At 33.0% G+C, this 144,179-nt stretch overlaps 4 protein-coding genes across 6 annotated transcripts; all 4 read right to left on the reverse strand.

The window, feature by feature from the left end:
* Positions 1 to 471: 471 nt before the first annotated feature.
* LOC132734441 (V-type proton ATPase subunit e 1-like) lies at positions 472 to 13,059 on the reverse strand. 2 transcript variants are annotated; one of them, XM_060721184.1, is made up of 4 exons: positions 12,839 to 13,059; positions 8,651 to 8,698; positions 7,023 to 7,137; positions 472 to 521 (listed from the first exon to the last, which is right to left on the reverse strand). In XM_060721184.1, the coding sequence occupies exons 1-4, from the start codon at positions 12,949 to 12,951 to the stop codon at positions 507 to 509; spliced, it is 291 nt and encodes a 96-aa protein (XP_060577167.1). In that variant the 5' UTR covers positions 12,952 to 13,059; the 3' UTR covers positions 472 to 506. The 2 variants fall into 2 exon arrangements, with proteins under 2 accessions (XP_060577167.1, XP_060577166.1); XM_060721183.1 differs by lacking the exon at positions 472 to 521 and adding an exon at positions 4,209 to 4,876 and having other exon boundaries at positions 12,839 to 13,053.
* Positions 13,060 to 16,840: 3,781 nt separating this feature from the next.
* Positions 16,841 to 112,615, reverse strand: LOC132734443 (uncharacterized). 2 transcript variants are annotated; one of them, XR_009626317.1, is made up of 26 exons: positions 112,590 to 112,615; positions 110,894 to 111,307; positions 110,313 to 110,439; positions 109,711 to 109,813; positions 108,331 to 108,394; positions 107,925 to 107,972; positions 106,169 to 106,373; positions 105,288 to 105,385; positions 103,037 to 103,189; positions 102,267 to 102,465; positions 100,471 to 100,801; positions 96,670 to 96,848; positions 94,942 to 95,081; positions 93,860 to 94,048; positions 92,928 to 93,024; positions 92,017 to 92,241; positions 90,716 to 90,865; positions 89,933 to 90,128; positions 89,507 to 89,716; positions 87,071 to 87,172; positions 86,454 to 86,629; positions 85,318 to 85,427; positions 84,386 to 84,542; positions 83,414 to 83,556; positions 82,187 to 82,944; positions 16,841 to 16,989 (listed from the first exon to the last, which is right to left on the reverse strand). XR_009626317.1 is itself a non-coding variant. In XM_060721186.1 (25 exons), exons 1-25 carry the CDS (start codon positions 112,598 to 112,600, stop codon positions 82,734 to 82,736), a joined length of 4,038 nt encoding a protein of 1,345 aa, XP_060577169.1. In that variant the 5' UTR covers positions 112,601 to 112,615; the 3' UTR covers positions 81,226 to 82,733. The 2 variants fall into 2 exon arrangements, 1 of the variants encoding a protein (XP_060577169.1); XM_060721186.1 differs by lacking the exon at positions 16,841 to 16,989 and having other exon boundaries at positions 81,226 to 82,944.
* On the reverse strand, positions 17,507 to 29,173 carry LOC132734452 (ephrin type-A receptor 3-like). The gene is made up of 9 exons (XM_060721194.1): positions 29,033 to 29,173; positions 27,606 to 27,755; positions 26,569 to 26,764; positions 26,061 to 26,270; positions 20,551 to 20,726; positions 20,205 to 20,314; positions 19,253 to 19,409; positions 18,225 to 18,367; positions 17,507 to 17,723 (listed from the first exon to the last, which is right to left on the reverse strand). Exons 1-9 carry the CDS (start codon positions 29,171 to 29,173, stop codon positions 17,507 to 17,509), a joined length of 1,500 nt encoding a protein of 499 aa, XP_060577177.1.
* LOC132734453 (usherin-like) lies at positions 29,040 to 65,854 on the reverse strand. Its single transcript, XM_060721195.1, has 18 exons — positions 65,461 to 65,854; positions 62,612 to 62,767; positions 60,991 to 61,181; positions 49,734 to 49,744; positions 45,564 to 45,690; positions 43,437 to 43,542; positions 42,124 to 42,187; positions 41,716 to 41,760; positions 40,116 to 40,320; positions 38,929 to 39,026; positions 36,214 to 36,366; positions 35,457 to 35,658; positions 34,198 to 34,528; positions 32,311 to 32,489; positions 31,624 to 31,763; positions 30,574 to 30,766; positions 29,549 to 29,645; positions 29,040 to 29,179 (listed from the first exon to the last, which is right to left on the reverse strand). Exons 1-17 carry the CDS (start codon positions 65,852 to 65,854, stop codon positions 29,616 to 29,618), a joined length of 2,625 nt encoding a protein of 874 aa, XP_060577178.1. The 3' UTR covers positions 29,040 to 29,179; positions 29,549 to 29,615.
* Positions 112,616 to 144,179: the final 31,564 nt, after the last annotated feature.

A 144,179-nucleotide genomic window follows, 5' to 3' on the forward strand; every position in this document is an offset into this window, starting at 1 on the left:
TTAATATAGTTATTATTATTTGTTATTAGTATTATAATAATTATATATGTTTCCAAATCTGCTAGGCTAAGTATAATAATAATTATTGTTGATGGTATAATTTTCTTTATATTTATTATTATTTTTATTATTATTAATTTATTATTATTACTATAATCATTAAAGAAACGGCAATAGCCGTCCATATGGCAAATACGCCGAAAACAACAGGGACGGCTTAAGCCGTCCCTATGGCAGGGAAAGGGTTAATCAGAAACAAGTTGTGTTAAAAAGACCACACTTGGGTAATAACTTCCTTTCCTCTTGAATATATTTAAATTAGCCTCTACTTCCCCTATTAAAAGCCTCTTGTAATTATTACGATAAAAAATGATAACATTATAACCGTCAAAAACTTGCAAATAACAACACATTTTTACTTCGAATATGAAATAATATATTTTCAATTGAGAAATGATTTTCTAAAAGACTAGTTGGTAACATTCATCCAGGAATGATAAACTGCTTTATTTTGGTACTTCCTGGAAATAAAAATAAAAACACATAAATATTAAAAAATATACATAATATTTATACATGTTTTGCTCTGGACAACCGTTTTTCAAAGAAATCTACATGTGACCTTGACTTTTGACCTAGAGACATGGTTCATGGACAGGGCACTATGTCTCATTGCATTGAACAATTCAATGAAGTAGCATTAAATTCCTACATGCATGAAGAAATATGCTCTGGACAATATGTATGATATCTAATCATCTTTAGTGACCTTCACCTTGCAAGCATTAACCTAAATTACAAGTGTCACACCTGTAGACACGATACTTACCATTTGTGTTACAATCCATCAATGAATAATGACTTAATGGTCTCTATTCAGTTCTTCATATTTTTATTTGAACTTTGACCTCTTTGGTAATCTCGACCTTGACTGCAGGTACCTGAATTTAGAGCATGGCACTCAACAATGATGAAATATTATAATCTCCTTATGCATGTAGACGTTTTGCTTTGTACAATGGAATATGTACAATAGTAGAAAAAAAGAGTCAATTTTATAATGAAATCGCGCTTGAATATATCGAATACATTTAACATATTAAAACAGATTTTATCATTTAATATATTAAAATTTATTTTTATTGTAACACCATAAACTGAATAAAATATTCATTCGTGAAAGAAACTTGTCAGTTTGCTTTTTTTTGTACTTTGTAACAATATATAAAACACTTTTACCTCTGTGGTCGGGTAAATGACAAACGTTTTGAATAAAATAGGTGACTGTTCTAGTTTCCATGTGTACAGCTGTACCTCAATACCTATTTTCAAACAGGTAATTTTTCGAAGTTTCAGAAAACGCATTCTTTTGTTTGATACTTATATCACATTTCTGTAATAACAATTTTAATTGATAAAAATATTATTTAATACATGTAATAAAATAATTGGACTGAATGTAAGTACTCTTGCAATTAAACATTTGGCGATGTGGAGATGTTATTATGACCCATAACTACTTGTAGTTTTAACCAGTTTAATTATTACTATCAATATCAGAAAAGTGTTTTTTATGTTTTTGAAGGCATTATTGGATCTAACCGGGCTTATATTGTCATGCTGCTTAATAAATTAACCAAAGTTTTGTTTGGCAGTTGTAAACGATTATGAACGATGTATCTTTTTGGAATTAGTTCCTACGATATTCGTCGTGCTAGTAGTCTATCTCTTTAAACTATCTCCACTGTGTTTATGTAATGAACTTGATCAGTTTTTTTTTATTTAGAAAATTACAAACTTCATAATCAGAAAATTTTGAATGTATCATTGATAACAGTAATGGGCGTTCAATGCCATTTTTTCAAACATTTCTGATTTTTTATATGTATATAGTAATGATAATGCAAACATTCTTATGACAATCAACGTGATACTCTGTACAAAGAGGAGCATGATGGTCATGGGTGACTTTTAAATCGCGTGTAGCCTGACTCTGACTGAAGATGTGTGAAGTTTGAGAGCCAAAGGGTTTGTCAAGAGGACAAGTCTAGACAGTTTAAACTCATCCCTGGTATGTACGACGAACTGACCTTGAACTGAGGTGTGCCCCACCACCTCCTTAAGGATTTGATATAGTTATCTTTACAGTATAATAAACATTGTATAAAACATAATAAGTTCTGCCTTCCAAAACTTTATACGCCGCTTTTTAATAGTTTTGCTTTTCATCTGATGCGGCGTTCACGTTATGTAATAGTATATAAACGGGTACGCTGAAGACCTTATGCTAAAACATATACAGCTGTAATCTAAAGCGTTAAAATGACTATATTTCTATAATTATGCAAGTGCAATGTAATACAGTTTCATTAGTAAAGAAAAGAAAAGTTGTTCAACAGATTCATCTATGGCCATTGTACCGTGTTTAAACAAGAGACAATACGAGCATGCACAGGTTGTAAGCAATTTGGCAGGTAATATAGACCAGCATATGTGGTTGTAATATTATATTGTCTTAGCCGTAATGTGATGTTGATATAGCAATTAGGGTTAGTGTGTTGAATTGAACGCCAAATTAGCCGGTGCTAGGGGCGTGAAAGAAGTTGCACTTTCCTTATCTATGCCATGAACAGACTCGACAAAACTGTGTGTGTTTGCTTTTGCTTTTATTGTTCTCAACGGATCTCCCTTTCAAAATGTTTAAAACGTACTGTCTCATTGCCTAAATTAACAAGAGGACCATGATAGCCCTGAACTCGCTCAAATGATAAGAACCTCTCCATGACAAGGAACAAGTAAAATCGTAAACTATAAACAAAAGCAGATATAAAATCTAAATCTTAAACTGATATCACAAGTTCATATTTGTATCTGAAATAATGCATGTGTATAAACATAATTGGTTGCTATTGCTAAGGGAAAACAAGAGTTCCAAAAGATGTGCGCATATAAGGAAAATCAATGATCCCATGGACCGGGGCCAATTTAGACCTCAGGGCTTTTATTTGAAGAAACTCACTAGAAGATGTATCATGCTAAAAATATCAACACCATAGCTGTTTGGGATTTTTAATAGTAGAATTTTTAATTTTTTACAATATGTATATAAGGAAAATCAATAACCCACTTCGGTGGGGCCAATTTTGACCCCAGGGCATTTATTTGGACAAACTTGGCAGCCACCATTAGAAGATTCCTCATGTTTAATATCTAAGCTAAAGCTCTTTGGGTTTTTAAAAGAAGATTTTTTATGTTTTTACTATATACATATAAGGAAAACAATGACTGCCCGGGACGAGGCCAATTTTGACCCAAAAGCTTTAATTTGAACAAACTTGCTAAATACCTACTAGAAGATGTTCCATGCTTAATATATAAGCTCTAGGTCTTTGAGTTTTTTTAAAGATTTTTTAAAGTTTTTCCTATATACATATAAGGAAAATCAATGACCCCCCCACCCGGGGCGAGCCAAATTTGACCCCAGGGCTTTTGTTTGAACAAACTTGGTAGACACTCACTAAAGATGTTTCCTGTCATAATTCTTAAGCTCTAGGTCCTTGGTGTTTTAAAAGAAGTTTTTAAGTTTATTCTTTTGGTTGTCATGTTAACCAGAGTTCTGCATGAAATTAAATTCTTTGAACAATTTTTCAAGTGACCACCAAAGGAACATTCCTGTGAAGTTTGGATGAATTTGGCTTAGCTGTTTATGAGGAGATTGTTTATGAGGAGATGTCGTTAAAAGTAAACGTTTACAGACGGACGCTGGACAAATTGTGATCACAAAAGCTCATCTTGTCACTTTGTGACAGGTGAGCTAAAAACACACAATATGTTTGTTTGTTTGGTTTTATGGCGCACCAGCACAGTTTAGGTCATATGGCACCGAAATAGGAAAGATGATTGGCTAACCTTAGTTGTTAAAATCTTCAAATAAACACGAGTGATCAAAACTACCTCACCTGCTGAAGCTAAGAGATACATAGACTACAATAATCTGAACATATTTAGTCGTCTCTTCAGATCACGTAGGGCTAAACAGCACCTCAACCTTAAATGGAACCACTCAGCCACACAGTGGATTTGTTAAAATTATTATCATATAAAGTTATAATCGTCATGATAATGGAAATCGTTGCAACAAACGTGCAGCCAGTTAACACACCATATGCAGGCAGATGATTATATGTATAGCAACAGTAACACAAAAATATTTATAAATCTGTTTATTTATCTCAACTAGTATACATTAAATACTACAGTACATGTAAATAATCAGAAATATATACATGTAAACAAAATGTACAACATAGTTTTAAAATATGTACATAAAATTAATCACAATAACACAATGTTACTCTAAACTTTTTTTTAAATTACATAATTTTTCTTCATTTCATTACTATTTATATTATCACTGTATTTTTCTGAATTACATGTATTAAGAATTTCATAACTTTTACTTTTTATTAAATTTTTTGTTAAAATTATACCAGTACTTCACAAATTTCAGCACCTAAAAAGTGTTTTTGTCTCACAATATATTAAATTCATTTTTGTATACACATCTTAACAGGTATTTCAAATATAAATCTGTGATCCACTGGAAAAAGTTTCCTTATTTGTAGTTTGTCAACCAAATATTTTCTTATTTGAGTGTTTTTTTTTTTATGAGTCTGGTAAACATTTTCTAATTTGAGTGTCTTTCTTTATGAGTCTGGTAAAACAGACCCTTTCCTAATAGCATAAATGTCTTTTTTTTTTCACAATACAAAAACAATAAAATGATCTGTGATGTCTTGGCTATAATGTGGAATTCTAAGAGACTAGTTGGTAAACATTCATCCAGGAATGATTAACTGCTTTATTTTGGTACTTCCTGGAAATAAAAACACACAAATATTAAAAAATATGCATAATATTTATACATGTTTTGCTCTGGACAACCGTTTTTCAAAGAAATCTACATGTGACCTTGACTTTTGACCTAGAGACATGGTTCATGGACCACTATGTCTCATTGCGTTGAAAAATTCTATGAAGTAGCATTAAATTCCTACATGCATGAAGAAATATGCTCTGGACAATATGTATTATATCTAATCATCTTTCGTGACCTTCACCTTGCAAGCATTAACGTAAATTACAAGTGTCACACCTGTAGACACGATAGTTACCATTTGTGTTACAATACATCAATAAATGATGATTAAATGGTCTCTATTCAGTTCTTCATATTTTTATTTGAACTTTGAACTCTTTGGTAATCTCGACCTTGGCTGCAGGTACCTGAATTTAGAGTGTGACACTCAACAATGGTGAACTTTTGTGCCAAGCTCTATTACAATCCCCTTATGCATGTAGACGTTTTGTTTTGGAGAAGCGTTTTTCAATTTCAATGACCTCTTAGTGTGACCTTGACATTTGACCTGGAGACTCAATGAGCTCTAAGTGTGACCTTGACCTTTGATCTAGAGACCTGGTTCATATGGGCCACACAGCCTCTCACAGTGGTGAACATTTACGTAAGTTTTATTTAAATCCCACCATGTGTGTAGGAGATATTATGCTCAGGACAAAATTGGATGCCACCTGACAACTTACCCAGTCATATTTATGTACATTGTAACTTGCTAAGATCATGTACCTCGTACTGATAAGTATGTAAATTATAAAGCCAATTGTACAGGTAAAACTTTATAGATATCACATTTGTCAGTTTAAGTTAACCTCGTACTGACAGATGGACAGATATACAGACATTGCCTGAGATGAAATTAGGGCCATTTCTTTTGATTTTTTCTTTTATTTAATAAAGGGCCTTTGGCTGCTTATTCTTTTGTAACAAAATGAACTCTTTTGATCTCTTTACAGTTAGATGGCCTCCTATTCATATTCAGTAGAGTGGACAGACAATTCAATAACTTTATGTCTGGGGGCATAAAAAACTGTTAAAAAATGTGTTCATAAATAGAAAAGTCAAATTTCCAAAATACTCCAACATTTGACCTTGAAGGTCAAAGTTATTTTTGCAATGAAGGTCATATTTCAATAAGTCAAAATAAAGCTCTTATCTGAGGTATATTGTGTCTTGGTATGAAGGTAATAGCATGAAAAATATTGTATGTTTGTCTGTTTTTTTCTGTTTTTTTTTTAACATTTAAAACATTTTTGGTCGTATCTCGGTGGTGGGTCCACTTAACCTGGATAACTTGCCATCTATGATCATTTTCTCTGAAAGTGACTGACTGTTGATTACACATAAATCAGCAGTGTGTGACAAATGTCCAATTGACTTTATGTCCGAGATAAATTGCCACAAATATATTTTTGCCTTGCCACAGGATCAAACCAGTGACCTCTGGATTACAAATCTGATGCTCTCTTTATTGAGCGAAGCTGGCAGGTGGCCCGAATAAAGATGATATATATAGAGGATATTTGTTTAGTTCAGTGTAAGAACAGGATATATTTCACTGAGTTAGCACTAAAGGTATATTTCAGGATTGGCGCAGCCATGAGTGAAATATGAGCTTCTGATGTTCACGAGGTGAAATATATTTCGATCTTACACTAGCCTGAACAATTTTTTTTTTTATTATACACGTTATATGCAAAGAAACATTTAAAAAGACATTTTAACCTAATACTAATTGAAAAGCCCGCCAAATAATAATACAACGTGACATCACATCATTAAGTTGGTTTCCAGTACTGTACACGCTTTGTATTTCACTGAAACAATGTAACGTAACAAAACAGTCAAAGATATCAAATTCATAATTCAATTGTTTCAAACTGTGAAATATCAGTATTTTATTTCACTGATATATTTCTATAAACCACCGAAAAGCATGTAATAAATGGTTTTACTTGTCCACTAACAGACAAACAGAACAAAAACAACTTTCACCAATGTGTCAGGCCATCTACATTGTACCAATGCAGGGGCATAGAATATTCCAGACATGGTAAACTAATGTTTGATATAATAATGTAATGAATGCCAGCTGATGGATACATACCGACACATGTTCAGGATCTATTCCCATCCATTCATATTGCATAATTCGTATTAAATTACTTTCAAGTTGAGGACCAACCAATGGATTCAATTGAAACAGGAATGCACACAGCCAGCTGTGAATGAAAACACATCATATATATATCATAATACAGTCAAACCAGACTACATGTATAAAATTCAGTAAAAATTATTTGCTACCATAATGGCTCTTAAAACAATGATATACAAATTTGATCACATTCAATGAGTGAAGTTTCAAGTGAATAACTTGGATAATCAAAATGGCTATGGACTTGGAACTTGCAAGCTCTTTATCATCTTAGAACTTTCAAAAAGGGATACAATTTAGTAAAAGATACATTGTATAAGCCAAATTTAGTGTGATTTGAAGTCAGCAACCAACCTGAACCACTCAGTCGATGGTTCCAATTCTTTTATAACAGAAATATCATCATTGAAACAAGAGCGATCAGTAATCACATGTGTCGCCTCATAATGGCCAATTTCATGTTGGGACAAATTTTGTGACAGACGGACAGACAGACGGACAGTGCACAACTAGACTTGGTACTGATCATTCATGTAAAGTTTGGATAAAATTGCACCAGTAGCTTATGAGGAGTAGTCCGGACAAGCTTTTGCGTATCTGGCAACACACAGAAAAAAACACCTTTTTATCAAAGGGCCATAACTCGGCCAAAAATCATTCAACCGGAAAACCCGTGCAATATGCGCAAGGACTTGAGCTACAGATCAATCCTGTAAAGTTTCATTGAAATTGCATAAGTGGTATAAGAGAACTAGTCCGGACAAACTTTAAAAATAAAAATTATTAAAGGGCCATAACTCTGACAAAAATCATTGAACCGGAAAATGCTTACAATATGCACAACTAGACTTGGTACTGATCATTCCTGTAAAGTTTGGATGAAATTGCACCAGTAGTTTATGAGGAGTAGTCCGGACAAGCTTTTGTGTATCTGGCAACAAACAGAAAAAAACACCTTTTTATCAAAGGGCCATAACTCGGCCAAAAATCATTCAACCGGAAAACCCGTGCAATATGCGCAAGGCCTTGAGCTACAGATCAATCCTGTAAAGTTTCATTGAAATTGCATTAGTGGTATAAGAGAAGTAGTCCGGACAAACTTTAAAATTAAAAATTATTAAAGGGCCATAACTCTGACAAAAATCATTGAACCGGAAAATGCTGACAATATGCACAACTAGACTTGGTACTGATCATTCCTGTAAAGTTTGGATGAAATTGCACCAGTAGTTTATGAGGGGTAGTCCGGACAAGTTTTGTGACGGACGGACGGACAGACAGACGGACAGACAGACGGACAGACAGACGACGGAGAAGTGATCCCTATATGTCGCCACTACTCCGTAGAGGCGACACAAAAATGCTACAAACCTCGTTGAATTGTCAAAAACAGAAACCACAGTGCACCAATTATAACCCAACTCACATTTTTTTCTCTTTAATACCTTTTCAGTAAATTATAAGCTATGTTTGAAAATATAATTATATCTTTTTTAACATATAGTCAACAATAAGTAGGTACCCATATAAGATATCAATATAGAATTCAGCACAGCAAGCTGAAGTAAAATACTTACAAGAGATAGCATGAGGCAGCTGTCATTATAAACATAATCTGTACAATTCTGAAACGACAAGAAATAATTCTCTGATTATTAACTATTACCAAAACTATAATTTTACAATATTAACCCTATTTCTTTTTTTGGTTTTAGTCACATGAATAGGCCATATCATGGCAACTTTCTAGCTTTACTGGTGAAAGAAGAGCTCAAGTGTCTTTCCATGTATTGTTTCTGGGACAAACGGGCACCTAAGTAGAACCACTGATGTTCTATTTCTGGCACAAACAGGCACCTAAGTAGAACCACTGATGTTTTGTAAGCTAGCTGGATAGCTTCCTAACAAAAAAAGAATATAAAGTCCCTGTCGGGGTTCCAAGTGGCAATAGTGAGGGGCAAGTGGTTTGAAGTCAACAACCTTTACCACTCAACCATGGATGATCATATTCACTTTTAACCTATTGAATTTCTTAAATTGTCCTGTCCAGCTTCAAAATGGCCATTCTAAATTGCTATTTTGATTTCTTTCACAACTATTTTATTTGATAAATTTTGCAACATTAGTACAACTTTCTTTAGCAGTATGCTGCATAACAGGGTATAAAGCTATATCTTACAAAATATTTTTATAAAAATTTAATCAACAATAAAAATCTAGGGCTGTCGTTGAATATCACGAAGTCAATATCAATATATCATCTACATTCAACAACACACAATATTAATTCACAATGTAGAATATTAATACAATTTACAAAATGTATAACCAATTTTTTCATGCTTAGTGAAAATATCTATTTCGTGTAAAGGGAAAATGCCACTTTTCTTACATTTACATACTTAGAACACCAGATTTAATTTTCAGAGGTCTGTCAGATATAAAACCAAGAAAACTTATATGTTCTTTATTTTAGTATCATGGGTTTGTAAGTATAAAACATAACACCAACATGACCATTCATTACACATATTTAAAAAGTTTCCACTTGACATTGAAGCTATTTAATTTGATACTGTATTGTATATTGATATATTGTTGATATTTGACTTTGATATGTTGATAATGATACAATTTTTTCCATCAATGACAACCCTAAGTAAAATTGTATTGTTTCCATAATATTATGGTTTATTCTTCAAAATATTGTAATACACAATGTCTCTGTTATTTAACATACATAAATATTGTATGTAAACAGAATACAATGATTTGGAGTAAAATATTATGCAGTCATTTTCAGTTGGGTTTTACTTGTTTAGCCATTTGCATTAAAGAAATATACTTCCGTTTGTCTTTCATACAAGCATTTAGGAAGTATTTGTTTTTAATCTAATATTCAAACAATAACTTTTGTCACAGATTTAACATCTGCATGCACTATAAAGTCACCAATTTAATGATTAATCATAATGAGATATATATAGCCTATCTATAATTTATAAGCCACTTTCAGCAGCTTTGCTTGTGCAGTGTTTTTTCTTCAGTTTTGGGGGAAGGGGGTCAGTGCCCATTGGGTGGGGAAAAATAGTGCGTAAATGCCAAAAAAGGGGAATTTTCAGTTTTATTAACATTCAATAAAAAGACTAAAAAAAGTGATTTTTTTCAATCCTATAAAATAAATAAAACAACTAATTGAAATTAGTTAACAACTTTATTAACTGAGTGACTTCAGTTTGATTCAGTGTAATTTCATTTCCCTTAACTGTCATTATCAAACTCATTGATGACAGCATTTATCGTTTTTTTGCACTGGCAGACAAGTTATTTAGTGAATTGATTGGGATTTTTAAATTTATCATATTTATATCATATAGTATTATTAAAAAAAAATACGCTGAGAAAAAAAAATTGAGTGTACCTCAGCTGACTTGCATAATAATTGGTCTAATTTTAGAGATTTTTCTTTTGAACCTAGCACAGTAAGTGTCTGCTGCTTAAAAAGAACATTGATACGTTTGTTCTTTGCTGAGCATTGTTTATTTATTATCTTTTGGTAACACCTACTATTTTGTGGCATTTTAAACACCAATGCCTATAAAAGTATACAGTAAATGGGATAGTCGTAAGAGCCGTAAAGATACAGCAGCAATTCAACCCATTGGTAGTTCGGTAATTTAAGGATTTTCATCTTGTTACAGTAATATCTTTGTCATAGCGTGTTTTTCTTTCATTTTATAATATTTTGTTTATTTTATACTTGCCAAGTAGGCTAGTGTTTATTTTTGAATATTTGCATGTATTATTTCATTAAAGCCAACGGTAAATAATAAAGTGACTCAGTCAATAACCGATTGTCCCATTACCGTCTTACAGCCGCTGTAAAACGAACGACATATGTCGCAAAGCAAGCATAAAGTAAACATCCCTGATAATGATTGAATGCACACGCAGTGTTCATGAATTTGCTATGTGAATCAACATTAATTGGCATATTTCACTTATGGTTAGTGTGTTTTCTTCAGTGTCTATTCTAGGAATTCAAAAATAGGGGTGATTTTCCCCCCTCTATTTAAAAAAAGGGGTGATTTTCAAAATAAAGGGGTGCCAATATAAACTGCCAATGTTAAATCGTCTGCATTAAGTTTACACTGAGGCGTTCAACCAATAAAATAATTAAAACGAAAATATTTATTTAAGGCAGCAGAAGTTGTCCCCCCGTAATTTTTAAACGAAAACAAATTATTATAGAACTGTCGCGATTGATTATAAAGGGATTGATAATACAAACAATCAACCTATCTTTCACGTCTAGATCGTAGCCAAGCTAGGAATTGCCTCATTTTTCTTGATTATTTACTACACTAAAATGGCGCCCAACTGTCAGACCTAGCACACTAGTTCCGTCGGTACGGAACATTCCATTAATTTCTGTCAACTCAAGTAACCAGTACCATACGGTACTAAATTATTATAATTAGCTTACAGTTACCTCCCTTCGGTTTCCGGCGTAAATGTAAACAAAACAACCAAATATAATTATTAACTTTTTTAAATAGATGCGCGATTTTCACGCACATGATTTTGAATTGTGCGCGATCTGTAAGATACTAGCGTGAATCGCGCAATCGTGCATCCTAGAATAGACACTGTTTCTTTTTTGTTTAGTTTTATTTTTTTGCCGGTGGGGAATTTTCGCAATTTCATGGGGAAAAATATATATTCCGAAAGGTGGGAAAAGGGGCCAAATATCGACAATAAGAAGCTCTTACTTAGTGCTTCTGATTGTTGATATGCAAGTTTGCCTTTAAAAATAACTTGAAGAACAGTAAAGAGAACAGTAAAGAGATTTTTTTAATTTTTTATAAATACCAATACAGTAAAACTTTTATAAGTCGAACTACGATTAGTCGATTTCTCGATGTTCCGAAATAAAATGAAAGTCCCGATTTTCCCCTATATATTCTTTATAAAAACCTATACATTAGTTTAAATTTTATGTGTTGAATGTTCCGATGTGTCAAAGTTTTTTCTTGGTCAGTATACAATAAAGCTGGTACTGTACAACTACAAGTTACCACAATAAGTTGAAAGCCTTTGATTATTTTGATACCTTCGATCTTAGACATTTTTCACACCTTTTCTGCCTGCAAAGAAGATTTTGTGTGACAGGTGTGTTCAACAGCCTCTATATATGTTCACATATGTGATAAAGTGCTTTAATTGTTACCATTTAAATAGGTGTAGTAAACAGTAAGAAGTACTTTTATTTAAGAACTTCCCTGACCCGATGTCACATGATAATCACACTGGATGCTGGTTAAGTTTCCCTTTCCTTTTATTATGCCTTTTGTAACTTGCTTGTAAACTGTTAAAAAGTAAACTTCAACGGCTCGAAATTTTGTCATTAAATTTAAAAATTGAGACTGATTTACAAGTCAAGGTCCCTATGTGTTTAAGTTTTTATGCAAGTCCCTTCAACTTCGATTTACCATAGTTCTACTGTATTTACTATTTTGATGTTAGGTTAACACATAGGGCTGAAGTGGCACTGTTGAAGAGTGTCTGCCTTGTTATCAAGAGGTCTGTGGTTCAAATCCCAGTCAGTGCCTCAGGACTTTCAGGTTTACAAGATAAACATGGAAAGCAATGCAGTTAACAGTTGATTTGAATGCAAAAATAATCATTTAATTAACAATAACAGAAGAATTCACTTTCATTATTCAATAAATTTTGTTAAATTGAGAGTAGGATAAAAATTTTACCCTTTGTTAGGAGATCTGCCCATGCAGAATTGAACCAGTAATGGACATACAATTCCGATGAAACCCCAAAATATTGTAACAACAGCCAATGCAGTGTCAGCTCTGGTTCCCATAGCTAAAAGTTAATTTTAATCAAACCAAAATAATAATTTTCTTTTTCTTATTTTTCCGGAAGTGAATGTCAAATCATATGATCGATCATCAAAACGCTCATTTGTCTCTGTTTAAAAAAGCGTCTGGGGAAAAAAATAATTCCCGTACTGCAACCGGTCTGGTCGCACGGTATCTGCATGGATTATTGCCGTCCTTATTTGAGTCGGCCCACTAAATTTTCGCCCTATTTACCCTAAAATAAAGGAATCATACATAAGGCTAAATTTTGGACACAGCATACCCGTCACAGAAATTTGTTTGCTATAACTTAAAATATAAGTACAATCTAGGTAAATTCAACACAAAAAATGATACATTAGCCCACGGTATCCGTGATTAGCTATAGCCCTTAGATTTTTTTCTGCGTCTTTTATTTTGTGTAATCACTATAAAATATTCAAAGTAAGAACTGGTGTGTATTCGAGTGCATAGTACCTCCTTTAACTTTTCACCTAGAAATGAAGTCTTTCAAAAAAACCCCCACAAAATAACTACGTTCAAACTGGGACATAAGATCTTATGTCCCAGGTTCAAAGTAATCAAAAATAGGGATGACTTGAAATGGGCCATTTCAAAATTTAAAAGAAATGCTTTCTAAACTGCAACGGGCATGGTTTCATATTCAGTACCGGGGTGATACCTAAATTTATCTCTTTTTTCTGTAAGTTTTCAACATTTTTTTATGAGATCGGATTTGACAATATTTAATGACAACGTACATAATTACTAAGTTTATCACTACATTTATGCTAATTTATCCCAAGGAGTTGTTCTATAAACGATACGACTTTAATTGCATTGTAATTAAAGTTAAGATTATAAATAGTATCATGGCTTTAAGTGCAATTCAATATTGAGCAGCTTTTCTAAGCACATTTCTTATAATTTCATACAGTGTGATTATTTCAGATATTACATCAAGTCATCTATTATTTAATTTTGTAATTCTGCAATTATATACATAAGGAATACATTTTTATCCGATTGACATCATATTTAGTTTGTAATAACTGCATGTACATGATTAATACATGAACATGAATTAAAACATTATTGTACGGGGATTATAGTTATTGGGTTGTCAGTTTTATGTTTTATCTTCCAATACCAGATTATTTAAATTGACATCATAAGTTTAATTGTAGTTTCAGCTGCTACTTAATTATATAATTATTTGCTAAAACAAAGCAAATTGGCTCAGTTTGAATCATTTATACAAGTTTACTACTGAGCACCGTACGTACTGCGTAAGACCGACGTTTTCACATCTAATTGAGACTGGTGGAGATAGTTGCACGCAGGACGTCTTGGAACTCTTGTTAGTTATCTATCATTTTATTCCAACAACCACTCGAGTTACTCCTTCGATCATAACTGGCACAACACCTAACACCTCACCTGGAGACTCGGTGATCTAGAAGTTAGCGGTAGGTTCTATGTTTTGAAATAACTTTAAAATACTTTCCTTTTCAGATACCATTATCTGATATTCAATCAATACACGTACGTATTTTCTTCTACAACTGTGCGTTCATTTTATCTTTTTCATCAACTTTGCAAACTTTGATATCTAGATACAGCATATATCAGTAGGCGGTAACCACCACCATGGTCTCTACATTTATTGCATTGTTGCATCGATACGATTCGTCAGATCGGCGTCCCTATCCACTTTTTATGTGTTTTTTTAATTATGTCGTAATGAATATTTTGTCTCCACTGCTTATTTAAAGCTCTTTAAAAAAAAACGGTGTTTGCATATTCTGCGTGCTGTCTCTGTTTGCGTTGAATCTCTTAAATTTAAAAACGTGATCAAGTCTGCATGCTTTATACCGCTGCTGCGTTTAATTTAGAGTGCTTATCATATTGATACGAGTTCTTTGGGAAGAAGACTTCTGTGATAACTTTAACACTAGCCAACAGAGTTTAATTGTAATAATGCATCTTAAAAGTGACATTAAGGTCTTGCTAGCACTGCAAACTCACTGATTGGCCTTAATGAAGGAAAACGAATGTCTATTCATGCATGCTTTAATTAAGTTAAGGTTTGTATATCAATTTTTTGATTAGTTCTTTACGATCTACAGAATGCTTAATGTAGTAAATATACTCCTTTATTTTAGTGTCATAAATGTATTTTTTCTTGAAACCATTCTACATTTAAGTACAGTTAACTCTTATACGTAGTTTATTAGTGCCTGTGTGATATTTTTCCATCCTTTACTTGATTATGATGAACACATATAAACGCACAAAGGAAAAAAAACTTCACCTAGTTACGACCCCCTAATAGCTATACATGTAGTTATCATGGTTTAGACGAAATACGCCCTCCTTTTAGTTTATTCCTATATCGTTGATAAAACAAAATATATATGCACAAGCGCAAAGGATACCTGGTTGGAATAAAATGAATAACTGCGAATTTATCATTTTTTATTGTTAACAAAAATATACAAAATTTGTGAAAGCAGTTGTTTTAATAAAAAGAATACTATATATATCAAAAATATAATACATATTCTAAAATGCTAAATACGAATTAGTCTATCGAAATTATTTTACACAAAGGGACTTAAAACATCTAATTATCTTAAAATAAATATATACACTATGTGTCAGAAAACAGTGCATTGGATATATCTGAAATAACATGTAAGTTGCAATATATCTGATAAAGTTTTCTAACGATTACCCTCAACTAGCTGGAACTGAAAGTAACAAATAATTTACCACCAGTATAGGGCCCAGGTTAGCCTGCACACCCGTGCAGTCTTTCGATATTCATCTAGTTTTCCGCTAATTTAGTAACAGACTGTTCCAGAAATGAAAGAGGGACAAGTCCATTTAAGAAATTATGTAGGTTAATTGCAGACGACACAACTATATACATACCTCATAATACCTGAGCTTCACATGTTTTCGTTAAAACGCATTTTGAAGTAAATGACTAAATAATGACACAAACAGAGGTATTCGCATTTTTGCAAGTCTAAAAGTTGTGTCTCTTTATTCTTTTATTTTATTTTCTTTTTTTTCCTTTTAATTTTGTTTTGAAAATTTTGATTGACAAAAAAGGCATTCAAATGGTCATTTGCTCACCATTGATTAATAAAGTAGTATAAATATTTGTTTAATTGTATGCAAGCTTTTTTAAACACAATACTAGTATTTAAAAAATGATGTGCACTATTTGGAATATGGGCGGACTTATGTGTCAAAGTGCAGATCTGCGTGGCAGACATTCACGGAATGCCGTCCTCAACCAGGAGCACTAATGAAACGGCCGTCCTAAACCAGGCGCGCTTACGGAACAGTCGTCCTAAACCATGTGCGATAACATAACGCCGTTCTAAACCAGGCGCGATTACAGAACGGCCGTCCTAAACCTGGTGCGCTTACAGAACGGCCGTTTTAAACCAGGCGCACTTACGGAACGTACGGAGTGTCATTTTCTTAAGCTGACAACAGAATGGGTGTAATTTACCACCACACATAATAAAACACTTTGGTATATCAATTATTTATAGTTATGAACATAATACATGGTATTAAATTATCCTTGTAGGTTTGAAAATGTAGGTTAAAGCTTAATACAAGATATGTTTCACATCTTTCCTTTTCATCAAATAAAGTCCATTTAGAGACATTCTGTATCTTATTTCTATTCTCTAAAAATGCATTCAGTATCTATTAATGTACCATTTTTATATAAAAAAGCAAATTAAATTGACAATGTTCTTGTTTCGGTGGAATTAATGGTCCTACAAATTAAAAGAAATGATGACATTGAACTTTATCACAAGTCATAGCAATGACTTGCCAACTTATAATTTTCACAATTACAAAACGCCATTACTATTTTTAAAATATAGCTACTAACAATAATCTGAGTCGGGAGGCATTTATGTTGAATAAATACATTCTTGTTTTTTTTGCTATATTGTAAAATATGCGACCTAAAATGATATTTAAACATGCTTGTTATAACTATGTACCTATGTGTGTACAAGTTATGAAATAAACTTTATTCTGTTCTGATAAATTAAATGAAATGGTGGTATAACCTGCGACACTAAATTAACACAGAAAAATAATGGTTTGTAATTGAGATATTATGATGATTCTAATTATCTAATTGACAATGGATAGGACATTAAACAAATCACACAATATCATCTTAAACATCATATACCGGTAGATAACAAGTGGCTTATTTTAGAATAAGCGATGTTATGATTCAAGAATAAAAGATCGTGATCATAGAATAGTCTAGAACAAGCGATGTCGTAATTGTCATAATTCTAGAATGAAAAAATGTCATGGTATTTTCTCATAATTCCCAAATTCTTCATTTTTTAATATACACACGTTTATTGCTTGTACAGTAGAACTAGAATAATTCTTCAATAATAATTCAAATAATATCACAGAGATTCCACGTGCAAAGAATGTTAACAAATAATATTAAAACATCTTTATGTTAATAATGTATTCAGATCTTGAATATCACTTTTAGGGTCTATGACCTTTTGGTGGCCGCGAAGGAGGGACTATTCTAAGATTCTCATAAGTTTCCCTTCCTGTCTTGTGTCCCACCAATTCTTGCTGATTTGCCTTTTGGACCAATGAGGCACCAGGATTAAGAATATGGTCGAACATGTTTTGAATAATGAAGAAGTTTGGACGATCCTCCGATTTGTCTTTTTGGCAATCGCATATTATTTGAAACCTGAAAATATTGAAAAGTGAAATGTGCTCTTATTCAACGCAATTATTACAAACTCTGATCAATAGAGTATGTATAGCTTCTAAAAGTAGTAAACGTCAACCTTTATTTATCACAAAATACTAATATCTGTTTACTAAAACATACGAATGTAGTGATAAAAGAAAGAAAAGCATGGGAAAATGTTTGACTCGGGTTTGGTTTCGGCGCCATATGGCCTTAATTGTGTTCGTACGCCTTAAACCAAACTTTTCAACAACAACAACAACAACAAGAACAACAACAACAACAACTAAATCGATTTAGATAATACCTCGTGATGTTAACCAGAGTTAAACAGATATGATGGTAACATTTCATAACTGTTATAACCTTAATTATAACTAGCGAAATGGGACATTAATATGTAAATACATGTATTTCATGGTTTTATACTGAAAAACATGCAACTTTCAGAATGTTTGCACAAGAAGTACTAGCCGGTCAGTTCAGTAAAATACTCACACGGCGTCATCACAATCTACAGGTTTACCAAGTCTGTAGTGCTCGTCACACACTTTGCTTTTTATCATCGCATTGTCGGTGATGTCATAGTACGGCAGGTATCCATTGGCAAACACTTCCCAAATGACAACCCCATAGGACCACTAGTGAAAACAACAACGGAATTGTTTGTGAAAGTACATTTTGTGTAAAGTATTACATTATGAAACGTGTAATTTAAAGAAGAAAGTCGTGATGTACTTTGTTATACGATACATGTATTAAAACAACAACAACAACCAACAACAACAACAACAACAACAAAATCGTAACAAACCTATAATGCATAAGCAAACGTAAATCATTTTTATCAATAAAGCACATGTATTTTTGATGACTTACAAAGGAAATATACCAAATACTGGTATTGCATTCCTCAACGCATCACTACTCATGAAATATTGTGCGATATTCTGGTATACATGCTTTTAATCTTAATTAAACAAATAAAAATTTATGTGGATTCTTCTTAAAACATTACTCAATAATTTGTGTATTTTCTGTGTGAAAGGTAGAAATTTTTTGGTTACATTGATATTTAAACTTTTCTCTGTACGATAAAGAAATTAATCGCCATGGGCCATTTTTCATCAAAATATATAAAAACTCAAGATATTTAATGACTAACCATGTGTCATTTGAAATAAAGTTTTTCTAAATCAATACACAAAGCTGTTTTTATGTAATAATGAAAATTACATACATTTTATCTGATATACAAGGGTTGTCCCAAAATGTCGTAGACTACATCATTTTCTCTTACATCAAAATCATATGAAAAGTCAAGACCATGTATCATTTGAAATAAAACATTTCTAAATCAATACACAGCTTTTTTGTAATTTCATGGTTTCAAGATTTCATACGTTTTATCTGATATATGACGGAGAAACAATAGCTGACGTATGGTTTAAAGATTTCATACGTTTTATTTGATATATGACGAAGAAACAATAGCATGTTTATAGTTGACCTAAGGTCATACTTACAACATCAGATTTCGCGTCATAGAAACCTTGACGTAAACTCTCAGGGGCCATCCACCGTACTGGCTGATAACGACCGTTGCTATGGAAATATTCGTCCGGGTATAAATCGTAACTAAACGAAGCATCACTTATCTTCACCTCAAAATCTCGTGATACCCTACATTTATTAAAAAGAAATATAATTAAATAATACAACTAAATGCTTGTAAAACCTAACTGAAGTCTACAGAAATATACTGTAGTGGGTAAACGGGAGAATTCGTCAAATATTATAACATGTAATATTTTTCAAAGAAATAGGTACATGATGATTTTGTAACAAGAACAAATGACTGGTTCTAAAAACTTAAAAACATTAAAGAGCACAATGCAATCGAAAAGACACCGAATAAAAGAAAGCTACAATTATTTAAGGCTAAATTTTGTTACATTAACACATTATTTGGGTAACATTTTTTTACTTTGGAAACCTACTTTGTACTAAAGTACATATACAGCAAACGTATTGATTAAATACATACAAAAAACTAATTCATTATATATGCACATGTATATAAATGAAAATACATTATCTCAAATGTCAAATAAAAAACAATGGTTGTAGACACCATTTACTTATATAAGTATCAGTATCTCTACATAGCTTCGAGAAATGACTGATTTAATAGCCCAGCACTACAAGTACACGTTAATAACAGTCTGTCCAACTATTTTGCTGAATAAATATCTTATTAAATGTTCGTCTGCCGAGAGCGTTTCTAATGACCTTTACAAACAGTTTGGTACCCGGCTATACGGCGAGTACCTTGTCATCATGCCAGGCACCAAACTGTTTGACGGTCATCAGGTTTTTCATTAGTTTCCAGAACATTGGACAAAATAAAGAATTAAGCAGACAATGCTTTCAGCATACAACATTGTTTCGCTAAACGTTAACTAAATAACTTTTTACCAGCAATTTCTCGCAGCAAGGTCTCTATGTACAATGCTTTGTGAACTCAGATAGTTCATGCCCTCACAGACACGAATACATATCTCCAACTTCTTTTCTACATTCAGCGGCTAGAAAGGAAACAGACATTAAAAGAAATTTATTACCAGATATGTAAAAAACAAAACCTACGTTATGCACGCACAGATGATATAAAGAGATTAAAAAAAGTTCTAAGAAAGCAGACGAACTGAATTATTCAGGTTTTTTTTTATATTTTCATTAATTTAATTACTCATGTTTCTTGCATGGGAAGAATTGACTGCCCATATACAAATGAAAATACTAAACCCGTAAGTGATATAACCTCTGAAATCAGGTAATCTTTTAGAGTCTTGTTTGCCAGTGCCGGATAAATAATGTAGATATTTTTTGTATCAATCGCGATTCCCTTTATTTGAAGGACATTGTCATTGTCAAAATCTTGAAGCATGGTGCACTCGAGTAAACCAGTATTGAGCCATTCTGGCAGATCGCCTTCCTCTACAATGCCAAATTAAAAAAACTGTATATTCATTGTACATGTTAATCACGGTGTTCACTTTATTCTAAAATATAAATAAAAATGTAAAAGCTTTCCACATCGGTGTTAAGATTAATTGAACAAGCTACATGACAACACATTGTTTTAATTAAATGATTCCGTCAATGAATTGGACAAGGTGTGGTACTGAGATAGATACGACCTTAGTGAGGTTTATTGCAACCGAAAACAAGATAAAATTAATCTTTTATATGAAATAATTTATAGGCTGCTGGTGAAAATTAGCTTTCATCTACTACAATCATCGTAAGTTCTTGTAAGGAATTAAAGGCATTTTAGTAAAAGAAAACCAAAACCTCGCAATAAAAAAAAGAGTCAGGGGTCGAAAATTTGGGAAAATTTTTTTTCAAAATTGTTTTTTTTATATTGTATACACTACCCGGATATCTTTTCAATTTAAAATTTTGATTGTAAAAGGGTGAAAATGGGGGAGATGTTTGGGTGCATTTTTACTGTCCGCTTTTTAACACGTTTTCTTTTTTCCTGGAAAACGAAGGAAAAAAAATTAAACCCTTTGATGAAGAAAAGTGCAAAATTTTTTTCTACAAAAACACGGGGGCGCCCAAATGGCCCTCATTAAGTAAAATAACACAAAAAAAATACTGAAAAAATAATAGAACGTGTTTTAAATTTAAAATTTTTTTCAGTTATTTTTAGCCCTTTAAAAATTGGGTTTTCAATCCTAAATAAAAGAAAATGAAGGGTTCCCTTTCTATGAATTGAAAATAATATAAAACAAAACCAAGCATGCACGGCTTTTTAAGGGTAATCTACGGAATACCGTTAGGGCCATCGTGGTTATACGTTAAAATACAGAGGGCGACAATGCGAGAGTGCGACAGTGCGATGACGACAATACGACAGTGCGATGACGACAATGCGACAGTGCGATGACGACAATGCGACAGAGCGATGGCGACAATGCGATAACGCGATAGTACGATGACGACAGAGCGATAGTGTTATCGCACTGTCGCCATCGCACTGTCGCATTGTCGTCATCGCATTGTCGCACTCTCGTCATCGCACTGTCGCACTCTCGCATTGTCGCACTCTCATCATCGCACTGTCGCACTCTCGTCATCGCATTGTCGTACTCTGGCCATCGCACTGTCGCACTCTCGCATTGTCGCACTCTCGTCATCGCACTGTCGCACTCTCGCATTGTCGCACTCTCGCCATCGCACTGTCGCACTCTCGCATTGTCGCACTCTCGTCATCGCACTGTCGCACTCTCGCATTGTCGCACTCTCGTCATAGCACTGTCGCACTCTCGTCATGGCATTGTCTCACTCTCGCCATCGCACTGTCGCACTCTCGTCATCGCACTGTCGCACTCTCGTCATCGCACTGTCGCACTCTCGCCATCGCACTGTCGCATTGTCGCACTCTCGCCATCGCACTGTCGCACTCACGCATTGTCGCACTCTCGTCATCGCACTGTCGCACTCTCGTCATCGCATTGTCGCACTCTCGTCATCGCACTGTCGCACTCTCGCCATCGCACTGTCGCACTCTCGCATTGTCGCACTCTCGCATTGTCGCACTCTCGTCATCGCACTGTCACACTCTCGTCATCGCATTGTCGCACTGTTGCCATCGCACTGTCGCATTGTCGCACTCTCGTCATCGCATTGTTGCACTCTCGTCATCGCATTGTTGCACTCTCACCATTGCACTGTCGCACTCTCGCATTGTCGAACTCTCGTCATCGCACTGTCGCACTCTCGTCATCGCATTGTCGCACCCTCGCCATCGTACTGTCGCACTTTCGTCATCGCACTGTCGAACTCTCGTCTAACGCATTCTCGTCATCGCACTGTGGCATTCTCGTCATCGCATTGTCGCACTCTCGCCATCGCACTGACGCACTCTCGCATTGTCGCATTCTCGTCATCGCACTGTCGCACTCTCGCATTGTCGCACTCTCGTCATCGCACTGTCGCATTGTCGCACTCTCGTCATCGCACTGTAACACTCTCGTCATCGCATTGTCGCACTCTCGCCATCGCACTGTCGCACTCTCGCATTGTCGCACTCTCGTCATCGCACTGTCACACTCTCGTCATCGCATTGTCGCACTTTCGCCATCGCATTCTCGCCATCGCACTCTCGCATTGTCGCACTCTAGTCATAGAACTGTCGCACTCTCGTCATCGCGTTGTCGCACTCTCGCCATCGCACTGTCGCATTGTAGCACTCTCGTCATCGCACTGTCGCACTCTCGTCATCACATTGTCGCACTCTCGCCACCGCACTGTCGCACTCTCGTCATAGCACTGTCGCAATCTAGTCATCGCATTGTTGCACCCTCGCCATCGCACTGTCGCACTCTCGCATTGTCGCACTCTCGTCATCGCACTGTCGCACTCACGCATTGTCGCTCTCTCGCCATCGCACTGTCGCACTCTCGTCATCGCACTGTCACACTCTCGTCATCGCACTGTCGCACTCTCGTCATCGCATTGTCGCACTCTCGCCATCGCACTGTCGTACTCTCGCATTGTTGCACTTTCGTCATCGCACTGTCGCACTCTCGTCATCGCACTGTCGCACTCTCGAATATCGCCTTCTGGTGGACGGTTCTAAACTGCTGGCGAATAAGCTGACGGTATAGAATATGGGATAATTTTACTTTTGTCAACGTAATTTCTATTTGGCCCATAGTTTTCAAACTTCATAGGATGATTGTCCATATTGAGTAGAAGACCCTTATTGATTTTGGGGTCACAAGGTCAAAGTTCAAGGTCGCTATTACCTCAAAACTGAAAACAGTTTCCAGAGTATAACTTAAGTTCCATTTGGTCCACAATATTCAAACTTTATTGGAGGATTGCTGTTTGAAGGAGGTAATACTTTATTTAATTTATGTAATGTCTTACAAATGCTTCATCCTTACTATATATGTTTTACCTTTTACCTCATATAGACGTGTTTTCACGCCTTCTCACCCTCCCTTTTGATGCCTCAAATAGTGAAAACCATGCCCTATTTATCAGATACATCGGGGTGCAAGAGAGGGGGTACCCTCTTCTGCACGGGGGTTTGAAGGGTGACTGCCGCCCCACTCAACTCCAAGAAAAAATTGGACTTGTGAGAGGCTCAAAATGGCATCAGGTCGACCATAAGGTAACGTGTAACCAACGCTGAAAGCCCTTCACTCTATCCCGACCCATCGGGAATTTGCAGCTTTGATGGAAAAATTAACACAACATAGTGATTTTGAAATGTCCCATCGTTGTCATGGTACATGTAACAGGAAATTAAGATACAAATGCTATGGCTAAGTAAACATTTGTGCCAAGTTTGATCAGTATTAAAACATTTTTGTCTAGTTTCATAGTTGATTGATTGATTGATTGGGTCTTACGTCGCACCGACACAGTATAGGTCATATGGCGACGTTCCAGCTTTACTGGTGGAAGAAGACCTCAGGTGCCCTTCCGTGCATTATTTTAGTTTCATAGCAATTTGAACTTGTGTAACAGGGGGGTTTTCAATGAAAACAGCTATTTTTCACAAAATGCTTATGCGGGAATGGGTTAACTGGTCAGCAGATTCTAGTATACATGTGTACCTAAAGCACCGTACGTTAAGTCTGCTGACCATATAGTATATGAAGAAAATATGGCATAAACCAATTTTTACTAACATTGCAAAATAAATTAAAACTTCACTGCAAATATCATTTTCATCTGTTCATAAGCAGTTTCTCAAGGTTGAGCTTAAATCACTTTGGCTATATATAAAACAAGTGTACACAGAAATGAAGTATATCTTTTATATTTCTTTTTTTTATTTAATCATATTTATTTACTATCTTTAAGAAATATAAAAGCGCTATGTTCACCAAGCACCAAAAATGGCTCGGTCTTAGATATTGATAAAAATCTAAAGAAACGTCAATTTGATAGGTAGTTGGTAGTTGGATATTCAAATAACCTACTACCTACTAGCTGGTAGTTGGTTATTCTTAATATCCCACTACCTACCGGCAGGTAGTTGGTAATTTAGCATGTTGCCAACAAAAATAAACAGTAAGATTTTTTCTTGATTAAGTATAATGGATAGATGTGTTTTTCAACATTGAAACACATTGTCACACTATGTCCACCAGCGGAATCAGTTGGCTATAGTACAATATGTTGACCAGTTAAACTTATAGTAGGATCTGCTGTTAAGTTAATCTTAAAGTGAAAATTGTTGACCACTTATGTTAGATATATAGAAAAAATGATATGTTGACGTAAATTTCTAATTACATGTATTTTTATTTACAATGTAAGTAATATAATAAATTATACATCTTACAAAACAATAAAACCACTGATGACGATCTATGAATATAATTTGTTTGCCTTTTTTTAAACAAGTAATAAATAATGATTTTAATTTTTTTTGCATCTTTTAAATGTCAACATAAGATCATTTTCATCTGAAATATTTCTATTACATTGTATATTAAAGTTTCACACAATTTATGAAATTTTCCGTCTATGTTTAACTCTTTCAGTATTTATAAATAAAACGATTCTTATTATTAGTTTATGATTTCATTTAAACATTATTAGTATACAGAAAAGAAACAAACAAAAAAAATAATAAAAAGGAAAAGAAAAAACAAGAAGAAATTTTTTTTTGACAAAAGTAAAATTATCCCATATTCTATACCGTCAGCTTATTCGCCAGCAGTTTAGAACCGTCCACCAGAAGGCGAAAGTCGACAATGCGATAACGCGATGACGACAGTGCGATGGCGACAGTGCGATAATGCGATGACGACAGTACGACAATGCGAGAGTGCGATGACGACAATGCGACAATGCGATGGCGACAGTGCGATAACACTATCGCTCTGTCTTCGTAGTACTATCGCGTTATCGCATTGTCGCCATCGCACTGTCGCATTGTCGTCATCGCACTGTCGCACTCTCGCATTGTCGCCCTCTGTATTTTAACGTATAACCACGATGGCCCTAACGGTATTCCGTAGTTATCGGACAAACATATATATTGTTTCACGATAGAAGCAAAACCCCGAGCTGCGCCTACGTCCATTATTTAAGGCACGAGGAAGAACACGAGTAGAACCACCGACGTTTTGTAAGCTAGCTGGACAGATTCCTGACATTTTAGCAATTTACAAAAAAAAATTGTATGAAAACATAGTTGTAAGCCTTCCCTCCAGCTTAATTATGGCATAATCGTAATTAATTGATTGTACATGGAGTATATCAATAACGAACAAAAAGTAATAACAAGCTAGCATTCACCTTTGTGCGTGCATATTTTTCCAGGGTCTATGTTACTTCTTTCTATTATAGAACTGTTCACGACTTTTCCAACGTGTTGTAATAAACGCTTGCAAAAATCGTCTGCAATTTCCTTCGACGTCTTTGTATGTATCTCGGTATATTGGGGTTGAATCACAGCAATTGGATTTAGTGTTGTATAGTTGCTTGGTTCGGTTTTACCAGTTGCCCCTGTGTTTAAAAAACACATTATTTCACACTAATTTTACTAAAAGTTGAATTCAAAAATAAATAAAAATAAAAATTGTAATTGTAATTATATATACCAGTATTATATTTCCTAGTTACAAAACGTATTTTCAGAAAAAATCGGTTACAACTTCATAAGTACAGGAATAAATGAGTTTATTCTCATCACTTTAAGAAAAAATCGGTTACAACTTCATAAGTACAGGAATAAATGAGTTTATTATCATCACTTTAAGAAAAAAAATATGAATTATATCACGTTGAAAGGGAAACGACTCACCTATTTCAAGCGGAATACTGTCGCCAGGGCTATCACTGTTGTCTTTGCGACGACATTTGATAACGCAGACGATAAATGCGATGATGATGATAAGGAACACACCCGCGCCAACGGCTATGTAGATAAACTCTGTGTTGGTCCAAAACGAGTTAATCTTTAGTGTACCCCATACCACTTCAATGTTACCTATCTTCACCTTTTTAAATAACACACATTTATTTTGTTTATTATGCATGTCTTTGTTGTGTTTACTTTCATTACATCAACGATTTGAACTTGCTTTCTAAAGAATTGGCGGTTTAAGGTGGAAAAAAAATGTTGATTATACATTCTATTTAGCCAGTATTTGTATTTGAATCATGAGAGCATTCCCATGAAGGCATCAACATAAATCAACGTAATGGAGTGACATGTCTTTTTACGCCACATTTCATTAACGGCAGAACCCGCTAAGCTCTACAGGGAGAGAATCGGACTTTTTTGTAATCACGGGTTCGCTAGTTTGATTTGGACGAGGCGGAAATTCTACGTGACAAATAATATCGGACATTATATCTAAAGATTTCTGTTTAACTCATCGCCGATTCAGAAATCATGTCGGATAAGTAGATAGTTTCTTGCGTACTGGTTAGATATTCAGTAAAGTTGTTTAGATGAACAGCGAGGTATGACCGAAATGTGTTAATGTTAGCGTAAAAATCAACAAACCATCGAAAATATTGTCAAAAACGAAACGTTCTGTGGTAGAATTAATACTTTCACAGCCATAAAATCAGATAGATTACGATTTTTTTAATTTTAATACAAGTTATTAAGGATGCCAAGCAGCTTCCTGTGCACATACATATATGTGTTGGTAGATGATTTTGTCTTTTCTTTTGGCTTTTTACAGAAATTCAAGAAATATACTGTCGATGTACAGTTTAAAATTGAAACAACAATATGTATATAAATAAAATAAGATATTATTTGCAATTTTAACAAATGTTTCTTTTATAAGAAAGACATTCTTTTTATCTTAACAGTTTATTTCTTACCTTGACTGTAACGGATCTTGCTGTACCCGGGAAACTTTCCCCTGGATCACACGTGATAACGTCGTCATGACGGCTTAGTATAGCGCAATTTTTATCTCCAAGAGTTATAGAAACGTCACTGTCATGGCAGGCATCATTCAAACGCTCACCCTACAAATACACAAATGCTTTAAAAACCTTATTACATGTTTCTATGTAACAACAATGGAGGGGGTATACGAGCTAATGATAAAAAAGTAAGTAATCAAAGTTAATTTTAAGCACTTTTGAAAGGCATACCTCTAAATGCAAAAATAAATTTCGTAAAATACTCTTACTTGTACCTATTAGACGATAATTACCACTTAAGACTGCGCATGAATTTTAGAAAGTTCGCATTCTTTGTAGTTTCCACTCAACTATGAAAGTAAACCTTGAGGAAATGTCTTATTTAATGCACTTTTAATTCAGTTGTCGCATTTTTAACATATTCCTTACTGCTAAGACTAAAATCAAATTTCAGTAAAGTGACCTCTATTTGGTGCATCTATTAATTAATCTTGATCGCGAGGCTATTTTTCAAATGCTAATAGTAAATTTTAATTCTCCTTGTCGGCACTTAAGGATAAAAGTAATTTTGGAAGCTTCGCACTATCGGCTTTTAATGATAACCGTAATTTTTGAAAAGTTCGCCCTATTGGCACTTTAGGATAAAAGTAAATTTGGACAATCCGCCTTATTGGACGGGAAGTTCGTCTTATTATTACTAAAGTATAAAAGTTAAATTTTGGAAAGTTCGCCTTATAGCATAGGTACTTACTGATAAAAGTAAATGTTAAAAAAGAACACCAGGATAAAAGTAACTTTTGTATTACTCCTGATATATTGCTATTATAACCTACTCTCTATTGTACAAGGATAAAACATCCCGTGAAAGTACACATTATTTTTTATACTAATTAGATGCTTTTCATATATACAATACAAGTTTTATTTTTGTTGTTGTTTGTTTTAGTTTTTATTTTGTAAGAGGATAAAATAATGAACTGAAGCATTTAAACATCTGATCAATGCGTATGAGTTAATCTATCATAAATAAAAACATGGTTTAAAATTGAATCAACTCGATTTAAACAAAGGTATAAAAATCCAACAAAAAATCAGCGAAATGTATACTAGTGATTTCTATATTAAAAAAAAAAACAGTCATTAAAATATCATGTTACTGCACATTTGTAGAAATAAACTTGCTTCGAAAAGCTGCTAACTTGGTTTCTTGTTTCAGAAATTTGAAAAGAAATTATGGTTATTCAAAATACATATAACTATGTAAAATGATATGTCATTTCAGAATGTTAAAAACGCTATACCTTTACTTTGAAGATATCATCAAACGTATTTCGGAAGGTTTCCGAATTGGCGGGGTAAATAGAAGGGTCCTTTATTACTTCCAATACAGAGCCCAGGCTGTCAGTGACGTTCTTGTTTGCCATAAATCCGTCCAGCCAAAATCCATACGAGACATTCCGATCTTTATCATCTATATCGATAGTAGGAGTCGGACACTTTAATGTCTTTTTTGTTGCCATACACGGCTAGAGATATTAAAAAGAAACACAGTCAATAATTAACATCACCAATCAAGATTTCCAACGAACCTAATAATAATTCACGGAGAGAGAATGTATTTGAAATACACTGTTCACATTTCTAACGAAAATGATTTGATAAAATGTAGCTCACGATTTTGTGTCTGAATAGGAATCAATTAAGGAAGAATCTATTCAGATGAAATAATGAATATTACCCAAGGTTCCATGGACGTGCATTACACTGATCTTGCATATTTGATAATTGTCTATTTTACATACATAGATATTTCACGTTAGTTATTTTCTACACATTTAATGGTGTTTGATGGGAATTCATAATTTCTTTAAAACTAAGGTCAGCAAATCACCTACCGATTGAATCTCCTTGTCACCATCTACATAAACTCGCAACTTTGGATAAGGAACACTGTCAAGATTTTCACCTCCCACTTGAATGATGCAACCCCCACTATCAAGCCAAAGAGAAACATTTTAATGAGCATGTATATATAGAAAAACTAAAAAACTGTAAGTATTTAAACTGTCAAACATCTGGAAATTAGAAAACCGAACAAATACTTCAATTCCATATAACTGGCCTAGTTGCATAATTGAAAAATGATTATTTTCAAACATGTTAACTTACAATGCGAAGTATATCTAACTGCAACGGTAAATGGAGCACTCATAATGAGTCCATCTGTGTTGACAGGAGCACTCCACCTAAGTAAGGCCACATATCTAGTACAAGACATTTTGCATATACAAAATAAAGCCATGGTGGAGGTAATCAATGAAATCAAGTACATGAAATGATACTGAAGAATCAAACATCAGCACATGCAATACAAAAGCATACTGTGTGCATACAATTTGAAACTGATGTTGTTATCACAAATACACACAGTATAAAAAAAGAAAAGAAAAAGAAATAAAAAAGTTGACACTGCAGACTAAGTTGAATCTGATTAATAAAAGTTCAACAAAAAGTTGAAAAATGCAGACTAAGTTGAATCTGATTAATAGAAGTTCAACATCTTTCATGCCCCTAGCACGGGCTTAAGAAGTACACTAACACATATTGGAATCAATGATCCCGAAAGTAGCTGAACTTGTCTAAAACGGTTACAGCAATACCATCAATTAATTTAGTTTCGTGGTTATGAAATTTCGTGTTTTTGCCACAAAGAACATTTTCGTGGGTTTTTAAATTCCTTGATTGTCTTTTTTTTTAAAATATTTTTAAAACAATTAAATGTAATTAAATAATGCAATGCAAAATAATTATAAAGCAGACAAAAGAAATATATATTTCGTTGAACCTTAAAACTGTGGATTAATCTATCCACGAAAACCACGAAAATTAGTGCCAACGAATAATTATTGTTTAACGGTACCTTGCAAATGTTCTTAAATTTAATGTGGGTATATACTATCATCTGGGGATTGTTCTTGTATTCAAACATTTGTGCTTTGTTATCAAAGTTGTCATCGCTGTATGTTTGACCTCCATATCTCCAGACTAATCTCATTGGTTTATATTTAATTTCTGTACTTTTCTTTGTTTTGAATACTATGAAAGTAAGATTCCTGAAACAAAGAAGAAATATACAAAATTGATTGGCGGTTACACAAAGATCTATAATTGACTATTCATATCTATCTACCCTTATCAAATTTCCCATGCCTTGCCTATTGATCTTCACCATTTACATCTAAATCTTTTATAAAGATATTTCAGCTTTCCTCTCTTGAATATTTTTACATATCTTATAATCTTTGTACGTTTTTTTGAAATATTTTGTCTGATCTAGAGGCATGCAGGTTTAATTCATTTCTTATATAAATACTATTTGTGATTTTACTTGAGAATTATATATATATACCAAACAAATCACTGTCTAATTATTTTCCCTATCTGGAAAATCACATACAATATATCTTTATGCATAAAAATAATTCATAAGGACTAAGCTTAACTAAGCTTAACTAAAATATGATGATAGACTACCAATTATGACTGAAAACTAACGCAACAATAACAACAATAATTTTCGTCTTATTATAAATTTCCTGAAAGATACTCATAAAGTATAATTAAACATGTACGAATGGGACCTGTGGAAGAATGTCCGTTAAGAGACATACACTAAAAGTCATTATTAATATCCTTTTTAAACATTTTATGCTTTGTGTTCTGATCCTTTTTTAAGAATTGTATTGTGTTATTCATCATTGTAGGTAAATTCCGTTTGTTCAAAATGTTTGAAATAAAGTATGTTTACACTAAAAGTGTTCTTCATCAATGTTAATCAACTCGGGAATATTTGAATTAGGCTCTACTCGGGATTCCTCGTCTAACACAGGTCTTGGGTAACTCGAGAAAGCGGCCTTGGAGTGTATTTTTAAGTAACTACATTTATAAATAACAGCAAATTATAATTTACCTATCAACAATGTCTTGTTCTTCACCATCTATGGTAAGTTTTACATTTGCGTTTGTACCAAGAAATGTTCCAGTGAGGGTAAGCAATGTTGACCCAGCCTTTGGTCCAAACAAAGGTTCCAGTTTCAACGCTGTCGGTATCTAAAATAGTTTAATTAGTCTTTGTAGTAGCTTACATTGTACCTCTAATGTCACTTGTATTTCAATCTTCATATAACATTCATTGCACATGAAAAAATTGTCGGTAATACAAGGAGTTTTCCGGCGTTTTTTTAGTACAATAAAATTATGTTAATAAGATTGATAATTCTTTTGTCATTTCTTACTGGCTTATAATTAATTCTTCACATTGATTTAATCTAAGCTCAGCACGTGCTTGCTTACGGGATAAGAAAGCAACGCAACTCAGTGTCAGTGCAAAAGCTGTCATTTTTTTAAAAATAAAATCGCAATATTAATACCCCTCTTGTGTTTATTGTTGTTATGTTTTATGGGGGACCAATACTGTAAAGGTCATAAGGCGACTTTAGAGGTTTACTGGTGAAAAGAAAACTCAAGTGCCCCTCTGTTTATTATCTTAGGGACAGACGGGTCGCTGAATGGAACCACCGACGTTCCGTAAGCTGGCTTGATAAAGACAAATAAAAATTCGTGAAACTTGTGCAATAACTATAATCACGAAACTTACGCATTGTCTGTTATTAATTTGTGTATGATTGCTTTCACCAAAACAAGGACATTGACCAGTATCTTTGTCACATATAAACGAAGCAGATCCTACAATATTACACTCACAAGCATCACACCCGTCTCTTTTGTTACCTGACAAGCCGTAATATTCATCTTTGCAAGTTTTACACGTTTTACCTGAAATAACGTAATAGTTTCAATACGCTATGCTAAATTATTAATTACAAGTTTCACACTTATCACTATCATTATGATATACATACTTATAACGAACAAGAACAATTGATTAATTAATTGTTTATGTTAATTAATTACAGTAAACTTCACTAATAGCGAACACGGTTATAGCGAACTTCCGGTTATAGGGAACAGTTTATTTTGGCCCGAATATTGCCCTTCTTTATTTAATATAAAAATATACGGTTATAGCGAACACGGTTATAAGGAATTATCGCTTATAAGGAACTTGTTTCTAAGTCCTAATTTAGTTAAAAGTACAGAAAATTACACTTTCATAACGAACTCCAAAATACTGGCTATCCGTAAATAGATCCCGCATTTTCAACATTCGTTTTCATTGGCACGGATAAAATCTCGGCCAATATATACATTATTACATTCAAAACTTCAGATACTATTCAAGAGTTGATGCATTTGTTAACAGCTAAAGATTGCAAGTTATCATAGTCAACACAAAATTTCATGCGGAAATTTGCCTATGTTTCACCATATTACTTTTTGTAAATTATTGCATCTTTTCTAAATTAGTTATCGAAATGATTTATAATCAGATGAGAAGTTTTTAGTAAACTCCTTCAACTGATTAATGCAACGGATGAGCACACACGCACACGTTATTCAATATTTTGCAGGTGTGTTATAATTTTTTTAATATAGAATATCTGAATGTAGGACAAAACCCCACATGCCAAAACCCTTAATTTATAGAGTGGACAAAGCACCCCTCATGAATTTTATTGAGTGGAAAAAGCCCCACACATTTACTTTTATAGAGTGGCACTGTATAAAATTTTGAGGTGTGGGGTTTTGACGTGTGGGGTTTTGTCCGTCTTCCAGAAAATCTTGTCAACTCCTACAATTCAAATCATAGCAAAACAAAAAGTAGCAACATGTTCTAGCTGGCAAACGCACGGTTTATTTAGTAAATACTGAATACCATGCATGATCCCTGGTTTTTCAAATTTTAATGATCAGATTAGTGAATACTATAAGAATTTCACCACAACCTATTTGTTACCAAAAGAGCACATGTCAATGTTTGTAGATAAACCTATTGTTATTCAAATGAAAGGTCAGAGTAGGGATCTATCAATAAGGACATGGCATAACTAGAAATGTGTCCATAGGAAACGGGTGCCCCCACACTCAACTGTTTTGTCAATCTTATGACTGTAGGTCAAATATCATTTAGGCTACATGTGCCACAAGTTGAAAACAAACAAATCTTTTACTAAGCGAAGGGCAAGAAATACTGAATAAATTCACAAACAAACCCAAGGTACATAAGTACACGTGCTGACCAACATTCTTGTAAATTTTCAGGCCTACATGTCAAATACTTTTTGAGCTATGTATGAACAAGTTGAAAATTGCAAATGTATACTAAGTCAAGGGCAATAACTCTAGAAATACTGGATAAATCCACGAGCGCAACACAAACACAACTACACATGACCAACATTCCTGTAAAGTTTCATGACTCTATGTCAAATACATTTTGAGGTACGTGCGACACAAATGAGAACGGACGGCTGGATGGACGGACGGACAAGAGTAAATCTAAATGACCCCCTATAGTGGGGGCACAAAAATGATATGTGACAAATAATACAAAGAGGTTGATAATAAAAAAGCATGCAACAACCTTCTACATTAGCTCTACAATAGCATTCGCCTCTGCCACTTTCACAGTAAGGCTCCGCGACCCTGGTGCCGGATAGATCACATTCGCAGGCAGCACAACCGGAAGGACTAAATATATTATAATAGTTAGGCAGACATTTGTCACATTTACCAGACGTAATGTCTACGTTTTGTTTACAGTTACAGGTTAGATCATCACTACAGCTAGTGATGCCGTCAGGATTACATTCGCATGCTGTACATCCGCTATCAGAAAAGTTCGCGGTATTGTGCTTGCAGACGGAACATTGTCTACCTTCAATGTTACTGTGACAGGTGCATTGCCCATCTACCTTCTGTTAACAAAATATTTTTTATTATTTATTAAGGAACAGATCTACTAAGTTATGAAACACAAATATAAGCCCAGATTATTTTTCTAACTTTAGTTAAATTTTCATATCTAAAATGTTGACTTGTGCTTTTGTCGGTGTGAGGGAACATGGATAACTGCTTAGTACATTTTCAGCTCATGACCAGGTTCAGTTAAATCAATCCTGCAAAATTTCAATCTTTGCCGTATAGAGCAACCTTTCCATTGCAAGGTTTCAGATATTGTAGTAGTTCATGTCAATATGATTAATATTGATTAGTAGTGCATTTTCTGTTTCATGAACTATTTTATTTAATTTTAGCCACTGATTTTAAAGTGCATTTTGAATGAAGATAAACCTTCATGAAGTGTAGCGAAAAAGAAACAACCTTATGTAAATAATATTGTTTAAAGTATGGGGATATAAAAATAATTATAATCAAGTTTCCAAAACATTTTAGTGAATGAATAATAAAACAGAAAATGGTCGATAAATACATTGTGTATTTAACAAAATTAAAAATGTGTGCTTCAAGATGGCGATATAAGATACAAGAAAATAATCCCAAAGATTTTCCATTTCCAAACATTTATCAAATACCGTAAATGACAGAGTTGAAATTTCCCTAGCTTGACTCTTTGTTAGCGTAGACCTCAATTAGATATAAAAATGCAATCGGAACATCTCGGTATTTTCAATAATAACCTCAAACTTAATACGGATTGAAAGTACCCGATATATTTGTATAAATGTAGTCAACAACTTCTTGCATTAAATTACCATAGGTTTATATGTTAAATTTCTAAGCGTAGGTTAGATTGAAATACCGTTTCCGTTCTGTGTATTCTTACTATTGCGTTCGAGATTCTTACAGAAAAGGCCGAGGTGATTAATAAGAAATGGTTACCTCCTCACATTGAGTGTCTACAAAACTTCCGGTCATGTTGCATGCACATGGGTTGTTACATACAAATTGTTCAGCACTGCGATAGTAGCCGATTCCACATACATCACAAAATGACCCTTTTGTGTGAGATGACGATAAACAACTACACGTGTAGCCATCTTTGACAATCTTGCACGCATTATCGTTACCATAACAACTACATCTGAACAATACACATATTTTTAAAGACATAAAACTTGCTTCAATCATTAAATCATTGGACAAAATATTTTAGACAAATTGTTAATTTGCAAGTCTTTTTCAGACAAAAACTAAAAAAATGAAAATAATATGTTAACACAGAAAATTATCTAAGAATATTATAAAAATTAAAAATCTCAAACTAAATATAACATATTAACCAGAAATGCAAGACTTCGCAATATATATTCTTTGAAATGATATTTAGTTAAGAATTTTATTTTTCAAAAAAAGTACCATATTTTATAATATGGAACAATATGACAGGCGAGATTTGTCTGGTGGGATTTCCGTCAACCCTTAACCCGCTGAAGCCTGATGGTTTCATCGTAATAGCCTTCTGGTCACCAATAAAGAGCCGGGCTAGCATGCAGCCGTGCAGTTTGACCAGGCTCTAAATTGTTAGTAGCCATTTATTTTTGTCTTTAGCGATTTAAATCTCTCAAAATTCTAAAACACAGACCCAAATATTTGGGTTTCTTGTTAATTATGTAAATAAATTAACCGAGGTACTTACCTAGCTTCGAGAGTTAGTTCACTCACAGAAAGGTAGTCATTAGTACTGAATTTAGCCTGGACAATAACTTTGTCAGCTATGATCTTTTGGTATTGTGTTCTACTAGTGATTGATCCTTCCTTAAAATCATACAAAACTTTTCCACCAGTCACCCTGAAATTTCCACAATTATTTACAAAAAATAACGTTCGTCCGATTGGCTCAATAAAGCCCGGGGGTTGCTCGTTAAATCCTTGGGCAGGGCAAAATTGCTCCGTGGTATTTGAACTTAGATATTTAATCCAATGTGTCACTTGCAGAGAAATTGATAATTACTTGTAAGTTATTTAGGAAAGAAATAGACCGACTGTAAAGATATGAACAAAAATGTGTTAAATGGGCCTTGGGGGAAAAGAAAAAGAATGTAACATTTGAACTTTGACGTCTGTTAGTTTCCTTAATTTAGGGTTGTCGTAAATTGTTTATATGCAAACATCATGTGTCACAGTGTGATGAAAATGTAAAGCCTGGCCTGAATTCGAACCCGAGATGCTAGAACACCATTCCGCAGCTCAACCGACTGTGCTAGCTACATGTTCTCCAAAATTAGTGAACAGTACTTTACCATGATATACGACAATTTGGATAGATGGATAAGTTACAAGATTTAGACATTTTGATACAGCAAGGCAGTAAGTATGTCAAGATGATATAAAGGCTTTCCATATTTCACTTGACTCCGCCCCAGATCAGAATTGAAAAGTAAAGCTGCATGAATATTCTCTTTTTCTTCCGGTCAAGACCTTTGCTATTCCCTACCTTGCTCACTTGTGCAATTCATGGCATTGTTTATAGATAACATAAACCATAAGCATACTGTTTCTTTGAATAATAACCAAAAGAAAAAGAATTGCATTAAGAAACAAAGTAATTGCTTAATGAGACGGTACCTTAACATCTGATAGACATTGTTCTTTAGTAAGAGGAAAGTTTTTATATATTCTAGGTTTTTAAGTCACATCGCCACTGTTATGATCATATGACGATTTTCAAGCATTACTGGCGGAGGAAGATATCTGGTGCCTTCAGCCACGAGCGGACAACTGATCAGTAGAATCACCGATGTTCTATAGGCTAGCTCAATAGCGTTATAACATGAAGACCTAGGGTCTGTTGAGGGAGTAAAAGCCACAGTGGTAAGAGGCAAGTGGTTTGAAACCAACGACAATACTCACTCGACAGTAATTTCTATCGCAGTAATGATGAAACACACTTTCACTTTGTGAAAGATGACATCTCGTGAGGGAAACCATTCCTTCAGAAAGCGAAACATCAATACCAGCATAATGCAAACATGTATAATATTTTTGGAAAATTTAATTTTCTAAAACAATAAGTATTTATGACAGATCTTAAAACCCCGACTGCTTAAAATATCCTAAGTATTGAAACATGACTTGTTTTTTCCCTATACTTGTATATGACCACGAAATGAATTGTTTAAAATTCTACGAACTTAAGAATATGTTTTGTAATCCGAAGGCTGCAGAAATAATTGTGCCCAAAACCGCACCATTTTAAGAACAAGTCAATTTTAAGATCTGACAAACCGCAAAGGCCCAGATAAATATAGGAACACTGTAATAAAATGAGTGACAATCATTCCAAATCTCCGGATATATCCTATCGACCGCATAGTTGAAGTACTTTATAGAGAGAAGAAGGAATCAACCAGAGCTGTCATCGATCTACATGTTCATTTAGGTATTAAGTTTGAAAACCATGAAAGGTTTATCGTTCTAATAATATTTCCCATGCTCCCCAGCAATGTTTTAGCGGAGTTAAATGCTATATGTAAAAAGGGTTTTGAGTTATTTCCTGCTTATAATCATACATTAATGATATGATCTGTGTAAAAGTAAGAAAGATGTCCGTACGAAACATTATTGATACATTTTCTTTAAAATGTGAAATAATTTATTAGCGGTGAAACATTAAATTTAATTAAAAAATTTGAATTCTTTGTTAGAACTAGTGACTAGAAATAGGAAGGAGTGTAAATTTGCATGTTATAAAATGTACGAACTATATTTTGCCAATCTGAACGCGTCAATCTTTTACACTATGCAATGGTTTAAAAGTATATCACAATTTCAAAGATTCCGAGCAGAAGAACAAGGCCGCATTTTAAATTGAATTACATGTACATAAGACACTCCAGTAAAAAAACTGCAAAAACAGCCCCTACAGAACAATGATAATAAAAGTGTTGTGTTATACTGCATATTTTGTTTCTTGACAGACTATAAATAACAAGTAAAATAGACAATAACAGAATCCCTAGAGTAAAACAAAACTGGAAAATTGAAAATGTTGCAGGCCCGTTTTGATTGAGCCTGTAAATGGACGGTAGTGGTAAATGCAAACTACCATTCACGCCCCTAGCACCGGTTTTAGCAGAACTTAACATTTTAACATCAAAATGGTGAAATTGTGAATTTAGAAACATCAGCAGATGTGTTCATACGGCGCAGTTACCATTGAACCTTGAATGCGAATCTAGTTTATCCTCTCGTTAGTAACATTTAAAAAGAGAGTTACACAGATGACTTCGAATAAAAATCTTGAAACGAACTATTCACAACACCATGCGTGTTTCAGTCCAGAGCTACTTTAGACTATATATTTGATAATACTGTGATGGTTTTTTCTTTCGTAATAATTTTCATATCTTACTTTAATTCGATAGCTTGAAGCTCGGCATTATTTAAGAGAAGGATGACTTTTACACTTGCTGGTGACTTCGTTATTCCAACGAGTGATAAACGTTTCATCTGGAATATAAAAACAAATTGATATCCATAGCTTTATTTCACACCTTATAATTTATAACCACTGAACGTTCAGCGTTTTCACCATGTGATGTTCCGAAAGAAATCATTATTGCATTCAATCTTATCAATTTAGTATCGTTTTCATTTCCAATGTCCAAAAAGTCTATAACAAATCCATATCACACACCATCTAGCCTCATTTTCTTTTCTAGAGTCCAAAAAGTATATCTAAAATCCGTATCGCACCTCATAAGGCTCCTTTTCATTTTTCAGAGTCCAAAGTATCTATATCAAATCCATATTTTACTCCATCCAGCCTCAGTTACATTTACGACAGTCTAAAAATCGATATCATACCCCTTTTGTAATTGAAGTAATATTACTGTCAAAATGTCAAATATGGTGGTGTAAAAAATGAAATCATTATATATTGTTGAGAACAATACTGATTCTTTTTTACTCGTACACAGGTGTAAAACCTATATCGGACTTGGCTTCGTCCAATACTGTTTTGAAAGCTGTGTACTCGTCCAATATAATTTGTTATTGTACTCAAAAATGTTTAATAACCTCATATTATTAATCACTTGAAACAGAAGGACGGCTTCTTCAAAATCTGTAAGATATACTTAATCAAATTTGTATATATAAAAGCTATAAACACACGTAAGCTGCTAAGGCATTGGTAAACGTTTGACAATGTTTGATTATTGGTAAACTGTCAAGTATCATTTATCAAATAGAAGCAAGATAAAGCGAAATGTTGTATTTTATTCTTAATTACATTTAAAAAGAGACTTAATATTTTGGGTTTTCACAGCTAATCCAGGGGTACAAACAAACGTTTACAGTAACAGTAAAATAAACGCATCTATTGTGACCGGTAGTGCACTGTGAAGCTATATCGGTAAAGGTGTGTACCGGGAGATTAGCTTGGAAAAGCCCACATTTGCCGATTATTAAGTATATTTTGCAAGCACGTCATTATAAACTTCATAACAGCATATTTTATTTAACTATTAAACTATATAAAAAGTTAATCCTTTACTGCACTTAGGTGAAGATATGCATGAGTCTTTTGATGTTTACCTGAAACTGTTTCTTCAATGTTAGAGTTATATTGACTTCATTTACGGTGCCAGACACCCACTTGGTGGTTGTGGTGGCATCAGCCATGTATCCAGGATTATGAGCGTTTTCACCAAGACGCAAGACCTCCGAGCTACCATCAGTGCACTTCATGTTCTCGATTGGAAGGGTATCTTTCATGACTTTTGGGTGTGTTGGTGGGCATCTGAATTAAAAAAACTGCATTAAGTTAAGTTGGGTGATCCCTTCACGGAAGCATTAATAACAACAAAATAACATGAAAATTGTAGACTCTGTTTTACTGAGTTTTGTACATTTTTACAATCCCACGATTTGACATTTTGAATTCTTGTGTAAACTTTCGTTTGAGTATTAAAAAACTTAAAGGAAAGAGAGCAAATGAAACGAAGGTAACAACAATTAATAGGCACAACACATCACTTGCTGTTTATAAATCGTTTTCTTTCCTTTCTTTCAATATGGCGATAATTTTAATTGGCGATTGAATTGTCAGTAGCAATTACATAAGACAGCAAATGTAAATATCAAATACATAACCTGTTCTTTTTTAAATGTTGTACAGAAATATATCAATAAATTTACTTCTAATGACTAAATCAGCTAAAAGTTGGAATAAAATATTAAAATTAAACAAGGAAACTAAATCAAGACCAAGAAGGAAGTGCAATGTTTAGAGCCCAGAGCCACTTCAGTATCAAGACATTCACAGCAGTACATGGCCTTTATCACATGGGTAATGTCACAGCTGTACCTGACCTATATCATATGGACAGTGTTACAATTGTACGTGGCTTATACCAAATGGACAATGTCACAGTTGACATGGCTTATATCACATGGACAATGTCAAAGCTGCATATGGCCTATATCAAATGGACAATGTCACAGCTGTGCATGGCTTATATCACATGGACAATGACAAAGCTGTTTATGTCCAATATCACATGAACAATGTCACATTTGTACATGACCTTTAGTACATGGACAATGTCACAGATTTACATGGCTTATATCACATGGACAATGTCACAGCTGTACATAGCTTATATCACATGGTCTATATCACATGGGCAATGTCACAGCTTCACATTGACTATATCACATCCTTTAGTACATGGACAGTATCACAGATGTACATGGCCTATATAACATGCACAATGTCACATCTGTACATGACCTATAGTACATGGACAATGTCAAAGATATACATGGCTTATATCACATGGGCAATGTCACAGCTGTACATAGCCTATACCACATGGTCTATATCACATGGGCAATGTCACGGCTTCACATGGACTATATCACATGGACAATGTCACAACTGTACATAGCCTATATCACATGGACAATGTTACAACTGTACATGTGCTACTAGTATATTACATACACAATGCCACAGCTGTATATATCCTATATCACATGGACACAGTGTCACATTGATAATGACACAGCTGTACATGGCGGATATAACATGGACAATGTCACAACTGTGCATGGCCAATATCACATGACCTATATCACATGACCTGTATAACATGGACAATGTCACAGCTATAAAGATACAGACAACACTAACCTGCAAAAATCGTCTTCTATCCCTTTGTATAGGTTATCAATTTCTCTGAAAAAAGAAAAAAAACCAAAAAATATTAAATTCATAGTAAAATAAGTGAAAATATAACACTTCAAAAGTTGTAGAATCAAATAATCATTCATCAACTTGTCCTGGCCCCAGTTTTTATTGTAAGATGATGATGCGGTAAAGGAGAGCCCATCTGTTTAAATCTGTTAAACCAAGAATAATCAAGTATGCCCAAATATTAACACTGTAACCTTAATGGAAGAACGTTTATAACACACCACCCCCTGCACCTTTTGATCGCTAAACTATCTTTTAATACAATTATGAAGCTTTCGGAGACGAAAAAATTGTCGGCAGAAAAAGTCTAAAATACAATAAAAAAACAATTATTTTAAAGATTACCTATCTGTAAGAACATCCGAGTACCAGCGAACATCTACTATAATTAAGGAGCCTGATGTCAAATCTGAAAAAATTAAAGTAATATTAAAACAAATAAAATCTCTGTTTTACAATTATTCCCTTAGTTTAATTTTATTTAGACACTTTGATCGGTGTAAGAGAGATTCGGCGAAATGAAATTAGGCAAAAATTCACAGTATGTTCAGACAAAAGTGAGAGCTGTCCTTGTAACCATCAAACAACAAGAAGTATCTTTAAAAAAAAATTATCCGGCCGAATTTAAACTTGCGTATGTTATTTCGAAGTTTTCAATACAAATAGAAATGTTAGCAATGTTTGCATAACAATGACAGAGTACAATGTAATTATTTTTTGTTGCTCAGAAAACCCCATTTGTAATTATTGCGATTAAATTATATCGTATTGATTCAAAGTAAGACAACTTTTATTTTATAGTATTGATTTACTAGTTTTTACATTTGAATTTATAAATTTTGTAGTTATTTACAAATAAACCTGAAAGTATAAAAACTATCCCCATTCCTTTACATTTTATTTGAGAAATAGCCTTTACATTTAATTTTATAATTGCAAAAACTAGCCCTTACAATTTATTTTAGAGCTATCTTAGAATGGTTAAAACTATCGTTTACATTTTATTTAGAACTTTCCTTTTCATTATTTTTGGAATGACCAATAAGATTAGTTGATTTCTGTTTGTAATTCTAAAAAACAAATGAAAATTCTTCTTATGTTCAGTCCTTTCCTGTTGATTTAACAGGAAGTCAATCTGATTTCAGAACGACTTTGTCAGAAAAAATGAAAACAATTTACTTCTTATCATGGCTACGTGAGGTGCATGCACTGCTCCTATTATATCGGTGATCGCATAGAATTCGTCAAGTAAATGAAGTCCATAGACAATACATTTGATAGATTTCGGGCCGTCCGGTTAGCTCAATAGGTAGAGCGTTGAACTGTGAATCGGGCGACCCGAGTTCGATTCCCGGACGGCGCAGATCGTTTTCGTTGTGATTAATCATGTAATCCTTTCTACGGTCACTCGCACTGTAGACGGCTTGCCCAGGAACGATGCGGTGGTTGAATTGTGCTCTGGTGAATTCAATGTGGCTAACTGCCGTCACCCGGAGCGAAATCTACCAACACCATTACCACATCTGATAGATTATTATTGACAATAACATCGTGTCTTACATTATTGAAACAGATTTCAGAAAAAACATATCTATCATTTTTATGAAAAATAGCACTTCAAAAAGCTGTAGAATCGAATACGAGTAATCATTTATCACCTTGTCCTGGTCCGAGTTTTACACTGTAAAGGGATGATGCGGTAAAGGAAAGACCATCCGTTTTAATCTGTATACCATTGACAAACCAACTTAATTTGTCTTTAAACTGAAAAATCAAATTTAAGCACAATACTTGTGCAAACATTTAAGATAGTTTTTAAATAATATGATCTGAAAAGAAGCTCTTACATAACCACTTGACATATGTTCCAATAGATGATAATAATGTTTTCAAGTCTACAAAAGACAAAATTACGAAAGCCTAATAGTGTCAAATAAAATAAAAAAAATAAAAATGCAAAGGCGTTATAACGCGAATCAAAAGGCGTAATAACGCGAATAAAGGCGTTATAACGCGAATCAAAAGGCGTAATAACGCGAATAAAGGCGTTATAACGCGAATCAAAAGGCGTAATAACGCGAATAAAGGCGTAATAACGCGAATCAAAAGGCGTAATAACGCGAATAAAGGCGTAATAACGCAAATCAAAAGGCGTAGTAACGCGAATAAAGGCGTAGTAACGCGAACCAAAAGGCGTAATAACGCAAATTAAAACGCATTATAATGCCAATTTAATACCATATTTATACTAATCAAATTGCCTAGTAACGCGAGAAAGGAAGACCAATATTGATCTGAATTTATTGCTCAAGATATAAACTCGTATAGAATAATATTATATACATTTACAATAACTATCATTCCATTTGCACAGTAATAATGCAAACTATTTGTCATAAACTAACGAAGACTCTTTAATTTTTGCCAATATAAGATGACTTGGTGACTTATAGGCTTAAATAAAGTTACTCTGAATTCACATGTATCACATCATTGATTTTAAACACGTCACTATAGTAAATGAATTTTTTTCTTATCTTTTCTTTTCTTTTCTTATATCTTATCTTATCTTATATGTGCGTCATATGTTCAATTATCTACGGATATGTCCTGTATAATTACTTTATAACCTGTAGTATCTTCTAATTATGTGAATGTCGTTCCCAATAACGCCATAGGTAATAGGCTATAGGTAACAAGATTTTGAAAAAACGTAAGGTATAAGTAAATCACATTAGGGTGAAAGTGTATCTTAATTATTGATAAGTATGCTTAGAAGGGTGATAGTGTTTCTGTTAAGTTACAATTATAGAAGACATTGTCTCCAAAAGTATCTAAAGTTGGGTGATAGTAACCTCTAATCCGACGAGAGCATTTCCTAATAAAAGATTTAAAAAAATCCAACTGTGGTCTTAGGACGTATCCGTACAGAATTGAAAATAAAATGTACATCTTGATCAAATCATTTAGATCAACATTGTTCTTCCTTTCTTACATGACTAGGCCATTGTTTGGAATTTATATGGTATAAAATTAGCGTTGTAACGCCTTTTGTTTTGCGTTATTACGCCTTTTGGATCGCGTTATTACGCCTTTTGATTCGCGTTATAACGCCTTTATTCGCGTTATTACGCCTTTTGATTCGCGTTATTACGCCTTTTGTTTCGCGTTATAACGCAAATAAAGGCGTTAAAACACGAATTGAAAGGCGTTATAACGCGAATTAAAAGGCGTAAAAAACGCGAATAAAGGCGTTATAACGCGAATCAAAAGGCATAGAACGCCTTTAATCGCGTTATAACGCGAATCAAAATGCGTAATAACGCGAATCAAAGGCATTATAACGCGAATAAAGGCGTCTTTATTCGCGTTATTACGCCTTTTGATTCGCGTTATAACGCCTTTATTCGCGTAATTACGCCTTTTGATTCGCGTAATAATGCCTTTATTCGCGTAATAACGCCTTTGCATTTTTATTTTTTATTTTATTTGACACTATTAGGCTTTCGTACAAAATGAATTAAATACATTAAAAAAGATATGAAAGCACACCAAACAGTGCTGAATTAAGTCCGAAAGATACAAAACTAGTCTTTTTTCTAAATCAAAGCCAAGTTCCAAGACAATAAATTGATTGATGGCTCAAGCACTCAAATACAGGCTGGTTTCAAAGTGATTAGTTTACGTTGCCAGTGCTTCATTCTAAATTCCAGCATAAATTGCTATACAAAAAGAAACAAACAAAAAAAAACAAAACAAAACAACAACAATACAGATCATGTTACCCTCAAAGTGATGAAATTCCATCCTTGCGACACATGTTTGCTACTGCTTGATGATGTCTGTAAGACAAAAACAGGTCCAACTGCATAATATCTCAAATTGAGACCACTGTCAATGCGTAATACATTTCTGAAATTATCAAAATTTATATATTTAAGAGTTGAACGAGCCAAAATTTTATAAGTTCAAGATAAAAAAAACGTAAAGAAGATAAAAAGTCCAATTTTTGTATATTTGTTGGATGATTTCTTTGAAAAAACATACCAGGCAAACTGCTTCTGTAAAATGTGTTTTCTTATACTTTCTTGAATTTGTAATAGGGATTTTCAATGTTACACTTCGAAATATAACGTACACATAAAGTGAAAAAATATGTTGTGATAGTAAAGTTCGGTATATTTGACAACTTTACACAAAAAACAAACAAACAAAAAACCCCCCCTCTTTTGCCCAATCTAATGAGCATGCCGGTGCTTTTATTCTAGAAGTCATTTTTATTTCAAAAGCCTTACATATGAATGTAAAAATTAAAAAAGCCATACATTAGAATGTAAAAATTATAGCATAGTATTCCAATATGCGAAACGCATATTGATCAATCGGAAATCCTCGGCTATTTCATTCATAATACTTCTTATCCGAAGTATGACGGAAAGGCCCCGAAAAGATGCGATTGGTATCTTTTCTTCAAATAATGATGTCACAGTTGAAACAACATCTAATGTGACCAAAAACATACTAAAATTAGGTAATAAAAATGCCGTCAAAATGCAACAATTACATAATTTTGTACTCACATGCTAGTTGATACTTTGACCCACATAGTTATAGTAAAGTGTGGATTATTTCCATTAAAATTCCACTCATGCAGTGGACAATCTGTTGTAGAAGGTCTGAATTCGATCCCACCATTGCCTATATCCGAGTGTGTGGGCGGTGAATCATTGTATACAGTGCAATTGGAAGAAATCGATTTTATTGTTTTCGTAAAGGAAGGAAAGCTAGTCCTTGTCGGACAGGTAGTATTGCATTTCTCTGGACCACCATCGGTACATGTACTTGTTGTACTTATTACTGAATATCTTTCAAGTTCCGTTGAATAGTTAGTTGGTAATTGAAACCCATGAGCACTTTGCGCTAATATGATTAACAACGATAGCAACACGTAAATCTTAATTTTTGTCATCACCAAGTGTCTGGGTTGTAATAATCTAAAAATAAAATAAAACCAGAACATATAATTATATTTTGACAATATATTAATGGAATTGGTAATGAAACGAAACTAAATGAACTGACTAACTGACTGGCTGGCTCGCTCGCTCGCTGAATGAATGAATGAATGAATGAATTAATTAATTAATAAATTAATGATCTTTTGGTTGAGTGGATTATAATTTGGTAAAAAAAGAACATTCTTTTAAAACACGGTCTGAAATAATTCCATTTAACAAATTATACATTGTTTCAACTTCGTTACGGACTTCTTTTTGAACCGAACACTTGCTTGCTCACTAAACATATTTCTATTTAATCAACACTGGACTGGAGTATGAACTTGATGCACTATGATTTGTTAACTTATTCTAATCACATTAATCTAAGCTACACTGTGAATTACATCTCTCAACTTTTGCAACCTAGAACATAGCAGTACTTGTGGCATATGAGGAATCAAGGTCGTGACACGTTTAGGGATTGAACGCACTATCAACAGGTTGAGAGGCAGACATTCAATCTACTAGGCTACAGCTGCCAGTTGATAGTTCTTAAAGCAAATCTTTATTTTTATGATGTAGCACAAATTAGTCTATATGGTTGCTGTAGTAAATTCATGAAAATGAAACGAAGCATGCATACATGTATTTTGTGTTGAATAGATAAACAGTACATATCAAAATTATCTTATGTACTCATATCACGCTAAAATGTCATTTGTAAAAGTCCCAGCATGAATGTCTGTATAAATTCTATACATTTTGGGTTTGAAGCGTAAATATATCTATAAATGTTGAACGAAATTTAGACGCCGACAGACTCACCGAATAGTTTTAAAACTAGTCATGTTACTTGAACAAACCCTGGAAGTCACAATAAGAAATATTGCTTCCAGAGTTCACTGTGACAACTGTTGTGAAATCTTTACGCTCTAATCTGATCCACGTGGGTCAAGTTAAGAAACAACCATTTCATTTTTTATCAGAAGAAAAGTTTTGTTCCTGTGACTGCCTAGTGTATTCATAATGAGGACATTTAAAGAATAATGAATAAAAATTCAAAACGAAGAAATAAAAAGTTTGCCTGTGTCTCCTTTTAACGGTATACTAGAAATATCAAATTGTCACTAGAATTATCAACCGAGCCATATGCCTTGATTCAAGAGATGAAAGGATGCCCATTTATCTATCCATATAACCGAACCGTATCAGATAATTATAATACATAATGTCTTAATTACCCTTACTCAGTTTTCAAGTTGTTAATAACGTTCCTACATTATGGACTGCTAAATATGCCAAGATAGCTATACACGGTTTTAGTACTTGACAGGTGCTTATTGTAAATATACCATAAATATCCTTATAATGCAACAATAGGCTGAAATGATATGAATTATTTAAAACGATATACAACTTTAGATACTACGACGTTATTTGCCATTAATGTGCAACTTAAGATACTAAGACGTGATATGCCATCAATGTGCAACTATTCAACTAAAGATACTAAGACTTGATATGCCATCAATCTACAACTTAAAATACTAAGACGTGATATACCATTAATGTGCAACTTAAGAAACTAAGACGTGATATGCCATTAATGTACAACTTAAGATACTGGGACGTGATATGTCATCAATGTGCAACTAAAGATACTAAGACTTGATATGCCATCAATGTGCAACTTAAAAATACCAGGACGTGATATACCATTAATGTGCAACTTAGGATACTAAGACGTGATAAACCATCAATATGCAACATAAGATACTAAGACGTGATATGCCATCAATGTGCAACTTAAGATACTAGGACGTGATATACCATTAATGTGCAACTAAAGATACTTAGACGTGATATGCCATTAATGTGCAACTTAAGAAACTAAGACGTGATATGCCATTAATGTACAACTTAAGATACTAAGACGTGATATGCCATCAATGTGCAACTTAAGATACTAAGACGTGATATGCCATTAATGTGCAACTTAAGATACTAAGATGTGGTATGCCATTAATGTGCAACTTATGATACCAGGACGTGGTTTGCCATTAATGTGCAACTTAAGATACTATCACGTGATATGCCATCAATGTGCAACTTAAGATACTATCACGTGATATTCAATTAATGTGCAACTTAAGATACTATCACGTGATATGCCATTGATGTGCAACTTAAGATACTATCACGTGATATGCCATTAATGTGCAACTTAAGATACCAAGACTTGATTTGTCAATAATGTGCAACTTGCAACATAAGATACCATACGAATATGTCATTTATGTGCAACTTAAGATACTAAGACCTGATATGCCAATAATGTTCAACTTAAGATACTAAATAATGTGCAGCTTAAGATACTAAGACGTGATTTACCTTAAATATGCAACAACAAATCGTGAAAGTATATTATTAAAGTGTATAACTAATGAAACGTTTTTCAAATGTCTATTAAGTATAGAAACAATTATGGTAAAATCACATTGTTTCCATGTTATGGTAGATTCTTGAAAGTGTTGTAACATAACATACTTTTGTTATTTAACACACATTTATATTATATATAAACAGAATAAAATGTTCCGGAATAAAATATTATTCTGCTATTTCAATTAGGGTTTCAATCGTTTACAAAATGATTTCGCACATGCGCCCTAAGCTTTTCAGGAAATATACTTCATATTTCTTTCATACATGCATTTTGCGACTTAACTTTTAAAATTTAAACAACAAAATTGGCAGCAAATATATAGCTTTATACATCATAAATTGATAAATAAATATGACACTTTAGTACACCTGCTGTGAAATTTAATAGAATCGTTTAATCTGCTTACTGAACTTCAAAGAAAATCACGTGAATAAATACCCGTTAAATAGAAACACATTTACTTTTGCATTAAAGTATTATTGAATGATACATATATACATACTGTTTACGTGGTAACTTCCTGTTTAAAAATCAAATAAAGAGTAAAACAATCTACATTATTGACCGATGTTAAAATTTCAAAAGCATATTTGAAATATAATATTCATGTTACAATGTCCCAGATTTTCACGTTTTTATTTATTTCAATCTTATAAATCTCGCTATACATTAACATTTTTGTCATGATAATATCTTGTACAAACTTATTACAAAATATTTTCGTATGACTGTTTTTAATTTAACCATATGCAACACTTCCTTTCTTGGTTGTACTCAAATCATTTACAAATGTGGCGTCAATTGGTTTCAATATCATTTGGTAAAATGTTAACTCCGTATCGAAAATCAATCTCAATTATATAATGACATTATGAACAATGGGTTCAGTTGTATTGCCGAACATAACATAACAGAACAGAAGAAGCGTTCAGCTGTGGTCGAACTGAATGTGTTTTTATAAAAAAGGACAATGTTTTGAATTGTTGTATTTATTCGCTTATAAATGTGAAATTTATTGAAATAGAAATGCAAAATGAGTATTTCGTCGACTATTTAGTCAGTTTAAGTTAGATGGTTTAAATGGTAAATTAAAGGGATGGCACTGAAAATATGTGTTCCGAGTTGTTTTTAATACTATACTATTAATTTTGATGTATGTCTGGACCAGTAACTTGTAAAATATTTTTCATCTCTCCCTGTTTTTTTACCACTCTAATATTTTTTATCTTGTAAAATGACCCCAAAAATGAAAAGCGTTACAACACTTTTCACTCAAATTGGACTATGGGCCGTAAAAAATCGACATTCATTTCAATTTTGAATATTTTTTTGATCCTTTGCACGATCTATGTAAAAATTTAAAGTTTTATGTTTCAGGCTCCTGACCTCAGCGGAGCTCCATTAGCGAGTATAGTATCTCCTTTACCAAAGATCTTATTATAGATCAGTTGTTGGCCATGTTTTAAAGATTATAAAAGCTGTCTATAACTTTTATTAAATATTTATTTGTAGATCTTGTTTGTAAATTTCAGATCAAAAAGTGTCAAATAAAAATATTATCACTGGTAAACCTGCAGCAATAGAACAATTGCACACTTTTTTATGAAACTTCAAACTTGATCGACTAATATATAAGAAATGAAAAATTACCCCCCCCCAAAAAAAGAAAAAACAAACCCATAAACTTACCCTTTAATACTCTCTCCAAATATGACAGCGACCGTATATATTTCACCAGTGAATTTATTTAGTGTATTGTTTGACAATATTGACCTTAGACATATTAATTTTCGGAAGTTTTTTCGTTAGTTTCCGTAATTTACAATGTTTACTAATACATGTATATTTTAAAATAGGACAGTTCGCGAGTCTTTATCTGACACTTAATTTCCAATGGCCTAGTGGTAAGAATGATAGCATAGCATTGCAAGTTTGAATCCTCAACAAACTATTTTTATCACTGAGGGTAGTTTTACAAGTGTGTTGTCGGTAACTTTAAATTATACATAAACCATGGACATTTACCGTTATGCCATACTTTAAAATCCGTAGGATTAACTTCGGAATCCAACAATTACCGACAAAAGGTCATTGAATATTTAAATTTGTCAGGTCAATATTGCCAAACAATAGGATACTTTGCATTAGTAGCGCCACCTATAAAATGGCAGATTGACTGAAATGTGATCATTTTTGAGCACGGACTTGAATTTTAATGAATGTTATAACTTTTAAGTTAATACAACAATCAGTAACAGTAAAATTAGTTGGTAAAAGGACGGGTATTAAAGCCTTGGTAATGTAATATAAGACGCTTATTTTTCGATTAAATTTCAAGGGCAGCTCTCTATTGTCATGTATGATCTGCTCCATGACGTATTTTCTACTTTTGAAGTTCAATTAAAGTGCCAGTAAATTATTGAAAAGTTAAGGAAGCATTTGATAACAGGTTGTTTCTATGTCCTTAAAGCAGTATGCCTCAAGATTCATGCTAGTTTTAAAATATTAAAAGTAAATATTGCCAAGGGAACAAAGAAAAGATTTTCAAGTTGAAAAGATCTACGAAAATGACCAAACATACACAAAAGGTCCTGACAACGTTAGTCACGCAGTAGAAATAAGGTGATAAATAATGCAAAATCTGTAATAATAATAATAATAATAATAATAATAATGATGATGATGATGATGATGATGATGATGATGATATATATTTATCATATTAAGAGTTAAAATGGCGGGGGCGCACAGCGAAAACACGCTTATTAGAGAGGGCGCGGGACGAAGTTTAATAAATAAAACTTCGCTCCGCGGAGGCGCGGGGCGAGATTTAGGATCGTTTAGTTAATTATCGACTTTTCGCTTGGCGGGGTTGCGGGACGAAAACACGCTAATTAGTGTTGTCGCGGGGCGATATTAAATAAATAAAACTTATAAGCGTGTTTTCGTCCCGCGGCCCCGCCAAGCGAAAAGTCGATCATTGACATGTTAAAATGTCGTGGGCCCGCAGCGAAAACACGCTAATTAGCGAGGGCGCGGGGCGAAGTTTAATAAATAAAATTTCACCCCGCGGGAGCTCGAAGTTAGATTAAAGAAATAAAACGGCGGGGTCTTTATTTCTTAAACTTTGCCCCGCGCCTCCGCTTATTAGCGAGTTTTCATCCCGCAACCCCGCCGTTTTAACTTAATTCTCGACTTTTCGCTTGGCGAGGTCGCGGGGAGAAAACACAAATGGCACAAATCAGCCACCATAGATAAGTAAATCAAGGGGTGGCTTGTTCGGTCCTCGGGTAAGACGTAATTTCTCTCCGTGACGATTGATATTGGTCATACAGTTTAATGGACATTTGTCTCTTACCATTGGTCAAATGTCGCTCAATTACGGAAAATTTGATAATTACTGGTTAACTATCCAGAAAAACGGGTTATGTAGGATGACAGCGAAGGTATGATGAAAAAAAACCAGCAAGTAAAAGGTTAAAGAATCCATCAAAAATTAGTAAGATTATTAAGAACGAAATCGATTAAGAATAATTAAGATAAAAAAGGAACGCCCAAAACCTAAACATGTTGCAGGCTCTGTTTGACTTAGCCTGTTCACGGACGGAACTGGAAAGTGCCCAAGCATCGGCTTTAGAAAGAAGTAAAATAGAAAATAATTGGCGGGAAAAAAATAAAACAGAATTTTTTATTGGATAAGAGGAAACGAATGTCACATACACTTGTCTATCTTACAGTACTTTGTTCTTGATAGGAGATAAATAATGTCATACATGATATACTTTACATTCAAGCATGAGTTACTATCTCGAACAAGTAAGAACAAATCAGGAAAAGAAACACTTAAGGTAGGCATACAGCTTCGTTACTGTGAATTATAAGAAAGCTCCTAATAAGAATATAGAATCATTGGGTTGGATAGAGGACAGGGAAATCATAACCCGAGGGTGATCGGTTCCAATGGGACCAAGCTTTGGGTGTTCCCGATGGAACCGATTGCCCGAGAGTTGGGACTAATACCCAATTATTGGTTATTTATTTCATTTTCCAGGACACTAAAAGGTTAGTAAAAATGTCAGTTCAACTATTTCAACATTGATGGAGAAAAGGTGCGGAACTAAGGCGGTTGACATTCCTTAGTCGACATTTGCAAATATGTTCTACTATTAAGTGAATTTGACAAATTATGCATTGAACAAAAACATGATTGTCTACCGAGGAAAAAGAAATGATATCAGCGTTTACGAAAAATTCAGTATATACTTCAATTTTTGGCATTTTTTACCGTTTACTAAGATTTTCTACTGATCCAGTTAATTTTACCAAATATTCAATGAAAATAAAATTCAAATGAGATTCGTCATCCAGGAGCATCTTTATCAAAAAACTAACTAAACAAAAACGCGAATGTGTACATTTTAAAGTGTCATAACAGTAGTGTTTATGAAGAATTAAGCAAAGTTCTATTTTTATTGTTCTATCTTTAGTTACAGAAAGTGAACAAGCAGTAAGGAGATCAAATCGTGAAATTTATTATCAATTAATTTCGACTCCTTGGGCACTCTACTTGACCTGATCTTACTTTGTTGTTAGTACAGAGGACATCGTTGGCTACCCACGGCCGAACCATTTACATTTATCAGCCATTACATGTTAAGTTACATGGTAATCAACCGTGGGTATTCGACGATTTACAGGGGAGTGGATATCGCCATATGTGTAGGAACACGTATAGAAGTGTTGCGCGTGGATTGTAGCATAAACCTACGGATTTTTCTGAATACGAGAACTATAATAACCATAGTCTACGAACTTAACATATATCCCACGTGATATGAATCATGTTAGAAAATACCCACACGGAATATAAACGAATATAATCTTAAGTGGGTTAACGGAATATCCTTTTGCGTATCTCAACACTGTGACGATAAATCTGAAGAAATTATACATCTTGTCATTCATTAATCTAGACAGGTACAGAAAATAATCACACTTTATACGGTTTCCAAAGAATGAAATGAATAGAAAATATGTTTATTTTTCGTGTCCAACATACATGTATTAAACTATATTTCACCTGTGTACGCGTTTTATTAAAGGCCCTTTATGCTCCAAAAAAGTTTTTATTCTTATTTTCCAAAAGCTTTTTATTTTGATAACTTGTTGAAGTTTCCAGAAAAGATACTTATCGGCCCATAACTTTAACTTGGCAGTAAGTACATATAAAATGATTAAGTCATTTGTGTGGAAGTCAAAATACTACTTACATTTTGCCAATTCTTTGACAAATAATGCCACATTCAGCGCTACTTTCTGCAAATGATTAGAATTTAACATGACTTAAAACCATTATTCAAATGATACAAAAACTTATATTTGCATTTATGCAAAGTGAAAAATTTATTTGTTTCTGAGACCTTATGTGCCTATAAAGGGATTCAATGTGAAATATCTTTAGATTTCACGCTTTTCAAAACAAACAAATAGCTTCTTCATATACACATTTAACTTTTACATTCACTAAAGCTCTGTTTTAATCCAACACAGACCATATGAAGGGAATTTATCATTGACATAAAGTGAATCAAATCTATCTAACATCAAAAGTCTTATACACGGAAAAAACTTCTAAGTAAGCTCGTTACGTGGAGTGGGTTCGTGATCAGAGAAAATATTAGTTCAATAAATAATATTTGAATATTATCAAAAACACCAAATTAAGAATTGCATTATCAAGGCTTAGGGTTTCGGCGCATAGATTAGAAATAGAAACAGGCAGGTGGCACAAACCTTTAAAAAGTCCATATTCAGACCGTAAATGTTTAAACTGTAAAACATTAGAGGATGAATTTCATTTTTTACTAGGGTGTCCTTTGTATTTTGATTTACGCAAACGATATATTTTTGGAGAAATGCTAATGTATTAAAATTTACTGAGCTTTTAAACAATGATAACAAAGTAGTTATTCAGAAGTTATCATTGTATGTCTTAAAAAGTTTTGAACTAAGAACACAATATTTGAACCGAATTATGTAAAATATATAGAGATATATACATGTGCATGTACAAGCATTGGTGGATCTTGCATATATCGTATTATGTAATTGTTGAAATTGTATTTCTTTATTATTTTTTTCTTAAGTCACCAGAAATTCTCCCCTGTTAAAGTTAAAAACATGATTTGTGAACTAAAATCAGTTAGATATATATTTTTTCCAGGTGATTGCAGATTAGATTAAATTCATGATTACAATTGTTATTTACTGTTTATATACTGTTTGACTGCCATTGTGATGATATTTTATTGTGAAATTTAGATATTACAATATTTTGTGTTTTAATATATTTAGCTTTGTAAGATGATGGACATATCATGTCTCATTTCTGAATAAAGTATTTTCTATTACCATGTTTTTTTTGTTTGTTTGTTTTTTTTTTGTATGTGTAAGTGTAAGGCATGCATGTATATAAAAAATATATTTTTTGTGTGTGGGAGGTTTTACTTCTCACCGACACAGTTGAGCGACTTTTCAGCTTTACGGTTGCAGGAAAACCTAAGGTGTTCATCCGTGCATTATTTTAGGCTCGAGCGGGAACCTGTTTAGTTTAGTTTATTTATTAAAATCTCATCTATATACATGGTACAATATAATACAACATAAAACGTATCATAAGAACATGTATATAGCCATTCAATACAGAATTACAGGAGACTACAAATGTATAAAGAACATAAATATATATAGCATTTTATAATAATTACAATTGACATGACAAGAAAAGCATTCATGCAAAGCATCAAAGGCGACGCCAGAAAAATTTGATCAAGTTTTGCACCTAAATACTTAACAAAAGATGTGTTCTTTACAGCAGTACCATTACATGTGACCTGGAGGCTAGGACCCTGTTTAAGTTGAAAATTGAACCCAAAAGAATAGACTCTGTCTCGTTAAGATACAAGGACAATTCATATTCAATTAACCAGTCTTATAAGACTCATGCCATAACAGAGAATTTCTTCAGATTTATTTTACGAGATACAAGGATACCTGAGTCATCAGCATATAATAAAAGCTTATTGCTTAGGGTTGCAGACATGTCATTGACATATATTAGACATAAAAGAGGACCTAAAATGACCCTCAGGGGGACACCATAGGTACTCGGAATAGTAGTAGAATGAGTACCAGCCACATCCACCAGCTGCTGTCTATCAGAGATAAGACGTGTACCATGTAAGAATGTCATTACCTATGGCAGATGCTTGAATTTACATAAAGAAGAAGAAGAAAAACTTCTTCATGTGCAGTATAGTGTGATCAATTGTATCAAATGCCTTTTGTAGATCTGAAAGTATCATGCAATACTGCCTTTGTCCATTTCAAATTTAATACAATATGTAACATGAATCAAACATGTGTCAGTTGAAAAACCCTTTCTAAACCCTCACTGAAACTGCCTGTCCATGACTCGAACCCATGACTGTCAGAAGACCAACTGAGCTATCAGGCCGGCAACACTTTTTCTCTTTAATAATGAAACAGTTATAAACCACAACATATTTCCCACTATATTGATTTGTGTCCTTAAATTTCTGATTTACAGAGCATAGTGAATTAAACTCAGGGTTATATGCAGTCACAGGATGTGAAAAAATTTCAGCTTGACCAGAACTCGAACCTGTGACCCACAGAATAATGTACCGCGGCTGTAGTGATTGAGCTATCTTGCCGCTTACACATTTTCTTCCCTAAGTAGTGAACAGTTCTAAACCGTGACAGATACTTTTAGATTTTTAAATTAACAAGTAGATTAATTCTTAATTAAACAAATAAGAAATAAAAACCTTACATACTCATAGACTTAATCAAAATAACTATTTATATATTGTATAATTATCTTTACTAAAAAGGGCTTAGACAGTTATTGGTTGTGCTATTATTTATAACAGGTCAATTTGAAAGTGAACATAACTGTTCTAATACATGTACAATATCTTTTTTTTTGTACAGATAAAACACTAACCTCTTTTTTCTGTGATAGAAAATATTATGAAGGCTGAAATGTATTTTGCATCAGGGGCACCGGGCAAAACATGAAAATGCAAAAACGAACCGCTTTGTTAGATTGTATTTTCATGTTTTCATCTGGCGCCCGGTTACTTTTTGTACTTTGTTGGTTTTCATGTGGCACAAATCACCCACTATAAAATTTAGTGCACACAATTATTCAAGGGCAAGTAACAATCTACTCTATGAAAAGTCTGTTGTTGGGTTGACTCTGGAGACCCAGAGGTTGAGAACGGTGTCCCTCCATTACAAATAGATAAGACAGAAGCTGTCCTTTTCAAACTATGCACATGTTAGAAAAAAAATTAGAATAACTATTTAGAATATGAATTTTTGAGACTTTATTAATTATATTGCTTGATCCAAGTTTAAGGACATCTTCAACCAATACATGTATTATCATTTATAACTTTAAATTAAAGTCTCATCTCTTTAATAATAATGTCATAACTGTAACTCTTTAAATACAGAAATATTATAAGTCTCATCATATCAATATACTAGGATATACATGTATGCACATAACATTAATAATTCCCAGTTTCTTTTACATAAATATGAAATCCTAACATTAACATTAACATTGGTTACTAATGGATGGATTACAAAAACTAGTAGAAAGAAAACTATAATGTATAAACTCTATTATAGCTACTATTTTTAGCCAGTTAACACTGGGTATAAACACCTATAACCTATAGACTAATCAATACATGTATTATCATTTATAAATTTAAATGCAAGTCTCATCCATCTGCTGTTAGTCTTTAAATACAGAAATATACATTATATCTATATACTAAGATACACATATATGCTCATTACATTAATAATTCCCAGTTTCCATTAAAAATAAATATAACATCCTATTAACATTGGTACTTGGATGGAATTCATAATCTTGTGGAAAAAAAACTATAATGTATAGTATAAAAGTAAAAGAAAAATCTCAAATACAAACTGTAGTCTATATCATATAACAAAGATTAAGTTGTGTGAGTGTCTAAACAATAAATGCATATCTCTTACAGTAACAAATACTGTCCCTCTTTTAACATTCCATAACACTTTACTAAATATCTAACTGCATATATATCAAGTGTTTAAAATTGATAACTTCAGGATGTTATCCTTTCTCTGTTTAATATATGGACATGAGCACCTATATGCATAGCTTTAATTTTTTACCTTTCATTTTTACCAAGGATTATTTTATTAACAATTTATATACAAACACATAGAAAATAATAATAACTTTCACATTATTAGTGATTAAAAGATTCCTGTAGCAGAATACCTATATGTATGTACTAACTGAACAAACTAGAAAAGTCCAGTCTATGAGCCAGTAAAATAAAAATCAATCAATATTCACTCCTTAGGGTCTCTATGCTTTTGATGACCTTACAACTGGTAAATTTTATACAACAAAAATATTAAGTAATACCTAAGTTAGACAGAAAAGAACAAATGATTTAGTGATCATGAGTTACTTCCCCTTAAAAGAAAACCTAAACCCCCAAGAACACCCTAAACAGCAAAATTGTGAAATGTTGCAGGCTCAGTTTTATCAAGCCATGTAAAATAATGGTAGTAAGTATTCTTAAAAAGTTAGATGGTCATGTGACAGCAGTAAATGCAGAAAATCGGATATCTTTCAACATCCGGATACTGGTACACTTTGTAAACAATCATTCTGTGCAATATAAATTAACGTGATATGGATAAAATATATACGATAATCGTTTACAACAGTTCCATTCCTATCCTAATACTCATTTGCAGGTGAACGTTCTTCTTGTAGGAAAATTTTGAAAATATATAAATGAATGAAAAGAATACGACATCAATGTAGACCACAATGATATTCGAATTCAGGGTTTTAGTATTGCCAATAAAGCTACGGGACAAGCTGTTAAACTGAGCCTGCAATTTCGTGAAAATACTATCACAATGCACATGCTTTTTACATGAAGTTATTAAATACAAATATAACAACATATTTGTTTCCTTGATTTTTACGAATCAAAATAAAACTAATTAACACAACATGACATCAACTGCTGATAATAACAGCTCCTTCCATAGGCCAAAATAAAAAGCATTCCATAAGAGACGACGCCGCTCAAAACTAAGAAACAGAGGCTCTAATCGCATGTAAAACAAAGGTGAGAATAAAACAGTACGACTTTGTAGTTAAAAGAGGAGCACTTATGTCATTAAACAAATAAAAACAATAATGAAAGAAGTGAAATGATAAGCATCTATTATAATATTATTTACAAAGATAAGATTTACGTCTATCAAGAATATCGAAACAGGTGTTGGCACATATTCAAAATAAAGACGTATTTGTAAAAAGAAACACAAGTTTATCATTATCTGACTTGTTATAAAATTATGGATCGACGGCTGCCGCCCTATGAAATAAGTTTTATCTGTAATCATCATAAAGTGAGCACTGTTAGATAACATTAGATTCTGATTCAAAGTTATTTACATGAAATTGACAAGTACGGTTTTGTTCACTTAAGTTTTCATATCTTCCAGTTTCCAGTCTAATGGGAGCAACACCACAGCGAAATTTACAGAATGCAGGTCTGTATAAAGGCGGCATAATCATGATGCAATAATTCTCAACACTATAATCTTTCTTAAAAGTACAGTATGTTCTTAGTTTATTTCTTCCTCTACCTGAACTACCTACATATCTATTGATAAGCTGTTTCCAGTCATATACATATTTATCCATCAAAAAAGATATAGCACTATCAACAATAGCATGTTTTGATACATAGTTAGAAATGTTAATAAAATGGCTGAGTCTACATTCAAACTATTTTGACTTAACACGAAAATACCAAGTTTTACAATTATTGTTTGCTTTACCTTGAGCCCAAAGAGCAATTCTGATATTCAGCCTGGACGAGTTTGTATTACTTAAACGGGCCCTAAATATAGATTTCCATTGGCGAACAACTGGTGGTTGCCAGGCCATCTCACCTGCAAGTGCCGCGTTAGGTGTATATTTACCAACACCCCAAAAGAACCTCAAGGCTTTATTATGGACGGCATTGACACATGGGAAAGACCGGTCACCCAAAACCGCTGCACCGTAGCTTATCACAGACCACACAATGGAATCATAAAGTTTGTTGTAGACAGCGTATGGAACGCCTCCTATTCATTTGCATTTCACTTTAACAAGATCCAGGGCTCTTCCTGCACTTTGAGTTACATGTTTAGCAGTTATATTAAAGTCTAAGTGTTCAGTTAAAATAAGACCTAAATATTTATATATATCCACAATTTCAAATACATCGTTGCCACAAGTAAAAATTGTATTACATCTAGTAATTGCGACATGTCGAAAATGTACAAAATATGATAAACAAGATCAACAAGGAAAGGCGGCGTTCAATGAACTTAACCCCCATATGACCCAGCAACAAGAACCAGTGGCAAGGAGCCCAGGCGGACCCCAAACAAAAACAGGACAATGCAAAGACAGAGCACGGACAGGTTAATCACTAAATGATGAATAATTTGTAACTGATAAGGAATTCAAAGAAAACAAATAAATGATTGAATATTCGCCCACAAAGTCAAAGGAGAAGGGGACAGGAGACCGGGGAAAGTGGGGGTGGGGTAATCAAAGAAATAAAAACTAGGGGTAATGGGGAAGATACTTACCGTAGACGAGAAAACAAGGGACACAACTTTTTCAACTTTGCTTTTTTCACAATGATTAGTCATATCATTTACAGAGCACCAGTCATTTAGAGCATTCAACAGATACTGTAAATCATTTGAGTTCTCATCAAGCAACACAATGTCGTCAGCATATAATAAAATACAATATTGTTCACTATCAATATCAACTCCTACATTGAATGATTTCAAATATGTAATCAAATAATTGATCTATAAGTTAAAAAGCACAGGCGAAAGTATACAACCCTGACGGAGACCGGTTCTACCCCAGTAGAAAACCAAGAGAAATATTTATATCAAAGTGCCTAAATACAGTTCCGAAATACAAAAACGATCAATGGAAATACACACGCCTTGATAATTAAATAAATAAGATTGTATCATAGTTTGGGGACCTTTCTGTTGAAAATATGTCCTAGTTTAATCGTATACATATACATGCATCGTGCGAAAACTGGAGTGCAGGTATTAGTTACCCGCACTCCAGAGTATGCCCATTGATTGGCTCATTTTTGCTGGGGTTAACTTATTGTGACGGCAGAGAAAGGTAAAGCGACAGAAATATCATATTTAGATGCTCGTTCATTGGTTACTTTTCTCCGGGGTTTCATATTGTGACAACAGGGAATGTGTTTTTATGTTTGACTATGATACAAAAGAGAATGAACATCAAAACACTTGGCAATCTAATTAATACTCGGGGGCTACGCCCCCTCGTATAAATCAGATAGCCTCCTGTTTCAATGCTCTTTCTATTACTAAACAATGGCGCAAACCTTAGAAATATTAATATCAAAGTGCGCATGCGTGAGGTGTTTTTCCGGGAAATTTGTAAAAACGGAGGCCCGGCATGCAAATTGTGTCAAAATGAAATATAAGAAATTAGTTGTTATAATGAAAAGATGATGAAATTGAATGATATAGGAATGATATGGGATAATGGATTGTATATCGGACTGCAGAGAAACATAGATAACAGACAAATACACGAGATATATATACAAATACAAGGACACAATGATACATAAAAAACGATATTCGGAACAAATAACAAAACACGAATATCGACCACATGACATACTTTCCCTCTTTGGGGAATGTCACCCCGACATTCAAAAATGATAAAGAGGAAGAGCTTGAATCAATCAGACATTGCAAGTAGTAAGCTTAGACCAGAAAGTAACTAAACTACTAGGTACTACATAACTAAATCTAAATACTGAAGACAATTACAACGTGTGAGTAAAAATATAATACCTTCGGCAAAATACCTTAAACTCAAGCATGTTCCACAAAAATACCGTATGGCGCGAATCGCGAAAAACATATGTCAAGGGGAAACAAAATTTTAATTTATCAGTAGAACTGTGAATTCATTGAAGAGGTGCACTCTCAACAATAAATCCTTTATTTTTAAAGTACTGTAAAAACTATAAATTACCAAAGTAAAATATATGGTACATGGTATAAAACATGAAACGAAACACCTCAGGTACCGAACAACTTCAAAGTTGAAACACACCTTGACTATAAAGAAAAGAAAAAGCATTAATCTAATTTCCAGTTATCATTAAGCATCCATCCGTGTTTTTTCTTGTACGTCTCTGTCTCTGTAAATTGTTGTTGTAGTCCTTAGATTGATTTCTCGGTGCAGGAATGACATATTTTGAACCTGTAACAGAATGAGATGGTTTATCTGCAACAGAATAAGAAGTTTGTGTTGTTGATGTGACACCTTGTTTGCTGTTTGATGTTCCTGTAAAAGAAATTGACATACAATTGTTAGAATCATGTATTGTGAAAGAATTGCTATGCGAAACATTTGATGGACTTGATGTAAGAGAGGAATTGGAATCTAACAGAGCTGTAATGAAAACATCAGAGGAGGGATTGGATAACGAGTTCTGATCCGAATGTAAGTCAGAGGAAGCGGGCTTGTATTTTTGCATAAAGGCATCCCCATAAAGGGAAGTAAAAGGTTCCTATGCAAAACCCTGGACATTTCCTGACTGTTTCCTTCTTCACCTCATAGATGGGAATTCCAGAGGTGGGCTGGCTGAGAATGGTGTAGACATCCTTTTCCTATCTATCGGCAAGTTTGAATTTTCCCCGAACACCTACATTTCGGACCAGTTCTCGACCCCCGGGCTTCAATTCCGCTTTTTTCACACGGAGGTCATAGTACCTTTTATGTTTCTTGCCTTGTTTCTTGGCCTCTCGGTGTGCAACATAATATGCAAATTTTAGTCTGTTTTGGAGACCGGAGACATAAGAATGGCCCTTGACATGAGATTAGTCTGGTTCGATGCCAAGAAACGCATCGTTGGTAAGCCTTGGGTGGCGACCAAACATGAGAAAGTGGGGAGAATAACCAGTAGAAGAATGGGAAGTAGAGTTATAAGCATGGACAAGAGCGGAACATGAGACTTCCAATTGACCTTCTTGTCATCTTCCAGGGTCCCAAACATATTCAAGAGGGTTTCGTTAAAGCGCTCAGGCATCCCATTTCCCTATGGATGATACGGAGTTGTCCTGGTCTTGCCAATATTGGCCAACTTGCACAACTCCCGGACAACTTCGCTTTCAAAATGTCGTCCTTGATCACTATTGAACCGACTAGGAAAACCAGAGTGATAAACAAAATTTTCAAAGAGAAGTTAAGCGGTAGTATGTGCAGTTTGGTTTTTGGCAGGGATAGCATGAACAAAACGAGTAAAGTGATCAGTAATGATCAAGATGTTTTCATAACCACCCCGAGACATCTCCAGAGAAAGAAATCCATACAGACAATTTCCATTGGATAACTCGACTGAATAGGATTTAACTTTGCAGTCGTTTTATCCAATGACTCTCCGGATACATCTGGGACAGTTTCTAACCCTGTGTTCGATATACCGTTCTAACTGAGGCCAAAAGAAACGTGAACGGAACAAGGAAATAGTTCTTGTACAACCTTTTTTTTCTCTTGTATTTTTCAATCAAAATATACAAACATTCAAATCATAGTACATGTAATGAATACATAAAATAAAATGTCAATTCAATGTTATCAGATTATGACAAGTATATTTGTATGTTAAGATCTTTTTATAAAAGATTTTGACAGAAGAAAATGAGTGCTAAGAAAAACTGATAGTCCTATAAAGTGCATAGTAAGTAAGAAAGAGAGAAAAGAAAGTGTATAAAGAAAGGAAAGATAGATGAAGAATGAGTAGGAAAAAAAGAGAGAGAAAAGATAAAGATTAGTTATGTCCCTATTAAAAGATAGTTGAAAAAAAAATACATTCATAATGATATTTTACAAAGCTAATACTTAGTAAAAAAATATATTTAAAAAAAAAAAAAAATAAATAAATTGAGAAAATATAAGGAATGGACTAAACGGAGATAAGAATTGAAGATCGTTTCCTTTTCTATTTGTATATGCATAAATTATATGTCTAAATTGTGTGGTTTTGGGGTCCATTGAAATTTGACCATTTTTCTCCAAAATTTTGTAGATTGTCTTGTATTAATGATATTTCTTTTTCAATTCTAATCCTGTAAGAGACAAATGACATAAATTTTTCAAAAGTGGGTATATTTTTGCTATATTTCATTTTAAATATGAAATATTTACACAGAATTATGATAAAATTTACCGTGTTATGTTTACCTAATATACCGAAACACACCTGTCTTAAGTTTAGAGGTATTTCATAACCTTTAGAGAATAAAAATGTTTGAATTTTGTTCCAGAAAACTTGTGTTAACTGACATTCCCATATTAGATGTTCAATAGATTCTATCTCCATTGAACAAAAATCACACAAAATTGCTAGATGATAATTTGCATTTAAAAAGATATTTATTTGTTGGGACTAAACGCATTAAAAATTTGTATTGAAAACTACGAAGATTGGTGTCGATTGTAGACTTAAAAGGTATATTAAATATTGGTTTCCAATCTATTTCATTGTCATTAAATATGTTTTCCCATTTTATGGATGCATTTGAAATTTATACAACAGCTGATTTGGTGACTTTGTTTTTTTTAGTTTTTCTATTAGAACATCTTCTTTATTCCTATAGAGAAAATGCATTGAAATATTTTCTTTAAGGCACTTTGGGATAGCTGAGATTAATTGATGATATTTTAAATAATCTTGTGTATCAAGATTTAGAAGTTGTTTTGCTATTTCAAATTTGTAAAAGGCTTTTGTGCGAAAATCAAAGAGTTGGTCTATATAATTTATACCTTTTTCATGCCATTTTTTCCAGTAAATTGTATTTTGATGTAATTTTATCTGAGTATTGTTCCATTAAATATGCTTTCTAATTTCATTTCCATTTATATTAGAGGAGTTTACTATAGAAAACCATGAAATTAAGATATCTCTTAGAAATGTATTTGTTTTACAGATTCTTGAAACATCGTGAGAACTAAGATTACATTCAAAAATAAATTACCACCAAATGGTTTTAATATATTCTCAAAGAAGGCTTCCCAGTGTCCGTTGCTTTCATTTAAAATCAATCTCTTTACCCAGCAAGCTTTAATTGAAGTTAAAAATGATTTTATATCTGTTAATTTTAATCCTCCTGCATCATAGTTGTTTATAATAGTTTTACGCTTAATTTTATCTGTTTTACCATCCCATAAGAAGTTAAAAATTGCTGTTGTTAATTCTTTAATAGTATGGTCAGGTGGGTTTTCAAGAACTGTAAATGGATAAATTAGTTTTGGTAACGCAAATGTTTTAATTACTGTGACTTTGCCCATCAATGTTAGTTTACGGTGTTGCCACTGTTTTAAGCATGTTTTAAATTCTTGTAGTTTTGGTTCTAAGCTAAGCATATTCATTTTGGAGTCTGTGTAGAAAGTTATGCCAAGTGTTTTCGCATGTTTTGATGTCCAAGTTAAATTCATATTTTCTGCATATTCTAAATTTATTGTTTTGAGGGCTCCAACCTTCAATACAACTGATTTCGATGTATTTAGTTTGAGACCAGATATATTTCCAAATTCATTAATGACTTTAATGAGTTTTTCAAAAGAATATTTTTGTCCATTATTTATATATGTTGCATCATCAGCAAATAATGTCTGTTTTATTTCTTTATTATTTATTAGAAATCCCTGAATATCGTTATCTTTTGCAATCCTGTTTGTTAAAAGTTGAATACATATGATGAAAATGGAAGAAGAAAGGGGACATCCTTGTCTTACTCCCTGTTGAATATGAAAACTTTCTGACATGTGACCATTATTTATAATTACACTATTAATTTTGTTATAGAAGAGTTTAACCCATGAAATAAGAGATTCACCAAACTGAAAATAGTGAAGACATTGAACAATAAAATCATGATTTAAGCTATCAAATGCTTTTTGATAATCAGAGAAGAAAAGAAGACCAGACTTGTTTTTTTTTCAATATGTTCTATTATTTCAAATATTAGTCGTACATTTTCTCCTATATAGCGTCCTTTCATAAAACCCGTTTGCTCATTACTAATTATTTTATCTAATACTTTCTTTATTCGAATAGTAATTGCTTTTTTAGCAATTTTATAGTCAATATTTAAAAGACTTATAGGTCGCCAATTTGAAAGTGAAGTTTGGTCTTTACCTTCCTTAGGTATTAAGGTTATTATACTTTGTTTTTGAATTTCTGATAGTTCACCTTTTCTGTAGGCATAATTAATACAGTTCACAAAATATGTTTTTATTTTATTCCAAAATATCTTATAAAATTCTGTAGTAAGTCCATCAGAGCCAGGTGATTTGTTATTTTTCATTTCAAAATGAGAAGTTTTACATTCATTTTCACTTAAAAAACCTTCACACATTTCTTGTTCTTCATTTGATAATTTATTTGTATTATCATCAAAAAAAAAAAAAGGAATATCTGTTTCTTTCTGTGGAACTTTAGTGTACAATAATTTATAATATTTCACTTCTTCTTGTAAAATCTGTTCAATATCAAAAATTTCTTTACCATTTATAACTAGTTTCTTAATACTTTTTTTCTCAGCATGTCTCTTTTCTAAATTAACAAAATATTTTGAGTTCTTTTCATTTCCTTCAACATGGATAGCTTTTGATCTTATTAATGAACCATTTATTTTCTTTTCATATAAATTTTCTAATTCATTTTGTTTTATGGATATTCTTTCTAGTAGATCTTTTTCGTCCTTATTATCGGTATTATAATTATTATTATGCCCCCATTTCGAAGAAAAGGGGGTATATTGCTTTACACTTGTCGGTCCGTCGGTCCGTCGGTCCGTAGACCAAATGGTTTCCGAGTGATAACTAAAGAACCCTTAGGCCTAGGAACTTCAAACTTGGTATGGTGATTGGTCATGACCAGTAGATGACCCCTATTGATTTTGGGGTCAAGGGGTCAAAGGTCAAGGTCACATTGACCTTGTAAGCAAAAACGGTTTCCGATCAATAACTAAAGAACCTTAAGGCCTAGGAACTTCAAACTTGGTATGGTGATTGGTCATGATCAGTAGATGACACCTATTGATTTTGGGGTCAAGGGGTCAAAGGTCAAGGTCACATTGACCTTGTAAGCAAAAACGGTTTCCGATCAATAACTAAAGAACCTTAAGGCCTAGGAACTTCACACTTGGTATGGTGATTGGTCATGATCAGTAGATGACCCCTATTGATTTTGGGGTCAAGGGGTCAAAGGTCAAGGTCACATTGACCTTGTAAGTAAAAACGGTTTCCGATCAATAACTAAAGAACCTTAAGGCCTAGGAACTTCAAACTTGGTATGGTGATTGGTCATGATCAGTAGATGACCCCTATTGATCTTGGGGTCAAGGGGTCAAAGGTCAAGGTCACATTGACCTTGTAAGCAAAAACGGTTTCCGATCAATAACTAAAGAACTTTAAGGCCTAGGAACTTCAAACTTGGTGTGGTGATTGGTCATGATCAGTAGATGACCCCTATTGATTTTGGGGTCAAGGGGTCAAAGTTCAAGGTCACATTGACCTCTTGGGTAAAAACGGTTTCTGATCAATAACAAAAGAACCCTTAGGCCTAGGAACTTCAAACTTGGTATGGTGATTGGTTATGACCAGCAGATGACCCCTATTGATTATGGGGTTAAAGGGTCAAAGGTCAAGGTCACATTGACCTTGTAGGGAAAAACGGTTTCCGATCAATAACGAAAGAACCCTTAGGCCTAGGGACTTCAAACTTGATATGGTGATTGGTCATGGTCAGTAAATGACCCCTATTGATTTTGGGATCAAGGGGTCAAAGGTCAAGGTCACATTGACCTTTTAGGTAAAAACAGTTTCCGATCAATAACTAAAGAACCCTTAGGCCTAGGAACTTCAAACTTGGTATGGTGATTGGTCATGACCAGCAGATGACCCCTATTGATATTGGGGTTAAGGGGTCAAAGGGCAAGGTCACATTGACCTTGTAGGTAAAAATGCTTTCCAATCAATAACTTAAGAATCCTTAGGCCTAGGAACTCAAACTTGGTATGGTGATTGGTCATGACCAGCAGATGACCTATTGATTTTGGGGTCAAGGGGTCAAGGTCACATTGACCTTGTAGGTAAAAACATTTTCCGATCAATTAACTAAAAACGCTTAGGCCTAGGAACTTCAAACTTTGTATGATGATTGGTCGTGACCAGCAGATGACCCCTATTGAGTTTTGGGTCAAGGGGTCAAAGGTCAAGGTCACATTGACCTTGTAAGTAAAAACGGTTTCTGATCAATAACTTAAGAACGCTTAGGCCTAGGAACTTCAAACTTGGTATGGTGGTTTGTTATGACCAGCAGATTACCCCTATTGATTTTGGGATCAAGGGGTCAAAGGTCAAGGTCACATTGACATTGTAAGTAAAAATGGTTTCTGATCAATAACTAAAGAACCCTTTGGCCTAGGAACTTCAAACTTGGCATGGTGATTGGTCATGAGCGGCAGATGACCCCTATTGATTTTTGGGTCAAAGGTCAAGGTCATATTGACCTTGTATGTTAAAAACGGTTTCTGATCAATTAACTAAAAGCGCTTAGGCCTAGGAACTTCAAACTTTGTATGATGATTGGTCGTGACCAGCAGATGACCCCTATTGAGTTTTGGGTCAAGGGGTCAAAGGTTAAGGTAATGACCAGTAGATACTTGATAACCCTTATTAATTGTTTGATCACTGGGTCAGAAGTCATGCATAATAACCTTATCACATGACTAATTGGCTGCTGATAGGGGGCATACATGTTTTACAAACATATCTTGTTATTACTAATTTTATCCAATGTTTGATGTGCCCTATTTAGATCAGCTAATTCTTTAATTATAGTGTTTTCTAACTGGTTCTCATTTTTTCTTTTATGTGTAGAATATTTTATTGCAGTATTTCTTATTGTTCCTTTGATAAGTTCCCACAGAATATCTGGTGATGCTTCTGAATTTATCATTACTGCCTCATTTATATTTTCATTTAACATCAATTTAAAATCATTGTCTAAGAGAATACTGTTATTAAGTTTAAAATATCCTGGTCCCCTATTACAATTTTCAAGTTTAATATTTAAGGTAACGCACGAGTGGTCAGTTTTAAAGCCTGGTTTGATATTACATTGAGATATTAAATTAGTGAAATACTCAGACACAATAAAATAATCAAGTCTGCAGTATATTTTTGGCGTGGCATTTGACCGCCATGTATATTGATGTGAGTTTTCATTTAGTTTTCTCCATATATCAATAAGGCAACATTCTATCATCAAATATCTTTAAGTTTTTTTCTTGATTTATGGTGCGAACCAAAAAGACCATTTCTTTTATCCTTTGTAGGATCAAGAACTCTATTAAAATCGCCCCCAATTATGAAATTTTTATCATTATTTTCAAGAATATAGTTTTTAAGAAGTTTGAAAAAAGCTTCATCATCTTTATTCGGTCCATATATGTTTATAATTGTTATATCCTGATCTTTATAGTTAAGTTCTAATGCTACAAGATGTCCTTTTACAATTTCTTTAAAGCTGATAACTTCATATGTTTCTTCTATATTAAGAAGGATTGCAACACCTTCACTGTTAGAATTGTTACCACTGAAAAAAGATTCTCCCTTCCAATCAGATTTCCAAAATGAACTTTTATTATCAGGTAGATGAGTTTCTTGTAATAAGTATATATATTGACGTTCTTAAGGATTTCAGCTATTGAAAGACTTGTTTTCTTTTACTTGCATTTCCTAAACCCCTAACATTCATTGTGGTTATTGTGGATTCCATATATTATTAAAATTATAAATGATATTTTGGATGTTATTAAGAAAGGAAATGATCATTGTTTTTAGTTTATGAAGTAAGATAATTTTGTTCATTTATGAAGGTGAAGGCCATAGGGCAAATTAGTATTTAATTTCTAGATTTTTTTTCTATATGATAAGGTATTGAGTATATGTAATAGTAATATTTTTTTAAACAAAACTACAGCCAAAACAGGCTTTTATTTAATTGGGAGAAGAAAAGTTGTTGGTTGTGAGATGCAAATAAAGGTAATTGTAAATAAGATTCTTTAATGGAATTAAAAAAAAAGATTTAATGACTTGAAAGATAAAAAAAATGACAAAATAAATCATTTTAAAAAAAGCAACAAAAAAAACAACAAAACAGCAAAAATGACCTGAAAAATACACACACAAGAGAGAAAACAAGATTTAACTTCACCTAAATGGTTAAAAAAAAACCTCAAACCATGAATATCCCCCTCCATCCACAAAAAAACAATCAAAATTATTATTTAAAAAATAATTCAACTGAGAAACTAAGGTAAAGTAAATACAAATATGTATAGTCAACTAGAACTATTATGCATTATTCTCCTATGTAGGCAAAATTGTATTTCTCAATTTTTTATGAATTATCACAAGTCCAATATTTACAATAAACGTATACATGAAAAGCAAATATAGCTATTTTGCAGTGTTTGCAATAATAGTACTGTACTACACATAATATGATATACAATGCATCATGTAGTTATTAATAGGCTGGCCAATTTTAAAGGTGTATGACTCTTTTACGTTGCATTGTATACTCCATACTTCACTGACATTTTGATATTACTCAGTTTTTTTCTCAAAAAGTTACAGAAACAAAACAAAATAAGAACAAAAAAGCAAAAACAACAAATGTCTAAATAGCTCACATGTTTATTGAATTGAGTTTTTTTTTAAATCTTCTCCTTTGTTTAGCATTGGCATAAAAAAAAAATAAAAAAAAATGGTGTGATACCTTTAAAAATATGTATTTGGAGAAGGTTTACAAACATTCCATTGATATTTATTTATAGAAATTTTATGACTTATATGTCAAATACTATTGTATTGTCATATTGAGCTTCAGGGAACTTACACCAAAAACATCCAGGTTTTTTGATGGCATCTTAAAAAAAAATTCGAAAGTAAAGATGCCAATTAAGGATGAATTGGTATTTTACCTGTACAGTTGTTTTTACAAATTTGATGTTTTAAAGTCCTGTCATGAAAGATAAATATTTAATATTTCACACTTTTAGGTTATAAAGTAATTACATTTAGGTCAATGAATCTTGATCTATTTTCAGTAATTTCAAAAGAATTTTTCTTACATTAAATAATACACAATGTTCATATATGTAATAGATAACTTTATTTATCATATATTTTTTTTAAAGTAATGTTCATATAATTTTTAATATATTAAAGTATTACTGTTAATATGTAATTTGCATACATATTTTATGAAATGTTTCTCTTGCATTTAAATAAATTAGTGTTTTCTTTTTGCTTGACCAGCAGTTAACAAGTTCACATTTTAATGTTTTTTGGATACTTTTTGCTGTTTTCCAAGCCAGGGAAGTTCTGTCCAGAAAGTGAAATCCTTGTATGGCACGTGACGGATCTGTTCATAATGGTCCTTTATGAATATTCTACCATTCCTATACCATGCAGCTTGGACTGTATCGGGTTTTTTATATTTAATAGATTGGAGCGCCTCGTAGTTCTCAGAAGTTAAATCGTCCATGATAGATACAGATTTTGGAAACAGTTTTCTGTTACGCATGATTTTGTCCTTTACTAATCTTGAACTGAACCTGGCAATAATTGGCCTGGATTTGTTGTCATTTTTCTTTCCTAGCCTATGACTTATGTCAATGTCAGTAGTCGTTAGATTTATCCCAGGGATATGTTTATTTATTATTTTGACTAAGATGTTGGTTGTTTGCTCAGAATTTTCTTATACTTGCTTCACATGTTTATTCTCAGGTTTGCTGTTATGTTCAGTAACTTTCATAGCATATGTCTCAGCTAATTGATCTCCTGAATTATCATCTGCTGCTTTTTCTGTTTGGGAAGTATTCCCTTCATTATCCCTGATATTTCTTACAACTATATTTGGAAACATTTCTTCTGCTATACCGGTTATGCGGATGTTCTTTCTTCTCTGGTATTGTTCATAATTGTTCAGGTATTCATCTGTCTTTTGTTCACTCTGTCTTAATTCATGCCTATATTTTTCAAAGTCATTGTTTTGGACAGCTATTTTTTCATTTTGGTTTGAAGTTTCCTTGTTCAGATTGCTAATGTCATTTTCAGGATGTCTATTTCTTTATCTTTCTCAAACAATTGGTTTTCTAGCACATCACACTTTTTCTCTATTGAAGATATTTCTTTATCTTTTGTATCATTTTAGACTAAAGGATCTCAATTTTTTTTTCTGTAGAGGATAACAGTTCTTTTTTCATCTCATATATTGTTTCTTTAATAAATTCTTTGATATCTTTCTTTTTCATCACATCTTGGAGCTCTTTACTATTTTTTTTCAATTCAGCCTGAATTTCTGACAACCCTTTATTTTGTTCACATAATATGTCTTTTGCATTGTGTTTTTGCTTTTTCTTTTCCTGGGGTTTTATAGGGGTTTTATTTATGCTACTTTCACTCTCACTAACACTACTAAGTTCACTTCTTGTGCGTTTCTTTGAATCTCCCTCTGACATTTTGTTTGATTTTGTTTGAATGTGTGTGTTTGTCCCAGTTCAATATAGCAGTCTAATACCTTGACCTTTACTAGTGTTTACCTGTATCTATTAATCCATTTGATAATCCAGTTTTACTGTGTATATCTCTGTGTTTATTTAACATATCACACTGTGTACCTTGTCTACATTGTATACATTGTATAATTATAGTTCACTGAACACACAATGAATGCCCTTTGACCTTTCTATAAAAAAGTTATTCACATGTTATTTCATTCGTTACTGTCATAATTCCTTTTCAAAAATCTAATTTTTTAAGAAACTAGAATTTCTATGTATTCCAATGTCACTGTGTCAACTTTCTTAAGTATTTTCCAAGTAAATCCACATAAATTTTAAACTTTTATCAGAGCTAACATTTTCCCAACTACTTTACTCAAGGGACATAACAACCTTGATGTCCTGCTTCATCATGCAAACCCTGAAAAGCTTAATCAAGCATATGCTCAGGGAAAACAAGCTGAATAACAGGATAACCAGTTGAAGTACCTTTACGATAAAGAATTGAATCCTTAAAGTTAAGGTTGCTCCATTCCTTCAGAAACAATCAAACCTTGGCCGTTTCATGTGATTTTTGACGTTCAGTTAACCTGTGACCAATTTCAAAGAGTTGAACTAAACGGGAAAATGTCGGATCATCTTGCTGCTCCTTCTTCCAATCAATTGACTTAAGGCTGCTCACGACTTCAATCTCGTCTCTGGGATTAAGAGAAAGAACAGTTTGGTTAAAAGAAATACATTCTACGGCTGGAAGTTGACCTGGACCTTCAGACTTGGAAAACAAAAGGGCCTTGACAGCATCTGAAAGGAGAATGTAAGAATCAGGAAAAGAAGAAGCTGAAGGAATTCTAGAAAGTGTATCAACGTCAATCTCTTTACCAGCTCTGTACCTCAAGTTGATGTCATACGCCGACAAGGAGGAACCACCTGTCACTAGTAGCATCAAGCTAAGCAGATGAAAACACATAGGTAAGTGGCATCAAAGATGCTTGTGCCCTTCCTTGCATCGACGAAACTATCGATGCTCTCATTCGTTTCCCTATTTTCTCTAAACTCGATCTTCGCTCAGGTAATTAGCAGGGCCCAGTCAAAGAATCTGATGAGCAAAAGACTGTCTTTAGTGTTGTGCCACTCGATTTTTGGTCTTACGAATGCCCCGTCAACGTTTCAGCGTCTGATGGAGCGTTGTATGGGCGAACATCACCTTCGTGACTGTTTGATTTATCTCGATGACATTATCATCTTTTCTGATTCTATTAATTCTCATTTCCATCGCCTTCAGTCTGTCTTTCAACGTCTTGAGATCTTAAACATAAAGGGTCCAAGTGTGAATTATTTTAGCCGCAAGTCCAGTATTTGGGTCACATTGTTAGTGCTGATGATGTGGAGACAGATCCTAAGAAGATTGAAGCACTCAAGATATATTGTTTCTACTTGCCTTAAGGTCTTTAGGTTCTCAGGTTATTACAGGAGGTTTATTAAAGACTACGCACAGATCGCTAAACCTTTAAATGACCTTCTTATTGGTATTCCCACCTGCAAAAGTTCTTCTAAGAAATCCAAAGTTCCTTTCAATTGGGGTCCAGATCAGCAGAATGCCTTTTGTTCTTTGATAGATAAACTTTCTTCTCCTCCAGTCTTAGCTTTTGCTGACTACAATAAACCATTCATTCTTAATGTTGATGCCAGTACTAGCGGTTTGGCAGCGGTTGTTTACCAGGTTGGTGCTGATGGTAAGGAGCATGTTATTTCCTATGCCAGTAGGGGTTTGAGAGCAGGAGAAAGACATTATCCTGCTCACAAACTAGAGTTCTTGGCTCTTAAATGGTTTGTCTGTGATAAGTTTTATGATTACCGCTATGGTATTTCTGTCGAAGTTAGAACAGACAATTACCCACTTACCTATGTGTTTTCATCTGCAAAGCTTGATGCTACCAGTCACAGGTGGTTGTCTTCCTTGTCTGCGTATGACATACATTTTGAGTAGAATGCAAGCTATATTTTTCTACAGTGTAACAATTATAACGTAACAAAAGTACTTCAAAGCTTTGATATTTATGCAATTATGACGTACTAGTGATATAAGTAATAGAAAGAGCACAGAAACAAGAGGCTATCTGATTTGTATACGCCCCCGAGTATTAATCAGATTGCCGAGTGTTTTGATGTTCTTTCTCTTTTGTATCATAGTCATGTCACAATATGAAACCCCGGGAAAAAGTAACCAATGAACGAGCATCTAAATATGATATTTCTGTCGCTTTCCCTTTCTCTTCCGTCACAATAAGTAAACCCCAGCTAAAATGAGCCAATCAATGGGCATGCTCTGGAGTGCGGGTAACTAATACCTGCACTCCAGTTAACGCACGATGCATGTATATGTATACGATTTAACTCTGACACATTTTCAACAGAAAGGTCCCCAAACTATGATACAATATTTAAAGGGACCTTTTCATGTTTTAAAATAATTAATATACTTTAAAGTGCTATAAAGTATTCAATTTTCTTTTCAGTTTACCTCCTGTTTTACATCAACTTCTGCATATACGTTTGTATATATTTATAAAGTAATAAACAAGATCAAATATACAAATAAGATTTTGGGTTTTATCACATATTTAAACATTAATCTGTAGTGTTTATACTCACAAGAAATCCCCTTTAACTCCAATATTCAACAGGTATTTTTAAACACGAACTGCTACCACTTCTTTTTCACTTTATTGAAAGTTTAATATACTATCAATTGGTTTAATTAACATAGATTTTTTTTAAGAAATAAATTACTACATGATTACGTTTTAAACACGCGCTAATCGGGCTACTGAAGGTTATGCAAATTAGTTCACGTGACCAGTTTTAACATACATTTTCAATGCGATTTGTAATGCAAGCATTCTTTTTCCCTATCCGCCGTGTTATGTACGCGCTTATGTTAATAGAATGCATTGGCTGTTAAAACACTGTAACAGTTATAAAATGCGATTTATTTTTGAATGTCCTATATGTACCACCAAAATTATATATCTAGGTATCCAGATTTGTGATTAATAATTATTTTCTTCGAAATTCAAACCACACCTGGGACCGCTTCCTGAAACTTAAAAGTACTTAATTAAATGTCATATGAAGGAACACGTCCGTAGCCCAATTAGGGCTCGGATCCACTATTCCTTGGTTGACTGGCATATACCTTAACCCCACATCCACCGCTCAGCTAGAATGTATTTGTAACCAATGCAAGGACGGAATATCGAAACGGAATAATTCACAGCAATATTTACACACAAACTAGTGTGTGAGTTTCTTATTTAACAGGAAAATAATAATTAAATAATAATAATAAAAATAATAATGATAATAATCATAAAAAATTACTCGAGAAATTGATCACAACAGAATATGACAGATGACGTGCCATCGTGCGATGTGCCTTGTAACACCGCACTTTAGGGTCCAACGCACTTTGGGGTCAAAATCCAGAAACTGACCTCAAAGTGCGTTAATATGCTACATATCATCGCACTTTGGGTTCCAGAGGTCTATAGGTGTCATTTGAGTTCTTCTTCAATACTGAGTACTGACTTTAATAATTCCGATCTGCGACATTTAAATATTTGAGGTTGAATTCAAGATGGCGGTCAATACTTTGGTTGATGCTTAAGTGATAAAAGTTTCATTAAATTTATCACTTGAACTATCTAAATATTGTGTTCATATCACAAAGTTCTCTAGTACATAAATTGTTGATGTATTCCTAAAATTCAAAGATCAAAGATGCCGCGAAAATATCCCGTTCTGTCAGTTTTTTACTTGATAACTTAATATTTTTTCCCAAAGAACTATAAATACATGTATACTCTATTGCAATGTTCTGGTGAAATATCATGTTTTTCGATAGGACTATGAATAACTTAAACTTTAGGTTTTTTTGTAAGCTCCGTAACAACCGTTTGCCAGAGGCGTTTTTTAAGGGAAATCTTACATTATCCTTAGAAAGAACAAACATGAATTTTATTCATTTGCGGTGCAAATCACGCCTTCGTCCGAAGCGCGATGATGACGTAGTACCGACATAGCATGTGATAACACGTGTGTTGATTTATTTAGAAATGCTTTAATAGATAACAAAGCGCATATAGATGTTATCGTGCAAAACTTACACATGATAGCGTTGATCAATCGGTCGAACGATTCACGGTTTATATGCAAGAACATGCTTTTAGTGTTTTTGGTAAAAAAAGAAAAATAAATGAGCCGAGTTTATGTAAATTGTCAAAAGATAAAAAGAAATGGTCTAATCACGAGTGTTATAATGCTCGTCATCAATTCAATGTAGCGAGAAATTACTATTTAAGACATAAAACAATAGAAAATAAAAATATTTATTTAAATAAAAAAATAAATATAACTGTTAAGAATAAATGTAAAAAAAACTTTTCAAAAGTAACGAGGGTAAACGTGTTTCAAGTCCAAAGGCTTTTTTGAAGGACGTTAAATCGCTATATAAATAAAATAACGGGGGTCCAAATAATAAAATATCTTTTGACGATTTATATATGCATTTCAATAATTTATATGAAACGCAACCTTTGTCGGATTATAACTTAAATGAACAACAAGAACAAATTGTTCAAAATGATTGTTTAGATGCGTTATTCACTATATCTGAACTGAAATATGCTGTTTACAGTCAAACTAATTCAAAAAGTCCGAATGCAGATCACTTGATAGCCGAAGTGTTTAAGCATTCTTTAGATATTATTTTTACCTTTCATACTTCAATTGTACAGCAAATTATTCACCGAAGGTATCTTCCAAGTAACTTGGCAACAAGGTATAATAGCTCCGATTTTCAGAGGCTGTTCCAGCTGAAGCAAAAATTTTTCGTGGAATCACATTGCATAATATTTTATCTAAAATTTATTCTCAGATGCTAATAGCTAGACTTACTAAATGGGCAGACAAGAATTCAGTATTAATAGATAACCAATATGGTTTTCAAAAATCAAACCATGATTGTGTATTCATGCTATTATATTTAAAACATTATCAATGAAAAAGGAACTGTATGTAGCATTCTTAGACTGGGAAAAAATGTTTGATCGAATAGATCGAGTAATGTAGTGGCAAAAATTAATTACTGCGAATGTAAGAACTAAACTTATTACAGCTTTGTGATCCATTTACTTAGTTGTAAAATCTGTAATCCGATATAATTCTACGAATTCAGATCCCATAACATCATTTATTGGAGTAAAACAAGGAGACCCAGCTACATACTCTGTCTTTTTTCCTAAATGATATTGTAGAAAATATTAATTGTAACTTAAATGGTATTTTAAGTATTGATGACGTAAAAGTATTTTTATTATTATTCGCTGACGACGGTGCATTAATTGCTTATTACCTTTAATCTCTACAATCAATGTCAATTGATGTACAAACTTACTGTAATTCATGGAGACTTCGATTAAACGTCAGTAAAACAAAAATAATGATATTTGAAAACGGTCGTCATACATCATATGACTTTTATATATGAAACTCGCGTATTGACATCGTTCAGTCATTTAAATATATTGGTGTTCATTTGTTTAAAAACGAGAACTGGAATCGCATGCAACAGAGAATCGCTCAACATGCTCAGTTCTCTCTTCATTATTTATTCATTGTTTACAGCCAATTAGAAATTACCTGTATCCCAAAAGATATATCTTTTTGACTCCCTTGTAATATCTACTCTATTATTGTGCGGAGGTATTGGGTCATCACGTTGAGGCAGATATTGAGATTGTACTTACGAAATTTTGTAGGAGAATTCTATGCGTAAAACGCTCCATAAACGTAGATGCTCTGTACGGCGAAGTAGGGAAGACACCAATGAATGTGTATCGAAAAACTATATTGATAAAATACTGGGTTAAATTACTTTAGATAATCAATCACTACTATTTAAAACTTATAACATGTTAGGAAATACATAAAATGGTAATAACTGGGCTAGCCAGGTTAAAGAAATACTTTATAATCACGGTTTAATGTATTTATGGCAAAACCAATTTAACATTCAAATTAACGTAAATTTGTTTAAATTGTAATTCTAATATGATCTAAAATGAATGTAATTTTATACTTATATGTCCAAAATTTAGAGAACTACGTAGAAAATATTTAAAACGTTACTGTTATACCTGGCCTACCTTACAAAAATTCAAAAACTTGTTAAGTGAAACTAACCGGATAATTATTTAGAATTTACGTAAATTTATATATTATGCTAATCTACTGAGAAACTAACAAACATTCTTCAATATTAATAAGCTCTTCAGAAAAACCTTTGACAATAACTATTGTATAAACATAAGTAAAACCCATACATTTCCATTGTATTTCATGTATTGTTTGCTATTAATATGTTACATGTTTTTATGCAATAAATATATTGAATTGAATTGAATATATAGCATATCAGTAGGCGGTGACCACCACCACATTTACTGTTCACCTCCATTGTTGCATCGATATGATACGTTCGTCTTGTCAGTGTCCATATCCAATTTTTATTTTATTGTCTTGTAATATTTTTTTGGTTCCCACTGCTTACTTCAAGCTCTTTTAAAATGATATTATCATTATTATGTAAATTTATATAAAGTGACTTAATGGTATTATTGTTTGGACGATGATTGCATAGTGCAATACAGTTACAAAAAAGCATTTACAAATGTATTCTGATATGGTAAAGACTTAAACATTTGTAATTCGTCAAAAGAACTCATTAAAATTGACTAAAACCATTAAATATTTCGAAATTTTTTCTTCTTTGACCTATCATAATTGTACCAGAGACGTAGATACTATTTATTTAGATAGTATAGAATTAAAAGGCTTCCCATCGGATTAGCCCACGCAGTAGGTTTGGTGAAGTAATGCAAAGTAATGCATAGTAATGCACCTTCATTACATGAATTTTGCATTCCAGTACCATTACAAGCAATGCAAATTGGCATGCAGTATCATGACATTGCATTACTTTCAGGAAAAGTAGTGCATTCCTACTGCATTACCATTACCAGTACCATTACCCCAAGCCTGTCTTATCCACATGAATAACACAGGAAAATCAATGATTGGATCTAATGAAGGAAATGTATTGTCTGTTCCTGCATGCTTTGAATTAAGTTAAGGTGTTATATAGCTTTTGATTAGTTCTTTGTAATCTACAGAATGTAATAAAAACATTCCTTTATTTCAGTGCCATAAATGTATTTATTTATTTTATTGAAACTACTTGTATTCTATATTTAAGTACAGTTAACTCTTAGGTAGTTACTTAGTGCCTGTGTGATATTTTTCCATCTTATTCTAAATTATTATACACACATAAACACACAAGCCTAGTTATGACTCCCTAATAGCTGTTTAGATGAAATTTACCCTCCTTTCGGTTTATTCCTATAGCGTGGATAAAAAAAACATATATGCACAAGCACAAAGGATACTTTTGCAAACAAATGCCTGGTTGGAATAAAATAAAAAAAACTGCGAATTTATCATTTTTTTATTGTTAACAAATATATACAAAATTTGTGAAAGCAGTTGTTTTAATAAAAAGAAAACTAAATATCAAAAATTATAATACATATTCTAAAATGCTAAATACGAATTAGTCTATCCAAATCATTTTACACAAAGGAACTTAAAACATCTAATAACCATGAAATAAATATATACAATATGTGTAAGAAAACAGTGCATTGGATATATCAGAAATAAAACGTAAGTTGCAATACATCTGATAAAGCTTTCTAACGATTACCCTCAACTAGCTGGAACTGAAAGAAAGAAATAATTTACCACTAGTATAGGGCCCAGGTTAGCCTGCACACCCGTGCAGTCTTTCGATATTTATCTTGGTTTCCCCTAAATTGGTAACAGACTGTTCCAAAAATGAAAGAGGGGCAAGTCCATTTAAGAAATTATGCAGGTAAATTGCAGACGACACAACTACATTCCTCATGATACCTGAGCTTCACATGTTTTCGTTAAAACGCATTTTGAAGTAAATGACTAAATAATGACACAAACAAAGGTATTCACATTTCTTGCAAGTCTAAAAGTTGTGTCTCTTTATTTTTTTATTTTATTTTCATGTCTTCCTTTTAATTTTGTTTTGAAAATTTTGATTGACAGAAAAAGGCATTCAAATGGTCATTTGGTCACCATTGATTTATAAAGTAGAATAAACATTTGTTAAATTGTATGCAAGCTTATTTAACACAATACTAGTATTTAAAAAATGATGTGCACTATTTGGAATATGGGCGGACTTATGTGTCAAAGTGCAGATCTGCGTGGCAAACATTCACGGAATGCCTTCCTTAACCAGGAGCACTAATGAAACGTCCGTCCTTAACCAGGCGCGCTTACGGAACAGTCGTCCTAAACCATGTGCGATTACATAACGCCGTCCTAAACCAGGCGCGATTACAGAACGGCCGTCCTAAACCTGGTGCGCTTACAGAACGGCCGTTTTAAACCAGGCGCACTTACGGGACGTACGGAGTGTCATTTTCTTAAGCTGACAACAGAATGGGTGTTGTTTACCACCACACATAATAAAACACTTTGGTATATCAATTATTTATAGTTATGTACATAATACATGGTATTAAATTATCCTTGTAGGTTTGAAAATGTAGGTTAAAGCTTAATACAAGATATATTTCACATCTTTCCTTTTCATCAAATAAAGTCCATTTATAAACATTCTATATTTTATTTCTATTATCTAAAAATGCATTCAGTATCTATTAATGTACCATTCTTATAAAAAAGCGAATGAAATTGACAATGTCATTGTTTCAGTGGAATTAATGGTCCTACAAATTAAAAGAAATGATGGCATTGAACTTTGTCAAAAGTCATAGCAATGACTTGCTAACTTATATTTTTCACAATTACAAAACGCCATGACTATTTTTGAAATATAGCTTCTAACAATAATCTGAGCCTGGAGGCATTTATGTTTAATAAATATATTCTTGTTTTTTTTTCCTTTATTGTAAAATATGCGACCTAAAATGATATTTAAACACGTTTGTTATAACTATACCTATGTGTGTACACATTATGAAACAAACTCTATTCTGTTCTGTTCTGATAAAATTAAATGAAACGGTGGCATTAATAATATGTATAACCTGCGACACTAAATTAACACAAAGAAATGATGGTTTGTACTTAAGATATCATGATGATTCTCATTATCTAATTGACAATGGATAGGACATTAAACAATTCACACAATATCATCTTAAACATCATATACCGGTAGATAACAAGTGGCTTATTCTAGAATAAGCGATGTTATGATTCAAGAATAAAAGATCATGATCATAGAATAGTCTAGAATAAGCGATGTCGCGATTGTCATAATTCTAGAATGAAAACATGTCATGGTATTTTCTCATAACTCCCAAATTCTTCATTTTTTAATATACACATGTTTATTGCTTGTACAGTAGAACTACAATATTTCTTCAATAATAATTCATATAATTTAATATCACAGAGATTCCACGTGCACAAAATGTTAACCAATAATATTAAAACATCTTTCGGTTAATAATGTATTCAGATCTTGAATATCACTTTTAGGGTCAATAGTCTTTTGGTGGTCGTGGAGGAGGAACTATTCCAAGATTCTCATAATCTTCCATTCCTGTCTCGTGTCCGGCCAATTCTTGTTGATTTGCGTATTGGACCAATGAGGCACCAGGATTAAGAATATGGTCGAACATGTTTTGAATAATGAAGAAGTTTGGACGATCCTCCGATTTGTCTTTTTGGCAATCGCATATAATTTGAAACCTGAAAATATTGTGAAATGTTCTCTTATTTAACGCAATTATTACAAACTCTGATCAATAGAGCATAGCTTCTAAAAGTAGTAAAGTTCAACCCTTATTTATCACAAAATACTTATATCTGTTTACTAAAACATACGAATGTAGTGATAAAAGAAAGAAAATCATGGAAAAATGTTTGACTCGGGTTTGGTTTCGGCGCCATATGGCCTTGTGTTCGTAGGCCGTAAGCAAACTTTACAACAACAACAACAACAACAACAACAACAACAAAAATCGATTTATATAATACCTCGTGATGGTAACCAGAGTTAAAAAGAATATGATTGTAACATTTCATAATTGTTATAACCTTATAACTAGCAAAATAGGACATGTATAAATACATGCATTTTATGTTTTACTGAAAAACATGCTTTCTTTCAGAATATTTGCACAGTAGTACTAGCAGGTCAGTTCGATGAAATACTCACATGGCGTCATCGCAATCTACCGGTTTACCAAGTCTGTAGTGCTCGTCACACACTTTGCCTTTTATCATCGCATTGTCGGTGATGTCATAGTACGGCAGGTACCCATTGGCAAACACTTCCCAAATGACAACCCCATAGGACCACTAGAACAAACAACAACGGAATTGTTTGTGAAAGTACATTTTGTGTAAAGTAATACATTATGAAACGTGTAATTTGAAGAAGAAAGTCGTTATGTACTTTGTTATACGATTCATGTATTAAACAACAATAACAAACAACAACAACAAAAACAACAACAAAAAATCGTAACAAAACCTATAATGCAAACGAAACTTAAATCATTTTTATCATTAAAGCACATGTATATTTTGATGACTTACAAAAGAAATATACCAAATACTGGTATTGCATTCCTCAACGCATCACTACTCATGAAATATTGTGCGATCCTCTGATATACATGCATTTAATCTTAATTAAACAAATAAAATTTAATGTGGATTCTTAAAAGATTACTCAATAACTTGTGTATTTTCTGTGTGAAAGGTAGAACTTTTTTGGTCACATTGATATTTAAACTATTCTCTGTACGATAAAGAAATTAATAGCCACGCAAAGGGCCATGTTTTCATCAAATAATATAAAGTCAAAATGTTAAGGACTAACCATGATTCATTTGAAATAAAGTTTTTCTAAATCAATACACAAAGCTTTTTTATGTAATAATGAAAATGTTAATCATTTTATCTGATATACAAGGGTTGTCCCAAAATCTCGTAGACTACATAATTTTCTCTTACCTCAAAATCATATGAAAACTCAAGATCATGTGTCATTTGAAATAAAGTATTTTTTAAATCAATACACAGCTTTTTTCGTAATTTCATGGTTTAAAGATTTCATACGTTTTATCTGATATATGACGGAGAAACAATAGCTGGCTTATAGTTGACCTAAGGTCATACTTACAACATCAGATTTCGCGTCATAGAAACCTTGACGTAAACTCTCCGGGGACATCCACCGTACTGGCTGATAGCGACCGTTGCTATGTAAATATTCATCCGGGAATAAATCGTAACTAAACGAAGCATCACTTATCTTCACCTCAAAATCTCGTGATACCCTACATTTATTAAAAAGAAATATAATTAAATAATACAATTAAATGCTTGTAAAACCTAACTGAAGTCTACAGAAATATTCTGTGTTGGGTAAACGGTAGAATTTGTGAAAGATTGTAATATGTAATGTTTTTAAAAAAATACGCGATGATTTGGTAACAAGAACAAATGACTGTTTTTTTTAAAAAAAATTAAGAGCACAATGCAAATCTAAAGACTCCGAATAAAAGAAAGCTACAATTATTTAGAGCTAAATTTTGTCATATTTACAAACTATTTGGAAACATTTTTTACTTTGGCAACGGAAGTTTTAAAAAACATGTACAGCAAACGTATTGATTAAATACATACACACAAAATATTCATTATACATGTATATAAAATGAAAAGACATTATCTCAAATGTCAAATAGAAAACAATGTTTGTAGATACAATTTACTTTCATTAGTATCAGTATCTCTAGATATCTTCGAAAATGACTTATTTTATATCCAGCACTACAAGTACACGTTCATAACAGTCTGTCCAACTATTTTACTTAATAAATATCGTATTGAATGTTCGTGTGCCGAGAGCGTTTCTAATGACCTTTACAAACAGTTAATATCCGGCCTAACGGCGAGTACCTTGTCATCATGCCAGGCACCAAACTGTTTGACAGACATCAGTTATTTCATTTAGTTTCCAGAACATTGGACAAAATAAAAAAAATTCAGCAGACAATGTTTTCAGCATTCAACATTGTTTCGTTAAACGTTAACTAAATAACTTTATACCAGCAATTTCTGGCAGCAAGGTCTTTATGTACAATGCTTTGTGAACTCAGATAGTTCATTCCCTCACATACACGAATACATATCTCCAACTTCTTTTCTGCATTCAGCGGCTAGAAAGAAAAAAAAACAAACAAAATATTTATTTTATGTTTTTCAGTGGATTACTGATTTATCCGTGAAAATTATATTTGATAATTTCACAGTGAAAATTATCAAAATATAATTTCACTTTTTTCAATGACGAAACTACCTTTTTAAGATTTTCCCCATGTGGTACCTCAATTTTATTTTTACTGACAATTCTGACAATGTCAGGCTGTTAAAAGAAATAGCAAAGCTGAAATAGATAAATAACTTAAATGTCAAAAGTAATAAAGAGAGAAAACTTACTTCTATTCATTCAAATTCCAATCACCAAATTTCGTCTCTAAATTTTTTTGTTTCGTTTTTACAGTCTGAAAAATACATTCCTTCCCCATGCAAAACTGCTCTTGATGACATTTGGGCATATTAAAGTATCCTACGAGCAATAACTGCCGTATGCTTTATGAAAAATTGAAAAGCATTGACATCCATCACTCGTAGAATAAGTAAAACAACCCAGCGTTCCTTAGCAGGCTTCCAAGTTTTCCATTTTCCTAGCTCCTTTTCTGAATGTTTTCACTTCTGTCAACACTTATTTTTGTCTGTTACAATCCTCAAATAAGTTTTCTTTCTTTTAAAAAGGGGTATGACTAACAAATCCAAATTATATCCCTCTAAATCTTACACAATTATTTTCCTCCCATGAAATACACAACTTTAAAAAATGGCTGCCGCTTACATTTTACAAAGCCAGGTCTACGCCACTCGTGAGAATACTGTTTTTAAAGCCCACTCGATGAAATAAAATTTCATCTTACACACAAACAAACAAATATCCTCTATTTATTACCAGATATGTATAAAACAAAACCTACTTTATGCACGCACAAAAGATTAAAATGAGATTTTAAAAGTTCTAAGAAAGCAGACGAACTGAATTATTCAGATTTTTTAAAAACATTTTCATAAATTTAATTACTCATGTTTTTTTGCAAGGAATGAATTGATTGTACATATACAAATGAAAATACCAAACACATAAGTGATATTACCTCTAAAATCAGGTATTCTTTAAGAGTCTTGTTTGCCATTGCCGGATAAATAATGTAGATATTTTTTATATCAATCGCAATTCCCTTCATTCTAAGGACATTGTCATTGTCAAAATCTTGAAGCCTGGTGCACTCGAGTAGACCAGTATTTAGCCATTCTGGCAGATCGCCTTCCTCTACAATGCCCAATTAAAAAAACTGTATTTACATTGTACATGTTAACCACGGTGTTCATTTGCTTCTAAAATATAAATAAAAATGTAAAAGCTTTCTACATCGGTGTATAGATTAATTGAACAAGCTACATTACGACAAATTGTTTTAATTAAATGATTCCGTCATAATAATTTAAAAATAAATTGGACAAGGTGTGGTACTGAGATAGGTACCATCTTAGTGAAGTATATTGCAATCGAAAACCATCAGATAAAATAAAAACTTTCATATGAAAGAATTTATAGGCTACTGGTGAAAATAAGCCTTCATCTACTACAATCATCGTAAGTTCTTGTTAATCATTAAAGGCATTTCTTTAAAAGAAAACCAATACCTCGTAAAAATCATGGATCGAAAATGGGATTATTTTTCACCTTGTTCTTGTAAATTATATACACTACCTGGATATTTATCAATTAATGTTTTGATTGTAAGGCTGGATCCAGAATACGGTGACGATGTGGATGCATTGTACTGTCCGCTTATAACACGTATCTTCTTTCCTGGAAATACAGAAGGAAAATCTGACCATCGGTGAAGACAGTGCAAAATATATTTTCTATACAAACGTGCCATCATTAAGTAAGTAACACAAAACAGATATTGAGAATCATAAAACATGTTTAGATTTAAATATATTTCTCAGTCATACTTTCTCCCTTAACATTTGTATTCTACGAGAATTTTTTTCCAAAATACTACTTCTCGTTGCCAAATGTACCAAAATTTAAATGTTAAAGAATAACTCGTAACCAGAATGTTATAAAGAAATTGATTAAATTTATTCACTATGCAACTTTAGCTAAAGAAACACCAAACTTTAATTATTAATTTATAGTCTTAATATTTATATCATGACTGGGCTATTATACAAAATTAAATTAAAAAAAATATATGTAATATTACTTTTCTCGTAATTAGATGTTTTATGCATTGGTTTATTTATAAGCATACACGCCATTATTGTTTTTAGCAATAGACATTATGTTTGTGCTTAAATTAATGTTTGAATTTTGAATCTTGTATACGGTCAATAAGTTATATGAAGCTGCCTGCTTATGAACAGAAAATAATTTAAAATTATCCGCGTTATAACGTACAGCGGATAATTGTTGTCTTGTCCTTACAGTGGTAATAAAACTGGATTGATCAGTTTTTTGCTTGACTGCGTCGGAGTATATATAGTCACAGGGCGTGACTAGTATTCAGTTTCTATCGAGTATCTCACATTATTATAAATTCAAATTTAGCCTTTCAAAATAAAGATGACTTTGTAATAGCATCATGAATGTGGTTCTTAAATCATTATTTTCTTGTTGTTCGTAAAACTTATATGCATGTTGTAATGCAATGGCTTCACAGAGTAGACCTGATATAAACCCAGCGGTTGATGAAGGCGACTTTATGACCGGACAGGGCATGGGTCCTCCTACGTCCCTGCTGGTTTGTTGCATTTTTATACAATACGTAATTCTTTCAGAAGTGTTGCGCAGCCTGCTCGCGGTTAATCTGGTTTGTCTGCATATTGTGATTATCTGCCACAGGTTTTTCATGATTGTAACTGAGGAAATTTTTGTCAAAGTGATATGATTTAGTTTGATAAAACCCGAACGATTGTTAAATATAATGGAGCACTTGCAAGTATTTGTTCATATATCATTAAATTATGTATTCATGTTTATGTTTGTACAATGCATATAATATGCTTATGTCAGCCTTCTTCATGCTGTTTCTCTCAATAATCAAATCTCGAAATGCACAACTGTGTTGTTGTTTTATGTTAAGGTAGAGATGAGACTTACAAATCAATACCAATTGTGCAAGATTTTTGTAAGGTTTATCGGATAAAATATGTATTACATGTACTTTTTTTTACTTCAAAAAACGATAAAAGCAAAATAGATCGTTTTGTTGATGACACTATAGTCGACGGACTTTTAGAAAACTGTTATAATTTTTTTGCCCGACATCTGTTTTTTTACATACTTTCTATTGACATTTGAGATTATCACCATTCACAGGTAATGACTCTGTCAGTACTGACCAGTAACATACAATTTCTTTATATGAAAAATATGTTTGCCTGTGGTAGACGAAGACTTACATTAGTCATTGCGTCTTGAACGAAAAAAAAACAAAACGCGCAAGACATGCGTTCATATGAAAGACCGGTAGTGACATATAACTTCAGGCATGAATGTTGTCAATCCAAACGCAAACAAAGTCTATAAATTTTAATAGAGGTGTTGTAAATTTAATTGTGTGAAAGAAGAAATGGCCGGAGGAGATATTTTTACTACATTGTTCATGAAGTTATCAACTGAGCTTCACAAATTCACCATTTCAATTTCATGAATTCACGCGTTGAATTCTACAATCCCAGCTTCCCAAATTTACGATTTTAACTTAATCAATGGTAAATTAATGAATTTAAAATCGAGAAATCGTAAAGTTAAATTTATGAATTCATGAAATGAAAATGTTCCCAACCAGCCTTTCGTACATTACGACAAGACATCAATTCTCAGCACTATTTCATCGGTTTGGCTTTAATGAGTAATGTTAAGGTCATACGGCGACTTTTCAGCTTTACTGGTAGAGGAAAACCCGAGGCGCGCCTACATCCATTATTTAACGCACGAGTAGGTACACGAGTAGAACCACCGGCGTTTCGTAAGCTAGCTTGGCAGATTCATCACATTTTAGTATATTACAAATTATTTGTATAAAACATTTTTTGTAAGCCTTCCCTCCAGGTTAATTATGGCAAAATCGTAATTAATTGATTGTACATTGAGTATATCAATAACGAACAAAAAGTTATTACAAGCATTCACCTTTGTGCGTGCATATTTTTCCAGGGTCTATGTTACTTCTTTCTATTATAGAACTGTTCACGACTTTCCCAACGTGGTGTAATAAACGCTTGCAAAAATCATCTGCAATTTCCTTCGACGTCTTTGTATGTACCTCGGCTGACTGAGGTTGAATCACAGCAATTGGATTAATTGTTGTATAGTTGTTTGGTTTGGTTTTACCAGTTGTAGCTGTGTTTAAAAAAAACACATTATTTCACACTGATTTTACTAAAAGTTGAATACAAAAGTGAGAAAAAAAGATAGTTGCAGAACGTATTTTCAGGAAAATCGGTTACACCATTATTAGGTGATAAGTACAGGAATATATGAGTTTATTGCTATCACTTTAAGAGAGAGAAAAAAGAATTATATCACTATGAAAACGTTGAAAGGGAAACGACTCACCTATTTCAAGCGGAATACTGTCATCAGGGCTATCACTGTTACTTTTGCGACGACATCTGATAACGCAGACGATAAAGGCGATGACGATGATAAGGAGCAGACCTGCGCTAACGGCTATGTAGATAAACTCTGTGTTAGTCCAAAATGAGTTGATCTTTAGTGTACCCCATTCCACTTCAATGTTACCTATCTTCACCTTTTAAAATATCATACATTTATTTTGTTTATTTTGCATGTCTCAGTGGTGTTTGCTTTCATTACATCAACGATTCGAACTTGCTTTCTGAAGAATTGGTGGTTGAAGATGAATGAAAAACAATTGATTCTACACCCTTTTTAGCTACTATTTGTACTTGAATTGTGCATTTATGAGAGCATTCCCATAAAGGCAACATCACAAATCAACGTAAAGGAGTAAGTACTGAGTACATCAAATTTCATTAACGGCAGAACTTTACCAGCTCTAACCAACCAAACTATTGTCAGAAACGAAACTTTTTGTGGTTAAGATTTATACTTTCAGAGCCATAACATCAGACTAAATTACGTCAAATTTGAATTTTTATACAAGTTATTCAGGATGCCAAGCAGCTTCCCATACAGGTACAGGATTCTGTCCTTCCGTTTGGCTTTTTTTCAAAATTCCAGAAATGTTCAGTAGATACAAAATAAATAATCGAAACTACAACATGTGTATAAAAGTTAGAATAATATTTGCAATTTTAACAAATACTTTCTTTTAATACAAAGACATTCTTTTCATCTTTACAATTTATTTGTTACCTTGACTGTAACGGATCTTGCTGTACCTGGGAAACTTTCTCCCGGATCACACGTGATAACGTCGTCATGGCGGCTTAGAATAGCACATTTTTTATCTCCAAGAGTAATAGAAACGTCGCTGTCATGACAGGCATCATTCAAACGCTCACCCTAAATATACAAAAACATAGGAAACAGTAAGTCAGTGCAAAGCCAAAAACCATCTATGTCTTTGGCATCAATTTACCACAGACACTTTCAGACATGTTTACATTTACATGCTTTTATAAATAATGAACGGGTATTCGAACTAGTGATACAAAAGTGATGAAAGTTAAGTTTAAAATCTTTTGAAAGGCAAACCTCTAAATGCTAAAAGAAAATGTCTTATTTAATGCACTTTTATCTCATTTGTCACAATTATAACATATTCATAACATATTCTTTACCACTAAAATTTCAGTAAAGTGACCTCATTTAGTGCACATATCAATTAACCTTCGTCGCTAGGCTATTTTTAATTGCTAATAGTAAATTTCGGTTTTCTTTATCGTCACTTAGGAATAAACGTATATTTTGGAAGGTTCTTCCTATCGGCTTTTAAAGAAAAACGTTATTTTTGAAAAGTTTTCCCTATCGGCACTTAAGGATAAAAGTAAATCTTGGAAAATCCGCCTGATTTGACGGGAACAACCAACTAAAGGATAAAACTTAAATTTTGGAAAGTTCGCCTTACAGCATAGGAACTAACTGATAAAAGTAGATATCAAAAAGTACGCCAGGATAGAAGTAAGTTTTGTATTACTCCTGCGATATAGTGAATAACTACATACTCCCTACTGTACAAGGATAGAATATCCCTTATTTGTTATACTCATTAGATGCTTTTCATATATACGATATAAGTTTTATTTTTGTTGTTGTTTGTTTCAATTCCTTTTTTCAAAGGAGGATGAAATAATGAACAGAAGCATTTCAACATCTAATCAATGCTTATGAGTTTATCTATGATAATATAAAGCATGATTAAAAAAAAAAAGAATTAGGTCGTCTTAAACAAAGGTATTAAATACCCACACATTTTAATTTATTCAACAGAAATCAACGAAATGCATACTAGTGATTACTATATTTTAGAAAACAAACTGTTATTAAAATATCACGTTATTGCAAAATTGTAGAAATAAAACTTGCTACATGAATTCAACGAACAGCTGCTTATTTGGTATCTTCTTTCAGAATTTTGAAAAGAAAGTTTGGTTATTCAAAATATACAAATAACTAAAATGATATGTCATTTCAGAATGTTAAAAGCACTGTACCTTAACTTTGAATATATCATCAAACGTATTCCGGAAGGTTTCTGACATGCCGGTATAAATAGAAGGGTCCTTTACTACTTCCAATACAGAGCCCTGGCTTTCAGTGACGTTCTTGTTTGCCATAAATCCGTCCAGCCAAAATCCATACGAGACATTCCGATCTTTATCATCTATATCGATAGTAGGAGTCGGACACTTTAATGTCTTTTTTGTTGCCATACACGGCTAGAGATATTAAACAGAAACACAGTCAATAATTAGCATCATTAAAGTGACATTATTCTCATATTTTCACAGTCAAGTTGAGCTGAATTTACTTTATATTTCTTAAGATTGACTGTCAAAATGGTGTTTGACCAACAATTGATATTGAAAAAATATTTAAGATAAAATTATAAATCTACCTAAAATTTAAAAAGACCAAGCGTTATACGTCAAATCTAACGGATATTCACAGAAATTTCATTTAGATCTGTGTGTTATCTATTGTTTATGTGAACTTGATTATTAAATTAAAAGGGATTATGGCAAAATGAAAACATTTTTTGATCTTCACCCGTTTACTCACTTTACACCCTCACTTTACACCCTAGGATGGGCATAATGTCATAAGATTTCCAACGAACCTAATAATAATTCATGGAAAGAAAATGCGTGTATTTTAGATACATTATTCACATTTCTAACGAAAATGATTTGATAAAAAGTAGCTCACGATTTTCTAAATATGGATCACTTAAGGAAGAATCTATTAAGATTACCCAAGGTTCCATGCAAGTGCATTTCACTGATCTTGCATATTTGATTACATACATAGAGATTTCATGTAAGTAATTTTCTACACATTAAACGGGAGTTTGATGGGAATTCACAATTTCTATATAAAAAACTAAGGTAAGTAAATCACCTACCGATTGAAACTCCTTACCACCATCTAGATAAACTCGCAACTTTGGATACGGAACACTGTCAAGATTGTCACCTCCAACTTGTATGATGCAGCCCCCACTATCAAGCCAAAGAGAAACATTCTTATGAACAGCATACATGTACAATTGAATAAATAAAAAAACTGTTTGTAATAAAACTGATAAACACACAATTTAAAAATCTGGAAATAAACCGATCAAATACTTCAATTTCATATTACTGGCATACAATGTAGTTGCATAATTGAAAATGATTATTTTCAAACATGTTTACTTTCGATGCCAAATATATCTAATTGCAACGGTAAATGGAGCACTTCTTAAAAGTCCATCTGAGTTAGCTGAATCACTCCACCTTAGCTAGGCCACATACACGATGCCATATTTAGAACAAGACATTTTGCATTATTCAAAAATAAAACTATAGCGGAAGTAACCAACACTAAACTGTACTAGAAATTCGGTACAAGTACTGATAATGTATAATATGCAATAAAAAGCATTCTGCGTGCATACATATTTAAACTAATATTGTTATAACAAATTTCCACAAAATAAAAATCTGGAAAAAGGGCATAAATTTAGAGTACTGGAGATCCCTAGTGAAAAAAAATCGAAAGGTGAAAACTGCTAATCAAGTTGAGTCTCATTATGAAAAGTATAACATCTTTCATGCCCCCTAGCACCAGCTTAAGAGTACACTAATACATATCGGAATCAATGATCCCAAAATGTATTTGTAAAAGTGATAAACAATTTTTTTTAATTTCAAAACAATTAAATGTAAATAATGCAATGCAAAATAATTATTACGCAGACAAAATGATATTTCGTTGAACCTTAAAACTGTGGATTAATCTATCCACGAAAACCACGAAAATTAGTGCCAACGAATAATTCATGTTTTACGGTACCTTGCAAATGTTCTTAAATTCGATGTGGGTACTATCATCTGGGGATTGTTCTTGTATTTAAACATTTGTGTTGTGTTATCAAAGTTGTCATCATTGTATGTTTGACCTCCATAACTCCAGACTAATCTCATTGGTTTACTTTCAATTTCTGTACTTTCCTTTGTTTTGAATACTATGAAAGTAAGATTCCTGAAACAAAGGAGAAATATACAAAATTGATTGGCGGTTACACAAAGAACTATAATTGACCATTCATATCTATCTACCCTTATCCAATTCCCCATGCCTTGCCTATTGATCTTCACCATCTACATCTAAATCTTTTGTAAAGATATTTCAGATTTCCCCTCAATCATCTTAATATTTAATATTTTTACATGTCTTATAATCTTTGTACGGTTTCTCACAATTTCCTTGGAATATTTTGTCTGATCTAGAGGCATGCAGGTTTAATTCATTTTTTTTTATAAATACTGTATGTGTTTTTACTTGAGAATTATACATATATACTAAACAAATCACTGTCTAATTATTTTCCCTATTTGGAAAATCACATACAATATATCTTTATGCATTAAAATAATTCATAAGGACTAAACTTAACTAAGCTTACTAAAATATGATGATAGACTACCAATAATGACTGAAAACTAACGCAACAATAACAACAGTAAGGCATGGTTTCGTCTAATTGTAAATTTCCTGAAGATACGCATAAAGTATAATTATACATGTGTAACGAATGGGACCTGTGAAAGAATGTCCGTTAAGAGACATACACTAAAAGTCATTATCAATATCCTTTTTAAACATTTTATGCTTTGTGTTCTGATCCTTTTTTAAGAATTGTATTGTACATGTTATTCATTATTGTAGGTAAATTCCGTTTGTTCAAAATTTTTGAAGTAAAGTATGTTTACACTAAAAGTGTTCTTCATCAATGTTAATCAACTCGGGAATATTTAAATTAGGCTCTACTCGGGATTCCTCGTCTAACACAGGTCTTTGGAAACTACAGAAAGGGGCATTGGAGTGTATTTTTAAGTAATTTGACTTATAAATAACAGCAAATTATAATTTACCTTTCAACAATTTCTTGTTCTTCACCACCTATGGTAAGATTTACATCTGCGTTTGTACCAAGTAAGGTTCCAGTGAGGGTAAGCAATGTTGACCCAGCCTTTGGTCCAAATAAAGGTTCCAGTTTCAACGCTGTCGGTATCTAAAATAGTTAAATTAGTCTTTGTAGTAACTTACATTGTAACTCTAATGTCACTTGAATTTCAATCTTCATATAACACCCATTGCACATGAAAAAATTGTTTGAACAACAAAGAATTTTCCGGCGTTTTTTTTATAGTACAATATGTTAATAAGATGGATAATTTTCTTTTGTCATTTCTTACTGATTTATAATTAATTCTTCACATTGATGTAATTTAAGCTCATCAATTGCTTGCTTTCGGGATAAGAAGGCGACACAACTCCTGTATCAGTACAAAAGGTCTCATTATTTCTTGAATACAATCGCAATATAATCACCCCTTTTGTGTTTATAAGACACCGCTTGCAATGGGCGTCTAGTAGTAGTAGATATGCATTTGTTCATACAGCAATTGGAAAAATTATAGTCTTGATTTTGTGTATTTTTTATTTTAACAAAATCACACTGTTTTAACATTTTCTATTACAAAAAAGCTTTTATGATGTACAACATGTCACAGACATTAAAGGGATTAGAATTAACGTTTAACTGAAGTGATAGTGCCATGTTTGAATATCATATTCTTCTTTCCATTATCTAATTTTATCTACATAATAAATAACGTGCCAATGAGCCAGTCTATAGCCGATCGTTCTAAAACTTAAACGTTGAGAGAGGTGATAATTGAGGCAGTGTCACTTACTTCATTTGCTTCGTCTCTGTTGAAGTTCGGCTCCGCTTTAAATTGTCATATTAAATTTCATATTATGCTCCATATGCTAGCATTTAGTCTTCGTAATCGGGGTAGAATGAAACCAGGACAACTTTTATCAATATCACTTGTCGAATCATTAAATTACAAGTTACAAAGCCTAAACCACGCCCACAATCAGAGAGGCGGTTCTCACTCAACCGTTAAGAAAGTACAACAAACCGGTTACGCTACGGCCTGTAAGGGGGGGGGGGGTCAATGCAGAACAGTTTGTCCTCAAACATTATGTAATTCGTGCCAATATTTAAATGAGTATATTCTCGGCACATATTGTCTTGAATTTACTTTAAGTATTCCAAATATTTAAATTTTAAATTATTTGTTATCCAATTTGTTTTGATTCGACCAGACGTTTCAGTCTTTGTCGCAACAGACAAACATTTAAGAATTTCAGACCTGGTATTATTTTGTGAATTTATGCATTAGGTTATACTTTTTCACAAAAATATGCAACTTTATCATTTAACAACGAGCACAAACCGAAAACATGGTGAAAAACTTGATTTGTGTTTTGAATATTCAACTATAATAGAGATCGATTTTCAATGCTGATTGACTGTTCACATCATTTGGCGGCGTCTTTGATGTGCAGCATCAACATTTAACTTGTTGTTGTAATGTTTTACGCAGAATCAAGTCTGTAAAGGTCATAAGGCGACTTTCGAGGTTTACTGGTGAAAAAAAACAACTAAAAAACTTAAATGCCCCTCTGTATATTATCGTATATTATCTTAGGGCACAAACGGGTCGCAGAGTGGAACCACCGACGTTTAGAAAGCTAGCTTGATAAAAAAATCGTGAAACTTGTGCAATAACTATAATCACGAAACTTACGCATTGTCTGTTATTAACTTCTGTAGGATTGCTTTCACCAAAACAAGGACATTGACCAGTATCTTTGTCACATATAAACGAAGCAGATCCTACAATATTACACTCACAAGCATCACACCCGTCTGTTTTGTTATCTGACAAGCCGTAATATTCATCTTTGCATGTTTTACACATTTTACCTGAAATAACGTTATAGTTTCAATACGCTATGCTTAATTATTAATTACAAGTTTCACACTTATCACTATCATTATGTTATACATACTAATAACGAACAAAAACAATTAATTATTTAATTGTTTATGCTAATTAATTAATTAATTAATCGTTTATTTTATTTATTAATTAAATGAATTGTTCTTGGTAATTAATTAATTAATTAATTAATTAATTAATTATTTGTTACGTAGTAAATACAATAATTATAAGCCTTTCTTTCCTAAATAATAATAATAATAATTATAATAATAATAATAATAATAATAATCATAATGATAAAAGGAAAGTATGTTTCTTTTAATGCTCTATGTTACTGAAGATGCAAAAAAGAAGATACATGTATAACTACGATATAATTAGAATAAGAACCAGCCATAATAATAAAAAATATACATATATATTTAGAGCGAAATCGATATATATTCATTGAAAACTGCAGACATTATTCAAGAGTTTGTGCATTTGTTAACAGCTCAAGATTACAAGTTTTCATAGTCAACACAAATTTTCATGCAGACATTTGCCAATGATTCACCAGATTACTTTTTGTAAATCATTATATCTTTTCTTAATTAGTTATCAAAATGATCTATACACAGATGTTAACTCCTTCAACAGATTAATGCAACGGATGAGCACAAAGTATATTTTGCAGGTGTGTTGTGTTTTTTTTACATTGAAAATCTGAATGTAGGACAAAACCCCTCATGTCAAAACCCCAGACCTCAAAATTTTATAGAGTAAACAAAACACCACAAATGAATTTTATTGAGTGGACAAAGCCCCACATCTTTAATTTTTATAGAGTGGTACTCTGCAAAACTTTAATGTGTGGGGTTTTGACGAGTAGGGTTTTGTCCATCTTCCAAAAAATCTTGTCAACCCCTACACTTCAAATCATAGCAAAACAAACAAGAGGACAATGATGGCCCTAAAGTCGCTCACCTGTATATAGGCCCCCGGAGCAGGACCAGTTTAAACCCCAGGGCTTTTATTTGAACAAACTTGGAAGACACCGATTAGAAGATGTTTCATGCTAAACATCTACGGTCTAGCTTCTTGGGTTATTTAAAAGAAGATTTTTTCTCAAGTGTTATTCTTTACACATATAGTTAAAAGCATTGACACACCTGGGGCAGGGCCAGTTTTGACCCCAGGGCTTTTATTTGAACAATCTTTGTAGACACTTACAAGACAATATTTTATGCTTAATATCTGAACTCTAGCTATTCAGGTTTTTTTCAAACAAGATTTTTAAGTTTTTGCTATACACATATAAGGAAAATCAATGTCCCTTGGGATGGGGCCAATTTTGACCCCAGGGCTTTTATTTGAACAAACTTTGTAGACACTCACCAGAAGATGCTTCGTGCTTAATATCTAAACTCTAGCTATTTGAGTTTTTTCAAAGAAGATTTTTAAGTTTTTGTCATACACATATAAGGAAAATATATGACCCCGGGGCGGGGCCAATTTTGACCCTAGGGCTTTTATTTGAACAAACTTGGTAGACACTCACTAGAAGATGTTTCATGCTTAGTATCTAAACTCTATCTATTTGTTTTTTTTTCAAAAAAGATCTTTTAAGGTTTTGTTAAAAAACATATAAGGAAAATGAAAGACCCCCGGGGCGGGGGCAATTTTGACCCCAGGGCTCTTATTTGAACGAACTTGGTAGACATCTATTAGAACATGTTTCATGCTATATATCTTAGCTCTAGCTCTTTGCATTCTTTAAAAGATTTTTTTTAAAAGTTTTTACAATATGCATATAGGGAAAATCAATGACCCCCTGGGGCGGGGCCAATTTTGACCCCAGGGCTTTTATTTGAACAAACTTGGTAGGCACTCACTAGAAAATGTTTCATGCTTAATATCTAAACTCTAGCTATTTGGGTTTTTTCAAAGAAGATTTTTTAAGTTTTTGCTATACACATTTAAGGAAAATCAATGACCCCCGGGGCGGGGCCAATTTTGATCCCAGGGCTTTTATTTGAACAAACTTTGAAGACACTCACTAGAAGATGTTTCATACTTAATATCTAAACTCTAGCTACTTGGGTTTTTTCAAAGAAGATTTTTTAAGTTTTTGCTATACACATATAAGGAAAAATGAATGACCCCCGGGGCGGGGCCAATTTTGACCCGGGCTTTTATTGAACAAACTTGGTAGACACCCATTAGAACATGTTTCATGCTAAAGATCTTAGCTCTAGCTCTTTTGTTTCTTTAAAAGAAGATTTTTTAAGTTTTTACTATATGCATATAGGGAAAATCAATGACCCCCTGGGGCGGGGCAAATTTTGACCCCAGGGCTTTTATTTGAACAAACTTGGTAGACACTCACTAGAAGATGTTTCATGCCAAATACCTAAGCTCTAGCTCTTTGGATTTTTTAGAAGAAGATATTTAAAGTTTTTTCATTTGGTTGCAATGGCAACCAGAGTTCTGCATGGAATGGAATTCGTTGAACAACTTTGTTAAGGCTTCACACAAGGAACATAACTGCGAAGTTTCATTATGATCTGCCATATGGTTTCAGAGGAGATGTCGTTTTAAAAGTGTGAACGGACAACGGACAACGTACGACGGACGACGTACGACGGACGACGGACGAAGAGTGATCCTAATAGCTCACCCTGAGCATATGCTCAGGTGAGCTAAAATAGCAAAATGTTCTAACTGGCAAATTACGATTACTTTTGCAAATACTGAATACAATGCATAGATCCCTGATCTGTCCAATTCTAATGATCAGATAAGTGGATACAATAAGAATTTCAACACAACCTATTTGTTATCAAAAGAGCACATGTAAATGTTGGTAGATAAATCTAACGTTATTAAAATGAAAGGTCAGAGTAGGGATCTATCATAAAGAAAATGACATATCTAGAAATGTGTCCATAGGACAAGGGTGCCCCAACACTCCACTGCTTTGTCAATCTTATGACTGTAGGTCAAATATTATTTGGACAACATATGCTACAAGTTGAAAACAAAAAATCTTTTACTAAGTAAAAGGCAAGAACTACTTAATAAATCCACAACCAAATTCAAGGTACATTATACTGTACACGTGGGGACCAACATTCTTGTAAATTTTCAGGCCTACAGGTCACATACTTTTTGAGCTATGTATGAATAAGTTGGAAATTGCAGATGTGTACTAAGTCAAGGGCAATAGATCTAGCTCTAACAAAACTGAAAAAAACACATGCAAAACCCCAGGTGCATAGCTTCACAGTGATGTTGATCATTATTCCTGTAAAATTGATTGATTCTAACTCAAGCACTCAAGAACAAATAACACAACATAATGGAACTTTTTCACTAAGTCAAAGCAAATAACTCTAGAAATACGGGATAAATCCGCAAGCGAACAGATGTACAACAAAACATGCTGACCAACATTCCTGTAAAGTTTCCTGACTCTTTGTCAAATACTTTTTGCGACACAAAATGAGAACGGATGGACGGACAAACAAGGGTAAATCGAAATGTTCCAGTATAGTGGGAGGCACAAAATTGATATGTGGTAAATAATACAAAGAGGTAAATGATAAATAAGCATGCAATAACCTTCTACATTAGCTCTACAATAGCATTCGCCTTTGTCACTTTCACAGTAAGGCTCCGCCACCCTGGTGCCGGATGGATCACATTCGCAGGCAGCACAACCGGAAGGACTAGATATATTATAAAAGTTAGGCAGACATTTGTCACATTTACCAGACGTAATGTCTACGTTTTGTTTACAGTTACAGGTTAGATCATCACTACAGCTAGTGATACCGTCAGGATTACATTCGCATGCTGTACATCCGCTAGAAGAAAAGTTCGCGGTATTGTGCTTGCAGACGGAACATTGTCTACCTTCAATTTTGTCATGACAGCTACATTGCCCATTTACCTGTTAACAAAAAATAGAATATATTAAGGAACAGATCTACTCAGAAATGAAAATCGTAAGCCCAGATTATTTTGCCTTTTCACAATTAAGTTAAATTTCCATGTCTTAAATGTTGACTTAAAAATGGACAACTGCCTACATTGACCGCCCGCGACCAGGTTCAGTCAAAACAAGCCTGTAAAATTTCAAATTATGCCATGTTGATCGACCTTTCTATTCCAAAGTTTTTAATTTTGTACTTGTTCATGTCAATATGATAAAAAGTGTAATTAGTAGTGCAATTTCTGTTTCATGAACTATTTCAATTAATTGTTATCCCCTGATTTTTTTAAGTGTATTTTGAATGAAGATAAATCTTCAAAATGAAGAGTAGCGAGAAAAAAACCCTATGTAAATAATATTGTTTAAAGAATAGGGATGTAATTATAATCTAGTTTCCAAAACAATAAAGTGAATGAATTTAGCAACAGAAAATGGTGGATATATATAATGTATATTTAACAAAACTAAAACTTGTGCCTGAAGATGGCAATATGAGATACAAGAAAATAATTCCAAAGATGTCTCATTTTTCAAACATTTAATGAACATTTAATAAAAAATATTGGGAACTGACAGAGTCGAAATTTACCTAGCTTGACTTTTAGTTAGCTAAGTATGGGTAAGAGTTTGTATTAAGACGACCGTAGGGAGTCTTATCGAACTCTTACCCATATAACTGCAAATCGGCTCTTACAACGCGATATCAGATAAAAATATAGAAAGTGTCACCTCTTTAATTAAGCATAACATTATTTTTCCCCAGCAGTCACGTACAAACAAGGATGGGGTCCAATTATTTAATTTGGCATGTAAAACAATGAGTTTTCAACAATACCTAGGATTGCTAATGCAATTCATTCCTGTCATTTGAAACAAAATAATGTTTTGCTTACTTTTTCTAGAAAATATAAACAGTCAGCAATAATTAATAATTGACATTTTTCTTAGAGTTAAAAGGATATCAAAAAGTTACTGTGTACGCATTTGTCTCTGCGAGCTGAGCTCCACGTGTATTATTTATGTAATAAATTTGAATGTATCCTCACATTGTTACAGTGTTATCAGTCTTCAAGAAACACCTGCCCTCCGCTAATTAAAATATGCTAATCACAATTTTCACTATCAGCACTGGTTTCTTCATGAAAAAGCGGTTACACTAATTACTGCCGAGTAAGAGCCGATTTGCAGTTATATCCGTTTACGACATCAAAATGCAATCGGAACATCTCGGCTATTATCAATAATAACCTCAGATGAAAGCACTCAATATATCAACTTTTAGCATTAAATTACTATGTGTGTACATGTTTAGATTCTAAGCATTAGACCGAAATTCCGTATCCGGTCTCTGTATTCTTACTATTGTTTGATTTCTTTCCGGAAAGGACCGATCGAGAAGATGCGATTAATAAAAAAAGGTTACCTCCTCACATACAGTGTCATTACTTCCGGTCATGTTGCATTTACATGGGTTGTTACATACAAATTGCTCAGCACTGCGATAGTAGCCGGTTCCACAACCATCACAATGTGACCCTTTTGTGTTAGAGGACGATAAACAACTACACGTGTAGCCATCTGTGACAATCTTGCACGCATTATCGTTACCATAACAACTACATCTGAACAATACACATGTTATTAAAGTCGTAAAACTTGCTTCAATCATTTATTCATTGGACAAAATATTTATACAATTAATTTGTAAGACAAAAACTCAAAAAAATGAAAACAAGATGTTAACACAGTAAATTATCTAAGAATATTATAAAAATTAAAAATTTTAAGCTAAATATTACATATTTACCAGAGTTATGAAATGCAACACTTCGCAATATATATTCTTTGAAATGATATTTAGTTAAAAAAAATCTAAAAAAGGTACAATATTCAATAATATTGAACAATTAGTCAGGCGTGTTTCGTCTTTGTAATCAGTCTGCTGGGATTTCATCAATCCTAAACCCATCGAAGCCGAACGGCAGTATCATAATCGCCTTTGTCACCAATAAAGAGTCAGTTTAGCATGCAGCCAGGCAGTCATACCAGGCTCTAAACCGTTAGCTTATTTTGTGTATCCACCAAAATTCTTATACATTAACTCAAAGTTAATGCAGGACAAAACCATTACACAGATTCAACAAGTTTCAGATTTCTCGTTAATAATCTACATAAAATAAATGAGGTACTTACCTAGCTTCAAGCGTTAGTTCACCTACAGAAAGATAGTCACTTGTAGTGAATTTAGCCTGGACAATAACTTTATCAGCTATGAACTTTTGGTATTGTGTCCTACTAGTAATAGATCCTTCATTAAAGTCATAAGAAACGTTTCCACCATTCACACTGAAAAAATATTTACAAAAAGTAACGTTCATCCGATTGGCTCCGATCGGATTTGTACTCCGGGGGTTGCTCATTTAATCCTTGGGCTGGGCAAAATTCTTCCGTGGCATTTGAACTCGGATATTTCATTTAATGTGTCACTTGCAGAGAAACTGATAATTACTCGTAAGTTATTAAGGAAAGAGATTGACCGACTGCCAAGACATGAACAAATATGTGTTAAATCGGCCAAGAGAACAAACAAACAAACAAATAAACAAACAAACAAACAAAATATAACATAAAAACTTGGACGTAAGTTGCTTAATTCAGGGTTGTCATAATTCGTTACATGCACTCATGTGTCGCAGGGTGATGAAAATGCGCAGCCAGCTGGCCTGAATTCTAGAACACTATTCCGCACCTCAACCCACTGTGCTAACATGTTCTCCAAAATTAGTGAACAGTTATATACCGTGATATACGACAATTTGGATTCGTTAGGATACATCATTTACACATTTCGATACAGCTAGGCAGTAAGTATGTCATGGTGATATAAAGGCTTTCCATATTCCACCTGACCCCGCCCCAGATCAGGATTGAAAAGTAAAGCTGCATGAATATTCTCTTTTTGCCGGTCAAGACCTTTGTTATTCCCTGCCTTGCTCACTTGTGCAATTAATTACATTGTTTATAGATAAAAATCTAACATATAAAAAGCATATTGTTTCTTTGAATAATAACTAAAACAGAAAACATCGCACCTGGAAACAAAGTTATTGCTTAATAAGAGACTACCTTAACATCTGATAGACATTGTTCCTAAGTAAGACAGGTAAGTTTTTATATATTCTAGGTTTTTAAGTCACATCGCCACTGTTATGGTCATATGACGATTTTCAAGCATTACTGGCGGAGGAGGATATCTGGTACCCCTTCTTGCATTATATCATTTCAGGCACGACCTGACACCCTAGTAGCAACACCGACTTTCTATAAGCTAGCTCATTATAGTGTTCGCTAATGAAGAACCCAAGATACCTATTGGGAGAAAAACTCACAATGGTAAGAGGCAAGTGGTTTGAAATAAACAACATTACCCACTCGGCCAAGGACACCCGAATACAATAAGTTCTATCGTCGTAATGATGAAACACAAGTATGCACACTTCCACTTTGTGAAGGGTGACATCTCGCGAGGTCAACCATTCCTTCAGAAAGCTAAACATCAATACCAGCACAATGCAAACATGTATAAAATTATTGAATTTTTTTTTCTAAAAATTAAGTGTTTTTGAACGCCGCCTTTCCTTGTTAATCTTGTTTATCATATTTGATGAAATATCTAAAAACCTCGATTGCTTAAAATAGCCTCAGTAATGAAACATGACTTATTTTCTCCCAATACTTGTACTTTTCCACGAAAAGAAGTGTTTAAAATTCTACGAACTTAAGAATGTTTCTTGTAACTCGAAAGCTGCAGAAATAATTGTGTCCAAATGAAATAGAGAAAAAACAGAATCCCTAAAGAAAGCCCAACACGGTAAAATTGTAAAATGTTGCAGGCTTGGTTTGATTGAGCTTGTTCAAAGCCGCACCATTTTAAGAACAAGTCAGTTTTAAGAACTGACAAACCCCAAAGGCCCAGATAAAAATGTGAACAGTGTTATAAAATGAGTGACAACCATTCCAGGTAGTTCGGACATATCCTATCGACCGCGTAGTTGAATTGTTTACGAGGAGGAATCGGCCAGAGCTGTAATCGATCTGCATGTTCATTTAGGTTTGAAAACCATGATCGTTTATCGTTCTTATAATATTTCCCATGCTCCCTAGCAATGTCGGAGTTAAATGCTATATGGAAAAGGGGTTTTGAATTCTTTGTTAGAACTAGTGACTAGAAATAGGAAGGAGTGTAAATATGCATGTTATTAAATGAACGAACTATATTTGCCAATCTGAACGCGTTAATCTTTTACACTATGCAATGGTTTAAAAGTATATAAAAAAATTCAAAGATTCCGAGCAGAAGAACAAGGCCGCATTCTAAATTGAATTACATGTACATTAGACACTCCAGTAAAAAAACAACAATTAAATAAATTTTATATCTTACTTTAATTCGATAGCTTGAACCTCGGCATTATTTAAGAGAAGGATGACTTTTAAACTTGCTGGTGACTTCGCTATTCCAACGAGTGATAAACGTTTCATCTGGAATATAAAAATAAATTGATATCCATAGCTTTATTTCACACCTTATAAAATATAACTAATAAACTTTCAGAGTTTTCATCACGTGATGTTCCGAAAGAAATCATTATTTGGATTCAGTCTTATCAATTTAGCATCGTTTTCATTTCCAATATCCAAAAAGTCTATAACAAATCAATATCACACACCATCTAGCCTCATTTTCATTTCTAGAGTCCAAAAAGTATATATCAAATCCGTAACAAATCTCATTCAGGCTCGTTTTCATTTTCAGAGTCCAGTATATCTATATCAAATCCATATCATACTCCATCCAGCCTCGGTTACATTTTCCATCTAAAATTCTATATGATATCTTTTTTGCAACTGAAGTAATTGTATTGTCAAGATGTCAAAAACTGGTGGTGTAAAAAAGAGATTATTATATTGTTGAGAACAATACTGATTCTACTTGACTTGTATACAGCTGTAACACCTATATCAGACTCGGCTTCGTCCAATATTGTTTATAAAGCTGTGTACTCCTCCAACAGAATTTGTTAATGCACTAAGACAACAGGTTGACTAATCTATTATGACCGGTATGGCACTGTGAAGCTATAACGGTAAAGAGTGTACCGGGAGATTAGCTTGGAAAAGCCAACATTTGCGGTCTATTAAGTATGTTTTCAAAGCACGTCACTATAAACTTCATAACAGCATATTTTATATAACTATTTTAACTATATAAAGAGTTGAACTATTACTGCATTAATGTAAAGATATGAGGCTTTTGATGTTTACCTGAAACTGTTTCTTCAATGTTAGAGTTATATTGACTTCTTTTACGATGCCAGACACCCACTTGGTATTTGTGTTGGCATCAGCCATGTAATCAGGAACATGAGCGTTTGCACCAAGACGCAAGACCTTCGTGCTACCATCGGTGCACTTCATGTTCTCGACAGGAAGGGTATCTTTAACGACTTTTGGGTGTGTTGTTGGGCACCTGAATTAAAAAAATATCTAACTCAAAAAAATGAAGATGAAGGGTAATCCTTCGGAAGCAATAATAACAACAAAATAACATGAAAATTGTAGACCCGGTGTTATTAATTATGTGCATTTATACAATGTCATGACTTGACATTTTAAATTCTTTTGTAAAGTTTCATTTGGGTTTTAAAAATTTAAAGCAAAGATAGCGAAGGAAACAAAGGTAATACAAATTAAAAGGACACAACACATCACCGGCTGTTAATATTTTTTTCTTTCATTTCTTTCAATATGGCGATAACTTTAATTGGAGATTTAATTAATTGTCACTTCAAATCACTAACCACAACCTTAGACAGCAGATGTAAATATCAAGTATATAAATAAACCTACTTCTAATGACTAAATCAGTTAAAAGTTGGAATATAAGTATGAAGAATGAAACAAGAAAACTAAATCAAAACAAAGAAGGAAGTGTAATGTTTAGAGCCCATAGCCACCTCAGTATCAAGATATTTACACCCTATATCACATGGGCAATGTCACAGCTGTACATGGCCTACATCGCATGGATAATGTCACAATTGTACATTGCCTATATCAAATGGACAATGTCACAGTTGAAATGGCGTATATCACGTGAGCAATGACAAAGCTATACATGGCCAATATCACATGAACAATGTCACATCTGTACATGACATTTAGTACATGGACAATGTCACAGATGTACATGTACTATATCACATAAACAATGTCACATTTGTACATAACCTATAGTACATGGACAATGTCACAGCTGTACATAGCCTATATCACATGGGCAATGTCACAGCTTCACATGGACTATATCACATGGATGATGTCAGAACTGTACATGACCTTTATCACATGGACAATATCACGGCTGTACATGACCTATCTCATATATATAGTGTCACATTGATAATGACCCAGCTGTACATGGTTGATATAACATGGACAATGCTACAGCTGTACATGGCCTATATCACATAAACACACTGTCACAGATGTACATGGCCGAAATTACATGGACAATGCCACAGTTGTTCATGGCCTATATCACATACACAATGTCACAGTTGTACTTGCCCTGTATAACATAGTCAATGCCACATTTTTACTTAGCCTATATCACATACACAATGTCCCATATGTACATGGCCTATGTCTCTTGAACAATGTCACAGCTGTATATGTCCTATATCACTTGAACAATGTCACAGATGTACATGGCCTATATCACATAGACAATGTCTCATCTGTACATGGCCTATATCACATGGACAATGTCACAGCTGTACATGGCCTATATCACATGGACAATGTCACAGCTGTACATGGCCTATATTACATAGAAAATGTCTCATCTGTATAATTATGTCCTATATCACATGGACAATGTCACAGATGTACATGGCCTATATCACATGGACAATGTTACAGTTGTACATGGTCTATATCATATACACAATGTCACAACTGTGCATGACCTTTATCACATGGACAATGTCACAGCTATAAAGATACAGAGAATACTAACCTGCAAAAAATATTGTCCTCTAGCCCTTTGTATATGTAATCAATTTCTCTGAAAAAAAGATGACAAATATGCAATTCATAGCAAAACACATGTCGTTTTATCGTCAAGTAACAATTTGCATCTATAAAAGTAGAACAGAGAACAGAACATAATCTATTTTTTATGCATAAACTGTACAGTTTCTAGTATTTAACAAAGAATAAATCATATTGGTACATATAAGAATGAACAAGTAAGCCTAACTATAAATGACAGAACGTTTATATCATACCACCCTCTGCACCTTTTGAACGCTATGCTATCTTTTTTAAAACACAATTTTAAAACTCACGGAGACGAGAGGCATTTCAACAGAAAATAAAAAGGCAAAAAACTACAATAATAACGAAACGATTTTAAATATTACCTATCTGTTATAACATCCGAGTACCAGCGAACATCTACTATAATTAGGGAACCTGATATCAAATCTGAAAAAAAGTAAAAGTAAATAGAAAAAGAAATGTTGGCAATGTTTGCATAACAATGACATAGTAATTATTTCTTGTTGCTAAGAAAAACACATTTGTAAACATTGAAATTGAATCATAGCGTATTGATATTGATAATTTTTCAAAATAGGACAACTTCTATTTTACAGTATTGATTTAGGTGTCGCTTTTACTTGTTTTTACGTTTGACTTTATAAGTTTTGTAATAATTTACAAATAAACCTGAATGTATAAGAACTATCCTCATTCCTTTACATTATATTTTAGAATTACATTTAATTTCATAATGGCAAAAATAAAGCCCTTTCATTTTATTTTTGAGCTATCTTAGTGTGGTTAGAACTATCGTTTACATTTTATTTAAAACTATCCTTAACATTTTATTTTGAACTATCGTTTACATTATTTTTAGAATGACTTATACGATTAGTTGATTTCAGTTTGTAATTCTAAAATGACCAATGAAAATTCTTCTTATATTCAGTACTTTTCCTGAAATTTAACAGGAAGGCAACCTGATTTCAGAACGACTTTGTCCGTAAAAATGCAAACAATTTACTTCTAATCATGGCAAAGTGAAGTGCATGCACTGCTCCTATTATATCGGTGATCGCGTAGAATTCGCCAAGTAAATTAAGTCCATTTACATAACGGGCCGTCCGGTGATCTCAACAAGCAGAGCGTTGAACTGTGAATCGGGCGACCCAGGTTCGATTCCCGGACGGCACAGGTCGTTTTCGTTGTGATTGATCATGAAATCCTTTCTACGGTCATTCGCATTGAGGACAGCTTGTCCAGGAACGATGCGGTTGTTGAACCGGAGTGAAAACTACTAACACCACCACCACATCTGATAGATTACTATGGACAATTACATCGTGTCTTACATTAATGAAACAGATTTAAAGCTACATGCCTCCGGATGATTCAAAATATTTCAATAAAACCAAACTTGAGAAAATGTACTAAGATGTGAGGAAAAGAAAAAAAAAAGTTTACAGATTCAAGTAATATTTTACGTATCATTTGCGATTAAGGACTGATTTTTCAGTATTTACAACTATATTTCTACTACGTAACTAACTCAGTAAATGCTATTTATGCACATTTTGACGACATTTTGGTAATTTACGTGGTTTGTAATTTGCCTACTTTTGGTTATTACACATTCAAATACATTTTCAAAATTTTCATGAAAATAAGCATAAATCTGGAGGCTTTAAGAAACTACATATTTATCATTTTTATGAAAAATAGCACTTCAAAAGTTGTGGAATCGAAGAATTATTTATCACCTTTTCTTGGTCCAAGTTTAACATTGTAAGATGATGATGCGGTAAAAGAAATACCATCTGCAACCAGCTGACCATTGAGAAACCAACTTAATTTGTCATTAAACTGAAATAACAAATTTAGACAAACGTTTAAAATGGTTTTAAATCAACGGAATTGAAACGAATGTCTTTAATAACCATGTGGCATATGTACTAATAGATGCTAATAATGTTTTCAACAAAACTTTACATGTCTACGAAAGGCAAAATGAATCAAACACATTAAAACTAATTTGAAAGCACAACACAACAATGCTTAACTAAGTGCGAAAGATACAAAACTAGTCATTTTCTAAATCAAAACCATGTTCCAAGACATTAAATTGATTGATGGGAATGTGGCTGGTTGGAAAGTCACTATTTCTTAACAAAGGTATCGTGGTTTCGGACTCTACTAAGGACACAATCATAATTCCTCAAGCACTCAAGCACAGGCTGGTTTCAAAGTGGTTTGTATACGATGCCAGTGCTTGATTCTAAAATCCAGCATAAATTGTCATATTACCAGAAAAACAACAAAAAAAGCAAAGCAAAAAAAAAATATATACAATAGATCATCTTACCCTCAAAGTGATGAAAAACCATCCTGGCGTCGCTTCTTTTCTACTGCTTGATGATGTCTGTAAGACAAAGGTTGGTCCAGCTGCATCATATCTCAAATTGAGACCACTGCCAATGCTTAATACATTCCTGAAATTATCAAAAGTTATATATTTAAGAATTTGTATATTTTGTACATGATATATTTACAGAATCTAACACCATTATCTTAAGCATAAATTCAATGCACATATAAAAGTGTTGGACCAAAGTAATATCAACATTATCTAGAATCTTCCCCGTGGGTGTAGATCATGCAATATGTATATTTGATAAATAGTTTGTAACAATTTTGAAAATGCTGTTTATCAGGTACTCCATTATGCGAGACCCCATATCGGTATATCAATCGGAAATCCTCGACTATTTTTATTCATAATACTTCTTATCCGAAGTATGACGGAAAGGCCCGAAAAGATGCGATTGGTATTTTTCTCAAATAATGATGTCACAGTGGAAACAACATCAAATGTGACCAAAAACATAGTAAAATTAGGTAATAAAATGCTGTCAAAATGCAACAATTACATCATTTTGTACTCACATGCTAGTTGATACTTTGACCCACATAGTTATAGTAAAGTGTGGATTATTTCCATTATAATTCCACTCATGCAGTGGACAATCTGTTGTAGACGAGTTGAATTCGATTGCCCCATTGCCTATCGTCGTGTGTGTGGGCGGTGAATCATTGTATACAGTGCAATTGGAAGAAATCGATTTTAATGGTTTTGAAAAGGAAGGAAAGCTAGTCCTTGTCGGACAGGTAGTATTGCAATTCTCTGGACCACCATCGGTACATGTACTTGTTGTACTTATTACTGAATATCTTGCAAGTTCCTTTGAATAGCTAGTTGGTAATTGAAATCCACGAGCACTTTGCGCTAGTATGACTAACACCGATAGCAACACATAAATCTTAATCTTCGTCATCACCACATGTATGGATTGTACTAATCTAAAAATAAAACAAAATCAGAACTTACAATTTATATTCTGACAATATATTCATGGAATTTACATTTGACCGAATGAACTGAAATGAAACGAAATGAAACGAAACGAAATGAAATAAACGAAACGAAACGGAATGACCAACTGGCTGACTGACTGACTGACTGACTGAATGAATGAATGAATGAATGAATATATAAATGAATGAATGAATGATCTAGTGAGTGAGTGCATTGTAATAAAAAACCTACAAATAACAAACAAACAAACAAATAGCATTATTTTTAACCCAGTCTGAAATAATTCAATTTGACAAAGTATAGACTGTTTCAACTTCATTACAAACCTTTTGGACCCAAACAAATTTTTAAATACCCCTAATTATTTAATAATGACTTGAGTACGAACCATTATTCACAATTAATCCTTAACTTGGTTTAAACACATTCATATAAGCAACACTGTGAATAAAAATTTTCAACTTCCGCTTTTAGAGCATAACAGTACTTTGTGGCTTATGAGGAATTAAGGTCGTGACACGTTTAGGGATTGAAGGCAGACGTTCAACCTACTAGGCTACAGCTGCCCGTTGAAACTTCTTAAAACAAATTTTGATTTTTATATAGCAAAAAATAGTCTATATGGTTGCTGTAGTAAAATGAATTTCATTACATTTAAGAAAATAATAAAAGTATAAATTAAAGACACACATTATATTATATTATTTTATATTATCATGCCTTAGGAAATAAACGTCCTTCTGTAGAAAGGGCAAATATTATTTAATGGATTAAGAGCATGTTCGATGCTTTTTATATGAAGTAAGTAGCGCTGAATATGAAAGTATTTTTGCCATTAAAGTAGTTAAATGTAAACAAAGTAGTATTTTGACTTCCATACAAAATACTAAATCGTTTAAAGTTTACTAATTCACAAAAGGCAAGGCGAGAAAGAGATGGGTCAGGTAATTGTCCAAGGAAATGACAACAGTAAAAAGTTTTGAAAATTAAAAGTAAAAGCATAGTGGGCCTTTAATTCCTGTAGACACTAAAAATACTTTCACTAGCGTAGGGGAATCATAAGAATCCTGCATTCAAGAGACTTTCTCTTAAGTGTTAGCCCACTACTTGCCATGAAACATTTAGATGATTTTTCATTGATACACGGACGAAAAGACAAACATAGACAAACATGTGCTATCATTCTTATCAAAGTGAAATCATTTTAGTGTTTACTGTATTCAAATCTTTTACATTAAAAAGATAAAATGATTCATGGCCACTCACCTTTTTAACATAACCCTTATACGGCTCCGAACGTTTGATGTAGGTTTAATTATGTACGTACCAAAATTTATTGTTTTAATGAATTTATTTAGTAATTACGTGTACACATTACATGACGGGAACCCATTAAATAAATACATTAAAATCCTAAGATACAAGGAATGTCAACAGTTCGATTTAACTTCCTGGTTATGTGACTCATGACAATGAAACGAAGCATACATACATGTATTTTTTGTTGAATAGATATACAACTTATAACTTAAGTACAATGAATATGCTTATACTTTAACATAGTACGTAAATTGTATGTAAACGATTGAAACAGTTTCTAAACGAGTTATTATGCGAACTTACTCGACAATCGAAATATAAACCTATCGATTGTTAAGAAAAAGACTAAACATTTTGAGAAAAACGAACGAATGGACGGGCGAACAAACGAACGAATGAATCAATGAATGAATGATCTAGTGCGTGAGTGAAATGTAAATAAAAAAACACGGTCTGAAATTATTTAATTATACCAATAATAGACATTTTCAACTTCATAACGAACTTTTGACCAAAACAAATTATTAAATAAACCTATTTATTCAACAATGACTTGAGTACGAACCATGATTCACCATTATTCCTTAACTTTGTTTAAATACATTCATATAAGGAACACTGTGAATAACATTTTTTTCAACTTTCGCTTTTGGAGCATAACAGTACCTAATTGTGGCATATGAGAAATAAAGGTCGTGAGATGTTTAGGGATCGAACGTTTAATAGTAAAGGATCTAGTGGCCAAGTCGTAAAGGTTTATGCCTTACAACCTAGGGAACATGGGTTGGAGCCCATTCGGGTCACGAACATGTTTTTTCATATAAGGATAGGTCTGGTTTGTTCCAGGAAGCGGACTTGAAATTGTTAATATAAGTTGCAAGAATTTGTTTCTCAATCGAGCTTGGATAAATATGTTTAAACTAATAGGTTGAGAGACAGACAGTTAACCGATTCTAAAATGAATTTTTATTTTTATGATGTAGCAAAAATGGGTCCATATGGTGGCTGTAGTAAACTGAACTTCATTACATTGAAGGAAATAACAACAGTATAAATTAAAGAAACATTATGCTTTATGAAAGAAACGTCCTTCTGTAGAAAGGACAACTATGATTTTTACATCGTTTATATAATGGATTCACAAATGTTGAATGTTTTACTGCATGAAGTAAGTAGCGCTAAATATGATGAAAGTATTTGTCATTAATCTAGTTAAATGTAAACAAATCGCGATCAGATTACTAATTCACAAAAGCAAGAAAAGGGTCAGGTTATTGGCCAAGAACTAGCTTTTTGGAAACTATAAAAGGACACCAAAAATAAAAAGGTTTTAGAAGTAAACGTAACAGCATAATGGCCCTTTAAAATCCCATAGCAAACTAAAAATGTTTGTACTTTCACTGGCGCAGTGGAATCATAAGAATTCTGTATTTAAGAGACTTACTTTTAAGTGTTAGCCCACTACTTGCCAAAGTATACATGAATTTAGATGATTTTTTTTTCAAATTGAGACACTGACAAAAAGACAAACATACACACTGTGCTATCATTTTTATCAGAGTGAAATATTTTAGTGTTTACTGTATTCAAATCTTTTACATAAAAAAGATAAAATGATTCATGGCCACTCACCTTATTACACAACCCTTATACGGCTCTGAACGTTTGATGTATGTATTATTATGCACGTACCAAATTTATCAAGTACCAATTATGAATTTATTTAGTAATTACGTGTACACATGACATGGCGGGAACCCATAAAATAAATACATTAAAATGGTTAGATACAAGGACAACAGTTCGATTAAACTTCCTGGTTATGGCAAATTAATGACAAAATATCAAAATAATCTTATGTACTCAAATCACGCTAAAATGTCATTTGTAAAAGTCCCAGTATGAACTTCTGTATAAATGCCATATATTTAGGGGTCCAAGCGTAAATATATCTATATATGTTGAACGAAATTTAGACGCGGACAGAATCACCGAATGATTTTAAAACTAGTCATGCGACTTGAACAAACCCAGGAAGTTACAAAAACAGATATTGCAGGATTGAAACAAACCTAAATAATTCATTTGACATGTTCTTAAACATTTCCAGAGTTCACCGTGACAACTATTGTGAAATGTGAACGCTCTAACCTGACGCAAGTAAGAAAACCACCATTTTTTCTTTAGATTAAGGAAAAAAGTTTGTTCCTTTGACTGCCTAGTGTATTCATTTAGAGGACATTCATAGATTAATGAATGAAAAATTCAAAACGAAGAAATGAAAATTTTGGCCTGTGTTTCCCTTAAAGTACAATAAATATGCTTAAATTTTAGAATAATAAATTTTGTAAACGATTGTAACAGTTTCTGAACGATTTATCATGCGTTCTTTCTTGAAAATTGAAATATAAACCGTATCGATTGGTAATATAAAAATTAAATATTTTGAGTGTGAAATATTTGTAATATTAAAATGAACTGCTTTCAGTTCTGCAAAAAGGATGCTCATATAAACGGTAAACGAGAAATATCAAATTATCTATCGAATTATCAATTGATAATTTGTGCCTTGATTCAAGAGATGAGAAGATGCCAATCTATATAATTATACTATGCATAATGTCTTAATTACCCTTACTCAGTTTTTAAGTTCTTACATGAAGTTTCTTCGTTTTTGAACGCTCAATATGCCACAATAGCTAAATACACGTTTAGTACTTCACAGGTGCTTAAAGAAAATATACCATAAATTTCCTTATAATGCAACAATAGGCTGAAATGATATGCATTGAAACGATATACAACTTAAAATACTAAGATGCGATATGCCATTCATGTGCAACTTAATATACTAAGACGTGATATGACATCAATGTGCAACTTAAAATACTAAGACTTGATATACCATTAATGTGCAACTTAAGATACTAAGACGTGATATGCCATACATGTAAATGTGCAACTTAAGATACTAAGACTTGATATACCATTAATATCAGACTAAAGATACCAAGACCTGATATGCCATTAATGTGCAACTTAAGATGCTAAGACGTGATATGCCATTTATGTGCAACTTAAGATACTATCACGTGATATGCCATTTATGTGCAACTTAAGATACTAAGACGTGATATGCCATTTATGTGCAACTTAAGATACTAAGACGTCATATGCCATTTATGTGCAACTTAAGATACTAAGACGTCATATGCCATTTATGTGCAACTTCAGATGCTAAGACGTGATATGCCATTTATGTGCAACTTAAGATACTATCACGTGATATGCCATTTATGTGCAACTTAAGATACTAAGACGTGATATGCCATTTATGTGCAACTTAAGATACTAAGACGTGATATGCCATTTATGTGCAACTTAAGATACTAAGACGTGATATGCCATTTATGTGCAACTTAAGATACTAAGACGTGATATGCCATTTATGTGCAACTTAAGATACTAAGACGTGATATGCCATTTATGTGCAACTTAAGATACTAAGACGTGATATGCCATTTATGTGCAACTTAAGATACTAAGACGTGATATGCCATTTATGTGCAACTTAAGATATTAAGACGTGATATGCCAATAATGTGCAACTTAAGATACTAAATAATGTGCAGCTTATTATTAATAAGATAATAAGACGTGATTTACCTTTAATATGCAACAGCTATCGTGAAAGTATACTATTAAAACTAATAATTTTGTTTTTAAATGTATATTAAGTATATAAACAATTATGGTAAAATCACATTGTTTCCATGTTATGGTAGATTCTTGAAAGAGTTGTAACATAAAATGGTTTTGTTATTTAACACACATTGATATTATATATAAACAGAATAAAATGTTCCGGAACAAAATATAATCCTGCTATTTTCATTAGGGTTTTAACCGTTTACAAAATGATTTCGCACATTCAGAAAATATACTTTCATATTTCTATCACACGGGCATTTTGGAAGTATTCCTTTTTAAAATTTAAACAACAACATTGGCAGGAAATATATAGCTTTATATATCATAAATTGATAAATTAATATGAAACTTTAGTACACGTGCTATGAAATTTGATAGAATCGTTTTATCTGCTTACTGAACTTCAAAGCAAATCACGTGAACAAAGAGCCGCTAAGTAGAAGCACATTTACTTTTGCATTTAAGTATCATTGGATGATATATACATATTGTTTACATAGTATCTTCCTGTTTAAAATTCACATAAAGAATAAAGCAATCTGCATTATTGGCCGATGTTGAAATTTTAAAAGCATATAATTATGAAATATAATATTCATGTTACAATGTCCCAAATTTTCACGTTTTTATTCATTTCAATCTTATAAATCTCGTTATACATTAACATGTTTGTCATGATAATATCGTGTACAAACTTATTACAAAATATTTTCGTAGGAGTGTTTTTAATTAAACCATATACAAAACTTCTTTTCTTGATTGTACCCAAATCATTTACAAGTGTGGCGTCAATTGGTTTCAATATCATTTGGTAAAATGTTAACGCCGTATCGAAAATAAATCTCAATTATATAATGACATTGTGAACAATGGGTTCAGTTGTATTGCCGAACATAACAGAACAGAACAGAAGACGTAATTTTGTCAAGCGTTCAGCTGTGTACGAACTGAATGTGTTTTTATAAAAAAGGACAATGCTTTGAATTGTTGTATTTATTCGCTCGTAAATGTGATAGTTTTTCAAATGGAAATGCAAAATTAGTATCTCGTCGCTTATTTAGATAGTTAAAGTTAAGATAGTTTGTTAAATGGCCATTTAAAGGGACGCCTCTGAGATTTTTATTTGGGGGGGGGGGGGGGAGGACTGAAAATATTTTTCTTGATCAGTAACTTGTGCAAAATATTTCATTTCTTCACCCTGTTTTTTTTTCAGTAAAAATAATGTTTATTAAGAAAAAGTTAAAATGACCCAAACATGAAAAGGGTTACAACGCTTTTCACTCAAATTGGGATATGAGCCGTAAAAAATCGACATTGTTTTCAAATTTGAATATATCTTTTATCCTTTGCGTAGGTTTCCCATTTAAGTGCTTGGCACGATCTATTTAAGAATTTAAAGTTTTATATTTCAGGCTCCTGACCTCAGCGGAGTTTCTTTAACGAGTATAGTATCTCCTTTACCAAAGATCTTATTATAGATCAGTCATGTTTTAAAGATTATAAAAGCTGTCTGCAACTTGTATTAACTATCTATTTGTAGATCTATCTTGGAGAGAACTGAACTTGTTTGTAAATTTCAGATCGAACAAGTGACTAAATAAAAAAAATAATTGGCAAACCTGCAGAAATTGAACAATTGCACACTGTTTTGTATTTTGTTTATGAAACTTGCAACTTGATCGTCTAATATAAGTAATGGGAAAAAACAACCTTTTAATACTTTCTCCAAATATGACAACGACCGTACAAATTTTGTTGTATATTTCAACAGTGTATTTATTTAGAGTTTATTGATGAAATTATCTTTGCGAACTACATTCAGTTATTGAGACATATTATATTTATGACAGTGATTCTGTGACGAATTACTACACGGCAATAATCTCGTATAGCGCCAAACTTCTCACAGTGATTACCTCCCTTGGCAGACTGTACTGATAAGGGGAGATCACTGCGTAGGAGATTGTTATGGCGCATGTGTCCTTGTAAATTGCTCAGAGGTAAAACTAGCCAATGTTAGTGTAAGTAAATATAAGTAAAGAAAAAAAATACAGATAAGTAAATAATTCATGGGAAATAAGTAAAAGGAAAATAGCAGACGACAATTCGGACAAACACGATATCTCACAGATCACATCAACATAAGATTTGATTATTGTAAGTAGATATAAAAAGTAGATTATTGAATAATTCTTGGTAAATTATTCTTGGGAAATTAGTGAAATGAAAATAGCAGACGACAATTCGGACAAACACAATACCTCACAGCTCTCGCAGTTCACATCAACATAAGATTACGCGAACATTTTACATTTGATATTATTTAACATGAATAGATCAAAATTGAAAAGACTGTTTTTCAAATAACGAGATCAGGTTGTTGAAAAATACCCTTACGAAATTTAGATCAATAATGATAGTTGCAAGGTAGGTATATAATACTTTTTGTTAAAATGAATGGGCCATATTGTAATGGTGACGTCACACCTTTTATGTCCAAGAGAGACAAAAATAAAACCTGCCAAACAACTTGTAATAGTATACAGCAAACATGTGGATAAAAAATATTGCTGATGTACTTTTATAATATGTTTAAAATATTGTTAAAGATTAATAAGGGATAGCAACTTTCACAGATTTCTTTCACACATCTTTCACAAATTATAGAGACCACGACGCGCCGGAAGGAACTTGCTCGAGATAGGCGTACTAGCTTTTAATATATCTAGGAGACTTTGTATTAGTAGCGCCACCTTTAGACATTGCAGATTGACTGAATGTTATTATTATTGACCATGCACGGACTTTAAGTAATTCTGTGTAAATGCAACAGTCAGTACCAGTAAAATGAGTTGGTAAAAAGACTGGTAATTAAAGCCGTGGTAAAAGTAAGACATTTTCAATATTAGAAATAGACGAAAATATTACGTTCCGCGGTACCCAAGGGCACCTCTATATTGCAATGTATTCGAAGCTCAATTGAAACGCCAGTGAATTATTGAAAAGTTAAGGAAGCATTTGAAAACAGGTTGTTTCTATGTCACTTGAAAGATGAAAGTGGAAGTAAATTCATAGGAAAGAACTGATTATTCTTTATATTTGTTTGCTTTTAAATGGGTCGTTATCGTCAGATTTATTCATGTATATTTGTACTTTAGTGATATCAAAATTGCTCATTTAATTTCCGTAGATAATACTAATGGCATAAGATAGAAAAATATTAACCTTAAAGCAGCATGCCTCCATATTCATGCTAGTTTTCATAAAAAGTTTAAGAATGTATTAAAAAGTAAATATTGCCAAGGGAATAAAGAAAAGATTTTCACTTTGAAAATGGCAGTTAAGATCTACGAAAATGACCAAACATAGGTGAGAATAACAGTCACAAAAGGTCCTAACCGCATTGTCACGCAGTAGAAATAAGGTGATAAATAAAGCAAAATCAGTTACTAATCGCTTATAACATGTTTTTGTCGTCCTGTCGCTAATGATGCACGCCAAACGGTGCGATGTCGTGCGGCGTGTTGTCGCGATGTCACATTGTCGCTCAATTCAAATCGAAGGATTGGCTTATATGCCAAGCGACAGGGCGACATCGCGAGAACGCGCCACACGACAAAGCGCCGTTTGGCGTGCTTCGCTATCGACATTGCAACGCGCAATGTACCAAATCAGCCACCATATACTTCCAATATTAATACTTTTTTTTCAATGTTGATTTTCTTAAAATATTTGGCTCATCTGGGGGCATGCAGCTTTAAAGAGTTAGTTGGGAAAATACTTCCGTTTTATTTAAAGGACTTTGAAACTGATTCCTAGTCCGGACTACCAGTAAACAGACATTAACTTTTCTGACATATACATGAACAGCTACAGGAGTGATATCTAAAATAATATTATATCACACAAGGAAGCAAAAGTTTTATTTTCAATCTCCACTCAGAAAAAAGTCGCCAATCCTTTTATATAAATACTAAAAGTAAACGAAATTCGATAAGATTAGAAATACGTGTACCGGTAATTAGACCCGTGCTTTGTCGCCTGTGTGTTACAAGCAGGCCGCAAAATAGAGAGAGCATCGGATGAGTAAATTCAGGAGTGGCTGGTTCGGTCCTCGAGTAAGGCGTAATTTCTCTCCGTGACGATTGATGGTCATTTAATGGTAATTTGTCTCTTACCATTGTTCAATAGTCGCTCAATTACGAAAAAATTTATAATTACTGGTTAGTTATCCAGAAACACCGATTATGTAGGTTGACAGCGGAGGTACAAAAAAGAGAAGAAACAAAACAGCAGTTAAAGTAAATATAACAGGTTAACGAATCACACAAAATAAGTAAGATTATCAATAACGAAATCGATTAAGATTAACAAAGATAAGATAGGAACGTCCAAAACGGCAAACCTGGACTTGTTGCAGGCTTTATTCGATCTAGCCTGCATGTTTGCGGACTGTACTGGAAAGTGTCCTCGCTTCAGCTTAAGATGTCAAACAAGTAAGATAAAGTAAAATAGAAAAAAAAATGTCAGGAAAAAAAAAAGACAAAATTTGTGATTGGATTAGAGGAAACGAACATCACATAAACTTGTGTAGCTTATAGTACTATGTATTTTATAATAGATAAATGATAAAATACATGATATAATTTCGATTCAAGCATGAGTTACTATCACGAACAAGTAAGAACAAATCAGGAAAAAAACACGTTGCAAATTACAAAACATAGCTTTGATGCATCTTTTCTTAACGGACGTATTTTTCTTCAGATCCATCTCATATACGAGGGTTGTATGCGTATGCAGACTCTCTTTGTGGGAAACAGTATTGGCGTAATTCAGTATTAAAATTAATATGCATGTTGTTTATACAGAGTATAGTTCATATGTAATTAAATAATATCATTTGTACAAAAAAGCCAACACACTATGAATACAACATATATTTAACAAATAAAAGCAATTTACACTTTCAAATTTGCCCAAACGACGTCAAGACTTAGCTCAAAGCCCTTACTTTATCCCGCCATTTTATGATTGTAATCGAGGTTGTATACCATACGTAAGTGAAATTATATATATGTATATATAATTATGCTTATAAAACAATTTTCACACAACGAAGAATATATAAAATATGTGCTGCAAATATTTGTACATATTATATGTAATCATTAAAATACATGCATTCATTTCTTATTGAAAAAAATGACTTAGACTTTATAGATTTTTTTTTATTTACATGAAATGTTAAATTCCGTAATATCTTTATAAATAATGCCTTTTTGAACTTAAATTGATAAATCTTAATTTGAGCATCATATTTATGATATAAAACCATAAAAAATGTGTTACAGGATCCTTAATGGTTCATTATATAATAGAAATTAACATGATTACGTGTTGCACTCGTTATGATGATAATCATTAAGCCAAATATTTTAAAAGACAATGTTTTTCTAAGTCATGCATATGAATTATTAGAAAGGCACTATTAACTTATTAAAAATAATAAATTCTATTATTTGGTTAGAGGATATGGAACTCTCAACCCGAGGGTGATCGGTTCCAATAGAACAAGCCTTGGGGAGTTCCCGCTGTAACCGACTGCCCGGGGGTTGTTGTGATTTCATATCCTGTATTCAACCAATGATTAATTTTCTCACTAACAAGGACTACTTCAACATTGACGGACAAGAGGGGCGGGACTAAGGCGGTCGATATTCCTTAGTCGACATTAAAGTTTGCAAATATTTTCTTCTTTTAAGTTAATTGACAAACATGCATTGAAAAATACAAAACAAAAACAAAACATTAATGTCTACCGTGGAAAAGAAAAATTATAAGCGTTTATGATGAATTAAGTATATACTACAATTGTTGACATTTTTAACCGTTTACCTAGATTTTCTACTGATTCAGAAAATTTCACCAAATATCCAATGAAAATAAATTCAAATAAGATTCTTCATCAAGAAGTATTGTTATCATTAAAAAAAAACGCGAATGCGTACATTCATAGTCATAATAGTAGTCAGCGAAAGTCTATTTTTATTGTTCTATCTTTAGTAACAGAAAGTGAACAAGCAGTAAGGAGATAGTCGGATTCTTGACAGTTTGACTTATCAAATCGTGAAAGTTATTAGCAATTCATTTCGACTCCTTGGGCAGTCTACTTGACCTGATCTCACTTTGTTGTTAGTACAGAGGACATCGTTGGCTACCCACGGTCGAACCATAAACATTTATCAGCCATTACATGTTATGTTACATGATAATTAACCGTGGGTATCCGACGATATACTGAGGAGCAGATATGGCCATAATGTTTAGGAACACGTTAAGAAGGATTAACCCTTGTAGTAACATTTACGGATTTTTCAATTCGGGAAGTGAGAATACAAGAACTATAATAACCATGGTCTACGAACTTATCATACATCCCATGTGATATGAATCATGATAGTAAATACCCACACGGAAGATAAACGAATATAATCTTAACTGGGTTAACGGAATATTCTTTTGCGTATCTCAACACTGTGACGATAAATCTTAAGAAATTGTACAACTTGTCATTCATTAATCTAGACAGGTACAGAAAATAATCACACTTTATACGGTTACTAAGGAATGAATTGAATAGAAAATATGTTTATCATATCAAACTATATTTTTCACCTGCGAATATTAGAAGGTACACGTTTTCTTAAAGGTCCACCCTGCTCCAACAATGTTTTTATTCTTATTTTCGAAAAGTTTTAATTTTTGGTATCTTGCTAAAGTTTCTAAGAAGATACTTATCGTCCCATAACTTGAACCTTCTTTTGCTTCTTGGCAGTAAGTACATAAATAGTGATTTAGTCATTTTGTGTGAAAATCAAAATACTACTTTGATTACATTTTGCTACTTTTTGACAGATTATGTCACATTCAGCGCTACTTTCTGCAAATGATAAGAATCGAACATGATTTAAAACCATTGTTTAAATGATACAAAAACTTATATTTGCATTCATACAGAGTGAAAAATTAATTTTTTTCTGAGATCTTATGCGCCTTAAAAGGGACTCAATGTGAAATATATTTAGTTTTTACGTTTTTCAAAACATAAATAAATACCTTCTTCATGTACAAATTTAACTTTCACATTTACTATAGTTCGGATTTTCATCCAACACAGACCATATGAGGGGAATTTAACATTGATATAAAGTGTATCATCAAAGTATTATACACGGAAAAACTTCTTTGTGAAGTGGGTTCGTGATCAGAGAAAATATTACTTCAATAAAACACTTGGAGCTATCTATAAATGATAAAAATTGTGTTATTAAATGTCACGATAAACAAAGTACATATACTTATTCCTGGCTTGATTACAAAAGTTACCTTATCATATATCTTATATTCATAAAACCTTATCATATATCTTATATTCATAAATGGAAACTTTCTTTCTTTGTTTTCTTCTTTTTTATAATTATGTTTTTTTTTGTGCGTCAGGTTTTCCTTCGCACAGACACAGTTGAGTGACTTTCAGCTCTGCTGGTGAAGGAGAGCCTAAGGTGCTCATCCGTGCATTATTTAAGGCTCGAGCGGGAACCTGAGTAGAACCACCGAAACAATAACTGTAGTTGTATGATTCTTGACAGGATGCGTACTCGACATATTTTCAAATAAGTTTCAAGTTTTCTTCCCTCATGCTTAATTAAAAATGTAGTAACTTAATAGTTAGAATGATATTTATACAAAAGAACATATGTTATAAATTGCAAAATTTTAGCATGGGATGATCACTTATTAAAGACGATTCAGAAAATTTAACCGATCTATTTAAATATTTACTTTTTCAAGTGTTATGCACTTGTTTATGGTGTCATTTTTGTATTAAGTGTAATAGCACAAGTATTGAGTGTTATAACACAATTAAATCTAAAAAAAATGGTGAATTAATTGCGGTTTGGGTGACACTTCAACACAATTCGATTTAAGTAGTCACGACTACAAATGGAAATGCTATTTCCTATTGCTAAAAGGGTGCTCCGTGTATGCGGTTATATACATTATACCAGTTGTATTAATCTGATTTTATTTTTGTCAGAATTAAGGTGCTCATAGGGGATGACATTGACCTTTTGACCCAATGAGCTCTAAGTGGGTATAACGGTATGGCAAATCAAGGTTCATGAACATGTGAAGTTTTGAGGCTGTAGGTAGAAGGACGGTCATGCTATAGTCAAGGTTATAAACAGACAGACAGACAGATTAAGACCAATATGGTGTCCGGGTTTATCGATTTTCGGGGGCATTAAAATCAAACTTAAGTAAAGAGAACAAGAAATTATCATTGTGTAAATGATAATTTATCAAAAAGCCCCGCATCAGTTACTTCCCGTGGTCAACAGTTACTTCCCCTGTTCAGTAGACGTAATCACGTTCAGGAACGTGATTTTATCTATGTCGTTATCATATGACACAGATAGGAAAAACTGTATTTAACTGCACCATCTTAAACAATTTTATTTTGCTACATGATCTCTATCGTGTGTAAAGTGTTCATACTGTTGACACCTATAACTTCTAGAGTAGCTATTATTAGTTAAGACTTTGTTAAGTAGTTGAGAAAAAACTAACACAGGTTTTAAATATCAATGCAGATGATTTACAAGCAACATCATAAACAGCGAAGGGGAAAACAAGGAAATTATTCTATATACAAAATTGAGTTAAGTCTTAATACTTATGACTGAGGAGCAGTTAGCCATAAAATTTCATCAAAATTTCTTTGAGAAACAAACTTTTATATAGTATCGTACAAATCTTATGATTTATATAAAAGTGACAAACTCATCATCATCATCGTCATCATCATGATCATCATCATGATCATCATCAATAACAACAACAACAACAACATCATCATCAACAACAACAACAACAACAACAACAACGAACAGCAGCAGCAGAAGCAGCAGCAGCAACAGCAACAAAAGCAGCAGCGTTAGTTTTAATTGTATTATTATGTGTGAAGTTAATTTGATAAAAAGACTTGTTCAACGCGTTGCGTGGATAGTTTAAGTCTATTTGTTTATTGTATGTGTATTGTTAATAATAATGAACATAAACAATGTGATGTGATTACAAATGGTTTCAAATTTCTAATTCAAGATATGTCTCTTAAAGTTTGTAAAAACATAATTTATTTCATAATAAATACATAGTTTCATGAATTGAACATACATTTTGTGTAGAATACAAGTTATATTTGGCTACAGTGTTATAATCATAGCGTAACAAATTAAAAGTACTGTCAAAGCTTTGATATTTATGCAATTATGACGTACTAGTGGTATAATATTAAAAGGGACTTTTTCATGTTTTAAAATAATTAATATAATTTAAAGTCCTTTCAAGTATTCAATTTTCTTGTCAGTTTACCTCCTGATTTACATCAACTTCTGCATATACGTTTGTGTATATTTACCTAAGTAATAAGCATGATCAAATATACAAATAAGTCTTTGGTTTTTATCACATATTTAAACCTTAATCTGAAGTGTTTATACTCACGAGAAATCCCCTTTAACTCCAATATTCAACAGGTATTTCTTAAACACAAACTGCTACCACTTCTTTTTCACTTTATTGAAAGTTTAATATACTATTTATTGGTTTAATAATCATAGATTTTATTAAGAAATAAATTACTAATGTATTATCCTGTTTATAAATATAACATTGTCCTTTAACTAACTGTGCACCAACATGAAATACAGTTTAATAGTTAACTAAACGTTAAGTTTAAGGTAGAATTTACATCTATGATTAAATATTTGAGATTTGAAAATGACTGGGGTGTGAATATGTGTACGGATCGATCTCTTCCTGGTTGACGGTAAGCTATTTTTAAAACAAGTAGACAAGTTTTATGTATGGACAGGATTTGTGAATTCGCTGACGCTTTAAACACTCGCTTAACGGTCTACTGAAGAATATGCAAATTAGTTTACGTGACCAGTTTTTACATACATTTTCAATGCGATTTGTAATGCAAGCATTCTTTTTTTCCCCTATCGGCCGTGTTATGTACGCGCTTATGTTAATAGAATATATTGGCTGTTAAAACATTGTTATAAGCGGGCGATTTATTTTTGAATGTCCTATAATTATGTACCTTTATCACCACGAAAATTAGATATCTGGGTATGCAGGATGTATAATTAATAATTATTTCCTTCAAAATTCAAACCGCACTTGAGACCGCTTCCTGAAACTAAAAAATACTAAATAAAATTAAATGTCATATGAAGGAACACGTTCGTAGCCCAGTCAGGGCTCGAATCCATGATTCCTTGATTATTGTGCAGAAATGTCTTTTGATAGTATTTTCTATATTTCAGTAGAGCACATCTTTCACGTTTTAGGTGTATAACAGATATGGAGTACGAAAATGGCCCTTGTCAAAATTTCTCTTGTCTAGCACAAAATGTAATGTATTCCACTTATACTGTATATAAGAACGAGCCAAACTTGAGACATTAAAATACTTATTTGTGTGATTTTAAACATCATAGTTCAAATACACAAATAATAGTAATAACTGAAAAAAGAAAGTTGAATATAAATGCGACGTAACTTAACAAATAACACAATCTACCTTTTAACAATTCTTTCTTGTATAAAAACTTCTTAGAAAGTGTAACTGAGTAAATTTTGTAGATTCATACATGTTTGTCAATTGTGCGTCTAGAAATGGATGTAAGCTATTGTTTCTCTTTACAACAGTTGAAAAAAAACACAGTTTTACACCACATATTATTGTGAATCTTCACTAATGCTTTCCACCAAAACCTGACAAAATGTCAAACAGTAAGAGGTTACGATTTATTGTTACTGTTTCACTTATACACACCATGCATATCCAGTAACGCAGCAATAAGCAAGTAACGCTGAATCTGTGTAACGGTTTTGCCAAAACGAATAACACAGTAAGTCAACGAACCAAACTAGTTTATTCTAAATCAAATTTAAAGAAATGAATTAGCGCATACTGCTGCTACGACGTTATGCTTTAACCAGCATTAATAAATTTTTCAGGAATATGTAAACTTCTTTAGATCATTCGTGAGAAAGACAACCTGATTACCGTTTTGTAGGTATTTAAAGATATCAACGAAACTTAAAATCGCAATCAATACGCTTGTCATTTCATGGAAATATTTTTGATGAGGTTTAAAGTATAATGTTTCGTCAACCGTATGCGCTAATAGGTTTCTTTCAATTTGGTGTACAATAAAAAAAATTGTCCATTTACTTATCGCGATGCTCGTTTTAGCCTCTAAATTGCACAATTCTGCGTTACATTTACACAATTACTGCGTTAATAGCACATTCCTGCGTTACTGGATATACACGGTGATACATGCCAGGTGAGATTCCGCCGAAGAAATAACCCCTCGGAAATGTACACAATTATTTCACTAAATATTGCAAATCTATGATTAATAAAGTTTTGATAAAACATTTGAAAAAATTGAAAATGGTTAAACTTTGTGGCCAATAAAATCAGAACAACAACAACAACAACGACGGCGGCGACGACGACAACAGCAACAATAATTAATAATAAACACTTTTGAGTTGAATATGAAAGTTAATGCGGACCCGGAAATAAGTGCAACCTTTCCTTCACAAGCAATGGAGGAATATTTGCTTTGGTCATATTCAAATACTTTATAAAAAGCATGTGAAAATGATCAACTATGGCCTATGGTCACGTACATACACGAACGTGTGAACTTATCATTCTTAAGTAGAGTATCAAACAATGTCCACTTAAATCAAATCAAAAGAGAGGTCAATTTATACACTGAAAATAATGAAACTCACATTGAAGTGAAATATTTAACTTAGATTCAGTAAAGATTAACATATACGCTGGGTATATAAACGAGCACACTAGGTGACATATATAGGGAAACGGAAATAATCTTATACTCGTGGATCAAATTGATGTCGGTGGATTTGAGTTATTAAAGTGTAGAAGCTATAAAAATATGAAAAACTTTAATATAAAAAACACGTAAACGTATTCTGTTTTCATAACTTAATGTGAACATTTATTGAAAGATTTGTTGCATAGAATATCTATGTAATTCAATATACATTAATATCGCATGTCAACCGGAACAAAAATTTCCGCAGCTATTTTTAGTAGGATTGACAATGATTTTGCACAAGTGCCATTATATATACTTAAAATACACATTTCTTTAATTTCGGGTATTCTATATACAAATTTAATCACAATATACAATAGAAGTTACTTACAATCCACGGACAGTAAATGTACAATCTGATTAAAATCAGCTCCCAATTAACGCTACGCATTAGAATCTGACGGGTACCAAAAGGTCATATTGTTACATTTCAAACAGCCAATCATCGGCGAGCTTTTATAAATTGGAAAGTGATGCGTTTCATGAAAGAAATAACTTATGTAGGTCTGACCTTTAGTCAGATTGGCAAATATATAGCTTTATACACATAAGAATTCAGCACGTTTTTCTGTTTTTAATCGTTTGCGAAACAAATTATTGCTAAAGAGTAAATGGAACTAAAACAGAACTAAAACAGTCTTCTGGTTTTAGGAAAAGTTTTCACTTTGAAAAGTATACCTTACTGTAACATCTAAAAGCCTTCAATGTTGTATACAACTGACATATGTAAAGAATTTTAATTATGCTAGAAACTTTATAACCAGTTCGAACAGGAGACAGAACAATATCATTATAAATTCATGACTGTGTTATACCAACCATTCCGAACAATTTGCACTAAATGTTCATACAAACGAGTATTAAAGTATGATTCTAGTCAACCATGTCAATTTACTGAATATGATACTGGCTAAATTGATAACTTTTGTGTGGGCCTTTTAAACACGAACGGGATAAGACATTTTAAGGTAAAAAGACAAAGCGTTGAATTATCGTTTCTTACTAGTGAAATTGAGCCTTCAGGTCTTACTATGATATTATGATATAATATGAAATGATACGATATAATTTGAAGTAATATGAAATATTATTGATGTAATTGCAAAAGTGACTTATTGTACCATATCTTATTTCTTATATAACTGAACATATCAATTTCATATTAAATTTATGTGTGCAAATATATTTTTCAAACAGAAAGAACAATAGACTGTCCAGTACACAGTTTACACGCTAAATATATCAAGCATACCTGTCTATCTTTTAAACTGGACAAAACTATTCAACGTTTTCTTTGTTGTCTTTCTTGAAAATTTCAAAATATGCACTGACTGAGTACATGGAGTAGCGATCAAGTTCCTGACCAGACAGCATGGGTGTGGCGGATCTTGGTATGCTACCTACATCAGGCTATTTATGGTTAAATTATGTTGTCAAGCAGACGACAAATATGGCAATTGTTAACAAAAGTAATATTTTAAATTGGTACATACTATCAAAATAATTCCTTACTCCACTTTCACTCAATTTTGTTTGTATCAATGTATTAGGCCTTTCAGATATAGAAAAAGATAAACATGATCCCACTTTCCCTTAGTGAAGGAATAATTTTCCTTGTTTTATGTTTGCATGACTACACACATGGTAATCTTACAAACACGTATCATTTCATTTATCTACTTGATAAATTACATAAAGAGGAAGTTGAGTTTGTTCTGAATTAACTAATTTTAAATTGTCACTTAACTTGATGACCATTGAATGGACTCGTGCAGCTTCCATTTTTATAGATTTAAAGGCACATTATACCTGATCAGAAAATGATTAATTTCTTCCTTCTGTAGAAAGAGCAAAATATGTGCTTTATAATGTTGTTAACTTAGTGTTGAATGTGAAATAATCAGTGATAAAGATTGCAAAATGTAAACAAAGTTGTTTTTTTCACCTCCATACAAGTCACTATAACTAACTCAAAGGCAGCAAAAGAAGGTTAAGCTTTACGGTAAGTGAATAACATTTTTCGAAACAATAAATTGTCAACAAAAATAAAAAAAGCTTTTGACAAATAACAATGAAAGCATTACCGAGACTTAATGGACCTTTAAGGGATGGTAAGATGATGATATATTTTTATCATATGGTTAGCCAGCAGTGTAGACCCTTGATACGCAGGCTTGTCTTGGTTTATATTAGTGAATATAGGTTCAAATTGGGTGGGGGTAAGATTATAACAACACCAAGAAGAAAATTAAAACTACGGAAGCGTCCTGGTGCCAATTTATAATGTTCTATAAAAAAAATAAACTCCTACGTAGGAGATAAAAAAGCCTAATTAGGAGTTTGTAACTCCTACGTAGGACTTTTAAACTCCTACGTAGGACTTTGTAAGTCCTACGTAGGACTTTATAACTCCTACGTAGGACTTTATAAGTCCTACGTAGGACTTTGTAACTCCTACGTAGGACTTTATAACTCCTACGTAGGAGATAAAAAAAAGCCTAATTAGGAGTTTATAACTCCTACGTAGGACTTTTAAACTCCTACGTAGGACTTTATAACTCCTACGTAGGAGATAAAAAAAAGCCTAATTAGGACTTTATAACTCCTACGTAGGACTTTGTAACTCCTACGTAGGACTTTTAAACTCCTACGTAGGACTTTATAACTCCTACGTAGAATACATATCAAAGAACTGAAAGCACAGAGTTCGACGGACATGTATGCTAGAGTATAACTTAAGATAGCATATTATGTAGGAAAATAAATTATATGAGCCGCGCCATGACAAAACCAACATAGTGCATTTGCGACCAGCATGGATCCAGACCAGCCTGCGCATCCGCGCAGTCTGATCAGGATCCATGCTGTTCGCTTACAAACCCAAATACAAGTAGAGAAACTGAAAGCGAATAGGATGGATCCTGATCAGACTGCGCGGTCGGCAGGCTGGTCTTGATCCATGCTGGTCGCAAACCCACTTTGTTGGTTTTGTCATGTAATTGTGGCGAGCCACTTTAGTAAATACCTTTAGTCTGTAGCCGTAGATGATTTTGTCATTATCTGCATATATTAAACGATGATTCTGTATTATGTACGTTTAGTTATATTTATTATGCACATGTACACAAAATGTATGGGTAAAACTTTGTTCAAAGTAGGATATACAATGTAATTCATAATGAAACATATGCATGCATAATGCTCCGCAAACCGTTATCTTCTTAAACTTTACATAGCAGGAACAAGACACTTCACTACCCCCCCCCCTTGTCCCCTATAAGGAATTAATCATTTGAAACGGCCGAAAATGGATAAATTTTTTGCTCGTTTTATTCAGCGAGTTCGTATTGAAATCGTAATCATTAAAGCCTTTTAAAATTTTGATATATATGCTTGATGTCGAGTAAGTTTTTTTCGAATAGCTGTAAAGCGATTTTTCGGGATACATCGCCAATGCTTACAGACACCTCACCCTAAGACACTGTACACTCTAGAAACCTGAGACACTTTATTAAAAGGTGAAGTGTCGCAGCATGGCCGTGTGACTAGTAGCCTAATGATCGCTAGCCGCATGGGTTCAAACCCCGTTAGGCGCAAGCCGTTGTTTCCTGGAGCAAGAAACTTTACACTCATTGCTAAGTACGTACTGGTTGGTTCCAGGAACGGATTCAAAAGTGTGTCTATAAGCTTATAGTTTCCTACGTCCTCTATATTTAAGATTTGAGGGGGGGGGGGGGGGGTAAGTGTCTTGTTCCTTCGCCGATATACCGGTCCGGAATGTTGAGATTTGCAAAGCATTCTGTATGCATTTCTTATAAAGTCATAAAGTTCTACGTAGGAGTTATAAAGTCCTACGTAGGAGTTAAAAAGTCAAACGTAGGAGTTTAAAAGTCCTACATAGGAGTTAAAAAGTCCTACGTAGGAGTTTAAAAGTCCTACGTAGGAGTTATAAACTCCTAATTAGGCTTTTTTATCTCCTACGTAGAAGTTTTAAAGTCCTACGTAGGAGTTATAAAGTCCTACGTAGGAGTTTAAAAGGCCTACGTAGGAGTTACAAACTCCTAATTAGGCTTTTTTATCTCCTACGTAGGAGTTTATTTTTTATAGAACATTATGAATTGGCACCAGGACGCTTCCGTATAAAACAGAGAAGATGCGGTAAGTAAAAAGAAATACAGTAAAATGTTATTTTCTAGTCAATTTCCTAAACTTTTATATATTGTGACACCATTAAAGCCAATCATGGCGATTGAACGCAAGAACGTTTTTACTGTTGCATATCTTCCTGTAACAAGAAAAAGTAAAATTGTCACCAACTTAAATATAATGAAACAACATAAACATGCTATATTTTGCTAGATTTCGGTCTGTCTCGTTGTTCGTCTGCCTGCGAACGTTCGTCTGTCTCTATCTTTGCCAAATGGTATGCCATTTCATTGTTCTTCAGGTAATTTTGAGTTAAATATAGCATTTTTTCTATCTGTTTGTTTTTCCATCTGTCAATTTGGTGTTAGTCCAAATTTTATGAAAATTGCAATATACATGTACTTGTTAGTTCTTTAATCATAGGACTAAACTGACAGATAACCTCTACTGTTATGGGATCAGTTAGTCAGATTATTAAGAGCTTCTTATGAACATATGAAGAAAATGTATATGGTGTTTTGTGTACTTAACCAAAAGTCAAAACCCTTTCCGAGATAAAACTACCTAACTACGGGGAAACCAGCGGGAACTTCCTCCTTTATTACGCTTATATTTCTATTCTAGTATCATCAAGAATGAGACATAAAGTTTTATACCTGTACTTTATTCATCAATCTGACATCTATTTGAGAGGAGCATGGTAGTTTCTTTCATGGCATACAGTTCAAACATTAGCGGAAAATATTAATTGATTTTGAAAATGATCATTCATATATTTGCTACTTATTAACTCCATTTTTTCATTTTCTTCGTAAACATAGTGAAATTATCTTAAAGCGGGGGGGGGGGGGGGTGATATGATTCGAAAAACAAGAATTCGTAAATGGAGTTGAACGACACACCCGCATGTTGAGAAATATTCAAAACATATTTATAACTATCTTAAAATCAGTATGCATCACAACTCAAAATGTGCATGTTATTCTAAAATATAAATTAAATGAGCATCCCAATGATTTCATCTAGATCAAACTTCACAGTACCTGTTTAGCTGGCTCCGTGATGACATATGAGCCGCGTCACGACAAAACCAACATAATGGGTTTGCGACCAGCATGGATCCAGACCAGCCTGCTCATCCGCGCAGTCTGATTAGAATCCATTCTGTTCGCTGTCAGTTTCTTTACTTGCTATAGGGTCTGTTAGCGAACAGCATGGATCCTGATCATACTGCGCGGATGCGCAGGCTGGTCTGGATCCATGCTGGTCGCAATCCCATTATAATTATGTTAATTTTGTCATGACGCGGCTCATATCTTTTAGACTCAACTTATGAACCTTTGTACGGAAATCCCCGGGGCTACTGTATATGCTTCTCAACCACTTGACCAAATGCCTTCAAGCTGGTTTCCTTTGTTATTCCTCACCTTTTAGATTCCAGTTAATTAGAATACGAATACAAGTCATGCTTTTGCGCATGTTTTTTTACGTAAAAAGAGGCTCAAATAAATATAATATTATGTAATTGACCTATGCTGCACCATAGTGTTCAATTTTTAGGAACGTTCCTTCCAATACTTTCTAGCCCATATCAGCCTTGCATGATAAAATTGATATCAAAAGACAGTAGCATGTTATTCTCTATATATCATATAAACTAAAAATAGCTTTTTTATAACGAATTTGCATGCTAGACTTAAAATTAAAAAGAAAATCATGTACGTACAGTATGTATGTTAATAAATTATGTAAACATAGCGATTATCCAATGAAAATCGAGTTTACAAACGTGCTTTATGATAAAGAGCAATGTAAAGACAAATTTGAATTCGCTCGGAAATGATGCCAAAAAATTAATAATGTGCCTTTGAAATTTGATAAAGATTTTGTATAATATTTAGTCATACATAAAAAGATAACATGTGTTGTAATAAGTCACTGTTATTTTATTCAATACAAGACTGTGAACCTACTAATGTACCCGCTCGTTCCTGTAATGAGACAATAAGTGGCACCGAGGTTTTCTTTTATCAGTAGGATTTACTATTTCAATGTCCATTTGACCCAAACAAAACATTTGATCCAAACAAAAAACAAAACAAAAAACGAGAGAGAGAAAAAAAAAAAAAAAAAACAACCACCCAAAAAGAACAAAAAAACAACAACAACAAAGAAACAAAGAAAAATAACAACAACAAGAACAAACAAACAAAAACAACAAAAGATAAGTAGGAAAGAAAAAAAGAGAAACAGATATAAAATAAAATAAAGGAACCAGGAAAGAAAAAGGCGACATAAATATAAAACTACAACGAAAGAAGTAAACTCCCAGTTTCCAAGTAACTTACAACTCTTTGTTTAACTAGATCAGTTACTGTACGAAGTTAATAAATAGTCCTATTTTGTTCAGTAACTTTATACCTTTTCTCCTCATAATGATCTCATTATTTTTTTCATCCCATTATTTCCTTCATATAACTGTGACGGTTGGATATTGAAGACGGTAAAATGATTTATGTACAGTTTTTTTCTCTTTTACTTCCTTGATTAAACATGGATTGTTGTTAATTCTCTTTAAATAAATTTTACCTTTTTACGATTGTAACGGATCTGCCGTGCAAGGAACTGAGTGGGCTAAACATAAAATCTTCTCAAAGAGAAATAGTCTCACCCTATGTCTTCTGAAGTTGTGAAACGGATTCGCCCATCTGTCAATTGGGGACAGCTCATTTAGAGCTAGCCTGGCTCTTTACTAATCACACAGGCTAGCGCAGGTTAATCATTCCCGACATGCAAGATAAATAGCATTTCTAGAAATAGGTTTAAGGTAGGTCTATATGAAATATAACTTCGAATGAATGATTACTTTAGTTACAGGATACTTCAAAACGTCAGTGAAGTCACATAAAAATCACTTCATGTTCAGTAACAAATAAGTAGCAAAAACTGTCAAGTTCATAGTTTAAATAGAGAATAAATCACCTTTGTTTCACAAAGCTAAATAATTCTTATGTAAATATAATATTAATATCATTTGATAGTTTACCAAACTATGAGGGAGGGTATATAACTTAATTAATATAAAAATCTTAGAACAACGATTATAAAATTTGGTCATCTTGATGGTTCTCTCTGTCAAAATTAGAATGGCAAAATGGCCTTTAATGAGCCTTTAAAGACTTTAGACAAAAGTTTAGCACGTGAACACTTAAAGGCTTCAAAAAATATTTGGAAAATGGTATTTATCAAAGTAAAATGTAAATCTTAACCCTATTAATTACATACCTTACTCCAGTAATTTTGCGATTTTTTTTCTATCAAAAATACAATGATGAAAAATTATGAACAATTATTAGCTTTAGACAGTATTACAAATGCCGTATAACACGGAATCCCTTAATAAGCCTTAAATTAACACAACTATTGTTTAATGTATACACAAGAAAAATTATGATTTTACACTTTTGGTCCGAAAGCGGACAATCTGCTTCTGTGTGATCAGGATTAAACCTTTTACCCTATGAGCATATTGTGAAAAATGGCCGTTTTCATTGAAAAGTCTTCCGGTACAAGTTCAAACTATTATGAAACTATGAAAAATGCTTTAATACTGATGAAACTTGGCACAAATGTTTACTGGACCATAGCCTCTGTAACAGCATGCTCAATTGAAAATTTCGGGAGGACGTCTCAAAAAAATCACTATTTTGCATTGTTTTTTTTCTCCATCAAAACTGATTTCAAATTGCTGCAACTTCTCAATGAATTGAGATGGAGTAAAACGCTTTTCAGCGTCGGTTACTTTAGTTACCCTAAGATGGATCTGAGGCCATTTTTAGCCCGTCACAACTTTCTTGGCGTTGAGGGGGCTACTGCCCCCCTTCACACCCCGTACAGAAGGGGACAAAAAGCCGTCAAAAAACGTCTTTATGTGGGAAAAGGTTAATTTCTACGAAATACCTTCATCATGGTTAAGCATAGCACCACATTACAGTGTTTGAAAAATTCCCTGAGACCGGATTTTATCCAACCACTGTTGTGACTATACGTGACTATATGGAATAATTATCCTTTTTATTGTTACTTTTTATAAATATCGACTACTGCGTTAGTTAAGCAATAGTTTATTTATGCGTTTTTAATGCAGTTGATTAAACATGCAAACGAATTATCAAAAAATAATTTCGCATTAAACCAAAACTAGACCTGTCTTTACTGTAAACTTGAATCTTTATTATGATCATCACAATATTTTCCAACATTAACTTTTATTACCTTTAAGCCGTGTAGAATGTAAATATTGTCTTGATTCATCTCCGGCTATTCTTAAAAAACTAGAATAGACAAAGTAACATGATGACATATGTTTGAATATATACTATTATTGGTAAAGTAAATCCGTCTGGTCTGGGCTCGCTACATGTACATGCTAATTTTCTTAACAGCGATATAAATTTAACTTATTTTTCCTTATATTATTTGCACATTTGTTTTTGCGCTTTTTATACAAACAATGATGTTTTTGATGCTCTAGTTACAAAGCTTCGAATTTTTATACTTCACTTGTATCACTCAGACGATCCTGATTTCAAAACTTTCAATTTCCTACATCTTGACCATCTGGATGCAAGTTTTGACTACTTCTCTCATTGACAAATTCAACTACATGTGTATCAATTTGTCCTTTAAAGCGTCGTTTTAATATGTTACGTATCATCAGAACGAATACTATAAAAGCGCTTGTCGCAAAGGTGGCAATTGTAGATTTGTTGATCATTTCATTATCATGTTTTCCTCCGATATTAACTGATGTATCACCTTTCTCATCAAGCAATGTCTTTTGGACAAATTTATAATTTGATGCGTAATTCCTTGAAAGTACATTCATTGAACTTTTAAAATGTTCTAGAACGTTATGAATGCATGTAATGTAAAGGTTCTTACCATTGACTTTCTGAAAATTGAGTCTATGTAGTCTCTTATTATGACGATCTCGCATCATCTCGTTCAAACTTTCGATCATCTCATTCTTTGACAGAGAAATTCTATAACAAAGAAGTTGAGGAGATATGAATAACGGTGTCCTCAAATTTTCATTTACGTTCGATCTATTCCCATTAAACGATTTGACGAGATGAGGTAAAATTCCTTCTAATCTCCAGCCTTGGCTATAAAAGGCAAAACCTACTGTTGAATTAAAGCAAAACGACACATGTATTACGTTACCGAGAGAGTGTTTGCGTTGAATAATATCATTTGTGAGTTGCAATATTGAGATATATTGCATTTGTCAATACTTCCTGAGAGTGTTATAACTACAAAATACTGGTGCTTCACAAGTGTCAAAGTGTCCTTTCAAATAGAGAACGTTTTAAGTTTATCCCCGAAATTTTTGTTTAATACAAAGTCGAGACCAGTTGTTAATGCTTTGACGACGTCTTCTTCATCTTTAAGCACTTCCTTTTCAAAAGCCACATCCGCTTGCAGCAGGATTAAGTAATCAACTCCGTTTATCGTTTCAAACAGCGGCACACACTCTCCGTCGGTCGTGATGAAGTACAGAGGGACATAGAACAAGTCGGCACTTGTCCTGAAACCAAGTGACAATACATTAAAGAAATTAAAAAATACTAAAACAAATGTTAAACCAGATATGAATAAAATGAAGATGAGTTTTGATATCGTGCATATACTTGCATATCAACCATTGATCAATAAACATTTGCGGACTGTACCTTTTTAACATGCTATTGTTTTTATGGTAAAAATTTTCAGGTCATTTCAGAAACAACATTGTAATATGTAAATGAAGTACGAGTGTTTTTTTTTAAATGTTTTAAAGGGACTGGGTCCCCTTCTCACGAAGGGACATAAAACATTTTTTTCGACAACCATGTACCATTTCATGTAGGTATGGACTAATAGCTTGCGTACAAATAACCAGATAATAATCTCATTCAGTTCCACAAAATAGTTAATTTCATTGTGCAAAATGATCGTTAACTGAAAAGCGTTGCAACACTTTTTAAACTGGGCTAATCAATTTACAATTTTGCTCAGAATTAACGTGTATATATTTTATCATCTTTTGCAGATTTTTCCATATTAAGTGCATTACTTAATCTATGTATGGATTTCAAATTGTACGTTTTTATTTATTTTTTCATCTGTGGAGTTCCTTTATAAGAAAGGCTGATAAAATTAATGTAAATCCATCTCTGATAACCAAATTTTCCATGATTTACAAAATAGTGAAAACATTTACTAGTTGAAAGCATGTCTTTAGATATCGAAAGCAACAATTCATTACAATAACAACGAAACACCTAAAGATATACCATGCTCATCCTTAAGTTAATATCTTAATCACAAAAATTTATTGAAATCTATGAAATTCTTACTTAATATGTCTAATCTAAATATATGAATGAATAAACTATGTATGGGATGCTGCGTTTCCTATTACAGTTGAACTAAATTGAGTCTTTAAAAAAACTGCCAGTTTTTTAACGACACTAGACATCTATGTTGTGACCACATAAAGTGTGTTCAGTCTAAAACATAACATATCTACTCTGTGTGAAGTCAAAACATGTTTATTTTATATTTACAACGATACTGTATAGCAATTATCAATATTTTCTAATATCAAATTTGAGCATAGTATATCTTTCATAAAGACTATTACTATACTCGAACAATACACCAACATTATTTACTTAAGAAGAGGAACTTTAAAATACCTTTTTATTATCATAAACATATCCTTTTTTGCAGTGAACCATTCTATCTTTGTTTGGAAAATAGCGATTAATTAGTCCTTGCTCATCACTCGAAATATCATTTGCTATTGATATATTTGGCGTAGTTATATTTTGATTTCTAAATTCTATAAGCACCGGCTCTGAAGCTTTGTATACTCGGCATCTGTTTATGAAACGTACTCCATTACATAAAATGCAAGCGTAATTCTTAAATAATTTATTTACCCCAAGCACCTGTATCTCCACTGGCCAGAAATAGTCCTTACATAATGTATCAAGGACTTTGTTTGAGTTTTCTTTAGCACATGTATCGATCATAGTGTCATACTTGCAAATATCGGGAGTAACATTACGACTGACGTCTGATGATTTGTATTTAAAAACTATATTGCATGTCTTTTTAGATATAAAAAGTAAAGTCTCAGCAAATTGAAACTGACTTATAACAGGAAAATCTTCCAAAGAGAAAAACTGAAATGTGCACAAAAGTGACACATGCCAGAATGCAGGATCTAAGTCGTGATCCATGTTACATTGTGCACAATAGCGATTTTTATATGTTTGTCCTACATCTGTGAATGTTACAGGTAAATTGTCAGTTATATTGAAAGGAGCAGCGTATGGTAATTTTACTTCACACTTCCTTTTCACTTCAACGTCATCAAACTTAGTGGGGCATGATGCTACCATGATGTATCCGTTTGTATTTTCTATATTACCATGCTATGCTTTAACACACCCAAGTCTATTAGTATCAGTACTGCCGACATTGTCTTTATCAGGTATTTCTGTTCCATCTCGCGTTTGCTCTTTAAACGTAACATTGTCTTCAGTGACGTAATCAGGACAACAAGAAGCATCTTTTACACATGTTGCTTCACACGAACATTCCTTACAACATGGCGGGAAATACCTGTTCAAATCCCACTGAAATACAGAACTGTTAGGTGTATGACATAAAGATATGTAAGGGCAGATATGCTTTTGTTCTGCTATTAAATATGATGCCAATTCTGAACTGTTCAAATTTGATAAAGATGTATTAGTTAAAATGTTTAATCCTGACCCAAGAAGAATACTCCAGAAATAAATGAATGCATTTAACATTTTCATTATGCTTGATAGAGAGCGACATGTAACAATAACATCGATACAAGGTGGCACGTTTATATAAGGTTACTTTTAAGATACTCTTACTTGAAACAAGCTTTGTTAGCACATATTAGGTGTCCATTTAGATATTGAATACAAAGAACTTTGTTACTAAGGATACTCTTTCTGGAAATAAGCTTCGTTAGTACAATAATGATAAACAGGTGTCCGTTTAGATATTTTATGAAAAAGTAACGGGTCCACATTTATTATGATATAGGCTGTCACGATCTATTTTGTTTATGATGATAAAGAACAATATTTTTTAAGAACTCTAATGACACTATCTTAAATTGCTGTTTCCATCTTAGGCGTTGTAAATCATTAGTTGCCTTTTTAGCAGGCTTTTTTAAAGACAAAGTTAACAATCATTTGCTTTATATAACATTTTGGTTGCTTTATATAACATTTGTGTTGCCTTATATAACATTATATGATGTTTATACTCACAAAGTCAAACAGGTCTGACATTAGAAAAGTACCACGCATTTATTGTAAGCTAATTTTATTCAACTTGTTATATTATGAAAAAATCGCGAATTCACCGGCGTTACCTCTTGTGTCTTAGATTCATGGTAGTTTATATGCAATCTTTTTTTTTAAATTCTGAATAGATTTTCTTCAAATAAGGTACATATATCTCTGCTAACAATCCACTTTGTTTGGTTCTAACAGATTTTGAATAAAGTCGCTCTGATTTTCCATAATATCTCCACTTACAGAATTTCATGGGAAATAGGTATTAACAGAGAGTTCTAACAAAATGTACATGTAGTCGAAAAAATAACTTTCTACAGCTATGCAGATCCCATTAGAAGACAACTTAGAAAACAAAGAGGAAGAAAAAATAGACTTACCGTCCATGAACAGGCTCAATCAAACCGAGCCTGCAATATTTTCATGGTGAGGGGGAAGTGGTTTAAAGTCAAACATTTTACATTTTTTACGCATTATGTGTATGTGTACTGCTGTTCCAAGCCTTCAACCAAGACTTTATAAAAAGCTGCAAGGAATTCAAGGCAGATTTGAAAAGAATAATTGAAACTTAACCTCCAAAAAGGTTGAAAAATATATTTTGCAATGGTATTGCAAATAGAATCAATTTTCTTTTCAAGCTTTCTTTCATAAATAAAGATAGAGAGATATTGAGCAACAGGTTAGTTATTATGGAGATCAAATGTTTTTTTCCCATCTTCAAGGTATCCATTTGGGATAAGTATACCATTTGTTTAAAAGTGTTAAGGTATGAGAATTGAAAGACAATCTATCGGGAACACAGTTCTCGGAAAAACTGCTTACAGGAATATTTATATAACGGTTCAATTTCGTGTCATTAATTAATTCTGACCGACTACATACTCTTGAATTATAGTCACCAGTTGAATCACATCCCTTGTCAAGCTGTACTAGCGTATGTCATTGTTTATTTGTTCAAAAAGGTTCAAACTGATGTGAACCCGAAGATATATTTCTATAGACTTAGGATTCCACAGGAAGGATGTAACACAAACAGAAATGTGTATCAATTGCAAAACAAATAAACATTTTCATTTTAAACCAAATTATTCAGTTTAAGTTCATGTTAACTAAATTAATTCAATTCCCATATATATTGTACATTATAGTATATTGCAACATCTCAACTGGAGCGTTCCAGTTTAGTGTTGGATTTCGGGCCGGGACAAGAGAATCACTCATGTCCATGTATTGAGACATTAGACATATTTTATTTCCAGGTTTCCGTAAATCGAACAAAATCATAATATTTAATGAAATCTAAACATCCATAGGGATGATGGTTATATAAATCCATAGGGATGATGGTTATATATATTTTTAATGAGTACCATGCTATCCAAACGCTTTTTGTTTAAAAATATTACATATCCGCGTTTTATATAATGGTAAAATTCAATTTCAAAGTATTTAGTCAAACCACTACAATGTGAGTTAGATAATTGATAAATCCTTACAGTTATTTCAGTTTCAAATTTTCAATATATATTAAAATTTAGGTGTAAAATTAAAAACTAAGTTCTGTTTTGATATAACTAATCACACTCTAATTCTTTCTTTTTCTTCTTCTTTTTGCAAGTTGTATTCTATTTGTATCTTGCAAAATCCTCTGCATAGCTATATAATGTTATATAATGTTATTTCCCCGGCTACTTCAAAACATTTTGTAAGGACTCTTGGTTACATACACATTTCCCATGGAAATTCTGGGAGATATTATGGAAAATCAGAGCGACTTTATTCAAAATCTGTAAGCAACCAAACAAAGTGGATCGTAAGCAGAGATATATGTACTTTATTTGAAGAAAATCTATTCAGAATTTAAAACAAAATTGCATATAAACTACCCTGAATCTAAGACACAATGGGTACCGCCGGTGAATTCGCGATTCTTTCATAATATTACGAGTTGCATAAATTTACCTTACAATAAATGCGTGCTTAACGTGATTAACTATGTCAGTATAATCATCATATGACTTTATATAAGGCAACACAAGTTATATAAATCAACCGAAATTATAAAATGTCTGCTAAAAAAGGCAACTGATGATTTGCAACGCCTAAGATGGAAACAGCAATTTAAGATAGTGTCATTTGAGTTCTTAACAAATATAGTTCTTTATCATCATTAAAAAAATAAATTTGGACCCTTTACTTTTTCATAAAATATCTAACGGGACACCTGTGTATCATTATATAATTGTAGTAACGAAGCTTATTTCCAGACAGAGTATCCTTAGTAACAAAGTTACCTTATATAAAATATCTTAATTGACACCTATAATGTACTAACTAGACTTGTTATAAGTAAGAGTATCTACAGTAACAAAGTTACTTTATGTAAACGTGCCACCTGGCATCGATGTTATTTGTTTCATGTCGCTCTCTATCAGGCATAATGAAAATGTTAAATGCATTCATTTTTTTTCTGGAGAATTCTTCTTGGGTCCGAATTAAACATTTTAACTAATACATCTTTATCAAATTTGAACAGTTCAGAATTTGCATCATATTTAATAGCAGAACAAAAGCACATCTGCCCTTATATATATTTTTATGTCATACACCTAACAGCCCTGTATTTCAGTGGGATGTGAACAGGTATTTCCCGCCATGTTGTAAGGAATGTTCGTGTGAAGAAACGTGTGTAAAAGATGCTTCTTGTTGTCCTGATTACGTCACTTAAGACAATTGATCGAGACTAATAGACTTGGGTGTGTTAAAGCACAGCATGGTGATATAGAAAATAAAAACGGATTCATGATGGTAGCATCATGTCCCACTAAGTTTGATGACGTTGAAGTGAAAAGGAAGTGTGACGTGAAATTACCATACACTGCTCCTTTCAATATAACTGACAATTTACCTGTAACATTCACAGATGTAGAACAAACATATAAAAATCGCTATTGTGCACAATGAAACATGGATCACGACTTAGATCCTGCCGTCTGGCATGTGTCACTTTTGTGAACATTTCAGTTTTTCCTGTTATAAGTCAGTATCAATTTACTGAGACATTACTTTTTATATCTAAAAAGACATGCAATATAGTTTTTAAATACAAATCGTCAGAAGTCAGTCGTAATGTTACACCTTATATTTGCAAGTATGACGCCATGATCGATATATGTGCTAAAGAAAACTCTAACAAAGTCTTTGAAACATTATGTAAGAGCTATTTCTGGCCAGTGGAGATACAGGTGCTTGGGGTAAATAAATTATTCAAGAATTACGCTTGCATT

This window comes from Ruditapes philippinarum, unplaced genomic scaffold, assembly GCF_026571515.1.
Source record: "Ruditapes philippinarum isolate M1 unplaced genomic scaffold, ASM2657151v2 ctg216_1_1_1_1, whole genome shotgun sequence".
Taxonomy (NCBI): domain Eukaryota; kingdom Metazoa; phylum Mollusca; class Bivalvia; order Venerida; family Veneridae; genus Ruditapes; species Ruditapes philippinarum.

What these genes read in the sequence shown, in the direction of transcription:
- LOC132734441 (XM_060721184.1), bottom strand. Translation starts at nt 12,951, where the DNA reads ATGGGAACCAGAGCTGACACTGCATTGGCTGTTGTTACAATATTTTGG. An exon ending in GGCAGATCTCCTAACAAAGG is followed by an intron (nt 8,699 to 12,838) that starts GTAAAATTTTTA and finishes TTGTCGTTTCAG; the next exon opens with AATTGTACAGATTATGTTTA. An exon ending in GCTGCCTCATGCTATCTCTT is followed by an intron (nt 7,138 to 8,650) that starts GTAAGTATTTTA and finishes TTTCATTCACAG; the next exon opens with CTGGCTGTGTGCATTCCTGT.
- LOC132734452 (XM_060721194.1), bottom strand. Translation starts at nt 29,173, where the DNA reads ATGGCAACAAAAAAGACATTAAAGTGTCCGACTCCTACTATCGATATA. An exon ending in CAGTATTCCGCTTGAAATAG is followed by an intron (nt 26,271 to 26,568) that starts GTGAGTCGTTTC and finishes TTTTAAACACAG; the next exon opens with GGGCAACTGGTAAAACCGAA. An exon ending in AAAAATATGCACGCACAAAG is followed by an intron (nt 20,727 to 26,060) that starts GTGAATGCTAGC and finishes TTGGCATTGTAG; the next exon opens with AGGAAGGCGATCTGCCAGAA.
- LOC132734453 (XM_060721195.1), bottom strand. Translation starts at nt 65,854, where the DNA reads ATGAATATGCTTAGCTTAGAACCAAAACTACAAGAATTTAAAACATGC. An exon ending in CAATTTACAGAGACAGAGAC is followed by an intron (nt 61,182 to 62,611) that starts GTACAAGAAAAA and finishes CATTCAATGTAG; the next exon opens with GAGTTGATATTGATAGTGAA. An exon ending in AATTTAAGAACATTTGCAAG is followed by an intron (nt 29,646 to 30,573) that starts GTACCGTTAAAC and finishes TTGGCTTGATAG; the next exon opens with TGGGGGTTGCATCATTCAAG.
- LOC132734443 (XM_060721186.1), bottom strand. An exon ending in GAACAAGAAATTGTTGAAAG is followed by an intron (nt 94,049 to 94,941) that starts GTAAATTATAAT and finishes CCTTTGTTTCAG; the next exon opens with GAATCTTACTTTCATAGTAT. An exon ending in AAGAATACCTGATTTTAGAG is followed by an intron (nt 85,428 to 86,453) that starts GTAATATCACTT and finishes TTTTCTTTCTAG; the next exon opens with CCGCTGAATGCAGAAAAGAA.